A 144,179-nucleotide genomic window follows, 5' to 3' on the forward strand; every position below is an offset into this window, starting at 1 on the left:
GAGTTGTTACTTATTGATTGGGTGTCATTTATTGTTGATAGTTGACTTTTATTAATGAATGACCAATTATTCATTGGTGGTGTTTTTATTGTTGGAGTTAGTGATTGGTGGTTAATTTTTATTGACTACAATTGCTATCTATTGGTTATTGTGCTTGTGACACTTGACATTGATTTGGAGGTGGTTGTATCTTTTGGTTTTGGTATTGATATATACTTGGTATCAATTGTTGATTTCAGTATGTAATGTAGGTTTGGATGAGTGTCTTTTCAATTTTGATTATCTCTTCTTCTTAAGTAGTTTGTGTTACCTTTGAGGTAGATTTGGCTATCAGAATTTCTTACCTAGGATTATTTTATGATTTGATTACCTGTGTGTGGATCATACATTACATCTCTTGTATGGTGGGAGTGGGAGTCTGATTAGGTGCCCATGTGGTCAGGAGGTAGTGTCTTCTTACCATTTTGGTCCCCCTTACATTGCTAGTTGTTGAATGATCATTAAGACAGTGGTAGCATTATCATTCTTATTCTTATCTTGGAGACTTTTGTGTGTTTGAGGTATCTATGCATCATGTGTTTTGGAATCCTACAGGATATTGTATTGTATATTGAAATACTTGTATCTATTTTCACATACCCTATGACATGTGCAGTGGATGTTATGCGTTAGTTATACTTTCATATTATTAGTTGTACTTGTGCATTTGTTTATGTGATAATGTATCTATTATTTCTTTATGATCAAGGGACTTTGTATTTGAGACTTAAACTAATTAATACAAACTTTTTAATGTGACTCAACATGAAGGAACCCTTCAGGAATGAAATTTGTGTAAATGTTATGTATGTGTATATTGCTTCCGCATTATTACTTTGATGTTGTTTTTTTTTTAATTAAAAATAGTTCAGGTAACATTGAAATATGTTAGGTTTATTTATCTTGGGTTCTCAAGCGAGGCATTATAGGAAGGACCTCAGAGGAGTTAAAAACTCTAGATAGTCAATGTGGTAAAATCACTTGGGCCACACTCTTGTCTCAGACAATGGATGGTCAATGCCCGATGGTTGTGGAGACTAGGACTTGCAGTTAGACACAGGATTGAGACAAATTGTTTTAAAACTCTTCATGTGATAAATGTATGAAATCATCTTATATGACATTATTGATGCATTTAATCATTTTTATGGTATACAATTATGTACTAGTACATCCATTTGTATATGTACAATCTTACATATGGATTTTATGATTATGTCAGGGATGTATGACGTGTAGGTCAACATCATGTAATTGATATTCTAATTTCTTAATTAATAAGTAATAATGTTTATTTTGATTTTGGTTATTGAACATGGATAATCATTTGTTAATCCTTGATTACAGTTAATGAAATTATTTTTGACTATTCAAAACTAGGGCTTTGTTATTTATTTTCACATTTCTAGCAATTGGATGATGGGGCAATTGCTAAGTAGGACATGGTTCTTACAATGGGGTTGTCATTTATTCTACTTGCCTGTCAATCTAATTTGAAAATTGTTTTTGTGGGTTTTAGTTGGGATTGTTTATGGTCTGTATGCAAAAGATTAGACTAGTTTATGTAGTGGAGTATTCTACTAGGAGTATCTTGAGAATTACCCATGTTGTTTCAAGTTGTAACTCATGCTTTTAGTTTGTTGTCTTTATTGGTAATTCATGATTTAGGTGTGATATTCTTTTATGATTTCAAGCTAGAATTTATGTTTTTAGTCTAATGTCTGATGAGCTGAAGTTGTAATTCATGATTTGGTTCTAATGTTTCTTAATCAATTCAAGCTATTATTTATATTCCAATCTAATTATTTATGATTCAAGTCTAATGTTTTTTATCCATTCCAATTCTTGATTCAACTAGCAATTCATGTTACATCTGTTTAAGTTTTGGATTTGATAAATTAGTTAGTTCAAGTTGTAATTTATTTTCTTTTTGTTAAAATTAATAAAATTAAAGTTAAAATTATAGGTTTTTATAAATATTCAATTAGATTTTCTCTAAATCAAATCAGATTTCCAAATTTCCTTTATGTGATCAAATCAAATTAGATTTCCTAAATCAAATCTAATCAAATAGTTTACCTTGCAAAAACTCTTTAATTTGTTTATAACACCTTATCTTACAATGACTCTTTAATTTGTTTACAAGACCTTATCTTACAATGGCTCTTTAATTTGTCGATAAGGTATTGTAAAGAAAAGCTTGCATGTTACAAAGAGTTATCCGCAAATAGACTATAATATATTTGGATGCATGGAGTCATCCGCAATAGACTAAGAATTATCTTACCTACACTAGCACCATGAACATGTTGCACCAACATTACTCTATTTCAGTGAGGGGAACAAATAGTTGGAAGAAGAAGGTGAGAGGAAGTTAATTGTGAACAAGATAAAACCTCCATTAGTTCTTATTTGTTTCTATCTTCTACTAAACTAAATTCTTGTACTGGTTGAGGATAACCTTTTTAAATTGGGGGTAACATGAATAAATAATATTTACATGTGTATTTTGTCTACATATTGGTTGACCTTTGATGGAGATAAGACAAAACAAATTGTATCTACTTTGATACTGATCTTTACTTCTCATGTATAATTCGTGCATATTATTTTTTTGCATATAGGTATCAACCAAATTAAAGTACTATTAGGTAAAAATTTATTGGGAACCTTTCCCTTTTTCTAAAATGGCTAAATTGAAGATTAAATATATTTGTTTCCTCTGATGTCTATCATGGTAATGAGAAAAAAACTAATAGATTGAGCCAAAATTGCCTTCATAAGTTTTTATTGGTTATGTGTCATGTTCCATCTTGCAACTTTCATTGTTTTTGCCTCTATGGTGATTATGTGGCAACCTAGTTGATTTCGACTTGGTCAAACCTTGTTGTAAAATTGGATTAATTAATTTGTATGATCTAATTAATAAATAAAGGTATTGGAAAATTTTGGTTACATCATTCATAATGTTTTATGTTATGATGAATTTTATTTAAGATGTTAATGTAATGACTTATGTTACATGATGATGTTGTATTGTGGATATTGATGCATGTGTTATCACATTTATGATATGATGTTGAATCGGTTATCAAATTTATAGATACTAACTTCTTTTATGTTTGCGAGTGTTTGAGTGAATTGCAGGTTGTTGAGATGAGGGTGTGGTTGAGGTAGGGAACGTTAGCCTTCTGGAAAGGGACAGATGGATCATCCTTAGCAGCCCACACACCACATAGAAGTTTAAATAATTTTTGGAAATGTTAATGTGTTTATTTATTTTAATAATGTTATGTTTAGATGGAAGACATGTGAATTAATATAGTTTTATCTTGATTCAATCCTAGTCTTAGAAAAGAGAAATCAAATGGAAAAGGTTACAAAAATCTATGCTAGAGTGTTTTATTTCTATTATAAATAAATATGTGTGTGTGTGTGTGTGTGTCTATACTCTAATAACAATGGAATTAGTTATTTTAAAATATACAATTTTTATGGAACAAATTGGGGGGCATCACTTTGTTTAACAAGAAATTAGGTTAGTTACAGAATTGAAGACATCATTTAAACAAATTTAGTTTGGAAACAAGTGTCATTCTAGTTTTGGGGAAGCATTTATGCTAGGGAGAATGGAAGAGAAAATTTATTAAGGATACAATCAAAATCTTAAAGGGGGGACTAGAAGGAGAAGGGGACGGTAGCAATGAGAGACTAAGGAGGAAGAATAGTCTGTAGTGGGTGACAGTGGGAGTGAAAAATGAAGGCAGTAGTGTCTAGGGTTTCAATGCAGGGGCATCCGAGGGTTAAGGTTGTTGACTCAAATGTAGGTTTTCATCAAGATTTACTTTCGGGGGTCATAACTTTTGACTCAGATGTGGGTTTTGGCTGAAATTTGACAAGTAGTTGCATTAGAAGGAATTAGTTGAATTTTCGATGGAGCTTAGCTTGATAGGTGGCCATTTCAACATTTTTTTGGGAGCTTGAAATCTCGTCTTAACCTCTGAATTTGGCTTTTTGTGTTTTTCCCAATTTTTTTAGAAAGTTGTTTTTGTAATAAATCCAAAATTGTATTTTTGATTTCGTTGATTAGTTCACAATTCTTCTTTCCTCAATTGGGGGCTTTTCTTATGAAAAATTAGGATTTGTAGGATTAGTTTTTTAAAAATTACCAAAAATTTAAAAAATCCATTTTCCTAAAAATCTACCAAATTTGGTAATTTTCATAATTGTAATAAGTAGGTTTTTGTTTTCATTGTAGAGGCAAAGTAGAGTTGTGTAAGTTTTAATGAAGAGTTGTGGTATTCTGAAAAAAAATTCTTGTGTCAATTTTTGAATTATTTTTTGACAAGATTGGGTTATATCATTTGGTATCAAAGAAGTAAGATGGTTGGGAGAGGAAGAGGATGGGGAAGAGCAGGCATTCGCAAATGCAAATATTGGTACTAGATAAGCAGAGGGAGATTGAACGACTCAATGAGCAACTAGATAATCAAGGAATAAAAAGAGGAAATGAATCTGATGAAGAGGGAGAAAATGTAGATGAAAGACTGGGAGAAATGAGCTATGAAGATAGAGTTCTCAGGGCTTTAGAAGGAAGGAGTGAAGCAATAGGGATTGACGTTTCAAACTATGTTGGTAGTCTTAAGCAAGAAGAATTAATAGATTGATTGAACGAGATGGGGAAATTTTTCGAATGGAAGCCTATGATAGAAGAAAAGAAGATGAAGTTTATATGCACAAAACTAAAATCACATGCAATGATATGGTGGGATCACCTCTAAAAGAAACTAGTTAGAAATGATAAGGAGAAGATTAAGACATGGATCAAGATGGAGAAAAAACTAAGAGAAAAATTCTTACCCATGGATTATTCACAAACCCTCTTTCATAGATTTCAGAATTTGAAGCAAAACTTGTCTTCAGTGCAAGACTATACAAATGACTTCTATAGGCTATCCATGCGCATAAAGCATCAATAAAATAATGAGTAGATGGATACTAGATATGTGAATGGCCTAAAATTATCTATTCAAGATGAACAGAGTATGCATTTTGTTAACAGTATGGAGGAAGCCTACCAATTGGATCTAAAGGCTAAAGAAAAGTAGAATAGGCAATATAACCACAGGAATAGAGGTGGTCAAAGGGGTACCTCAACTCCATTTCAGGGAGTTTCTAATAATGGTCAGGAGAGATTTTTCAAGGTTCTAAAAAAAAATATAGATACTAGGCAAGATCCTCCAAATCAAGAAAGAGGAAAGGAGGTTCAACGAGGTTGAGGCTACGGAAGTGAAAAAGGATGGGAAAACCAGAAAAGGCTTCTCACTTGTTTTAGTTGTGGAGAAGAAGGCCATAGGGCTTTTGAGTGTTCTAATTTCAACATGTAGGATAGAAATCAAGGAGGGCCATCTAGAGTGAACCTAGCCCAAGCTAACAATCAATCTAAATAAGAAGTATCTCTAGATATGGTAGAAAGTCTCATGATGAAAAGGACAATGATTATTCCAGCTACGGAGGATGTAGAGGAGAAAGGCATTGATGATTCATGGCTCAAGACCAACATATTTTGGACAAGGTGTACCTCAGGGGGGAAAGGTATGTCAAGTAATTATTGATGGAGGTAATTGTGAGAATATGGTTTCTAAAGAAATGGTGGATAAACTAAATCTCTAGTGTGAAAAGTACCCTCATCCTTATCAGATTGCATGGTTTAAAAATGGAATGAAGTCATACTAGATAAGAGGTTCCTTGTTAAATTTTCCATAGGGAAGGTCTACAAGGATGAGCTATGGTGTGATGTGATTCTGATGGATGCATGCCATGTCCTCTTGGGTTGTCCCTAGCAGTATGACAGAAAGGTTATTCATAATGGGGAAAAGAATACTTACACCTTCTGGAAGGATGGATCTAAGGTAGTTTTATTATCTCTCAAAAGTGATGGAAAAATTGAAGGTATGTTTTCTGAAAAGGAACTTGTCAAGGAGATGAAAGTGGCAGGGTGTTGTTATGCATTAGTAGTACAAAAGGGGAAAGAGAAAGACTTGACTATACCACCAAAAGCAATTGCAGTGTTGGAAGAATATTTAGATGTTATTCCAGAGGAGCTACCTAATGGATTTCCCCCAAAACAAGATATCCAACATCATATTGATCTTATTCTAGGAGCAAGTCTCCCCAATCAAGCGGCATATAGAATTAGTCTAACACAACATGCAGAATTGGACAAACAAGTGACTAAGCTCATACAAAAGGGCTTAGTACAAGAAAGCATGAGCCCTTGTGTTGTCCTAGCATTATTAACTCCAAAGAAAGATGGAACATGGAGGATGTGCATAGACATTTGAGCCATCAATAGGATAACCATCAGGTATCATTTTCCTATCTCATGTTTGGATGACATGTTGGATGTTCTTGTTGGAGCGACATATTTCTCTAAGATTGATCTACAAAGTGGGTACCATCAGATCTGCATCCGAGAGGGGGATGAGTGGAAAATAGCTTTCAAAACTAGAGATGGTTTGTATGAATGGAGAATTATGCCTTTTGGTTTATCCAATGCACCTAGTACTTTTATGAGACTCATGAACACTATGTTGTGCCCCTACATTGGTAAGTTTGTAGTAGTTTATTTTGATAATATACTAATTTTTAGTAAGGGAATGGAAGAATATCTACAACACCTAAGGATTATATTGGGCATATTGAGAAGAGAAGAGCTCTATGCTAATTTGAAGAAGTGTAGGTTCTTGCAAGAAAGCTTGGTTTTTCTAGAATTTGTCATTTCTACAGATGGTGTCAAGATGGATCTGGAGAAAGTTTGAGTCACTCTTGAGTGGCATAGTCCATGTAGTATCACCAAGGTTAGAATTTTCCATGGCTTGGCTACTTTCTATAGAAAATTCATTTGTAATTTCAGTAGCATTGTAGAACCTGTGATAGACTGCACTAAGGGTCGGGAGTTTTCATGGACCAAAGAGGCTGAAGAGAGTTTTCAATACCTAAAGAAGAAGGTCATTGAAGCTCCAATACTAGCACTACCAAATTTTTCTTTGAAGTGGACTGTGATGCCTCACATGTGGGCATTGGTGCTATACTTAGCCAAGAAGGTAAGCTCATTTCCTTTTTTAGTGGAAAATTGAATGATGTGTGAAAGAAATATTCTACATATGATATAGAATTCTATGCAATTGTGCAAGCTTTGAGGCACTGGAAGCATTATCTAGTAGCCAAAGTACTTGTGTTGTTTACAGAGCATATTGCTCTAAAATACTTGAACGCACAAAATAAATTGAACACTAGACATGTAAAGTGAGTCTCTTTCCTATAGGGGTTTACCTTTGTTTTGAAGCATAAATCAAGGAAATAGAATCAAGTTGCAAATGCCTTGAGCAGGAAAATTGTTCTTTTGACCACCATGGAAATAGAGGTAGTTAGCTTCAATGTAATCAAAGGCTTGTATGAATCTGATAGTGACATTTGGGATGTTGTTGATTAGTTGAAGAATCTAGTACCTAGGCACATAGACACTATTCAAGATGAGTATCTAATGCAAGATGGTTACTTATTCAAGGGGAAGTAGTTGTGTGTTCTTGTAGGCTCAATGCGAGAAAATATTATTCAAGAATTTCATAGCAATGGTATTGCTAGACATTTTGGGAAGGATAAAACAATAGCTTTGGTGGCAAATAAGTACTATTCGACAAAGATGAAGCGAGATATCACCAGGTTTGTGGAGAGGTGTCAAATTCGTCAAGTAGCCAAAGGGCACTCCCAGAACACTAGATTATACATACCATTACCAGTACCAGTCAAATCATGGACAAACTTGAGTATGGATTTTGTATTGCAATTGCAACATGCATAGCAAGGTAATCAATCTATCTTTGTAGTTGTGGACAGATTCTCAAAAATGGTTCATTTTATTACTTGTAAAAAACTAGTGATGCTACTAGGGTGGCTAAGTTATTCTTTTCTAAAATAGTCAAATTGCATAGGGTTTCAAAAATGATTACCTCTTATCGAGATACTAAGTCCTTAAGTCATTTCTAGAGGACCTTATGGAAGAAAATGGGAACAAAATTATAGTTTGATAGTGCTTACCATCCACAAACTGATGGAAAAATAGAAGTTGTCAATCGTAGTTTAGGTAATCTGTTACGATGTATTGTTAGAGAGAAGCCCAAACAATGGGATTTGCCATTGTTTTAGGCAGAATTTTCTTATAACAACTATGAACAGGTCAATTGGTAAGTCACCATTTCAAGTTTTTTATGGATGTAACCCTCAAGGTATTCTCAATTTGGTGCATCTTCCCTTGGGTGACAAAGTCAATGATGATGGAGAAGCCTTTGTAGAGCAGCTCTACTAGTTGCAGGAAGATGTAAGACAAAAGTTGCAGGACAACAATGAGCAGTACAAAGGTTCTACAAATGCTACTTGAAGGTATCGGGTTTTTACTACAAGGGATCTAGTGATGGTTTATCTCAGAAAGGAGAGATTTTCTATTGGAACTCATCATAAATTGAAATATATGAAAATTGGTCCCTGCAAGATTTTGAAGAAGATTAATGATAATGCTTAGGAGGTAGAACTCCCCAGTGGTCTTGATATATCTCCTATGTTTAATGTTTTTGATTTGTATACTTTCCATGGTGATGATGCCTCTATTGAAAAGGAGGATGTGGTAGACTGGACACACACCATACCCATCAAAAAAAGAGAAAAGGTTTCACAAATTCTAGACAACAAAATTGTTCAGACTTGCTAGAGTTACTACAATAGCTATCTCATGCAGTAGGAAGGGTTGGCACTGATAGATAGCACTTGGATTACGGAATGGGAGTTGTAGAAGCTAGATGAGCCTAACTAGAAGCAGTTTGAGGACCGAAACTCATAGGAGTTGTGTTCTTTTCAAGCAAGGGAGAATGATCCAGGGGCATTCAAGGGTCAAGGTTGTTGACTCAAATGTGGGTTTTGGTCAAGATTTACTTTCAGGGGTCATAACTTTTGACTCGGATGTGGGTTTTGGCTAAAATTTTATAGGTATTTGCATTAGAAAGAGTTATTTAGAATGTTGATGGACCTTAATTTGATAGGTGGCCATATCAACATTTTTTTAGGAGCCTAAAAACTCGTCTTGACCTCTGAATTTGGATTTTTGTGTTTTTTCCAAAAATTTTAGAAAGTTATTTTGTAATAAATTTGAAATCGTACTTTGGATTTCATTGATTAGTTGGCAATTCATCTTGCCTTAGTTGGGGGCTTTTCTTGGGAAAATTTGAGATTCGTAGGATGAGTTTTTAAAAATTACCAAAATTGGAGAAATCCATTTTTACCAAAAATCTACCAAATATGGTAATTTTTAGAATTGTAATAAGTAGGTGTTTGTTTTCATTGTAGAGGTAGATTTGAGTTGCATAAGTTTTAATGAAGAGCTATGGTATTCTTAAAAATATGTCTTGTGTCAATTTCTGAATTATCATTTGACAAGATTGGCTTACATCAGGTTTTTGAGGGAAAAATACTTGTGTATTCATGACTTTTTTGGGTCTGGTGAAACAACAACAACAACTAGTGGAGGGGCAGTGGATGTTGGAAGAAACCACAGTGTGAGGGAGAAGAATGACTCCCAACCATCTAAATTAGGTTCATCACTATGTTTTGTTTCATAAAAATATTTTAGAGTAAATGAAATGGCTTTTCTTAAGTTCCTATCAATTTGTGACGAGTTTTGTTGTGAAGTGTGGAGTGATTGTTGATATTATAGAATTTTATCAATTTGAAGCGAAAATTTTGTAATTAGCAGTTGGTTTTGTCATTATTGATTTCTTTTGCAATTAGGAAGGATAATGTAGCCATCTGAACCAACAGATCATTCTACTTGTTGTTTCGTTAAATTGGTAAGAATTCTCTTAATGCATTCAAGTTGTACATTGCATTTGCATGGGTCCCTACCTAATTTTCATTTACTTGTATAGCTATGGCTATAATATCCTAGCCTTTCTTGACTCATGATGTGACTCTATACTTTAGTTGTGCTACCTTCATTTTCATAATTGTTGACAAAATGTGTTTCCAAATTTGTTGTGATTGTGTGTTCCTGTATCTTTATTTAAATGTGTTGTTGTAACTGGGTTTTCAATATCAAGTAGATCTAATTTTGGGCATTATTGTTCATTAGTTAAATTATACCTATTATTGAATCCTTATGTGTTTGATTGTTTCAAGAAAGACTTAGTTGTGATACTAATAGGAGTTAAACATTTAAATAAGAGGCTTAGGTGCTAATTGAGACATTTCAACACTCTAAGACCTAGTAAGTTGGGAGATATGTAAATTTAGTGTGTGTTATTATACATGAAGAGTTAATGAGAAAACTTACCTTTCACCAACATGGGATCTCTAAGATGAATCTATTGTTTCATTTTAGCATTCATAGTGTTTCATATATTGTTGTTTTATTTCCAGCATTCATAATGTTTCCTATATTGTTGTTTCATTTCCAACATTCATAGTGTTCATATACTGTAGTTTGATTCTAGCATTCATAGTGTTTCAAATATTGTTGTTTTTATTCCAACAATCGTGGTGTATAGTTGTATTATTGAAACTCAATTCATGGTTTATAAATGTACTTGATGTAGATTGTGTTTTTGATCTACTACTTTCATTTTAGCATTCTTAATGTTTAGGTATTAGTGCTTCATTTCCAGCTATTTGGGTGTGTAACATGGTGTTGTAGGGTGTTTGTAGTTCTAATAAATTTTCAATTCAGTGATCATGGTTTTGACTACACCATAGTGTTAAGGAATGGCTATTTTAATGATTTTGATGTAAAATTATAAACATTATGGGTACTAGGCTGAAGCTCTATAACAAATTTCTCTTAGTTAAAAGATGAAACCGATTATAGGGATTATTAGTACAATGATGCATAGAGAACAATATAACCAGAGATAGTTTTGACATCTTGCTAAAAACATGAGTGTTGATGTTTAATTACTTATGGAAGGGTGTAATGTGGAATTTTGGAGGGTGGGGATGGATGCATTACATTTTTCTTCTCTCATCTTGTCAAAATTTTGTGAATTGGATTCATTATGTTTAGTTTCTATCTCAGTATTATTGACGAATTGAGTGCTTGGCCAAGCCATTTATTTTTGCATTTAACTATGTTGTGCTGACATGTAGCATATGTCTGTGACTAGGCTCAATTAATCTTGCATATGTTTATATATGCTTTATTTAAAATAAATGTACATGTGGGTAGATATGCTACAGTTTTTCTTTCACTACATATGAGTAGAATGTGTAGTGTTATTTTATTTTCCCTACCACATTATGTGATTAGGTTGCTAGGCACATGGATGCATGTAGTCTATTTGATGGTTGCACCTAATCCATCTGGTCCATCTTGCTTTGGGAAGCTATGCTTCTCATGCCAGGGTTAGGGTACTCTTCATGTCAAGAAAAATCCCGGGGGAGTAAACACTTCATGGTTGGAAAGGTAAAAGTGCTTGGGCCACATTCTCATCTCAACTAGTAGATGAATGACGTCCAATGGCTTTGGAGACTGGATACACTTTTAGGACACCTGTCAAGTTTCAGAACCTATCTTCGTCTTGTATCTTCATCTTGGTGATAATGTATAGTATCATTCATTTGATGTAACCTTGATTCGTATATTGTAACTTAAAAATTGGTAGTATACTATTTTCATGTATTTGATGAACATTTGATGTATATACATTGTATTTCAGCACCATAGTTCATACGATGTAATGTTCATGCAATAATGAATTAGCATCTTAGTGTTTGTTGAATCCGTTGAGAAAGTAATTATATCTTTTATTTTGTTAATAAATAATGATTGAGATTGACTCTTCTACATTTGGATGTGACTGGTTTACTTTCCACATTTTCATTCTTATGTGATGTGGCATCTTTAATTAGGACATGCTTCTTACATATGGTATTAAAGTTGTGTTTCAGCCCTAGGCCTTTGGGCTATTGTCCTAATTTGTGCCCTTGTGTGTGTTAGGTGTTTGAGTATCACCATAGCCACAAGAGTTAATCATAGAGGGGGGTCTAGTAGTGGTACATGAGCTAAGGAACCCTAATGAGATTTTAGATTAGATATTGGCACTGTTGACCCAACAGGGGGCTTTGTTACAGGAACAAGGCAAAAGGATGGATAACCTAGAGCATGAGACTCGAGGTAGGCATGTTGATGAAGAGGCAAGGAAGCATAAAGAAGATAAGCATGTTGAAGCCTTGCATAATCAAGAGGAGGAACTGAGGATGAAACATAAGGATGAGTAGTTGGCTAAGGTTCTAAGGAGATCTAAGGTAGAGTAGAAGGAAAAAGCTAATAGTTGGGTTGCTCTCATTAATATTGACAGAGTATAGATAGCAACTAACTTGAGAAAAGATCTCAAGAAAGTTACACCACCTACATTTCATGGTAGAGCTACTGGGGAAGATGTTGAGGCATGGATTACCAACATGGAGAAGTATTTCCTCGTTTGGAGCTATACAGGGAAATCTAGACAATTTTGGGCCACATTTCAATTGATGGGTGAGGCAGCTACTTGGTGGGAAAACATGATGGCTAAAAAGAAAGTACAGCATGGAGAGGTAACTTGAGAAGAATTTTGTATTTTTGTCACAAATGATGGTTACCTCAGCTATTCTATGACAAGAAATCATCAAATTTCTACAAGCTAGTTTAGGGGAACATTAACGTCACATAGTATCATAGCACTTTTGTCATCTGGTGAAGTATGTTCCTCAATATCAACATGGTGAATAATTCAAAACCTAGAAGTTTTTAATGGGTTTGTGACCTGAGATTTACAATGAAGTTGAAATGTAGGAGCCTAAGACTATGGATTTTGCATAGCGTAGGCCCTTAAGCAGGAATAGAAGCTAAAGAATGCTTCCTCATCTAAATCTTCCAACCATAACTATAAAAGGAAGTTCTAAGATAATAGGTCATATTAGGATAATAGGGGTTATCAGGATGACAAATGAAAGGGAAATGAAAAGAAACAACAAATCAGAGACATAAAGGATAAGGATTAGGCAAATTCTAATAGAAACAAGAATAAGGGAAATTGGAATAGCAACAAGAACCAAAATAATAGAAATGGAAATGGAAGGAATGGAAACAATAAGGGTGATCAGCACAGGAATGATGATAGGAGAGGTGCTAGGATAGGATTATTTTTATGTGGCAGTAACCATTTTACAGCTAAGTGGCCATGGTGATCTAACAAGAAGGACTTTCCACCACAACAGCACATTCATGTTGCAGTTGATCATAGACAGGAAGACTATTAGGCCACTATATAGATGACTGGTACACTTTTTAGATTCCCTATTTCTATTCTTATAGATATTGGTGCTACTAAATGCTTTGTAGATCCTAAGATAGTAGCTAAGATACCTGTTAGAGTTGGTTTTATGGCTAAACCTTGGATTGTAGAGTATGGTAACAAGGTTGAATGTAGGGTAGAGAAATGCTTATCTTGTAGTGAGTTGGAACTCCCTAGCTTTCAAACAGAGGTCAATCTGTATGCAGTGCCTTTGGGCTCATACAATGTCATCCTAGGTATCAATTGGTTAAGTGAGCATAAAGCTTTAGTAAACTGTCAAGATAAGGTGATTGAATTCCTTGATGATGCAGGTCACTCAGTGATTGTAATGGTGTCAAATGAACATTTGAATTGAGACAAATTTCAGTAATACAATTGAAGAAAGCAAAGAGGAAGGGTTTCCAATTATTTGTTGCACATGTCAAGAATCTAGAAGAGACTCAACCTCTATTAGAGGATCACCCTATTTTGCAAGAATTTAGAGATGTGTTTCTAGATGATTTTCTCGAACTACCCCCTAAGAGGGAGTTTAATTTTTCCATAGATATTGTGTTTGGAGCATAACTGCAATCAAAGGTTCTTTACCACATGAATTCCACAGAGATGTATGAGTTGAACACTCAACTATAGGAACTCTTGGATAAAGGCTTCATTCGACCTAGCATATCATCATAGGGAGCACCTCTAATATCTGTCAAGAAGAAGGATGGTACCCTAAGATTGTGCATTGATTACCGCATTGGTGACCATGAAGAATTGGTATCCTCTCCCAAGAATTGATGAACTTTTTTATCAGATGAAGGGAGCAACCGTATTCTCTAAAATTGATTTGAGGTCTGGATATCACCAACTTCATATTCAAGATGAAGACATACTAAGATAGCTTTTAGATCAAGATATGGGCATTATGAGTTTGTAGTCTTACCTTTTGGACTAACAAATGCACCTATCACTTTCATGAACCTGATGAACAACATATTTAGAGACTATCTTGATAAATTTGTGGAGATATTTATTGATGATATTTTAATTTACTCCAAGAATTTAGAAGAGCATGAAGAGCATTTTCACATAGTTCTACAGTGTTTGAGATAGAGGAAGTTGCATGGGAAACTCTCCAAGTGCTCATTTTATTAGAAGGAGATCCACTACTTGGGACACATTTTATTAGCTGATGGCATAGCAATAGACTCTGCAAAGATGAAAGCCATCCTTGAATGGCCAACTTCGTAGAACGTAAGTGAAGTTAGGATTTTTATGGGTCTTGTTGGGTATTACAAGAAATTTGTTGAGGGATTTTCCAACATAGCAACACTAATTACATCTCTTCAATGCAAGTGTAAAATATTTGAGTGGACAGAAGCCTATGAGAAAGCCTTTCAATTGCTTGAGAAAAATCTTACTATCGCTCCTATCTTGGTCATATTGGATCCTAATGGACACTTTGTTGTCACAATAGATACTTCAGGAGATGGGCTTGGGGGTGTATTAATGTAGTACAATAAGGTTTTTGCCTACAATTCCATGAAGCTCAAATTGCATGAAGTAAATTATGCTCCTCATGATTTAGAGTTGGTTGGGATAGTACATGCTTTGTGGATGTGGCGGTATTACCTATTGGGAAAGTCATTTGAGCTTAAAACTGATCATATGGGGTTGAGATACATTTTCACTCAACCTAACCTGAATTTTTTATAGAGGTGGTGGCTTGAATTCCTTAGTGAATATGATTCTAGCATAGTGTATATGCAAGGCAAAGAGAACAAGGTAGCAGATACACTTAGTCATAGGAGGCATATCATCGCTATCATTACATCTCAAACTCGTACGAGAGAGTATATTCTTCAGTACCTCCTTGGAGAAACCCATTATGAATGGGTAAGTCAATTTTGGGCACCAATGCCTTTGATTCATGATTTGATGATTACTCTTTTGATGATGATGGTGTGCTTAAATACCAGAATAGGATATATGTTCCCAACCATGAAGGGTTGTGGAAAGTTCTTGAGGAGATGCATTGCACTCCATTTTTAGGGTAAATAAGATGATGGTTGATTTGAGGTCTTTATACTTTTGGTCGAGACTCAAACAAGATGTGATAGAGTATGTGGCCAAGTTTTTGGAATGCCAATGTGTCAAGGCTAAGCATGTCCATTCTGAAGGACTTTTGTACCCACATGAGATTTTATAGTATAAATGGTAGGCTATTAGCATGGATTTTGTTTAGGGTTTACCCATGACTCGACCCAAACATGATGTCATCTTGGTCATAGTCAATAAAGTAACCAAATTTGCCCACTTCATTCTTGGCAGTCTGAAGGACCAATCTCTAGTTTTGGCAAGAAAGTTTGTCTAAGAGATATTTTGACTACATGGTATTCCATAAACCATCGTCTCTAATAGGGATACCCAAATGACTTCAAGTTTTTGGATAACCTTGAACTCCACTTTGGGTACGTGCCTAAACTTCAGCACAGCTTACCAACCTGAGACTGATGGGCAGACTGAGAGGGTGAATTAGGTGCTTGAAGATTTGTTATGCATGTACTGCATAGATCAATAGTGCAAATAGGAGGAGTATCTTCCATTGGTGGATTTTTCCTATAACAACTCCTATCATTCTTCCTTGGGCATGGCTTCATTTGAAGCTCTTTACGAATGGAAGTTTTGGACTCCTACTAACTGGGATAGAGTTGAGGACAAGGTTATTATGGTACCTGAGATGCTAAAGGAGATGGAAGATCAGGTGATCTTAATCTATAGTCAACTAAAAGAGGTAGCAGATTGACAGAAGAGTTACACTAACAAGAAATTCACTTTCTAACAATTCCAGACTGGGGACAAGGTTTTTCTAAGGGTTAGATTGCATAAGAGTTCAATATCATTTGACAAGAGCTCAAAGCTTGCCCCAAGATTTTTTGGCCTATTTAAGGTTCTAGAAGTTATCAACCTAGTTGCTTATCGGCTTGCTTTGTCACTTGTGTTAGCCTACATTCATAATGTCTTCCAATGTTTCTTTACTTAAGCTATATCATCCTAAGATATCTCATGTGCTTGACTGGCATGCATTGCAGGTATAGGATCTAGCGGTGATGGCAGTTTAGCTCACTTGACTCATTGAGCAATGTACCATTAGGGTACGAGATAGGAGCATCCTCTAGTACAAGGTCCAATGGGACCAATTTGGCATGGATAGTGCCACTTGGGAGGATGTAGAGGATTTATAGAAATCCTTTCCCCAAGTATAGCTTTATTTGTTTTAGTTATATCTAAATTTGTGGTGTCCATGCTTATTTTTGTTGTGATGATTGACATCAAGACAATGCCTCTTCCTAGAGAGGAGGGATGTCACATTTTGTCTTGTGACTGTCATTGTTTTTTCTTATGTGGACAATTTTTGGAAACCTTGTTTATTTCAACTTGGTCAAAACTTGTTATAAACTTGGATTAATTAATTAGTATAATTTAATAGATAAATAAAGGTACTGGGAAATTTTGGTTACATCATTCATAATGTTTTATGTTATGATGAATTTCATTTGAGAAATTAGTGTAATGACTTGTGTTACATGATGATGTTGTATTGTGGATATTGATGCATATATTATTGCATTTATGTTATGATGTCAAATCAGTTATCAAATTTATGGATATTGACTTCTATTTTGGTTGTGAGTGTTTGAGTGAATTGTAGGTTGTTGAGATGAGGGTGTGGCTGAGGTAGGGAAGGTTAGCCTTCCAAAAGGGGACACATAGATCATCCTTAGCAATCCACAAACCACATAGAAGTTTAAATGATTTTTTGAAATGTTAATGTGTTTATTTAATTTAATAATGTTATGTTCAGAGGGAAGAGATGTGAAATAATAAGTTGTATCTTGATTCAATCCTAGTCTAAAAAAAGATAAATCAAATGGCAAAGCTAATAGAAATCTATGCTTGAGTGTCTTATTTCTTTTGTAAATATATATATATACATATGTTTATATCTGAATAACAATGGAATTGGTTGTTTTAAAAGATACAACTTTTATGAACAAATTGGGTGCCATCACTTTGTTTAACTAGAAATTGGGTCAGTTGCAGAATTGAAGACATCTTTTAACATATTCAATCTGGGAAAAAGCATCATTCTGGTTTTGGGGAGCATTTACGCAAGGGAGAGTGGAAGAGAAAATTTATTAAGGATACAACTAGAATCTTAAAGGGAGAGTTGGAAGGAAAAGGGGATGGTAGTAGTGAGAGACTGAGGAGGAAGATTGGTCTATAGTGGACAACAGCGGGAGTGAAAAATGAAGTGAAGTGTCTAGGGTTTTGGGGGAAAAAGATTTTTGTAGCCGTAAGTTATTTTGGGTATGGGGAAAACAACGATGACTACTGGAGGGGCAACTGGGGGCATTGGAAGAAACCATAATGTGAGAAAGAAGAACAACTCCCAACCATCTAAATCAAGTTCATTATTATGTTTTGTTTCATAGAAATATTTAAGGGTAAATGAAAAAACTTTTCTTAAGTTCCTATCAATTTGTGATGAGTTTTGTTGTGAAGTGTGGAGTGATTGTTGATATTCTACAATTTTGTCAATCTAAAGCACATAATTTTGTAATTAGTGGGTTTTTGTCATTATTGTTTTCTTTTACAAGTAGTAAGGATAACGTAGTCATCTGAACCAAGAGAACATTCTACTTGTTGTGTTAAATTGCTAAGGGTTTGCTTAATGCATTCAAGTTGTACATTGCATTTGCTTGGGTCCCTACCTAATTTTTGCTTACCTATATACCTATGATTATGATATTCTAGCCTCTCTTAACTTATGTCATGACTCTATACTCTAGCCATGCTACCTTCATTTTCTTAATTGTTGACAAAAAGTTTTTCCAGATTTGTTGTGACTGTGCATTCTAGTCTCTTTAATTAGATGTTGTTGTCACTAGTTTCAATAGCAAGCAGATATGATTTTGGGCATTGTTGGTCATTAGTTAAATTATACTTGTTGAATCCTTATGTGTTTGATTGTTTTAAGAAAGACTTAGTTGTGATATTGATAGGAGTTAAGCATTTAAATAAGAGGCTTAGGTGGGAACTGAGACATTTTAACACTCTAAGACCTAGTAAGTTAGGAAATATGTAAATTTAATGTGTGCTATTATACATCAAGAGTTAATGAGAAAACTTAACTTTCACCAGCATGGGATCTCTGTGATGAATTTTTTGTTTCATTTCCAGCATTCATAGTGTTTCATATATTGTTGTTTCATTCCAGCATTCATAGTGTTTCATATACTATTGTTTTTTTTCCAATAACCATGGTGTATAATTGTATTACTGAAATTTGATTCATGGTTTAAAAATGTAATTGATGTAGATTGTGTTGATGATCTACTACTTTCATTTTAGCATTCTTAATGTTTAGGTATTGTTGCTTCACTTCCCACTCTTTGAGTGTGTAACATGGTGTTGTAGGGTGTTTGTGGTTCTAATAAATTTTCAATTTAGTGATCATGGTGTTGACTATACCATAGTGTTAAGGAATGGCTATCTTAATGATTTTGATGTAAAATTATAAACATTAATAATATTAAGCTAAAGCTCTATAACAAATTTCTCTCAATTAAAGGATAAAACCTATTAGAGGGATTATTAGTACAATGATGCATAGAGAACAATACAACCAGAGATAGTTTTGACATCTTGTTGAAAACCTAGGTGTTGTAGTTTTGACATCTTGCTGAAAACCTAGGTGTTGATGTTTAATTCCTTAGGGAAGGGTGTAATGTGGCATTTGGCGAGGGTGGGGATGGATGCATTACATTTTTCTTCTCTCATCCTATCAAAATTCTTTGAATAGGATTCATTATGTTTTGTTTCTATCTCAATATTGTTGATGAATTGAGTGCTTGACCAAGCCATTTATTTTTGCATTTAATTATGTTTTACTGACATGTAGCATATGTGTGTGACTATGCTCAATTTATCTTGCATATTTGCATATATGCTTTATTTAAAAGAAATGTACATGTGGGTAGATATGTTATAAGTTTTCTTTCATTGCATATGAGTAGAATGTGTAGTGTTCTTTTTTTTTCCTACCAAATTTTGTGATTAGCCTGCTAGGCACATGGATGCATGTAGTATGTTTCACGATTGCACCAAATCCAGCTGATCCATCTTGTTTCGGGAAGCTAGGCTTCTCGTGCCAAGCTTGGGGTATTCTTCATGGTAGGAAGAATCCTAGGGGAATCAACACTCAGTGGTTGGTGAGGTAAAAGTGTCCGGGCCACACTCCCATCTTAGATAGCATATGGATGAGGTTAGATGGCCTTGGAGACTAGATACACTTTCAGGACACCTATCAAGTTTCAGAACCTATTTTGGAAATGATGTACGGTATCATTCATTTGATGTAACCTTGATTCAGATATTGTAACTTAAAAATTGGTAATGTACTATTGTTCATGTATTTGATGAGCATGTGATGTATTGATGCAAGAGTATCCAGAGGTATAAGGGCAATCCTGTGTCACCCAAAAAAATGTACTTAGACTTAGTTTCTGTTTCATGTCTTTACATTTTTAAATACCCATTTGGGTCAAATAAAGGTTCCAACTCTCACAGTTCAACTATCAGTGTGCTAGAAAATCCCAAAAAAATAGGAGCATGCAATTTGGCCATCATTTTGGTGACCTAGAAGCTGTGAATTGGCCAAATGAATGTAATTGTGATTTAGAGCATTCTAGAAAAAGAATCAAGTCAAAAGGCCCCACGGTTTGAAAGTTATTGCAGTTTTTCAGGTTTTTGAGACCTCCTAAGAATGCTTCAAAGTTAGGTTAGGGGCATTAAATGACCTCAAAAAGGGCCAAAAAATGGGGGACAAGCAAAGCTGGTCCAAAGGGCTATAGAGCGCTTTGAGAGCTTTTCGAAAATGTAAATGGTTTGTCAATCGGAGCTACGGTTCAAAAGTTATGCCTCCCGGAAGTTCGGTTACCGTTTCTAGATTCTTCTAGATTTGTGCCAACTTCTACCGCAGCTTTCAGAAATTTCTATTTGGTCGGTGGATGCCTACTAGTACTTTCTAGAATATACTCCTAGTCCTTAACCCTCCGGGGTCTATTTAAGGAGATTTATGGCATTGTAAAAGGCATTTCGGAGTGGAGTTTGAGAGGAGGTACTGAAAGGAGAAATTATCTCTAGATTTATGCTATTGTAAGCCCTTAGGGCATGTTTTGAAGTTTATTTTCTCTGTACTATTGTACTAGCTTATTTTCTTAGTTAATATAATTTCCATTTTTTGTTGTGTCCATTCTGTTCTTGGGTTGTGTCCCCATCAAGTGGTATCAGAGCTGGTTTTCCTAAGTGTGTAGACAGAACGTCGACTGTGAGGCAGTTTGCACCAGGAATGTGTGGTTATGGGTTTGAGTTAAGAAGATGCCTCCACGAAGAGAGCATGGTGGAAGGGCCAAAGCTATTAATCCTGAGGAGGTTAGAGCCCTCCAAAGGCAGGTACAGGCATTGCAAGAGGAGCTCCGTAGAGGAGCAAATGTTGCCGCAAGTGACGACAGTGAGGATGACAATGAAGAAGAAGTAATGGAACCAGAAGGGGAATTTGATGGGGAAGTTCTGAATCATGCAGAGGAAAGGCGTTTTAGGGCCATTACTAAGTTTGGGAAAAGACCTACAATTGAAGTGGGTGTGTTTTCAGGAAATCTGAAACTAGATGAGTTGATCGATTGGATCAATGAACTGGAAGAATACTTTGAGTATGAGGATATCAGGGACCCAGATAGGGTTAAGTTTTCAAAGGCCAAACTGAAAGGCCATGCCAAAATTTGGTGGCAAGAGGTCCAATTGGAAAGAAACAGAAGAGGAAGGGAGAAGATCACAAGATGGGATCGCATGGTGGACAAATTGAAGAAGTAGTTCATTCCTATGGACTATGAGCTTGATTTGTTTAAGAAGATGCATGGGTTAAAGCAAGCAGGAAGATCAGTCCAAGAATATACAGAGGAATTTTATCGACTCTTGATTAGAGCAGGGCATGCAGAAGCAAATAAGGAGAAGGTTGCTTGTTATATCAGTAGGTTACGACCTAGCATCCAGGAGGAATTAAGTCTAGTAAGAATGACCAGCGTTGAAGAGGCATATGAATTTTCCTTACGAATTGAAGAGAAGCTGAATAAAAGGTTTGAAGGAAGACAAAGAGGGCGTGGTCAAGGAGGAAGGGGAAGCGGTAGATCATCTGGAGACCGCAATGAAACCCAAAAGAAAAATGAAGATGTGGGTACTAGCAGGAACTAGAGGAATGAGGGTTTCAACCGCTCCCATGATCAAGACTTTGGAAATCAAAGAGGAAGAGGTAGAGGACGTGGAAAAGGAAGAGGAGGCTTCCGTGGTACTTGTTTCCATTGCAATGAAGAAGGTCAGCGTGCCTTTGAATGCCCTCAATGACAAGGAAGGACAAATAGGAGAGCTGAGGGCCAAGCTAGGGTTGCTCATGTGGATGAGGATGCACAATCATCACATTCAGAGGATGTAGAAAGAGGAGAGACCTTGGTAAATGAAAGAGTCCTACTAAGTGGTAAGATTGAACCAGGACAACGGAGGAGTTTGTTTCGTACCAGATGAAAGTGTGAGGATAGATGTTGTGATGTGATCATTGATGGTGGTAGCACTAATAACTTGGTATCAGAAGAGATGGTCTCTAACCTGAAGCTGAAGAGGGAGAAACATCCCTAGCCCTATCGGATTGCTTGGGTAAAAGATGATCATAAGGTCCTGGTAAGTGAACAATGTTTAGTAAAATTCAAAATTGGGAGTTACCATGATGAAGTTCTCTGTGATGTTATTTCGATGGATGTTTGCCATCTATTGTTGGGTAGACCATGGCAGTTTGATAGACATGCAGTACATGATGGACATGCAAACACATACTCTCTGACAAAGGATGGAGTTCACCACAAATTGAAGACCATGAAAAAGGAAGGGGACAAGGTATGTAGCAGTGCTAGGATTTGTCTTGTTAATGAAAGGAAGTTTTTAGATGGCATGAAACATCAGCATATGTGCTATGCTTTGATTCCTAGGAAAGATAAAGAAGGTAGTAGTGAAATGCCACTTGAAGTTTCAGATTTACTAGGGGAGTTTGGAGATATTATCTCTGATAAATTTCCAGATGGATTGCCACCAGTAAGGCAAATCAGTCATCAGATAGATCTGATTCCAGGAGCTAGTTTTCCTAACAAGGCTGCTCACAGGATGACTCCTACTGAAACAGAGGAGCTAAATAGACAGGTTCAGGAGTTGTTGAGGAAGGGCTTGATTCGAGAGAGCCTGAGTCCATGTGCAGTACCTGCAGTACTCGCACCAAAGGATGGAGAGTGGAGGATGTGTACAGATTCTCGAGCTATAAATAGGATCACCATCAAGTATCGTTTTCCTTTGCCAAGGATGCACTACTTGAGTGGAGCTCAGTACTTCACAAAGATAGATCTGAAGAGTGGTTATCACCAGATACAGATTCGAGAAGGAGATAAGTGGAAAACAACCTTCAAGACCAAGGAGGATCTTTATGAGTGGTTAGTCATGCCCTTTGGATTGACGAACGCCCCAAGCACCTTCATGCGGCTCATGAATGAGGTACTTAAGAAGTTCTTGGGAAAATTTGTTATTGTCTATTTGGATGATATTTTAATTTTCAGCAAGACTTTGGAAGAACATTTATTGCATATTTGTAGTGTCCTTGAAAGGCTAAGGGAAGAGAAATTGTTAATTAATCTGAAGAAGTGTAACTTTGCAAAAAGGGAGTTAGTCTATTTGGGGTTTTTTATATCACCTGAAGGTCTCAAAATGGATCCGAAGAAGGTAAAAGCCATCTTGGAATGGCCTACTCCAAGGTCTGCTACTGAGGTAAGATCATTTCATGGTCTAGTTAGTTTTTATAGGAAGTTTATTAAGAATTTCAGTGGCATATGTGCACCCCTAACTGATACAATAAGAGGGGATAGAAAAGAGTTCAACTGGACTGCAACAGCTGTGAGAAGTTTTGAACTGCTGAAGAAGAAGGTGACAGAATAGCCTGTGTTGGCACTTCCAAATTTTAGAAAGGTTTTCCAGGTGGATTGTGATGCTAGTGGCAACGCTATTGGGGTTGTATTAAGCCAAGAAGGTAAGCCTATTGCATATTTTAGTGAAAAACTGAATGATTCAAAGAAGAAGTATTTTGTTTATGATCAAGAGTTCTATGCAATAGTTCAGGCCTTAAAGAAATGGAGGCATTATTTATTGCCAAAAGAATTTGTTTTGTATACTGATCATCAGGCATTACAGTACCTAAATAGCCAAGGTAAATTGAATCAGATGCATATGAAGTGGGTAGAGTTCTTGCAGAGCTATACATTTGTGTTGAAGCATAGAAGTGGAAAATCTAACAGGGTTGCAGATGCACTAAGTAGGAGATAGTCGTTTCTTATAGTAATGCAGGTTGAAGTAGTTGAGTTTGATGAACTCAAGAATTTGTACCCCGAGGATCTTGATTTTGCTGAAGCATGGAAAGCTTGTAAAGAACCTGTTGCTGTAGATAGAACCAAGTGGTTAGACTATTTGATTCAGGATGGCATGTTGTTCAAAGGTAGTCAATTGTGCATTCTAAGGAGTTCCATGAGGGAAAATCTGATTAAGGAGAAACACAGTGGAGGGATGGCAGGAAATTTTGGTCGAGATAAGACCATTACCATTCTTAGATAACATTATTTTTAGCCTCAAATTACATAGGATGTGAAGAAGTTTGTACAGAGTTGTCAAGTTTGTCAAGTTGCCAAGGGGTTTAGTCACAATACTGGCCTATATCAGCCATTGCATGTTCCATCAAGGCCATGGGAGGACATAAGTATGGAATTTGTTCTTGGATTTCCAAGGACACAAAGGGGTAATGACTCATTATTTGTGGTGGTTGATAGGTTCTCCAAAATGGCACATTTCATTCCATGCCACAAAACTCATGATGTTGTCCATATTGCAGACTTGTTCTTCAAAGAGGTGGTAAGACTACATGGTCTTCCAAGGAGTATAGCTTCTGACAGAGATACTAAATTTGTGGGGTATTTTTGGAGGACATTGTGGGAAAAGTTAAGAACGGACTTGAAATTCAGTTCCACACATCACCCACAAACTAACGGCCAAACAGAAGTGGTAAACAAAAGTCTGGGCCATTTGCTGAGATGTTTAGTTGGGGATAAGCCCAAGGGATGGGATTTGATTCTACCACAGGCAGAGTTTGCTTATAATAACTCTGTAAATAGGAGTACTGGAAAATCACCATTCCAAATTGTATATGGGAATAGCCCAAGGACTGCACCAGAGCTGAGAAAGATAGAATGCGGGGAGAGGACGAGTGTTGAAGCTGAGAAATTTGCTGAACATATCAAGCGTCTACATGAGGAGGTTCATGCACACATAACCAAGATGAATCAAGAGTATAAAGCTAGGGTTGATCAAAGGAGAAGACATAAGGAATTCCAAGTAGGAGATTTAGTCATGGTGCACTTACGAAAAGAAATATTTCCATCCGGTACTTACAACAAGTTGAAAATGAAGAAATTTGGCTGCTGCAAAATTTTGAAGAAACATGACTCAGGAAATGCATATGAGGTGGAGCTGCCAGATGGTATTCACATTTCTCCCATTTTCAACATTGCAGATTTAACAGAGTATCATGATGATGGTGCAGATGAGGAGCTGGTGTTAGAGCCATGTCTGATTCCTGCTTCTAAGAAGGAGGAGATAGAAGACATTCTAGATCATCGTGTGCGTAGGAGTACCAAAAATAGGCAGTATGAAGAGTATTTGGTCAAATGGAAAGGACGGCCAATCGAGGACTCAACTTGGATTTTAGCAGCTGAGGTTTCCCATTTGGGATTTCCTCTACCATCCATAAAGTGACAGGGTCACTTTTCAATCTACCCTAGGTGTCTGATGCAGGAGCATCCAGAGGTATAAGGGCAATCCTGTGTCACCCAAAAAAATGTACTTAGACTTAGTTTCTGTTTCATGTCTTTACATTTTTGGATACCCATTTGGGTCAAATAAAGGTTCCAACTCTCACAGTTCAACTATCAGTGTGCTAGAAAATCCCAAAAAAATAGGAGCATGCAATTTGGCCATCATTTTGGTGACCTAGAAGGTGTAAATTTGCCAGATGAATGTAATTGTGATTTAGAGCATTCTAGAAAAAGAATCAGGTCAAAAGGCCCCACGGTTTGAAAGTTATTGCAGTTTTTCAGGTTTTAGAGACCTCCTAAGAATGCTTCAAAGTCAAGTTAGGGGCATTAAATGACCTCAAAAAGGGCCAAAAAATGGGGGACGAGCAAATTTGGTCCATAGGGCTATAGAGCACTTCGAGAGCTTTCTGAAAATGTAAACGGTTCGTCAATCGGAGCTACGGTTCAAAAGTTATGCCTCCCGAAAGTTCAATTACCGTTTCTAGATTCTTCTAGATTTGTGCCAACTTCTACCGCAGCTTCTGGAATGTTCTATTTGGTCGGTGGATGCCTACTAGCACTTTCTAGAATGTACTCCTAGTCCTTAACCCTCTGGGGTCTATTTAAGGAGATTTATGGCATTGTAAAAGGCAGTTCGGAGTGGAGTTTGAGAGGAGGTACTGAAAGGAGAAATTATCTCCAGATTTATGCTATTGTAAGCCCTTAGGGCATTTTTTGAAGTTTATTTTCTCTGTACTGTTGTACTAGCTTATTTTCTTAGTTAATATAATTTCCCTTTTCTGTTGTGTCCATTATGTTCTTGGGTTGTGTCCCCATCATGTATATACATTGTATTTCAGCACCATAGTTCATACGATGTAATATTCATGCAATAATAAATCATCATCTTAGTGTTTGTTGAATTCATTGAGTAACTAATTGTATCATTTGTTTAGTTAATGGATAATGATTGAGATTGACTTTTCTACATTTGGATTTGATTGGTTTACTTTCTGCATTTTTTGTTCTTGTGTGATGTGGCATTTTTAATTAGGACATGGATCTTACATTATGTATGTAACTACCATTTCATTTATTTTCTTAAGACATTCAGTGTATTTTTGGAAAGAAATTCTCTCTAGAGAAAACATGCAATAGTGTTTGGATGCTAGTTGATCTAAGTTGTGATATGTCTGTTTTTGGTTGAACTTCCAGGATGAGTTTGTAGTATTCTTATATTATCTTGGATAAGATAATTTATGTTTAGAATGGGATACTTGGTATGTGGTAGTTTGTAGATCTGAATAGTTTTCCAGATATCATAAAAGAAAATACAAATTCTAAAATGTGAAGTAAATAAAGCTAACAAAAATATTTTCATGTTTGATTTGATATAATAGGTATGGATATAAATATATGTTGAAGTTTAGTTAGTTTAACTGTATAAAATCTTGTTAAAGAAATCAATTTGAATATTTAAAAATGATCTAATAATTGCAACTTAAGCATGGTTGTGATAGGTAAGTTAATATTTTATAGGTCTAGTAGGGAAAATAGCATAAGTTTTCCTTAAGCTCTAATATTTTCTATTCTTGTTTGACATTGAGACTTCTTCAAGATAACATCATTTATTTGGAGGCTACATGGATTATCTTGTTACTTTGTTTTAATGTAAATCATTTTGTAAGTCCCACTATCTTATCCCTTTTGGAAGAAAGATCCTTGTATTTGAGATTCAGATTTTTTATCTCATGAAAAGTCCACCGAATGACCCTAAAGCTATTCAAATTCATGCACTTTACGATCTACAAAATACCAAAGGGGGGCTTGAATTTTTCCTCCATCTCCTCAAATCACAAGTCCATCAAGACCTTCTCTAGCATCTCCTCCTCATCCTTTGAATTTGGGGGCATGATAAGGACATCATGCATGACATTCCTTGTGAACTCATTAAGGAGTGGGATTTTATCGTCCTTACCCATTTCCTAGTTAGGAATTCTTCCATCCCACGTCTTCTTTTTTTTCCTTCCTTTGAATGTTGGACCTTAGCATGGGAACTAATACAAATCTCACGTGGTACTAATTTCTTACCAATAATAATTTTATCAACATTGAGATGCTCACCAAAAGAATCAGTCCCAAGTATATTTATCTAAGTCAGTTCAACCATTGGGGACCCATCAACATGGTTCTCATCATCTTTGTCCTTAGTGTGATTACTAAAATCATCCTTAACTTCCACCCACTTGGGCTTGGGCTTGGGAGCATATTTCTCCATTTTCTTCTTTGATTTATCATCTTCACTATCCTTGGTCCAATCCCCCTCATTATCCCTAAACCCTTTGTTGTGGGTACAACCTCTATTTTCCCCAATATTATTATTTCCTATCATAGAGCTATCCACCTTCAAATATGATTTAGACTCACACTCCACTCAAGGCTCAGAAAAACTCTCCCCCCCCCCCACCCAATTTTTCATCCTTCTCTTTGATTCTAACATAGGGATTCTCATTTAATTTAGCTCATAGATTGTTATAAACTCCATAATCACTCTAAGAATTCTTTTCTAGTAAGGTTTTAGTTGGTTGGGGTCATAATATGTGTGATTACCCTTGTACAACATTTTACCCTCCTCCTCAGTCTTAGGGGACTTGACCAAGGCCTTCTCTATCATCTTGTAGTTATTGAAAGATGTGTCCCCTATCATCAACATACCAGTAGCAGTTGCCACCACTTCCTCATTGATAGAAAATTTCCTCCCTTGAATGGTAATAGTGTCGTTATCTCAATCTTCAACAAAGTTTTGGGTTGCATTCTTGCCATAGCCCTACAGCTTATCAAGGAAGCTTGCGACACTGCCCTTCTCTAACTTTCTCCAAATTGTCAAGTCCCTCCTAACATGCTCATAGGTAGCATGCTCATGCTTGTTAAGATCTCCACCCATCATTTCCACTTCACCAAAATGTACAAACTCTGATCTTTGTAGAATAGAAATCCAATTGCAGAAAATAAACCATAATCTTGAGGCTTTCTCAACTTAGAAAGCATATGAATTGAATGAGATAATTATTTTCCATTGCCTTTCCTTAGTTACATGCCCATCACTGACATCAAAAAGGTGTTGTGAGATTATTTTCATTATTGAAAAATACTTGTCTCTCTTGTAATCTATCAAAGGGAATGAGGTTATTCAGGTAAAGATTAACCTTATTGTCATCTTTCCAAACTTATTTTATATTCTTTCTAACTGCAATATTGGCAATAAAATCTACCACTTCATTATGTTCATGGTAGATATGAGATATGTGAACTTTGGAACAATTGTTTAATATGCTCTTTGCTTCTGATATAATGTTGTCTACGGTCCATGAAGTCAAACTTTCACCCCTAAGACATTTGGTGATATTCATCAAATCACCTTCTATCTAAAGATGCCTAGCCCCCATTCCATTAGCAAGTTTTAGACCTTGCAACATCCCCATGGCCTCTATAAGATAGTTAGTTTGTATACCCAAAGGGAAAGGCACTGCAAAGAGAATTGTGTCATTTTCATCTCTTATCACTTCCCCACATGATGTCTACCTAGGGTTACAACAAATGGTTATTGTATTGTTGTTAAGTAAAGAATAATATAGTGAAGAACAAAATAATTTGGATAAAAGGGTCAACATAATAATGATAAGAGTCAATATATTAATTAAATATAACACATATATTATTACATAACATTTGAAGAACTATAAAAAAATTATATCCTTCAAATTACACATTTTCACTTCTTTGGGCATTATATCTCATTACAGTTCTATTTATTTTCTATCCTGCAAACTCTTATTTCATTTAGCTGTTGATTTTATTCATTTACATACTTCTTGTTACATTTGTTTACATATGTCTTTTTATAAAAATCAATTTTTCCAAACATCAATTTTTCCTTTAATCATTATAGTGCTTATAAGTGTTTCCATTAAAGGATATTGTATCCATCATTTCAAATATCATTATCAATATCAATTTTGGCGATTGGTTGATTGGTCAGAGATGTTCTTGTAATTAAAAAAAAAAGAAAATAATTTTATTTTTCATTCTTACAATATAATTTTACCAACTTTAAATGTTGTATGCCAAAATGATATTTGTACTTAAATTTGTGAAGGGTCCTACAATAGGTTTAAAATTGTTAATAATTTTTAATAAAATTTATTTATTTATATTATACCTAAAACATAATATATTTTTACATTACTTAGATTATATTGAGAAGATGATACATTATGTTATACAAACAAGTTTAGGCATTAAGTGTTATCTTTAAAAAAATAAGCATAACCATTGCACCTTCATTACTATCTTCATGCAATATAAAAATTTATAATATTCAAAGTTGATATATCCAAAAACATAAAATTTAATTCAATATGACCAAATATGTAATATGTATTATTTTATACACTTTGCATAAGATATGCAATAGTGGAATAAATAGATCTTTGGGGATATGAATTTACACCATGTAACATTACTATAGATTTGTGGCAAAATATATGCATTGCTCTCAAATGCCAAATACCTTTGGGAGAAATTCATGATAGTTATCAAATTGATAAACATATTTCACTAACAGGTGATACTCAAACTCAAATTGTTTTTTGTTGAATGTTGCAAAACATGCGCAATTCATAATCAACTGAACAAGATTGGGAATTACTTGTGTAGAGCACAAATAAAATACTATGTGCTTCTAAACAAAGTTCATTTCATTGGTCAATATATGCATTTATTATGTAAACAATTTAGTGGGGCTACACAATTTAGAAAAAGTTCCTAAATTACTCAATCTTATTATTGCACTTAGAACTACAGTAAAAACAGACATACCAAACATTGATAGTGATTTTGACCAACTTTACAAAAGAAAGATTTCTATGTAGAGGTCAAAAAACAAAAATACAAAAAAAAATTGAATTCAAAAGGGCCTTGTAAATGGATTTCTTGGTGAGGAGGTAGATATTTTGTACACACCTGGGTGTAAACCCCAAAAACTACCTCTATATGTGGTTGTCTAGCATGATAATTACAATAGCTCACCTTGGAACCAAGATGACTCAAAAAATTAACTTATAACACTTATATTATTGGGTAATCATATACAAATACCACTATTCATGTTATGGGCACTCACCATATATAAATCCTAAGGAATGATTCTTGAGAACACAATAATTCATAATGGTAAAACAAAATGAGAAGATTTAACTTTTATAGCTAAGCAAGAGTTAAATCACTAGACAACCTTTGTATAGAGTCACCATTCACCTTTGATCGATATTCAAAAATGAAAAATAATCCTTATAAAATTATCAGGAAAAAAGAAGAGTCTTGATTACAACAACTCTTGATATAGTATGGAAACGTATAAAAGCTCTTTTATTTGGATACATTTATTTTTTCTAGCTAATAGACCCTTTTTTCAATTATTTAGTGCATGTTTGTACCATTTCTCTATTGTATACTATAATCCTTAATATATGTCTCTTTGTGTGTTTCATTCATTACTTTTTTATTTGCTACATTTATACAATTCAATATTATTTTTCCCTAATGAATACAATTGTTGTGTTATAGGTAATGTGAGAAGATGTCCTTGTGCAAATTGTGTTTTTTTTTTTTTTGAAAAATAAAAAATAGGTGCATTAGCAATGTTAACCTGGGACAGTATCATCTTTTCAGTCATTCAATCCAAACTTTTGTTGCTTGAAATTAATCATTAGCTGCTCTTTTGATTTGGTGGTTCTGCAAAAAAAAATCACACCCTTTTTGCAACTATATGATATTGAAATATGTTTCATCTTGTTCCAAAAATAGACTACCCATTACCTTGTACTACATACATTCTATTAAACTTATAAAAAAATTGTGTGTAATTACCTCTACTATTCTGCTTCAAAATTAACTACTTTATGGGTAAAACACATTCCAATTTAACTATCTATGTTTTATGTTTTCCTTTTCTACATTTCTTTTTGTTTTATCATAAATGCATATGAATTTAAGAAAAAACTATGTATGTGAACCTACCATCTATTATTTAACTATATCAATTTAACTATGCTTATTTTGTTTTCCTCTTTTACATTTATTTTAGTATTATATTAAATGTTTGATAAAAAATATATGTGGCTAACCATCTTATATAGCCTTGCATCTTTGTCACTACCAGTGTACCCCTTTCTCCTTTGGGTGCAAGTGTTGGTTTGCATCCCTTACATGGTTTCCCATCCATCTCTAAAGGGATTTTTCTCCTTGAATTGATCATTTTTGCTATTTTTGCATCATCGATATATTGTTTATCCTAGCAAAACTCATTTTGAATAGCTATAGATTATTGTAGTTGGAGGATGTTTTCTTGCATGATGAGGCTAGAAGATCATAATTTTTGTTATAAATGATCCAACTACCATGGCTTTCATTTGGAGAAGATTCTTCATTAAAGATAATCAAATGGATTAGGATGAACAAAGTAATTTTTATGATGGGTTATGGAAAACTTCAATTTCCATATGGATAGGAAGTATCTCTTTCCTAAAGCCACTATAAAGAGGAGAAAATTCGTGGGCATATCTTAACAATCTATTTGTGGGGGTTCTCAAGTATGTTGAAATAGATGGTTCTAAGGGGTACATCAACTTTATCAAAATAAGTTATTACCTATATTTTGGGTATGACTGTCATGGCAAAAATGTTGCTATTATATGTTACTATCTTCTATTCCACCTTTGAATATTTGTTCTTATAAATCAATCTATAAAATTGGAGGTCTTAGTGTATGTTTCTAGAAATTATTTTTCAGCAGTATGAAGTTTTAAGAAACATATTTTCTAGAAAGTGTATGGCATGTACCAGTGAATGCAAAGGTTGTCTCAACAATTCTAGTGGTAGCGAAAATTGGATCCACAACATTATCAAAAGTTTTGAAAGCTTGAAATACACCTCATGAATTTTCTTTGAGATGCTTGGAAATAAGATATGACATTTTGTAAATGCAAAGTGAGGATTAGACATGTGGTTATTCGTGATACATTATTTTGGCATCAAGTTCATTAAACAACTGGTTCGTAATTGCTTTAAACAAGAAATTTTTGGAAGGGGGGACCCTCTCTAAAGATTTTCCAAAAATATCACTTACTATTTTTTGTAAATCTAATTGTCTAAAAATAGTAACTCGACAAAGAAAAAATAGTGAATCAAGACTATTTGACAGTTTGAAAAACAAAATTAGATTTAGTAACTTGGTAATGAATGGAATAATACTTTGTGAAAAAATTATATTTGAAAAGAATATTGTTTCCAACTTGGACACTAGGTTCCTCTTTAGCATGTTTATGACATTTAGTGGATTATGATAAGTTGGGGCATGTAGAAGATCGCATTGGAAGTGGAAGTAAACATGTGACACATGGATATGTATATTATAATACACTGCATGAAAATGGAATCTCTAATTTGGCATGGGATTCGGTAAAGAACATCTTTGATTGGCTTGTAGTAAAAAAAAATATGGACAAGTGACAATTCTAGAAAAGAATGTTAGAAGGTGGTTGACATATGGCATAAGGAGTCACAAACTTTGCATGTAACGATCCTCTATTCTTGGGAATGTGATTGGGCACCCAAATTAGTGTTTGAATATGTTGTTATGTATTTGGATTTGGAATGAATTGGATGTTCATCTTTTTTTTTTCACTCAAATAAACTAATGAAGAGGAATTTCAAAGAGTAATAAACTAAGGTTCAAAGATAGTGGTCTAGAAGGTCCCTAAGAGAAATATCATCTAGAGGTTGTCTTACTATTCATATTAGAATATTTTATTGTTATTGGCTATTGTTAAATTGTATTTCATGTATGTCAATTTCCATATTTGTATTTCGATTCATAATAGAATATATTTTTTGTTATTGCCCATTGTTAAATGGTTATTTCATGTATGTTTATGTTTTGAGAATGTGTACAAAGTTGAAGAGATTTTTGTGGAATTTTTAATTGTCTTGTGTGCCAGAGATAAAAAAGTGGGGCTTTGTTCTTATTTGTTTTCATAAATATAAGCAACAAAAATAAGGGTGTTGGCTCATATATACAAGCCAAAGAGGCCTTAAAATAAGAATCCGTAGCAAGGGGGTTGGCCCATACAAAAACAAGACCCAAAGACAAAAAAAAATAGGTCATAGACAACACATAGTCAACATGATAGGTGTTGGCTAGAAAAAACTCAAAGTCCAAAGGTAGAGATTTTTAAAAGAAATGTCAAGCTCGCACCAAAGAAAACATGTGAGCATTTGAAGACCAATTATTCCTACGTCATTGAATCATTGTCCAATAAATGTTATCCTTAAGCTCCCCCATTAAAGAAACTGTTAGGATTAACCTCGGACGAAAATAACAGTTACATGCAAATATAACCAATATCAAAAAATAATAGATCGCACAGAAGATAACACAAGACACCAACATATAATGCGGTTCACCCAATTCCTAGCCTACGTCCACCAATAGCAAGTCCAATACTATTATTATCTAGTGATTACAATCCACAATCCCTTACAACTCAATACCACCGCAAGAAGCTACAATATCACCATTACATTATGAAATCCCTAACCCTAAGCATTTTTTTATACAAGCTTTTGTTTCTTACAAAATTAGGGCTAGTATAAGTTGTCCACTGGTAAAAATAGCAGCCCACGCATTTTACAGTATAAGGGCATTTTTGGCCCCAGGACCTCGCAGGGGTGTTGCCCCTTGACCCTGTCTTGGGCGAATTGTCCCCAAACCCTTGTAGAAATAATATGGAGAGAAAAATGCCTCAAATAAACCTCTAAGTCTGATTAAGCTCCACATCACAACAATCTCCCACTTGGAGACTGATCAAACTCCACAACAATAACAAAAACTTCACTAGGGAAGCTATATGTTCAACACCTAGAGTGATGAAGAAGTTGAGTGGTGTCAGTAGAAACTTGGTGGAGAGTAGAAACAAAAGAAGTTCAAGTGTAGTGAACATCACAACCATAGGGGGCTACTCTAGAAGCAAGGGTGACATTCAAAGTAATAAGAAGAGTGGAACTTGGAAGTAGAAGCTTGACCTCAAACAAAAGCGAGAGAAACATCACAATTTTCACCTAGGGTTTCATCAATAGCATGTGAGTCCTTAGAGGAAGAATGGAAATCGGGAGAAAGGGAAAAATACAAATTTTCACCAAGGGCTTCATCATCAACATGTGAGTCCTTGGAGGAAGAATCAAAATTAGAAGCACAAATTGTGAAATGGTCCTCCCAAGCATCATTCCAAAAAGTAGCAATGTAATACCCCTCCTTTGCTATCATTGTAGACTTAGTTGTTAAAGTTTTATATGACTCTTTTATAGATGTGTTAGCCCTTATTTGATATTTGAAATACAATACTTTGATATGTTGAGTAATTGATTATGTCCAATTGTAACAATTTCCTACTTGCAGTGATGATGCTTCAATTGCTCTTAGTTAGTAAATGAAATTACTTTTGTTATGATGTCATATGGTGTATCCTAGAAATATGTTTATTGTGTCATCATGGTGATGGGATGTTCATGTTAGAATATGATTTTATTTATATTTAGGATTTACTACTATAATTACCTCATATTGCATGTGTATGTTCTGTGTGTTTGTTTTACATTTATCTTTGGCGTGCTTGATATGGTTGAGAGAGGGAGTTGTAGTCACCTGCAAGTCAAGATCTACACGATGTACCACTCCCCACCATTGTTTGTTTAGCTTAGATATATATGCACATGTACATGCTCATCTATTCACAGATTTGCAAGTACTAGGCATCGACTTCCCTGAATTGTCAAGATGAGTGTGTCCTATCCCAATAACTAAATGGTAAGAGTGGGGAGATAATGTTCAGGTTCAATCCCAGCCATAGCCTAATTACTTTTCCTAAGAAGGAGGACATGTATTTGACTTTCCACCTTTTTAAAACCCATGAGTTTATCTTTGTCTGTGTTGTTTAATTTTGAATTTTGGTCAGTTCTGGTAATGTTGCTTTTATGTGGATTTGGCTATGTAATTTATTCGGTAAATGATTTATTTATAATAATTGGCTTAGTCATATAATATTGAAAATGATTAAATATCATTTTATTAAAAAATAAAATATTAAAATATGAGAATATTTAATTATTTAAAAATTAATTAAATATATGTTTTATTTTGAAAGACTTAATTCAGAAGTCTAATTTGGACAATTGGTTAAAGAGAAATTAAAATATGATGATATTTAATTAATTTGAAATTAATTAAATATGTGCTTTAGTTTAAATGATTTAATTCAAAAGTCTAATTTAAGAAGTTGGATAAAGAAATAATTAAAATATTAAAAAATTAAAGATTTGGTATTATCTTATTATAATTATTTAATTAATAATAATTAATTTAGAGTTACATTTAAAAATGAGCTTTAATTATTATTATTAATTTAAATAATAAACTACACTTAGTGCTTGCACTAATTAATAAAGTGGAGGAAAAGAAATTAGTACAATATTTTATTTTTAAAAAATTAAGTGTGCATGAAAGGATTAAATAATTAAAGTAATTATATTTAATAAAGTTAGTAGCTTTTAAAATATTGGAGAATAAAAACCCTAGTGAGGGTTGTGGTTCTTTATTAGGGGGTTGGTAGTTCATTTGAGAGACACAGGTTTTGTGGAGCAAATATTTTTTATTAAGAATAAGGAGTTCAATAAACAAAGAGAGACGCAAAGTATCAGAAACAAGAGGCCAAGCCCCACCCCAACAAAAAGATTCTACATAGGCTCAAACTGTCAAAAAAGAAGAGAACAACAACCACTAATGAAGCACATCCTCATAGGTATCAATCCAAGTTGTCTAGCCCATAGGGCCTTCCATCCAGACTATACTTTTCTGCTCATGAATTTTCTTTAACATGTATATCATATCTCTAGTATTTCCTTGTTGATTCCTTTTTACTTCCTTGCTGAGAAGATTGACTATATGATTGAACGTTTGAAGGTTATCCAAATGCATCCCCTAGAAGTAACCATTCTTCACCTCATTATCAAAGAAAGTAGCATGACCATCCTTTAGGAGTCTTTTGAACTTATCAACTTTCATAGTGATCTGAACCTACAAGAAAAATTTTAAGTGTGTGAGACTTCGAAAAGACTCAGTAAGCAATCTGGGGAGTGTTTTGAAACCTTTCCTCATTTCTACATTTCAAAATTTGCCACAAAATGTTGGATGAGAGAATGTTCCAAAACATGTTAGTATTATTTTTAGCATTAACAATAAAACCAGTAATAATTTTAAATGTGTTGAAAGTAGAAGGGATAGAGATACCAAACATTAACCAAACCTCTTTAGCAAAGTTGCAATCAAAGACAATATGTCTTCCCATTTCTGGGGTTCTGCAAATACTGCAATAATTAACATCAGAGAAATTATTCCTAATAGGAAGCTTGTTGAGAATAAGAAACCATTTAAAGCATTTGATTTTAGGATCAATAGAACTTTTCCATAGCTTATCAAAAAACTTATTCTAGGAGGAAACATCAAGATCAGTGTACCAAATATTATTAACATGACTGATAATATCCTCATTATGGTTGATAATAGAGTAAATATTTTTCTCTTTAAGCTTGGTGATGATGGTTCCATCGGGCCATTTAATTTTTAGGAAACTGTTGGAGTCAACATGGAAAAGAGTAGGAATATCCTTACTAGATTTGAATATCATATTATAAGTCTTCTTATGAGAGTTAATAAGGTTAAATTTGTTCTTTAATTCATCTCATTGGATAAGCTTGTCATTTTCAAAGATATCAATAAATTGTTTAATCCCATAGGTGGCCTATTGCTTTGCAGAGTTTATCCAATGAGATGAATTAAAGAACAAATTAGATCGGTGAGAGGGGGATTCTTCCATAATTTTGCATTCTTAGGATATCCCCTTTCAATATTGTTATGGATCAGAACTTTCCAAGGATCATATCCCTCCAAAGCATGAAAGATTCATTTGGAGGCCAAAGCAAGACCACTTAATTTTAGGTCTTTAAGCCCTAAACCCCTAAGAAGCTTGTCAACATGGCACCAATTCCATTTGACATAGTGAATCTTTTTATTTCCATTCCCATTTGACCAGAGGTACTTTCGGATGGCTTTTTGAATTTCCAACACTTGGTAGTCATTAAACATCTAGGTTGAAGCATAGTAAATATTGTATGAGGAAAGAATTTTCTGACACACCTGGATTCTCCTAGCTAGGGAATGAGATCTATTGTGCTATTTTTTGAGTTTATTATGGATTTTATTCTTGACCTGGCTCCGCATATCTTTCAAAGAAGGCTCTATAGAAAAGGGAATTCCTAGATATTTGACAACTTTAGATGGGCCACCCCATTGGAAACCGAATTTACCAAACCAATCCGAAGGTTGATCTTTCCATCCAAGACATATAGACCTAGATTGAGACAACCAAGCTCCAGAGATTTTATAGGAAAAATTGAGTTTATTGATCATGGCTTCAAAATTATCTTCCGAAGCCTCATGAAATAAAGAGGTATCATCAATGAATTGATAGTTAATAATTTCCCTATTATCAGGAAGGGTGACACCTTTGACAGCAGGGGACAAAGAGTTATCCCTAAGAATATAATAGAGTGCTTCAGAAGCAATGACAAATAGGGTAGGGGCAAGCAGACAGCCTTGCCTAATCAATCTTCTTAGAGAAAAGGGGTCTAAAAGCGAATCGTTAACATCAACTTGGGCATGAGCATCTTTGAGAAGAATTTTAACAATGTTACAAAAGAAGGGAGGAAAACCAAAAGTAGCTAACATCATGTTGATAAAATTCCACTCAACTCTATCATAAGCCTTTTCAAAATCAAGTAAGAACATAGAGACATTTTTCTCAGTATTTTTAGCCCAATTAAGAGCTTCCCAACTAGTAATCAGATTCTCTAAGATATATCTACCCTTCACAAAACCAGTTTGGGTAGAACCAATAAACTTAGGAAGAATGGCCTCCAGCCTATGGGACATGATTTTAGCAAGAATTTTATACGAGACATTCAAAAGAGTTATGGGCCTCCAGTTTTTGATGAGGTTTTTATCCCCATCCTTAGGGATGAGTTTGATAATGCCAGAATTAATAGATTTTACCCAGAGAGCTAGAATCAATAGCTTCATTGTATATGTTAAGTCAATCTTTGCTAATCCAATTGTTGTTAGCCTTGTAAAATTCCATAGGCATCCCGTCTGGACCAGGAGCTTTATCATTATTAAGGGAGTTGATAGAGTTCTCAATTTCTTCAATAGAGATAGGTTGTTCGAGAATAGAGGAATCAATATTTGAAATCTTCTTGGGGATAAGATTCCTACATTGATCTCTAAGGGAGTTAGCTTCATGAGAGTCTTCAGAAGTGAATAAATCCTCATAACAACGAGAAAATTCCCTTTTTATAATATTAAAATCAGTAACCTCTTGATTATTTATACAAAGTTTTTTAATGGTCTCATTAGCCTATTTCTACTTGATAAGATTAAAAAAAATTTGCTTCCTCTATCTCTGAATTGCAACTAGTGAGCTTTAGACCAAATTCTAACTCCAAGAGCTTTTTGGTGTCGATGTTTTCTAAGTGCATTCTTAGCACAGGAAAGCTGATGACTCAGGTAAGGATCTTTAGAGTTATTCTAAATGGCAGATTTAGCATTGTATAGATTAGAGTTAAGCCAGGACTCCTTATGTCTATAATCTTTGGCCTTCTTTTAACCAATAGTTCTCAGTAATTTCTGCCAGGCAGATATGTTCATGTTCCATCTATCAACATAAGACATGGAGGGGTAATGAGATTCATTAATAAGTCTGATGATGGAAATAGCATAAAGGATATCTTCATCATCAAGAATAGAGGTATTAAGAATAAATTTAGGGTTAGAGAGTCTGCTAAGGATAAGGGAGTAGTTAAAGCTAATCAAGATAGAGATTGGGTGGTGATCCGAAAGAGTGGTGGGAGAAACCATCACCAGATTATTATGTTTATCCAACATCACCAAGAAGAAATATTTATTAAGATAGAAGTGATCCAACCTAGAATAAGTTCTAAATTGACCCTTCTAAAAATTGCTCCAAGTGTGCCAGAGCCCAGGAGTGATGCTCTTATTCCCACTTAGAGGATCAAAAAGAGTTTTGGTAAGTTTAAATTTATTCTAGGAGAGCTTTTCTTGTTCTCTCCAACAAAAGGTAAGTCCTCCCATTTTATCTTCTTGATTTTCAATCACGTTGAAGTCTCCCCCAAACATCCAGGGGATATCCAGAAGAGAATTGAGCTAGGACCAAAAGATAGCTTTCAGAATAATCATTAGCAGCATATAAAGAGAAAATACCAAAATCAAAATTGTTGTAATTCAAAATTAACCAAATAGCTCTGTTGCAGGGAGAGATGCCAAAACTCCTAATCCTGGGACCCTACTCTAGGTTGACAAGAATTGCAACTCCCCCTCTTCCCTGAGGATGGTTCATGGAGAATTTGATGGCATCTTTCCACAGAAAGTTAAGATTGGATTCCAGGGTGAATCCGGTAGACTTTATTTCCTGTAACATAACAATATACATATGCTTAATAGAGCTGAAGAAACTTTTAATAACATATTTTCTATTAGGACAATCCAGTCCTCTTAGATTCCATGAAAGGCAATTCATTGAGAATTATTGTTAATGTTAGACACTTCAAAACCCACTATATCTTTCATAGGAGTAATCTCTCCATGGTCTGTAAGACTTTTTTTGTTAATCGTATTTTTGTTTTTGGAACCAAGAGGTCTCCCTCTCCTTTTAGCAATGAGAGTATCCTCAGCAACATTGGAGATTGCAGGAATGACTTGCACAACGAAATTGTCAGAGATTTCTTTTTAAAAATTGGTCGGAGGCTTCAAGCTTGATGAAGAGACCGAAACCTAAGGAGGGGCTTTGGTGGAAGCCTTTGGAGTAGCAGCGCCATGCATCTTAGGTTTCGACCCTGAGATAGAAGGAGGGCGAAAAGAACTAGGTTTATTAGCACGATTTTTCTTTTTTCTTTTTTAAACCATCATTATCTTCTATAATCATCATTTGGGCTTGTTGTGGGAGTGAAGTAGGGGAGGGGGAAAATGGAAAAGAGGGAGAAGCAGGTAAGGGAGTCGGGATATTATTAGCAGCCGGAGAGGGACCCATAGACGAAATAATAGGGGAGGACAAAGGGTTTCCAGATTTAGGTATCTTGTTCTTTATAATGGGATAGCCTTTTCTAAGATGTCCCTCCTTCCTGAAGAGAAAACAAGCATTGAGTCCTCCCAAAGCTTCAATAGGACACGAAAAATTTTCATTGGAAATAACAACATTTAAAGCCTTAGGCAAATCTTGACCCGGTTTAAGAGATAGAAGAACCCTAGCATCTAAATGAGGGACCAAACGGACAGAATCATCCATGCGCACGAATTTCCCAATGGGTTCAACAAGATGAGGTATAAATCTTGAGAGAAATGGCGAAACTTGTTTAATAAGAATCCATCTGGGGGCTGAAAAGGAAACAATATCATCAAGGTTAGCATCTGGGGTCCAAGCTAAGGCTCTGAATGTAGTGTTTCCAACCATCCAGTATTCTTTCCCTAGAACTCCAGATTGATGGTCATTGTTATTGAAAAAGATAACATAAAAACCTCTTTGAATTTGGCAACAAAAAGAAAAATGAAAGCCAAGTTTCAAATGCCAATAGTTGTGAAACCAATCATCTAGGAATTTTCTAGGTGGGATTTTTTCAATTTCAACAGCTGAAAAGAAAATAGGAAAGCTTCTCAATCTAGCTTTTTCTTTCATAATCTCACCCAACATTTCAGGGTTTGGAGCTACATTAAACAAGGAAGGACTCCCAGATGGCTTACCATCTTGCAAGCTTTCATTTTGAGCAAAGAAATGGGCACCAGAGCTAATCGCAGGAGTCGAGCTTGTGACTGCCTCCAAGAAGGATTTGGGTTTATTTCCAGGATTAGCAAAATGTTTATCTAAGCCATGGCTAATGCTAGTATTAGAAACAATCAAGGAAGAGATCACAAACAGCTTTAATGAGGAAGGTACCAATCCAATAGAGAAATCAAAGTTTGCATTAAAAATGGGGTTGTGGGGATCAGAACGGATACACCTGTTTCCATGAGTCACTGTTGTCGTTGATATTACCATCAGTTATTCTATTGACGTTGGCGACACTAGGGAACGAAGTGAGACCAGCTACCAAGGAAGTTAGATCGTCGTTGTGTGCTAAAATGTTGTCACACTTCTATGAATCATTACATGTAAGAAAACTCAAGAATGAGCTCTCACAAATCGATCCATAGCTCTCTACTCATAGAGTGCAAGGGTTTGCAATGGAGGCCCTCAGTTTGACCTATTTTTGTGCCCATGCAAGTACACCATGAGATGAGAGATTCAAAGAGAAAAAGCAAGAATGCTAGTCTCCATGATCTTCAAATATGCATGAAAATAAGATCTAATCTGTGAAAGGAAAATCTAATCTGTAAATGCAAGATCTAAGCTAAAAGCCCATGATGGGTGCAAGAGAGAAAGAGACAAGAAAATAGAAGTTCTCCACAAAAAGCCTTTGTATTCAAACTCCTTCAAAAAAATTGGTCTTCAAACCTGCAGCATAACGATAGCATAATCATGGGTGTCTAACATGAGGAGAGGGCTCTCCCTTATAAAGAAAATTATGGAGGTGAGAGGCTTTTCACAACCAATATGGGATAATAGAGCTTGATCCATGTGAGACAAAATTCCACCAATGAGAAAAGAGGAGTGGTTGAGAAGAAAGTGGTGATCCATGTGAGACAAGATTCCACCAATTAGAAAAGAGGAGTGGTTGAGGAGAAAGTGGAAAGATAAATCCCACTTAGATCACATTTTTAAGTGTAGAGAAATTAAATAAAAAGAATTTATTTTCTTTTCTTTTTTCATCAAAAGAGATATTTAAGTGGAATTTTTATTTAACTAAAAGGGAGCAAGTTCTTTTTAATTAAATAGAAGATATTTAATTAAATTAAAAGAGAGGTTTTTCTCTTAATTAATTAAATGTGGATGAACTGTTTAATTAAAAGAGAGGTTTTCTTTTAATTAAATAGGGATTTTATTTTATTTAATTAAAAGAGAAGATTTTTTTTTAATTAAATAAGACTTGGAATAAAATGATCAATCTTAGAAATGAAATAAATCGAATTTGATCAAGGAAATTGATTTGAATTGATTTAATAAAATATTACAAACCATTGATTTAGAAAATTTGATAAATTGATAAATTGAATAATGGGGGCCCGTAGTCTAGGCAACCATTTTTGGGTGCATACATTTGCCCCTCTTTGACTAATGTGTGATCGATTTGGGAACACATGTAGTCAAAGAAAGAAATTGAAGTGTGAGGTCAATTTGGGATCACAAAACAACCCAGATGTGTGGTCGACTCGGGAACACATCAGGACAAAGAAGACAAATAAATTTTAACTTGAAAAAGTCGAGGATAAAACTGATAAAACTGAATCAAGGATTGAAATTGATAATTACTGCCCCCTCGTGATCGAAATTGAAATGAGATAGAGGAGAAACAACAAATTGATAAATTTGATCAAATCGAACAAAAGATAAGGTTCTTGATGTAAGATGAAAGATATAAGAATCATAGAACCAAGGTAGATCATCAAGCATGAAATATTATGCCCCAAAGGTGATTTAGAAGAAAAGAAGTGGGAAAAAAAGAAAATGGAAGATAGAAGTTTGAAAGATATGGAAAGAAATAGAAATAAGAAAAGAAAATGCTCCAAAAATCAATCAACTGTTTAAGATAGAAATTTTGATTGAGATCACGACAGAAAATAAGGAAATGAAGATCAAAATGTGACCATAATTGATTAAACGTCCACAATAAAGATGAAAGGAGAACCCTCTCAAACTCATAATGCAGCCTAAAAATGCAAACTAACATGAAGTCTAATAATGCAAGCTACATGAAATGCAATGGTGTACTTGTAAAAGAGCAACTGTAACATAGGATTTTGTGTTCATCATTCATTAGAGAATGTAAAAGAACTTATTTTCATCATTGGGCCATTATTAACGGACATCAAAAAATCACACAATCATCACTAGTTACAAATGCAACTATGAAGATATGAATGCGATTTATATTGGATTGAAATGTGGAAAGATTCTAACATAAGCATCAAAGGCATAAAGGTCAAGATGACTTCGATGTTAGCTTACCCAATTTAATATAGAAAAAATATGCTCGCATCAAGGCATAGATGCCAAGATGACTATAAGAATGGTTGTGCAAAAACAATCAAGGATGATGTCTCAAATCTCCTAAGTGTTTCAAGGGGACAACAAAAGACACTCTAGAGTTCAAGACCACACCCGCAAGCAAAAAAAATAAAAATAAAAACATGTCCCATGCCCCAAGTCCTCTAGCGATGCATCTCGGAGAGACTTATCAGACAAGGACACTCAACAAAAATCAATAACAGTCAACACACAAAGAAAAGATCATGACATAAGTCAAGCATTAAGTGTTGCGTTTAAAAATTTAAGTGTGTTAATTGATACTGAGTTCTGAGGACAAGGATCAAATGCTTGCAGGAAGGTAAGATCACATGATGATACTAGGTAAGACCAAACCAATAAGTGTTGAAAAACACTCGATGTCAATGGGTGTTGAAAAACACCATTTGCGAGGTGTCCTAAAGACTCACACATCTAAGAAACCAAAGCTAACATAGTTATGCCCCCTAGACAAAGACCAATTCCAAAGCAAGGTAACAAGGACAAGGCAAGGTGGAGAAAGGCTAAGTATCGAGGACATGTGCTAAGAAACAGGGGTGCAAAGGCCTCAAGTAGCGCCCGTTTCCAAGTTTTCACCACTTGGATTTTTTATTTATATTTTTCAGGACTTTTTATAACTTTTTTTTTTTTTTTTTGTATTTTTGCTACCAAGGCGCCTGTTTCCAGGTTTTCACCAATGCACTTTTTCTATTTTTTTTGAATTTTTGAAATTTTTTTTTTTTTGTATTTTTGGAATATATAATTTTTTTGAATTTTTTTCAGGATCAATAAATATGTACAAAGATACCCCTAGACAGAATGGGCATTAAACTCTTAAGCAAGATCACATTGTGCAGTCCCAATGTCTAACAAGGTGGAGGAAATGATGAAGCAATAAGCTAATAAATATGATGGATAAGGAAGGAGTGTATGAAGCAAGTGAAAGTGATCTTCAAGGACTGACTCCTCAAGAGTACCCAAGCTAGGGAAAATTTTTCATGTAAAGAATATTTGGACAAGAAATGAAAGGCCAGTATAGGATAATTCAAGAAAGCATAATGTAAAAGTGGGAAAGATGCAATCCAAAGAAGTAGACATGTCAAGAGACTTTATAGCATCATATTTTACTCTATTTTATTAGATCAAGACCAAAGGGGTAAATGGGAAAAGGGTAGCAAAAGACTAGAATGAATGGAGGAAAATAGATATGAAGGCTAAACATGAAAGGAATGAAAACAAGATCATCATAAGATATCTCACAAGATAGCCAAATGTTTGTCTATAGGTCAACATTGTCAAGATCAAAGAGAGAAGACGAAATGAATGAAAGATGTAGAAGAACTACGCATGATGCCTATTTGTTAGGTTTTCATCATGGTACTTATCCAAGACACCACGAGGGAGTGGTTTTCACCATAGGATGAATTTATTTCTCTTTACTTTTGCTACCAAGGTGCCTGATTACCAAGTTTTCACCAAGGCACATTTTCAAATTTTTCATTTTTTTTCTTTCTTTTTTTTTCTTTTTTTTTCAAATTTTTTTTTTTTTGGAAGAAGTCAAGCTTTTGAGATAATGCTCTTTTAATGTTTAAACCATGATATACAAAGGAATTCAAATGATATGCTCAAAGATGCTAATAGGGAAAGGAAGATGGGAGACAAAAATGGAGGATATGGCTTTATGCGAAGTGAGTGAGATTGAAAAATGGAAATGAAGGCAAGATCAACGTCAACACACACCTTGAAGGGTGGCGAAAGGATGGAGAAAATGTGAATGAAGGAATATGTGAAGGAATATGGTGAGTGGATAGAAAAGGTTGCAGTTTAGGCACATGGAATGGAAGAATGCTTTTGGAAGAAGATGAAGCGGAATTCTTTGGAAGCTTGAATGTCAACTTCAATTGTTGTTCAACATTAGACTCTCTCAAGAGAGACTTTGGAATCCATATAGCCATAGGTCTCTTTTCATTTCTTTTTGATGATTTAGAGACAATATCTTCAATAATTGATTTTGGAACCCATACTTGTCTTGTAATTTTTTTCTTAGATATCTCTTTTGACTTAATGCCCCCATGTCGATTAGAAGAGACATGGTGGTCTTCTTTTTTATATGGATTCTTGAATTGCTTCTTTTTCTCGTATTGAACATTCAAGTTACTTCCAAAAGACTTGGGACTTGTGGAAGAAGAAGGATGATATGACTGGTTTAGGTGAGTGGGTGGATGAAAAGGATTCAAGGATATGCATCTATGTTGATCTTGAGGAAAGATAGGAGAGGGAGGGACATAAGGACCCAAAATGGATGAAGAACTAGGAGAATTGGGAGAGGAAAGTGAAGGGACATAAGGACCCAAGATGGAAGGAAAATTTGAAGGATTTAGTATTGGTGAGGGAGGTCCAAGGATGGATGTAGAAGATGCAAAAGGGTAATCAATAAGTTCATCAACATCTATATCACAATCAAGCACATCAGCATCTTTAGAGTGAGCATCAGGATTTTCAATAGGATCATGAATATCTTTAATAGGAGCAACTTCGTTGATAGGAGAACTTATAGCTTGAGAAGACTTGGGAAGAGTAGAAAGTGGAAGGGAACATGGAGTGGTAGAACAAGAAGATGGAAGACTTTGATCTTGACAAGGATCTTTGGATAACATAAGCATAGAATTGTTCTCTTGATTTTCAATAGGCTCAACATTGGAAGTATCAACACTATTTTTAATAACCTTAATGGAAGTATCATCTTTGGAAGGCACAATTGTATTAAGGTCATTTTTATTGTCAACAAGCTCAACAGTGTAACTAGTATCTTGATCTTGGTTAAGAGAAGACTTAAGACATGGTGGAATGAATGAGAAAGGGCGTAAGGGATCAAAAGAACCATGAAATGTATCAGAGACATCATGAAAAGGATTGGATGACATGGAAGGTTCTTGATCTTGATCTTTCTTTATATTCTTTTCTTTATCATTTTTAGAGTCCTCTTGACATGAAACCAATCCTAAGGAGAAGGAAGCATGTTGGAATTGTATGGAAGACTTTGGAATAGATGATGAAGGACTAGCTGAAGTAGGCATTATAGTGCATGAAGGCTTAGGCTCTTTAGGTTTAGCATTTTCAAAGGTATTTGTAGCCAAGTGAAGGTTAGCTTGAGTTTCTTTAAGAGGTAGCCCTTGAGGATAACTATAGGGAACTGCATGAAAAGCATTAGGATCTTTGTTGAATGAATGATTGGTAGAAGATTTGAGAGTCTTAGAATCTTTAGGAAATGTATGGATAGTGGAGGAAGTAGAAGATGGAAGGGGAGCATCAGAAGACAAAGGTTCAACATTAACATGATCTTGCTCAAGAGTGTAATCTTTATTTTCGGCATGAGGGTTCTTAGAAGAGGAACTCTTATCCCATTGATGTTGTATTTCAGCACAAAAAAATGCTTTCTCTTCGTCAAAAAATGCAGATTTATCATTTAGGTATTGTTCACAAAATTTATCAATGTTGTTTTCAAGATTTGATTCATGTGGATTACCATCAATATCTATCTGTGACTCATCCCCTTTAAGCACAAGCATAGGATTAGGAGGACTTTTAGGAACTGTAGGAATGTAATAATCATCATCATCATAATCATTGTCACTATAGGCATTGTAGATAGGCATATCACAAGACTTTTCATGTTGTTCATTATGATCTATCTCAATAAGAGGAATAAGACTCTTGGTAGAATTAGAAGAAGAATGATATCGTGAGGAAGAGGTAGGTGAAGACCTACATGAATAATATTTAGAAGAATCATCATAAGACTTAGAATATGAAGAATGAGAATGATATTTAGAAGAATCATGATAAGACTTAGAAGATGAAGAATTTGAATGATATTTAGAAGAATCATGATAAGACTTGAAAGATGGAAAATATTTGGAAGAAGGATATTGTGATTTAATCTTGCACATGATCCTAGCAAAAGTGTCTGATTTATCCATTTTTTTAATCATTTTTGTTGCAACATTAGCATCCATGCATCTATTGGAGTGACAACACTTTTCAAATTCAAGAAGGAGATGGATTTCATCTGAGCTCAAATGAGGATCCCTAAAAAGATATCCAAGATCCATGGTTCTAGAAGAAGAAGAATCAAGTATGGAAGAAGAGAAAGAATGAATAGAAGAAGGCAGACTATATGATAATAGGAGGAAAAGAATCAAGAAGACATGAAGAAGAGGAATAATGGAAATGAGAGACTAGAAAGACATGGAAGATAAAGAAGAAAGAAGACCAAGAGTCATTTTGGAAAATTTGATACCATTTGAGATCATTTGAATGTTGAGCAACATGTAATAGCACTTGTAATCAACATGAAAGAAAAGGTACTAGTTGATAGGATAACCCTAAGAAACGTTGGTACCAAACTAGGATAGTAAAAGCTCTCACTTGTCCAAAATAGATGTGATAAGATAGAATTTTGCAATAGGTGTAAACCAACACTGCCACAGAGGTGCTCACAACTTTGGGTGAATACCCTAGCACATATGGACCAGGAGGATGATTGACCCAAATTTTAATTAATTAAAATTGAATTTTGATGAAAGTGAATGGACAAGAGATTACTAAGACTCTCCAAGTGTAATATCAAAGGATCCAAGTGTATATCTTTCTCAATAAGGATGGTTTCTAACTTACCAACTCCAAACAAGGTCTCTTGTGAAATCAATGATTACTAATTCAAGAGGTCAAAGCACAATAACCCATGGTGCAAAAAGGCTTTTAACAATGAGAAAAGTAGCCTAATCCAAATAGGACCAACCTAGGGAGACTAGAAATAATGGGATAACAAAGTTATTCGATCATAAAGTCTCAACTCAGGAACCCATATTTGTTTTAAAAGATCAAGTAAGCACATCAATAGGTTTTCATCATTGAATAGGCACATAAGACAGCAATCAAGGAGTTCAAGCAAGCAGTCTTCAAATAATGAGCAAGAGCAAAAGCAACCTTGCGCATGAGCAATCAAGTGACTTAGTTTATGTTAATCCCTAGGAGAGCTAATTGTGTATGTTCTCAAAGATTTTCACAATCATTGCATACATCTCTAGAAAATAAAAGTTGGCCTCTCTAAGGTTTTTAGTAATGGTTTGACTCTGCAACTTTTATGATTCACAGGGGTGACCTCCAATCCCGGCGCACCGAGGTTTTGACACAGTCTGAGAACTTAATCTTCAAGAGCTGCTAGGGAGATCTAACAACCCACAATGAACCATACCCCATGGATATTTCTTCCACGAGGACATTTATATAGCGATTTTTGCAACCACGGCAGAAGTGGCTATTACCGCTTGAGGTTCCGTCCGCAGTTTGCCCTGTATAGGGATTGTCTGCTATGGTTAACCCTCTCTAAAGGTGACCGACTCACAATAGTGGACCACAAGGGGACTTAGCTTTCAGATCCAAGGTTTTGACACCCTTTCACTTTTAGCCCAATCAAAGCAAGCAGATTAATCCGACACGCTAACTAAGATTATCTCAAGATCTATGAAATCGACCCCTAGTGATCTATCAACCTCTCCAGAGAAAGGATGCCTCAATCAACAAGTTGAAGATCCATCTATCTAAGAGATTCTCAAAGTACCCTCCCCACCTACAAGGAATCCGTCTTTGAGAGGAGTTTCACTAGGAACTCACTCCCTCAAGATCCACGAATAGTATTCATGGGGCCTAATTACTATGTGTGTACAGATGTTAATTTTCCAAAAGAAAATCTATCCAAGAATAATCAAAAAGAACAAGGTGGTACACTTAACGCTTTAACTAATGTAAGGTGAGTCCAAAGATGTGGAACACTTAACCCCTCACATAAGCCAAAATGAGTCCACAACTCAAAGATTAGTGAGTTCTAGAAAGCACAAGAGGGTTGCCAAGTGGAGCACTTAACACTTCTATCTTATAGACCCCTCCCCTTTAATGTGGCATTGATCTTGCAACCACGGGGTGGAATGAGGGGCTGGTGGATTCAACGAGTCCAATAACCCAATATAGTTATCTAAATCTATCACTAATAATCAAGCTTGCTAAATAAAAATCAATGGAGATTACAACCTAGTATCAATTATGCATGTGTTTGAAAAATAAAAGCATAAGAAAAACACACAAGCTAGACACATGAGAGGTTCATTTTAAGGTTCCAAATCAAAGTGTTATCAGCCAAAGAAGAATACTTGAAGTCCTCGCAACGCGCTTAGTAGATCTTACCTATTTTTAACAAATTTAGCACGTTTTTCCAATGAAATCACAACTTGCTGCTATGTTGTTCCAAAAAAATCAGAAAACACAGAAAAACCCAAAACAGTGAGCAGTTAGCAGAAAAAACACGAAAATCCCTGCAAAAAAAATACGAATAACCTAGTCAACATGATTAGACCTTTTTTTTTTTGCTATGATTTTGAACCCAAAAATAGAAATGAAAAGACGAGACCCCTACTAAAAACTAAAGAGCTTTCCAAAAATGTAAGAAATTCAAAAAAATCTCTTCATTTGTGCCCTAGGGACCCAATTTTTCAAAATAGGCCAGATTCATCAAATCGAGTTTTTGATCCTTAATACGGCCTCAAAATTCAAAACACAGAGAAAGAACCCCCCTTAGAATTCAAAAAGCTTTCTGAAAATGTAAATTTTTCTGAAAAATACGCTGATTTGCGATCAAAAATGACTTTTTATGAAAAATAAAGAGAAATTCATAACTCGCGAAAATCATGTCAAAATTTTTTGAAAATCGAACTGGGACATGTTGGGCACATACCCAACCCACAAAAAAAATTTTAGAACCAAACTCTAAGTGGTTTAAAAGATATGATTGAATTTTTAAACCAACTAGATTTTTTGCCTGCAAACCAATCTATATGTGGGTTGGCCTTAAAACCAAAGTGAAAAGCTAAAATGTTGTCACACTTCTATGAATCATTACATGTAAGAAAACTCAAGAATGAGCTCTCACAAATCGATCCATAGCTCTCTACTCATAGAGTGCAAGGGTTTGCAATGGAGGCCCTCAGTTTGACCTATTTTTGTGCCCATGCAAGTACACCATGAGATGAGAGATTCAAAGAGAAAAAGCAAGAATGCTAGTCTCCATGATCTTCAAATATGCATGAAAATAAGATCTAATCTGTGAAAGGAAAATCTAATCTGTAAATGCAAGATCTAAGCTAAAAGCCCATGATGGGTGCAAGAGAGAAAGAGACAAGAAAATAGAAGTTCTCCACAAAAAGCCTTTGTATTCGAACTCCTTCAAAAAAATTGGTCTTCAAACCTGCAGCATAACGATAGCATAATCATGGGTGTCTAACATGAGGAGAGGGCTCTCCCTTATAAAGAAAATTATGGAGGTGAGAGGCTTCTCACAACCAATATGGGATAATAGAGCTTGATCCATGTGAGACAAAATTCCACCAATGAGAAAAGAGGAGTGGTTGAGAAGAAAGTGGTGATCCATGTGAGACAAGATTCCACCAATTAGAAAAGAGGAGTGGTTGAGGAGAAAGTGGAAAGATAAATCCCACTTAGATCACATTTTTAAGTGTAGAGAAATTAAATAAAAAGAATTTATTTTATTTCCTTTTTTCATCAAAAGAGATATTTAAGTGGGATTTTTATTTAATTAAAAGGGAGCAAGTTCTTTTTAATTAAATAGAAGATATTTAATTAAATTAAAAGAGAGGTTTTTCTCTTAATTAATTAAATGTGGATGAACTGTTTAATTAAAAGAGAGGTTTTCTTTTAATTAAATGGGGATTTTATTTTATTTAATTAAAAGAGAAGATTTTCTTTTAATTAAATAAGACTTGGAATAAAATGATCAATCTTAGAAATGAAATAAATCGAATTTGATCAAGGAAATTGATTTGAATTGATTTAATAAAATATTACAAACCATTGATTTAGAAAATTTGATAAATTGATAAATTGAATAATGGGGGCACGTAGTCTAGGCAACCATTTTTGGGTGCATACAGTCGTTAGCCATAACCGCATCTCGTTGACTGCCTAAATTGGCGAGATCCGCCAAATTTTCATAAAAGAAACCGTGAAACCTTACTTCAAATTCGCAATTTTGCTAATATTCGCAGAGCCCTTATTAATGTTGTTTACTTTTGAAAATCATTAGATCTTTGTGGAGCAAAATTTGGAATTAGAGCAAAAGAATTGTTGAAAGTTTCATAGGTTTTGGATTTGCATGCATTCACAGATTATCTCATATTTTAGTTGTTTTGAGATAGGATTTGAAAACTCAGTGTAGAATTTTATTGAAATATATGTCTACTTCCTGGTGCTTGCATAATGCTTATTAATTTATTGTATTGATTTTTGAATAAATAATTATGTTGTATATTTTGAAAATGAAAACTTATTAATCAATAAAACTTGACTGAGAAAATTGTAGAAAAAAATTAGAAAACTATTATCATTGTATTATTTTAAAATCATTTTTAATATAGGTAAAATTCAATTATAGAAAATTGGAAGAAAACAACAAATTGAACAGTTAAGGTTTCAACTTTAAATTTGTCATTTGAACTATGTAATCTATCATGAGTTTTCTAAATAAAGATAAATATTCTTCTTACATCTGAAATAATTTAATTACAAAATTTATTGTGAAAGCAAAAGATTAATTGAGAGGAAAGTATGTTGTAACTAAATTTATACATGCATGTGAAAAACAATATACTAAAAATAGAAAACTAAGTATATTATGGGTGCAAGATTTGACAAATTAAAGACATGAAAATACTTATTGCTTGTTAATTTTTATTTTATAAAAATATAATATAATTTTCAAATTTATTTATTAAAAAAAGACTTTTTTAATGATTAATTATTAATTTCAGAAATTTAAAAAATATATTTAAAAAATTAAATTTTAAAAAAATAATTTATTTTGAAAATTAAATAAACAAATACTACTTATTTTCTTATAAGTGGGTTTCTTTTTTAACTCTCTATTTTTAATATTAAAAATAAAAATATATTAATTCTTTTTAAAACTCATACTCAGTTGTAACTTGTTATATATTTATTAAATGCAAGTGGAGTTATAATTAGTGACGTAGTTATATTTTAAGAGAAGTTATAGTGGAATTCACTATATAATCATCTAGTTATGACTATTTAATATTATGAGAGAAATTATAAATAATTTAATAATTATTATAATTTTAAGTTTGAGTTATCTCTAGTTGCATCATGAATTAAAGGAAAAATAAATATTAATATTTTAGAAATAAAATTGATATTAATATTTAATCTAATAATATGCATTTATGTTATAAATTAAACCATTTAAGATTTAAGATTATTTAAATTAATAAAATGATAATAGTGCATGATATTTTATATGCAAAGAGATTTGACATTTAAATACTTATTTTTTATACAAGTATATTAGCATCACAATTTGTATTAACATGTATATTCTTACTCTATTTCTAAACACATCATTATAAGCCAAACTAAACAACAGAAAATGATGGAATTTAATCATATAGCTGAAAACTATGTGTTTTCTTATATTTTACTTATAGTCTTGTGATGTTCATTTTTGTGATGGTTTTCTTTGTGGGTTGTTTAGTTGGCCAAGTTAGGATGTGCACCAGAGGCATTTTTGTGATTTCTTTCATAATTATTTGACTGGATGTCATGATGTACTTTATGATTGGATTGAGATATATTTTATGAGGTATCTTTTGATGAGCATTTATGATGGCTTGAATTTTGAGAACCAACTATTATTTTCGGGTTGTTTGTTATGGGACCGAATTCGATCACTATGGTTTTTGTGGTAAGGGACACAATTATGGTTTGTGAGCTTTGGGAAGGTTGCCTAGGTGCATTTTTGTGGGAGTGGCTTGCAATGGGGGTCGAGGCCCAAAGTGATTGTTAGGGTAATTCATTGTAAGTTGTATAACAAGTGATAACATAGTAATTTTAAATAGTTAGACACAGATTAAAAAGATAAGTTAGAGATATTGCCTTGCTAATGCCTTGAGTGTTTGTAAAGGTCAGGGATGGGAATGGGATGATACCTAGTGAAAGGCATGACTAGTTTTTCCTTGTCTTCATGAGAGGGTATTATGATTCCACATGTGTCATGTTGAGGGGTTTGGGGTCCAGAGTGACAGTCTAGGGTAACTCAATGCTTGAGGGTCTGAGGTCTATTGAGAGACCAGTCTAGGGTAACTCAAGTAGTTTAACCATGTGATGACACTCCCTAGTATGTAGCCCGAGTCTTCTTCATGATTTTTTTTTTTAATATTTGTCTCTAGTGGTGTACTTGTTGGATATTACTTTTGATGGTGTAATTATTGTGAGTTGTTACTTATTGATTGGATGTCATTTATTATTGACGATTGACTTTTATTTATGACTATCAACTAGTTATTGGTGATATACTTATTGTTGGATGTTCTTATTGTTGGTGATTTACTTTTATTGATGAAGGTTTTGCTTGTTGATTATTGTTCTTGGACATGTGGCATTTGACTTAAGGTGGATACCTTTCATTGACTTTGTCTTGATTCGATATTGTATTGTATTTGTTATTTGGATGTTGACTTGGTATGTGATGTTGGTATTGAATGAGTGTCCTTTTGACTTTGATTATATCTTCTTCTTGAGTAGTTTGTGTTACCCTTGAGGTAGTTTTGGCTATTAGGCTTCCTTGTTTATGAATGTTTTATGATTGATTAGTCATCTGTAGATCATTCATTATATTCTCTACATCGTGGGAGTGGAAGCCTGACTAAGTGACCATGCGGTTGGGAAGTAGTGTTTTCTTACCATTTGGGTCTCCCTCAATTTGACAAACGTTGGATGTTTATGGATGCGATTATATCATTATCATTTGTATTCTTATCTTGGAGACTTATTTTCATTTGATATATCTATGTATCATGTATTTTGAGATCCTACACGATATTGTATTGTATATTAATGTACTTGCTCTATTCTCGTATATCTTGCAACATGTGTAGTGGATGTTATTCATTGCATGTATTTTCATTGTATATGTTGTACTTATGCATTTTCTTATGAGATAATGTATATGTTATTTCCTTATGATTCATGAACATGTACAGAAGACTTAAACTAATTATTATAAACTTCTTAACATGACTCAAAGTGAAGGAACCATTGAGGAATGAGAATTGTATTTGTAGTTGTTTATGTGTACTTGATGTGTATGTGTATATTGCTTCCACATTGTTATCTTGTGTTGTTTAAACTTTTCTTTTAAAATAGTTCCATAAGCATTGAATCATGTTATATCATCTCTCGGGTTCCCGAGCAGGGCGTTACAAGCAACATCTTATAGTGTACAAGAGTGCAATCAAAAGCCATGTGTCTAGTGGAGAAGAAACACTAGCAGTGGAAGGGAAGACCCTCAGAATTCAATGGTTGAGTCGACGGTCACTCCCTAACCATGATAACCATATCCACTGAAAGCAATGTGGAGACATCCATATCACAAGAATATGGGCATTAGTAGAATGGATCAAAGTAGTCATGGGATCACCCACCTTCAGAAAACGGCAAGGAGAGTTTCCAATGGCCTCAAAGAAAGACATCTCCCAGAAATGAAGTGGGAGATTAGGAAGGCAAGCCCGCACTAAATGCACACTGAGTGGTTAAAAAGGCAAGCTAAAGGGAACTAGCCACGATTTGGCAAAAAGGGAGTGATTCCCCCAAACCCACACTTTATTCAAAACCAAATCATGGTCTTCAAATTTTGAAAATAGAGCAATAAAAAAAATGTTTGCACAAGGGTAGAAATACTAGTAGTTTAACAAAAAGGGGGAGTAGTATAGCAGTTTAACAAAAAGGGAGAGTAATAAGTTATGCACACAGTAAGAGGGAGCAGTAGAAATCTTTTGGAGTTCAAAATATAGCTAAGTGTTATATCCAACAAGTGGTAACAAAGAATTTTAAACTTTTGGGAAAAAAATCCCAACAAGTGGTAACAAAGAATTTTAAACTTTTGAAAAAAAAATCATCAATACTAAAGGGGGAGAATGTTGGTTTGAAAATCGTAATGAAGGCTCATGATGATAATTTTAATGTTATGTATAGCAATTGGTAACACGGTAAGAATTTTGAACTTTTGAGGTTTTTTTCATCAATACCGAAGAAGGAGAATGTTGGTTGGAAAATCATAATGAAGGTTATTGATAATGATTTTAGAAGCTATGGTTGTCATTGTTGGCAAACCATTACATAGGTGAAGTCATTTTTATGAAGTTATATGAATAGGTAAATAGGTGGAAACTAGTGACTGTCGAGAACTAGTTACCCAACAATTCAAATCTAGAAAAGGGCCAAAGACCAACATGTTTGCTAACCAAAACAACATATTCTCATTGTTGCTATCTAAATATTTGAAAAGAAATGTACATGTTTTATATGGTGTAATATGGTTGGGGGTGAATGGATTATGTCCCACTTCTTTCTAGCATGTTATTGAACATTTTGTAACATTTTGGTATACCCAAATTTATTATTGCTTTTAATTTGCAAATTTGAAGTAAAATGTATAAATGAGATCTATTGCTGAAGTTGATGCAAAGTGTAACTATATCTTGTAAGGCTTCAACCTCCTCAAGTAGCATCTAATCCTTCGGTTTTCTCACTCCATGTGCATCGATCTTTTCATTTAAACTCAAGTACTATGAGGATTTCTACATGTCACAATTTCGCATAACTCCTTTCGAGCCCACAAGTAGTTTTTCCCTTCACAGTGTGCAATGTAATTCATGGCAATTTTTTAGGGCCATTTTATGTTTCTTATTAAGATAAAAATCAATTTTGAAGGGACATGAAACCCTTTACATCAAGAATACATAAAATAATTCAATAAAATCCACCTAAACAAAATGAAACAAACAAAATGGGGAAAGCTAACAATCTCTCCGGGGGTCATTTCATGTTGACTACAACTCTGCCTTCATGTGCTCCAAAGATTTTATCGTGTTTCCACTTGTCAGCTTGACATTTTTCTAGGGAACTCTTCATTTCGTCTAGATCTCTTATTTTGTACTCATGTGCCACATGTTAGTTGTTCAACAATTTGTGAAGCAGTTTCTCCTCACATATACATGGATGGGTCGGTTTGTGGTTTTTCCAAGTAAGCCAAATCTATTCAAGAGCTTATGTTCCTTCCTAACGTGGACCACTACGTATCTACCATGCGTCCTCTCTGTTGATTTTCAAATCTAAAACATTTTTATCCCTCATCCAAATGTGGCACGTATGAGGAGATTATTGTTATAGGTGGCATTGCTTTACATGTGTTAAGTGATAGAGAGAAATAAATTGGTGACTGATTGTAAAAGAAGACATAGATGTCACTAGAGATGCACTTATTTAAGGATAGAAGATGAGCACGCTAAAAAATAAGAGAGAGCCAGTTTCTCCAATATGAGGTATTTGGTCCTGAACATGGATAATTAAATGTGATATTGTAAATCATATTTCACTATAATTGTACTAGATTCCGACCACTTTGAGTTTCCAACCTTCCTACAACCACAATTGTACCAGGTTTCATCTCTCTTAACTTAATTGAAAACAGGACATATTTTTGCAACCAAATTATCTAGCGTAAGAAAATTATAATCGAACTATTTGCCACCAACTTCATCTGGCATCTTTTTGCTACCAACTATATTTGGCAATTTTTTATGACCATCTATAGTTTCAATCAAAATTGTTGAACCATTTAAGTATGTTCTCCACATTTTATCTCTTCCAAAAATATTTAAAATAAAGAACTTGTTTGCATTCAATTCCTACACTTCATGTAAAAAGATATCGGTATGCTCTTCACTTATGCTTTATAAGAATTTTTTGTGAATCAAAAAGGAAATGACAAGATAAAATAATTTATTAATCTCCAAGAGGAGACCACAAGCGGGTCTAAGGGACCGAGAATACAAACAAGGGCGAGAAAACAGCCAGACCACCAAACGGTGTGCGAGTACAACCAAAAAAAACGTAAACAAGCAGAACAAGAAGAAAAGAAAGAGGAATAACAACAAAAGGGGGGTTACAAAACTGCAAAACTAGTAGTTCGTAACCATGGAAAAGTAGCTCAAAACAAAAGGATAGCTACTGTGTGCAGAGAAATCCAAGCCCGACACCGGGTAGAGGAGGTATGCCGCCGCTGCTGCTACTGCTGCAAGTTATTTCCATGGTCCATTAATGTATTCTGCTGCTGGAGAATACATTTCATAATAGACTAGACGCTAGGTTCAAAACTTCAAAGTATAACCTTAACCTACTGCACTCGAAAAAGAAAAAAAAATTGAGCAGACTATTGTAATAGTCTAGAAATTCTATTAGAACTTGTCATTATCACACAATTCTTAGAAAACTACTCAAATAACATTATGTAGGAACTTCATGCCACTCATCGTTTATTAAGACTAGGTTATTAGTCAAGGCTAGAATATTTTTGCTTTGGTTTCAACTTCTCAACAAATTCTCCTTGGATTTGCCCCAAACTCATGCAGGATCTTGCCCAGGGCATCTAGTTCAGTAAGGCTACATTAGGTTCTTTGTCAAGAATATCAATGTTAAATAGTTTGTTGGAAGAACATTTTTTTGTGTCAGCCACTAGCTGCACCATGCTATTGGCATTGTGTGGCACCCTTGTACCTCTCGCTCTTGGTTGATAATAAATTGGTAGATTAAGGTTGCAATTTTTTTCCCAATTTAAAAAACAAATCAATTACCAAGCAAATTTTCACTGGGTTTGTGTAGGGCCCTCCTCTTGACCAAATCTGAAACCTGGGCCATATCTAGACCAAGTAAAAAATGGCCACTTTAAATTTGATTGATGCCAAAGATTTTTTTATCAATCAAGAATAATTGACCAAACAGAATCGTCTCAATGGTTGATTGATCAAGAAATTCAAAGAATTAATAAAGCACTACCTTATTCACTCAAAGTGAAAGACCGCTCCAGATATGATCGAAGAATGGTCAGCCAAATATCTACTCTTTAACAAGAAGCTGATAGTTCACTGTAGGAACCACAACATCAAAATCTGCAAAGTGGAAACTCTTGAAGACATATTTAATGATATCAAAACTCCTTATTTCTTTCTTTAAAGGAATATTTCATGACTTACTTCTTTTGGGAAAACAGACAGATTCACTGCTTGTTTCTTACTTCCCTTGTCCTGATGATGGATCCCAAAATGATAGCGTTTAGGGTTTCATTGATTAAAAAGCTCAGACACAGTTGTCTGCCTGAACCTCTTCGTTTAACTCTAATGGACCATGGAAATAACATGCTTTTGACTGATGATTATTATTGAAATTATCTAGCATCAATCTGAGTTCCATGGAAAATACGGAGACTTAATTGGAGCAACTACAGACAGCCAGTTCCAAACAGCTCAGAAAATCACAAATGATGCAAACCATCTTCTCTAGTTTGAAACAGGTCTAATCACTCAGGAGACGCACCACCAGAAGTATTTATCCTTTCAGGCATATGTGCATGACTCAAAATGCATGCAAATCACATTCCAAAGCAACTGAGACCAGACAATCTAAAAATCTAAAACATCTTTATTAATTATATAAACAAAAAATGCTTAATAGATTAAAACTTGTTTGGTGTAAAGACAACATTTCTTCCATCTTACCCATACAAAGGAAGATTTGTATTTAGTTCTGCAGTGCTTTGCAAAGATTTAAAAATAATATTACCACCACCTTTCCATTAAGATTACATACAGGAGCAGCTAAGCCCAATTTATGTAGGCTTGACAAAAAAAGCATTTTAATCAAATTTGCCTGTAAGAGGACCTATATCCTAACATTCAAGAAAACCAGTTCTATTCCTCATCCCTCTGAACGCTCTTTATCAATGTGCTTCACAAATATAGGCACAACTGAAAATTATGAAACATTGATCTGATATTTTATGAAACAAATCCTCGAAATATTTTATGAAATCAAGCCAGGCTAGGTGCTTTTCCAAGCACAATATATCATTACTGGTAGACCTTACATACAAAGGGGAACCAAAAGCATAGCACACAGCTATATATACAAAAAAAATATCCAACCAACCAAATTATACAAAAACTTTATGGAGAAAATGATGGAGAACATACTCATACTCATATAAGGGATGTTGAATATAACGTGATGAAGCATTAGGGAATCACTACAAAACCGAATGAATGAGGACTGTAAGGGAATGTGCACTGTACATGCTGGGAAAAATGCTTTTCAGCTCTGGGACCACTGTTCTGTATCCATATGAAGATCAAGGCACCTTTCACAAAAGCCTTGTTGATATCCAAGCAATGGGCATCCTTGACAGGACTCAACAATCAAAATGGCAGTGCAAAAAATGCACCATAATGAATAAACTTTGCATCTTGCCAGCAAAGGACTGGGCAGAGCTAGCTCTTTCAGATAAACTAACCAACCATCAAAGAGACTGTCTGTTATTTTCAGACAAGAAAACAAGAAATTCGTCATCCATAGATAAACCCATTTCCATTGCTCTTTGTAATGGGGTTTTACCATCTCCATCCAAAGCTCTTGTATTAGCACCCCTGTATTTAAGAAAAAAGGCAAAACAATAAGACTCCAGATTAAAATATGTTTCAAACAACTCATGCAACCAAAGCATTTCCAAATTTAATGGCAACAAAAAAAATCCAAACAAAGCATATGGGCACCTAGTAATCAGCAACTTCGAAAATAAGTGTTTCCTGCCAGAGATACAAATATGAAGAGGTGTTCTTCCAAAATGGTCAGCAACATTTAGATTGGCACCATACTGCAAGAGTAACTCTAGCATGCCTAGGTCACCAAAGTAGCATGCTAGATGTAACAAGGAGCATTGTTGTAGACCCTCGTCTGCTTCACTTAAATCATCACTGTCAGTTAATGAACTTGTGCTATTTGTTGGTGAATCTGAAAGTTGTATGAGCCCACAACCAGGAGCAGAATTGTTTTGTGAAGTAGTGTGTTCCCTTCTCATTATTGTAGCTTTTGACATATTTGAGGAATCATTTGCCCTCACCTCTTCATATGTTGTATTAACATCAGCACTGGAACTTAAAATAAGACGGTATGCCATTTTCTTGTCATTAGCTCGAACAGCATCCCATATTTGACAAGCTACTGATGATGCCTGACAGTCCGGGCTTGGCTTGGATATAAATCTTTTCGCAGAATACTGCAAAGAAAATGATAGAAAGAACCTCTTAGTCTCGAATCCGAAAAAAGCAGGGAAAGTCATAATAAACATCTTTTACTAATCATAAAATATCAGATGTTCCTTGGACAAAATAAAAATTATATTGAATTTTCAAAAGCACTTATTATCACATGATTAGTAAATTCATCGATTTATAATGTCACATGCATATATATCTAACTAAGGCATCATAAGTACTCTAGCCATATATAGAAGTGAAAAAACTAGATAGTGATATAAAACAATTCAAATCTTGAAAGCAATTCTAGCACACATATCCACGAAGTACCATATGAATATTTGATTCAGCTTCTAGCATATCCCTTCCAGAGCTATACTGGCTTCAGCAAAATGGATCCTCTAAAAGTTCTGTGATGCCAGCTCACTGTCACAGCCATGAAAACCACCAGCTCTCTAATATATGATGTTCCATTACTTGTATGTTTTCCAGAGGGTGTTCACATATGCACACCATGAATTTCTTTACATGCAACTGTTTGCATAAGTTTCTGTGTTTCTTAACACATCTGCTTGTATGTTTATTACTATGTAATATGGGTATATATTTATGTGCATGCATGTTGCTTCCTTGCTTCCGACAATATTCAGCAAGTCAGTTTAGAAATGAATTTTTGTTTTAAAACCTTCCATATCTCTGTTCCAAGTAGAGAGTTGTTGGAAGTACTACCGAACAAGTGAATAAATCAAAACTTTTAATCTATATGAGTAAGCAATAATTATAAAAGAGGTAAAAAGTTAAACCATAAAAATTTTGACATTTAAGCCACAAGAACCCACTGATTTGAGCGGATTAATGGGAAATGTGTATAAAATAGGATGGAACCCTCTAAAAAATTAAGCTGAACCTCCATCTCTTTGTGAACAAGCAAGTTGTCAGCTAAGTTTTTAAGTATAATTTTCTAAAACCACACATACCCCAATAACTGTGTGTCCAGTACATAGAAAAACTTGAAGATGTTCTTCATCGAAACAGCAGGATGCCTGTTAATTCAAATTGCAACTGGATTTGTGTAGGTTTGTTATATACCCTCAAATGTCCTTCCAAGTCCTTCTGACTTGGGTTGGATGAGGGATTTGAAAACTTTATTTTTAAACATCAAACTGTTTATATGGTGTTTTTGTTATTTTGATCTATTGATTTCTGCAGTTTTTACTTGTTCTTTCAGTTGTTTTTTATAATAGAGAATCACAGCCTTATCCTTTCTTTGTCTCAATTTCGGCTTTTATATTATTATTTAACCCTCTTTGTGAGTTGTGCCAACTGAGTCCTCTGTTTTTTGTTTAACCTTTGACTAATTCTACAATATACTGAATAGAGGTCTAGGGTGGCCATGAGAACACCCAAAATGGAAGCATTAACACCCATGTCCCCTTTATAAATCTTCCATTGCACTCAATGAGACCACATTATTTCTTGAAGGCTCCAGCCTTTTTAGGTGATATTGTGGGTTTGAACTACTCGACAGTATGGCAATGTGACATGAGAAACATAATATAGAATTCAAAAACCTTACAAGTTATTTGTGGCATCATGAATCATGATTTTGATTCTCTTAACACAATTTATAATTATAAATAATTATTGCATAGCTTATGAAATTCCTGATATGTTTAATAAATTATAATCTCATCCACTTGGCTGGCCTGAAATAAAATGCTGAATCATGGTACAACTGATAAGGCAAATCAGCACCAGGAAAACCCTAGTTTTTATAACAAAATTATTACATTATTCAAGTCAAGATAAACCAGATGATTAGAGAATTGATCATAGAAATGACAAACAGCTATCAGTGACATCAACAAGTTTCTAGGATATCAGCCAGTGTGTTTCTTAATTGTTTTGACATTCTATTAACTTTATTTATTGTTGTGTTCACCAAGTGCTGCCATACCCACTTACCACTGCATTATCCAAATTTTCTGACGCTTTGATTGGACAATATTGTAAAAGGTCAGTTGAACATTATGACTTATGTAGAATGTCAAGTGTTGAAGATTATAGCCGCGATAGAGATCTTTACCTCTGAGATTGCTAGAGAAGAGATTTATGATGATATTTCAGTCGTATTCATTTGTATCTTTCTTATAATCAAGTGAGCACGATGTAGCAATCAAGGTGTGCTAGGTGTCTCATCCTACATATCTGACATTTTATTATATGAATAGACATGCGGCATGCAAAGAGACATGCGTTTGGAAATATGAAGAGACTCACATTTGGAAAATAAAGAGATTTCTGATTATAATAATGAAGTCTCTCTCAATTCAATATATATATGATTATTTTATTGAAGATCTCACTATTGATTTGTGTATGCGGCTGGCAATTCAATATTGATAAATACTGAATATTAATATGTAATCATGAATCTCATGTTTGCAGCCACCGAACTCCAAAGGGCAGAGCATTAATTGATTTCAATGTCTCTATTGGATGTTCGGCTGGGTATTAGCATTGTTTCAAAAGACACAAAGCCATTAGGCATGTCATGAGAGGACATGTCTCACGTCCATGACATGACTGTTGGTATAAACAATCATTAACATTATATTAACCAGTTTAGTTAATGTTTAACCAAAACATGATTTATATCAAGTCGCTGATCTGCATAAACATAAATGGATCATCTGCTCAGTCCTATTGTGTCTTAATGTGAATGCATCCAATCATTGTCTGATCGATATTATGCAAGTAATCAATATTCAATCACCAAAAGATAATATAATATGGAAGTACAGATTTCTGCATACTTAGTTTGGTATGAATATTTTCGATTGAATGCAAGGATAATTGCTTGTGTGAATTCAAGGCATGATAGTTCTAATTTAGCACAGGGACTATGCAAGTATTTATGTATGAATGCATGTATATCAGTTAGTGAACTGATATACATGCACATATGCATACAGTCACCATAATCAGTTATCCTTGTATCTGACTGAAGCTATTATATATCAACAGTTTTGTGTGATAAGCAATGTACTCAAACTTCTTTTATTTAATAAAAGATGTACTTTTTGGTGTGGCTGGGATTTTCGCTTCAAGATGGAGGGTTATCCCAGGATAAATTGTTATGCCTTTCTTCATTTTGTTTATTGCTGTTTATCTTATTTCTGGGCAAAACACTAACATGGTATCAGAGCCAAGTTAGATAACAGCAATATAAGGAGTCTCTCTCTTCATTAGTTCATGTACCTGATATAGATTGCTATGAGTATTTTGTAGGCAATTTGTATGTGTTAAAGTATGATGTAGCTGTGAGTCAGATCTTTCTGCAATTTGTTGGTCTCTCTGATTTATGCTATTCGTTGGCTCTACTTGGTTACTCTTGCCAGTGCTTGTATATCTTTCATCAGAAGAGATTATGTTCAGTATTGCTTCTTATTTCAGAGTGTCATAAATAATTTCTTCATGTTCCACCATTATCCCTTTCATCAATCATATTGTTGAGCATTCATTTCGAGTTTTAAATGCGTGCTAAAGTGTGCTCCATTTGTGATTAGGTGGCATCCCTCCTCCAGAGCCTACGTGGACTTTCTATATAAATGGTGTCGTCTTTCTTTCCTAGCTACCGCTTTCTCTCATCAGGTTTTCATTTTTATATAGTGAAACATAGGGACTCGCACCTCCCTCCCAAACCTCAAAGTACCCATCCCCAAGACGTCCCCGCACCGGGTACTTGAGTACCCAAGTACCCCCACCTCTGCCATTCCACAACCATGTCACCGCTAGGATGGGCACTTGAATTTCTATTTGAATTTTGATTTTTGAATGTTAATATTGGGTAATATGTTACTATGTTGAATGTTCAATGGTTCTAGTTCATGTTGCAATTTTCTATGTTCAAGTATTTTAATTTGATATGTTATAATGAGACGTCATTTCATAACTAGCATTTCAAGTTCTATATGTATACTATACAACACCCATCCCTACCCCGTCCTCCCCTTGTTGCCGTCCCCTGGCCATCCCCCTATCATACCAAACATTAGGCTGATTGTCCTCCTGTCCTGGAAACTCGTCTCGGCGTTCCGCCGTCCCAATGTACCCCAATACCGGTGTTACATTGTTTTAATGTGTCTTCAATCTTTATTTGGGGTGATTTATTCAGAATAGACTTTTCATGTGTAACGGCAAAGGGAATAACAATAAGTGTATGGAATGACCAGAAAAATATACAGCCGTCTTCTGTCTGTTCAATTTTATTTTTCAAAGGAAAGAATGTGAAAATCATTATTTTGTAACGTTTGGGATTCAGTGGATCTCTTGTTTCGTACCTGCTGGTCATTGTAGAGTTATCTTATGTATCTGAAGAGTCATCGCGACTATTGAAACCATGAGGTCAATGTAGAGTCACCACTTGTAACAGACATGTCATCCTCTAGCATCGGACCTTTTAGGTTTTTCTGAGCGACATGCATTCAGGGGTTAAGTCTTTAGGAGCACAGTTGGCACATTCACTAGTAGGAAATCATCGAGTTTTATAGTCCAGCTAGTTTTTGGCGAAACTAATCACCAATTTCAAAACTCAGCTGCACCCAAAAAATCACAGATTACTTGCCACGTTGATGTTTAGTTAGTTGTTTTCCATTTCATGGTGTAAGCTGCCTATATTGTAGATGGGCTCCGTGGAAGCAAAAATTAATACTGCCGAGAAATGTTTCTACGTTTAGCTGCAAATGTAATCTATTGATAGTTAACAAACATGCAAATAACTTCATCAATTGAAAGAAGTCAAGGACATCTTGGACGTTTTATTTTGAAGGGAGTTATGATCAAACTATTGCAAATTTGTGCCTTGTTTGTTTTCGCTGTTGTCATTTCTTTGTGATTGAAACATACAATTTCTTAAGCAGAACTTCAGAAAGTCAAAAGATAATTATAGAAACAGTACAGGTTGAATCATTAAGCTTTTGTAGATGTAGCCTCATCCCCATTGTACCTTGGAAACATACACTATTTTAGTATTTACTTCTAGTTTGAAAGAAACTATTTACTATTTTTGCTTCCCGCCATTAGCATTCCGCATTAGAATGCGATTTTGTACCCACTGTGCATTTATATATATCTAAACTCTGCTTGTTTCTTTTGTGTTCTCTTTAATTAACTCATTGAAATTTGCAAAAACAATGTATTTTTAATTAAACTTTAGTGGGCTTTTTAAGTTCCCGAGTTTTTTTTAAAAATTGGCTGATTTTTTCCCGAACAAACTTTTAGGGGCTTGGCGAGTTGCTGAGCATGAGTTTTCCCACTATGGATATAGGTACCTTGTTTAAAAAAATAAGAGACAAATACTTGAAGATGCAATGTCTTAGTGTGTGTGTATGGGAAATTTGGTTATATGTTAAGTGACAAGAGACAAACTGAAATGATTAATTGTTTGATATTTTAATTTCTTTGATAATTAATAATTTAATATCATGACATTGAACTTTCAAGTATATAAAGCCTAATATAATATACTAGAAAAATTGTCAACATTTGAGACTCATAGAAATGCTAATACACTTATAAAAACACATATAAAAAATTCAAGTTATTGTATTATGTCATCCAATAGACAAAGCTCCACCCTTGCATCAGCTATGCATCAATTTCCAAGTCTTTAGCTATGATGCTCTGTCGATGCTCATCCTTAGATTTCTCTATAGGTAGTAGATATAGATGTAAATTTGTATTGCCCATTTCATCCTCCATGGGTGTTGTTGCTCTGTTAGGTAGAATTTGGTTCTATTTTGTTGGCCCCTCTTTGTACCAAGGTGCACACAATAGAGAGAAGTGAGCTATAAATGTAGACTAAGCTGTTTTTTTTGTTGAAACTAAGGGTTCCTCACTAGAAAATGAATGAAACCTCAAGTACACCAATTTCTCTAATATAAAGAAGAGTTGGCTACATTTGAGAGCAATCTGATTGTGATTCAAGTGCTTCACTTTCATTTTTTTCGAACTCCACCTTCTAGGCTTTACCTTTGCATGGGTGTCATTGAAGGTCTTTTTTAAGTTTCCAAATTGAGGAAGTCTGCTTGTGGCCTCAAAAATTTAAAATAGTTCCCTCAGGCTTTGTATATTGAGATGAACTCCTTTTAGTTAGATTCCTAAGATGCCACTTCAAATGTTTACATCTTGAGGAAGGACTCACTTGTTTCTAGTTTTTCAATATTGATGACAAATTTGTTTCTTATATAGTTTTGCCACGACAGACTTGGGTTTATTGCACTACTTTCGCAGAGATACTATTGCCTTCTTTTAGGATTGCTCTCACTTAGACCAATTATGCATCTAATCTTTTTAAGAACCCATCTATCCATCATTACATGTGATGCAAGAACATCCTTGGACAACTAGCACTCCTTCATTAACCCCAAAAAATATTTCCTTTCTATTCCCATTCTTGTTTGTCAGTTTTGGTGTTTTGTGCTGGGATAGTTCTAGTTGGCTCCATATTCCATCTGATCCTTATGATATGTTCTAGACATCATGAAACATCTATATCTGGGTTCTGATTTCGATTGGTAACTTCCTGATGAAGTTCTTAAGATTGGTCCAGTTCTGTTTGTTTTTCATGGTCTAAGGGCCAGGTTGGAATGAGTTGATCTCCTGATGGCGTTTCATGGTCTGTGATGGTTGATGATGCATTCTTCAATGCTAATATGTTTGTGGTGGACCTCTGTGCACAATCACATGACATATCAACCTTACTTGGAGGAGTCGTTCTAGAATTGGGTCTTGACCTATAAATTATGATATGTTTTCTCCATTCTTGGAAATTTTGATTGGTTTGGCTGACCTATGGGTTGCGATCCTGTATATAAGTGTCACAGTTGTTCTTTGTAGGGAGGGTAGTTGAGTAGTGGTGGAAGGAAGTGAGGTAGAATCTGATCTTTGTAATTAATCGGGCCTGTATGCATGTAATGTAAGACTGTATTTTAGCAGGGCAATTTGATTTAAATTTTGGCTCTATGTCAATGAAAATATTGATCTAGCTTGTTCGAAATGTTGTTTTTCTATTTGAGATTGTTAATTCCGTTGTCTTGATTCTAGCTGAAAGGTTGGAATATCTCCTTCCCGGAAACTCTTATCTTTGACCACATCAACTGGTATTAGAGCAAAGTCTTATGATCCTGTATTAACTGATCAGAGTTCCTAACCTTGTGAAGCCCTGAATCTATTAATTATGAGGTGGCAGAGTGTGGATCTTACTCGCAATTGCACAGGACTTTCACAAGAGTACCATAGAAGGATTTTTGGCTTGTTGTAGAGCTTGAGGATTGTCTGAGTATTGCAGAGGTGAACGTATCACCAGATTAGAGGCAAATTACTTGTACATTGGATCGACAAAGGGAGGTAAATTGAACTTGGCAATCAGACTGCAAAAGTTAAGGCAATTGCACCGAAGGATTGGAAGGTTGCTGCCTAGAAGGAATCTTGAGACTGAAGATGAATATGAGGAAGCTGTTGAAGTTCTTTAGACTATTGAAGTTGAGGTCCCTGTAGAAGAAGAAAGATTGTGGAAAGCTATGACACAAATAGGTAAGAGGCATAGAATGGATGTTTCTAACTTTTTTTATTCTTTTCATCCTGATGAATTGATAGATTCAATGAGTGAGTTAGAGGATTAATTTGAACTTGAAGATGTTAAGGATCCAAAAAGGGTTATGTTATGTCAGACTAAGTTGAAAGGTCATGCTGCCTTATGGTGGAAAGAATTGCAAAAGGATAGGGAAGATAATGGCAAACCTAAGATTACTAGGTGGAGGGTATGGTTTCTAGACTTAAGATCATTCATATCGGAGGTTGATGAATTGGAATTTTTCAAGAAGCTGCAAAACTTGAAGCAAAAAGACTTGAGTGTAAAGGAGTATATAGAGGAATTCTACAAGATAACAATCTGATATGGACATCAAGAGTCATCTAAGATTACATTAATAGCTTGAGGCTTAACATTAAACATGTTATGGATTAATGCAGTTGAAGATGGTTATGGGTATGTCCTGAAGGAAGAAGATAAGTTGGAAAGGAGACAAAGCAACCTTAGAGAAAGGGACAAGCAATTGATGACAAGAGAAAAGAAGAGCAAGTGATGGAAGAAGAATCTGATCAGAGGATTCCTAAGAGAGACACTGGCAATAGAGACTTCAAAGGTACTTCTTTCAAATGTGGGAATGTTGGATATAGAGCTTTCCAATGTTCAAAGGGTTCTAGCAAAGGCACAGGCAAACAAAGGGTTCTAGCAAAGGCACAGGCAAACAAAACCTTGTAGCACATGAGAAGCAAACGATGGACGAACCTGATAAAAGTATGGCACACCTAAGGTCAAAGAATCTTTGGGATAAGAAAGAAGTTGATAGGCTATATCAATGCCCTTCCCTTATCAGTACCAATACCAATAACCTGGCAACCCTCATTTGAAATTACACATTTCTAACATTAATGTTGAATAATGCCATTGATTTCCTTTTCGTATATGTCATTTCAAATGTATGGCACTAGATGTTTGGTCTTAAGAGTCAAATCTTCATAGGATTACCATGCATCTCTTACACCAACCACACAACCTCCAAAAATAGTTTGAGTATATTTGAGCACATATATTCAAAGATATACAATAGATTGTCGATGCAAAAATTAAATGAACTTCACCTCCATCAAAAAAAAATCATGGGCTCTAAATCACCCTAGTTACAATAGAGGGTGTCAATCCACAATTTGATCAAGCAAGCTGAAAATCATATCTTCACTAAGGATTAACATGTGTGGGTTCGTCTGGTTGATCCTAAAGCAAAAAGAAGCAGCCATAGAGGGGAAGGGAAGACCATAAGTAGATTCCTTGTATGGTGTCTAAATCGTAGTTTTACTTTTTATTTTTATTTTTATTGTCATGTATATCCACGAATTATTTACACCTAAATCACTCGAAAAGTTTCAAACATTCAAACATGTTTCCCTTAGCTAACACACATGCAAAACCTAAGATACCAAGTTCTAGCCATGTTCACCCCCAAGTTCGTCTCAGGCACATGACCCAAACCCAAAGGAACCCACAACAATTAGAGCCAAAAATGAGCCCTAATCGCTTAAGAGTACATTTTTAAAACACTAATAAACTCATGAGGCCTAATCTTGACCCTATTTGCTCATTACATTCATCTTCATTAAAACCCTTGCATTTTTCACCATTTTTTTCTCAATCTTGTTTTGACGGTGGGTGTATTTTTCTTGGAAGGTGAACACAAAGGAGTGAGACACACCAAAGGCTTAGGACTTATTAAAGAGGGAAAATTTAGCAATCAAAAGTGAATGAATCTCTATCATTTTTCAACATTTTCAAGATTTTTTGCTTTTGGTTTTGTAAGAAGTATTGAATTCTTTTGAGCTTTGTATTCATATTAAGGGGTTATAACGCCAATTTTCTTCTAGATTTTATAATGATGTTTTGAGTTTTCCATTTTAGGTTCATTATTCAGAGATAACGTCTAGAAACGGAAGTTCTAGTTCAATTGCTCAAAGCCAAAATGAAAAGAGCCCTTTTAGAATTGATGTAGGTTCACCACTTTGTCATTATACACTAATGATTAAGCAAATGTTTGATGGTGGGGGCTTTCTTTTGAAATGTAACCATTGCAACATAGAGTATATGAGCTCATACTTTCGAGTGAAAGCTTGTAAGAGGTAGACTAGAAAGGGTTGCCAAAAGGTCTAATCTTGCAATATATTAAAGGTCTAATCTTGCAATATATTAAAGAACAAGACAAAGTGGATGTGAGAAATAACAAATGTAAGACTAATAATCACCCATGACAAGCTTAATAAGTCCTCCAAGTGGCTTGGAGAAATCAGCGAAGCCCATATCCTTTCATGCCAAAGCCACCACCTTTTGAACCGAAGAATAATACACAAAAAAGAGGCTTGTTGGATAGGGCCTACAAAAATGAAATTGAACAGGTTGAAAATTTAAGCAGTGCTTGTTGCATCTTTAGAGATGGGTTTCTTTTAGCATTGTTGGATCACCTTTGTAAGAATTTGCCTTAGGGCAAAATTCACCCAAGAACTAAGAACTCAAACACAAGCACAACTGTAGACCAAAAAGAGAGAGTATGATCAAAATGACGATATATTCATTCAATATGCGTTATGAAAGTACACTAGGAGTGTCTGTATATAAAGGCCTCTGAGATGCATCTAGAATGCCTCGGAATCAGCTACATGATAAGTCATACAAGCAGGCACATGTCCACCAGATATGGGTTATCTCCCATTAAGCACGAAAGTAAGTGTGATGATGAGAGGATAAGCCTACAAAGGTGTAACCCGCAAATCAATGTTGTAGACACCATGTGCTGAAATAGAATTGCGCACTTCTATGTTGTCAACATGACAACTCAAAAAGGTGCGCAAACTCCTAAGTGTCTCACAAAATAAAATAATAAAATAATGCATTAACCTAAGTAAACTTAAGTGTAAATAGTAAATACATATTTACACCAACAACCTTCTTGTCCTAATTATGAATATCCTAGATACAAAAAGGTGTGAATCCCCTTATTTACGAAGAAGAGAGCTTTAGTAGAGAGTGATCAAATATACATGGCAAAAAACAATGTCCCCTAAGAGGGGCAATGTTCTTGAAGGCAATGGATTGTGAGGCGCAAGTGAGATAGGCAAATTTCATTGCCAATATTCTGGTAGAATCCTCTAAGATGGCGGGTCTAAAAATGTTGTCCAAGCCATATTGGACAATGCTAAAAAGATTAGGGCACCTATATCTATAGCAGACACCACATATAATCACTTTTTTTTACCACCATGTGCAGTCCACTCCCTCATTCTAAAGAGATGGGCACACAAATTGAATGGGTCAAACAAGTTCATGTAACAGCTCACGAGATTCAAATGTTTGTGACCAATCAGCATATGTCACAAGCCATATTTGGATTCTCCAAGATGGAGTTGTTGAAGGTAATTTAAATTTTTTTTTATTGAGTTTTTAGTTTTCATAGTTGATATATGACATTTTGCCATGTTAGATTGTCAAAACATGATTTGCATCACAAAATCATCTTAAGATGACATGTGAACATGTGAGGCTCCTTCAGTGTTATGGTCATCAACACCTTGTGGAGCATATGGGGGCAATCAAACACAAAAAGCTTAGAAACTAAAAGCATGGATCTTTGAGGATCAGGTGGTGAGATCGGGCAAAATATGTTTTGAGTTATACAAATTCCATCAAGAGCACAATTAGGTATGCTAATAGTGAATGTCGTGTTTAGGTGATATTTTTATGGACACGAATATCGTGTTGAAAGCATACAAACAATAATAGAGGCCAACGGAACATTTCCCAGGGGTACATTTTTCAAATTTGTGAAGAAATTATTGTTGACCACTAGAACACGACCATCCGCTTTATCTCTTAGCATTTGCTTTGTCGCCAAGATTTTATAACCAAGAGATTTTTGCATTGCCAAAGAGGGTGCTACCATATAGAGATGTGGAGGGTGCTACTAGCTAAAAGGATACATTTAATAAGATATATTATGATGATGAAACTCATAATATTGTCTCAATCGAGTATGGTCAGTTTGTATCTTCCAAATATCATGATACTACCACTCTTCATGCCAAAAATAGGATGAATGTTGATGAGTGGTGGTAAGTATATTGTCAAGGCTCCACTTTCTTACGATCTCTTGCAATTGAAATCCTCTCCCAAGCATGTATCTTTATTTTTGTTCTTTATTTGTTTTTCATTTGATCATGATGCTATCATATTAAAATATATTTATTTTATAACACGTTTTAATTCAGTAAGTTTTGATTCCTGAATTATCAAACTAAATACTCAATGGTTTATGCAAACTCAATAAGTTGCAAGCTCTTAGTTAGCTGAGTGGACTTGAAATACATACTCCGCAGTGTGAAAAAATAGTGAAGGATTTGATCTACATAGATTCTAACCTTCATCTATTGTCACATAAGCAACCATATCACAATGAGGGTATGCCAAGGAATTGGGTTGTAGCCCTTGAGCGTGCTGATTTAGATGACACAATTGCACAACTTGCTCAAGGCTTTGTACAGGCTTTGTACATGTCCAAGTCTCTTGCACATGACATAGACATAGCAAGTGCAAGAGACAATCTAATGGATTGTGGTTTAAATGATTTTGAACTAGATACCTTGGTGCCTCTAATGAAGAGGAATTTCACAAAACATCCTAAAACACATCCTTGAAATTGGGGACAGAAGAACCATAAACAAAACCTAGTCATTCCGAAGGCAATCAACAAAAACTGAAACATTCCTCAACAGGCCTAGCAACCAATAGGAATCCCTTGCAAAAAACCACATAGAAACGAAAGTACAAGAAAACAATTCCTATTTGGTGTGTGATTGGAATGAAGGCTTCTACAAACATCATCGAACAACATTTTAATATTGTCCCTCTCTCTCTCTCATACACACACACATCATCAAATAAACCTATAGGTTCAGAGATTTTTAAGGATTTAAAACTTGTTTCATGCACCCTTTTGTAAAAAAACCTTAAAGACACAATAAAATCATCAACTAGAAGCTAATGATCAAACATACAGTAGTGTATAATCAAATAATTATAAACAAGAAATTGTACCCAAAGGCAATAGCATGCTTACAAATTTGAACATTGTCAAATGTATACATAACTCATACAGTATGAAATCCTTGACATCAAAAGTTCCAACAAATATCAAAACATTAACTAGATTAACCTTTAAGAATTTGTATTGATCATCCCTCAACAGAGTTTGATCTTTGTTTATAATACGATTCAAAACATTGCTTCGATTTCCTCTGGGAGGGTGTGCTTGGGTGCATTGTCCCCTACTGTAAAACAAGGGATAGCAGTCCTGCTAAACATTTGATCATTTATAGAGACTAACAGGGTTTCTTTATTGTCTTCTCTCCACAATTTATTTATTAGTCAACATAGAAAATATCGAAAGAGTATAAAATAATGCAGTAAGGGAATAGGAATGACTTCCATACCTTTGCCTGGATAAACTTCTCCTTTGTTGGAAGTGTATCTCTGTAATTAGGCTTCCTGAAGGGCATACAATGTGCTTCTTCCTCAAAATCACCTTGCCTACAACATAGAATAAGATAGCAAAAATGTTAGCTATATCTTCATACCATGGAATTTATATACAAAGCCTAACTAGAGACCACCCTAATTCAGACCAAATGCATGCATGTCTATGCTGACCCATGAAACATGACTTCAGAAGTCAACTACCTGCTGCAGACACCATCAACTCGTGCGTATTTTTCAGATTCTAGAAGCTCCTCCCACACCGAATTAGCATAAGAGTTGCCAAGAGATTGAAACAGATTGAGAACAGAAGGCTCCCAAACTTTTACATCAAGAGTTAGAGATCTAACCTGCATAAGACAAAACAGTGCATTAGGTGATATACATAAATGTGCCTTTCAATATTATCTGTTATTTCCTAAATTGATAGAACGTAAGCTTATTCTATTTATATTTGAGTCCAACACTAAAACAATCAAACATATACGCAGATGATTGATACAAGGAAAGTGAAACCAATCTCACAAACACCAAATAAACAATGCAGTAAACTACCACTACAGGGAAAACAGAGCAAACTTGCCATTCAACTACATTCAACTAGATGCCAGATTTAGAATAACAATGTAAACCAAAAATAGTGAGATTCACCATAAGACACACTTATCTTCATCGTCAATGATGCACAAGAGTCTAGCACCAAGTTATGTCTGCCAATCATCATGCAAAGCTACAAATTAATATTGAAAGTTATAGCCCCGAATATCAAGGTGTGCTTTTATGGTATATTGCTGTTTCAGATTCAAGACCTGGTTTTGGTGACTTTCTGTCTTTGTTTTTTTCCCCATTTTTACAGCTGGGTCCATTTCCGTAATACATTTATAACCATAATTTGCACAAAATTATAAACATAATTGATAGCTGACCATAGAATGTCAACACCAAAAACTTAAACAAAAAAGAGGAAAGCAAACAGTTTAAATCTGTGAAAATGCAAATGTAAAACCAGTATAAAACAGTATTCGTCATATTATCTTCAATGAGATCAATCAATATGATTAGTTGGTTATCTGGAACCATAAGCAGACACAATGCCACTCCCACCTACTGCATTAATGAAATCCTATATAGCAGCCTTCTTCCCCTCATCCCCAATGAAAAGCCAGGCAACAAAAGTATCCAAGTTGGGATACTCAAGTGCTATATCACATTGCCTCATCGCCCCCTCCTTATACTCAGCTTGCTTTGGTGAGAGGTGACAAGGATTGGAATCACTTATACCTATGTTATGTTCCCTGTTAGAGTTACAATTTTACCAATTAAAATGCTTTAAGAAAGATAATTCTTTGCTTAAATCATGCAATAATATTAGATATTACTGGTAATATAATTCATAAGACCAATTTATTTTATTAGGGATAGGGTTTAATAACAAATAATTGTATATATAATCAGTTGCGTTAGAGGTCATTTGTAATAACATTAATATGTATTGAACTTAATAAGCAAAATACTTAAATATAGTAATCAACCATATTGGAGGTCGAGTTTAGTGCACCATAAACATCCCTCACTAAGCCCAAGGGCATGACTTTGCACCCCTTGGCCCCAAGTGGTAGGCACATTGGACATCTAGATGTGAAGTGATCTACTCAAAGGGGAGCCCATTTTTGCCTTCCCTTTTATGCTACTTTATTAACCCACATATGTCTCCATCACCATCAATCAATGCAAAGGTTGGAGAGGAAGCCGCTATAGGGTGCCCAAACATCTCATTTGAGACCAAGAACATGACTTTGCACCTCTTGGCCACAAGTGGCAGGCACATTGGACATTCAATAAAGGATGGTCTGCTAAGGAGGAGGTTCCATCTTTGCTCTCCCTCTTGCACTCCGTTACTAACCTTGTCATGATTTATTGCAGCAATAGACTAGATATTATATATTATTACCTATATCTAATGTATGAGAGGTTATGTAAATATATTATTATGTTGCAGACATGTTATTGCATATTTGACAATTATGTATAGAAACACTATCATGCTGCATACACAAAGGAAATTACTAATTAGGATACCAATATAGGATTGCAGATGATTTGATCTATCTGTTTTCAGATGTGTACAGATTACATGTAAGGTTACTTTTTTCTGATTGGATTTTGTTGCTTCTCCTTCGATGTCACTGATAGCAATATTGACCTGCCTTATATACTCCTTCAATTGCTGTAAAGACTCATGTCCTCTAACATGTATACAACCTTCCCCAAGGCTGCACCCTTTCATAGTTGCTGCGTGCCTCTTCCAAGGATCACTGTCTTTATCAATTCTATTTTGTCAATACCATCAACAAATTGACAACAACATAAGGGTCATTTGGTCAACCAACTGCAAGGATACCAATCAAAGTCTCCTTGCAGTTATTTGCATGTTCCTATTTCCTCCTTGGAAGAAATTTATTTACCAATTTGCGATTAATGTAGTGAATGCTCAGCAGGCTGTTGTTTAGATAACTATGAAGTATTATGGATTAAGACAATTTTCTGAATTTATTTATTTAGAATAGTTATTATTATAATGTCACAGCTGGGGTCATGACAGTCCACCCTCCCCAAGAATTCTCATCGCCAAGCAATATAAATTTTAGATGATCAAGAGGCAAGAACCTACAACACAACAGTAAATTGTGAGTCTCTCATCTAGGAGGTCTTGGGTTCGAGTCTACTCAAGCTTGACACGTAATAATAATTAATTTCAACAAATAATAATAAATAATCAAGTCTTCGCCCCATTACCTATCAAAAATAAATTTTAATGACAGAAGGATTCCAGAATTTGCTATTTCCTAAAACTTTTTTCTCGCACATCAAGATTGGTTTAGATTCCAGATTAGCTTGCCTTCATCATATCCTCCTTGGGGTAATATGTTGTCATAGCACTTTTTTGAGTTTGGATATATTGAAGAAATTATTGTTTTAACTCTTTATTGGTAATTCCAATTCATAGGCTAATTCACCTATATATATATATATATATATATATATATATATATATATATATATATATATATATATATATATATATATATATATATATATATAAAATCATAATTTAAGTTTTTCAGCTTTGTCAGCCTTGATTGAAGACTACTTGCATGGTTGTAATTGTAGGAAAACAAAAATCTCCAACTTCAAATGTCCTTTCAATTTTGTCCTACATGCATACATCCTTTATTGGTTTTGTGGGTAATGTCGATTCTGCTTGAGTGTGTTCATAATATCCATGTTTTGTTACACAAAGTCCTTGAGCCCTAGTACACAATTTAATTGGAAAATCAAACTTCCAGAAGAGGTTGCCACATGTCACTATAAGATCTTGAAGGGGTTCATCCCTATTGACATGTGATGGTGGTGTTGTAACAATATCTTCCAAGATATAACCACTTAATCCATGCATTTTGTTGCCTTGTGACAATTTCTTATGTATCCTTCCACCCATTTTGTTTACACTTTTTGTTAGTCCATCAATTTGAGGATGATAGCTCATGCTTAGTGCATGTTCGGTTTCTAAATGGAAGGGCTCTTGTGAAAACAGGCAATGAAATCAGCTGTCTCTATCACTGACGATGGTTTTGGAGAGGTCATATAAACTAAAAAATTCATTGAAGAAGACATCAGCTACTTGAGCTCTATAATTAGTGGATATTGTCAAAAATGTTCATTTGGAAGGCAATCCACCACTACTTATATGCAATCTTTTACTTGTAGTTTTGGAAGTCCAATTCTAAAGTCCATAGAAACACTTTCCTATTTTTTGTAAGGAATAAGTATTGGTTGTTTGAGGCATGTCGGATGTGTTTGCTACAATTTGTAACTTTGACATCTTAGGCATTCTTTGAAATGGTTAAGGACATCTTTCTTGAGACCTTTCCGAGAGTATTTTTCCCACTTGCTTATAAGTTTTGTCGTCCCTTGGAGTCCAACTAGAAAGTCGTCATGGTATTCTCTAATGATATTTTTGTTTCATCTTTGAGCTTAGTACAAGGAATACCCTACTTTTGTATAAGATAAGCTCTTCCACTACCTTGTACTCTTCGTTTTGTATATTCCCTTCTAGGATGTCACTGGCTTGTGGATGGCATTCATGGCAATAATGGAATTAAGAGCAAGTTGATTTCGACAATCTAGGGTTCATTATCTGCAAGTTATTTCTAAATTTGATTGTGTGAGTGTTTCCGCATCAATAATGGAATTCTTCCAATCTACGAAGATGCTTGCTATGGAACATATATGGGGCCCTTGCATAAGAGTTGTAGCTACAAAGTTGTTTTTCCCCTTCATATATTCAATATCAAATACATGGGCTCAATTTTAGGCACCCAGTTTTGTTGTCTATCATTTAAACATTTCGAGTTTTAAAAAAAAAATTACACTATTGTGATCAATTTTTACAATGAATCTTTGACAAACAAGGTATTGCCTAAATTTGGCTAAGGTATGCATATGATTGCAAGCATTTACTTTTCATATATGGAATAGCTTCTTTTTGTTTCCTTTAGTATGTTTACTTTCAAAGGCTAAAGAATGTTTGTTTTGCTTTAGTACACCTCCAATGTCTTCCCTAGTGTTGATGAGAATATAAGCCCGTCGTGAAGTTGGCCACACTTCAAGGGATCAAACTAATAAATCATCCACCCACACAAGAATGTTTCAACTTGAGCAATAACGAAAATGGAGATCATAATGAAATGCTTGACAAGAGCTTGCAATGAATTGATGATGTTACAATGTAGAAGAGAGCTTGCTTATATAGGCAAGTGAGGATGGAGTAGTTACAGCTACCCTACTACAAATATTAAATGCATGATGCAATACAATAAATAATGACGCCTAATATAACTAATATTAAATGATTGTTTTATGTGGCAACTAAGTTATTCTATGTAAACTTGAGTAAAATGAATAAAACCCAATTTACTCGAAAGCCCCTCTTTAGTGTAACTTAGGAAGTTCAACTATCACGCAAATTATGCAAGATTAATATGAAGATGCAATATATAAGTCCTACAACTAGGCCATGTTATATACTCATGCACAACTAATCTCTCACAAATGTGAAAAAGGGAAAAATCCTATAGAAGAAAACTCCTCTGCAAAAAAAAGATGTAGAAAGCAAAGTGATGTATGGAGGTCTCATATCAATACCCACAAAGAATGACATCCATCATGAGAATACAATACAATATCTCCTCTAATGTTGGGAGAGATGGAGACAACATTGCCCTTCCACCTCATAATGAAGTAGCATCAAGAACATCGATGAATGTTTGAAGCTAAAAAAGAATCCAACGGCAACAAACCTATCTCAAAAGAATTTTCATACCATAATGCAATGAGATAGAAGCATCCACAATGAAGGCTTGAAAATAGAACCAAGAGTCTCTGCAAGTGTCTCATCAAGACTAATAAAATCTTCAGTCAAAGAAGAAATGCTGAATGAAGGAGATTCAAGATCATTGAATGCCAATTCAATCCCTTGACTTGAAATTTTATATAAGGCATTTTTTGTGTGTTGGCCAACACATGATTTGTTCTAATTGAAGCACTTTGCACATTGTTTGAGACTTCTTTGTATCAAAGGATTGACTTCATTAATTGAGTGAGGGCTTCTTCATCATTTAGAAGATTTGTTCGCACATTTGGTTGAAGATGAATGTGATGAAAAGGAAGCAGAAACGTTATGTAGCTTGAGTAATTATCTCAACTCGTGATTTTCCTTCTTGAAGCATTTTTGTTCATACTATCCAACTTGCTTGCAAAACTACATCGAAGTTTGTCCTTATTACAATTCTCATTACTATGGATAATTTCTTACAAACTGGACACTTGAGTCTCTCCTTTAAATTAGCCCATTTGGAAAAGGTATTAGAAGTTTCACTAGATTTTGTCTTGGGCTTGCTTGTGTTCTTCCCCTTACAATTGGAGGATTAAGCCACCAAAGTATGGTTCTTGGGAAGAGCATCCATATGAACCAACTTGAACTATTCCATGGTCAATTGATCACACAACTATTTTCAAGCTTAGACATAGTAGAATAGAAGGTAAAAGAAAACAATTGAAATGGACCTTAAAGCTTAAGACTGGATTGACAAAATATCCTCCTTATAAGCATTTTCATTACCACACCCTTTCAACTATCACAATATCAACTTAAACTAGGTAAGGAAATCCTAAATTGTGGGAAATGCATTTGGAGTGAGAAAAGTGAGATTGGCTTCAAGATACAAGATCCTAAACCAATTGAACTTTCTATACAACTCAGCAAGCTTATCCCAGACCTTTTTCAATCTTCTACACTCAGAATAAGAAACAATAAATTATCAAACACGTGAAGCCCAATAATTCCTTTTGCCTCATCCATTTTGTTTCTATAAACAAACTTCTCAAATGAGTCTGTTAATTTAGGTTGTTTGGCATCCAAGAGTTTCCAAAGACCACAAGATTGCAATAACTATGTCTGAGATCCCACATGTGATAATTGTATGGAGTGAGCAATTCAATCCTAGGGTATGCCGTGTTATACCAAAACACAAACGGACAAATTGCAAGGGACAACACCTTGGCCCGAGAAAAGATGATTGTACAATTCCACAACGCGAAATTTGCCAATTAAATAAACAATTACAACTATGACAAATTGGAAAAAATAGCTAATGTTGCTGAAGCAAAACACCTATCAATCAAGGAGGACTAGGTAGGGCATACAAGTGTATGTCCCCAACACAATCTTCATTTGACTAGGGTTTGCGTTGCACTTGGAAATGGAAATCTACTTGGCCTCTACAAATTCCCTACTACGAGTTTGTCATTTTCCAATGATTAACATTCATCACTATGCAATTAAATCAGATTAAACTAAAAACAGTTAACGATTTATAATGCATTTGTGAATTAACATATTTAAGCCTGAATTCATTACTTCTTTCCAAAACATCAACACTAATAAAGATGAATATTCACTTGTCGTACCGCAATTGGACACAATCCACAAGCAGGCTTCCTTAGGGCATTGGCTATGCATGTTCATACCCATCTCAAGACTTTCCCTCAAGGCATTAGAGATGCATGTCCTTCCCAATGTGGGACCTTACCTACCTTGTGAGGATTTCTCCACCACTCTCTACACAACACCAACCTATCCTCTTAGGGGCTATAGTGAGTGATTAAGGAATAGGCTATGTATATAAATATTCCATGTAATATTCTCTCTATATATAAGACCATATAAGGGTTCATTCTTTGTAATAAAATTCAAAGAAATAATATTTTATAAATCGGTATTTAAGTCGTAGATGCTTGTCAGCAACATTACATGATTCATCTACTTTGATGAACAACACTCATCAGTAATAATGCTCATCCTTCTAGTCCTATTTTGACGAGTACCAAGATTTATTTAATAATTTGTTATTCCTTCCATGATGATTGATTGGTAGGAATTGCCTTCCTTCTTCTACTTAGTGTGTTGAAGTGATGCTTCCAAAGGACATATCCTTGTACTAACCATTTAGTTCTACTACTCTTAATTGATGACTTCTTACAGTTAACGTTGCCTTAATATCCATGAAAGATGGTCAATATTAGTCAATCTAACATTTTGATATCTTACAATTATTTTTTTAATCTGATTGAACACACCATACTCGAACTTCCCTATTGATTATTAAGTCAATAATTATACCTTATGGCAAATCTGATAATTAAATCCTCTAATCAGATTCTCTCTTAAATTTGATTTGGGTTGTTGCTCTCATTAGATCTTATGATATTGTTCTCATTACTCACCATTAGTAACCATAGCTTGATATATATATATATATATATATATCTTGAACTAATCATTTATGTATTCCCAATGATTAGATATCAACAATATCAATAGATCTTCTTAGCACTCACAATGCAATGTTTCCCTTTGTCTGATCAAGTCGATGATTGTCTTCGTCTTATTGATGTTGACTAAAATTAAAATTGCTATGTTTAATAATTGTTGTTTAAGTGCGATATATATTGCTTTTATAATCCCCCGTCAATGTTACTATGTTGTTATGATTATAATCTTGCATCTAGCAGCAACTCCAATAATTCAACTCAGTACTTTTACAAATAACCATAAGATAAGCCATGCATAACTCTTTTTAATGGGTCATAGTCTCTATATAACTACTATTAAATGATATTATAGTTCTTAGTATTTAAAATCTTTAATTGATATTTGTATACTAATCATTTTAGGTGATTGTTGATACACCAACATATGCAAGTCTTGTCACCTTTAATAAATATATCTTAGTCTCTATCATCTATAGCATAAAATAACTTCTTTGTGTCTGATAAATGTGAATTTGTCTCCTTCAGACACTTTGAAAAAATGACTCGAAAAGGATAGGAATATTAAAATTATTGTTTCAATTGCAGACATGACAATCCTTCCCTCCCCAAAATTGCTTGTCCTTAAGCAATGATTGAATGATCATAGAAACCTATCCACAATCCACCTTTAATCACACTACTATAATATCATCATATATGTCTTCTCCTTATTTTTTAATGTAAATAATAACTTGATAGTATAAACTTGGCAAAGCTAACTAAAGAATGTCTTGCCATATTCTGAAATAAAAAGGATATAAGCCAACCTCTAATGATTTCAATTGAACTTTCAAAAACTATAATCACAAAGTAAAAGTCAAACCACACATGGAACATTCACTTGAAAATACTAAGTATGCACATGTTTGTATGAAGGCACAAAGCATACACAAATTGTACACATAACGCACACATTGTTAGTTTCCTTCTCATTGACTAGGATGATTCGATGATTCATCTTTGCCCAATAGCAACAAAGCTCATATACCAATTGTGATTTCCCCAAGTGAGACTTCACTTGATTTTGAGACTACTGATTGTATTAACCAATACACTTAATATATAGAGTTTACAGATGCTACAAAAAGCGTTAAAAGAAAAGTCATTTAAATAAAGACATACAAAAATGGACCTAATTAAGATAACTAAATTTTAAAAAGTCTAAATGACCCTTAATTAAGGTTCTAGAAGAACAAGTTGAATTTAGCTAGAACCTAGGATACTAAAAATAATCTAATACCCTCCCTTAATGGTCACCCTATCAGCTACCCTACAGAAGAATGTATATGTTTTGTAGTTATAAATGCTTCAGAACATTTTGTTGCTGCTGAGACCCTCCCTAGATTTGCAGAATGTCAATAACACAGAGAAATGTAGCAAAAAATAACAATGAAGGTTATCCCTTTTTCCGAAATTGTTTGCAACAAGAGACAAGAGCTTGCCACTAACTCTAGTACTAAGATGAGTTTGCCACTAACCCTCCCAAAATCTACAAAGCCTCTAACTGAAAATCATCAAAAAACATCCAACCTGGTGTTGGTTAACTAATATACCTTCCTGTAGACAAAGATGCACACAAAGAACAACTGCCACGATTTTGATTAAAATTTGACAAACCCTCCAAACATTTACAAATGAGGCGGATGCCTCAAAATAAATTGCAAGATACAATAATTTGAACATAACAAAGCATTGTTTTTCAAGAAAAAATGGTTGAATACCCTAAAACAAAAATCCATGACAAAAAATCTTGTATGAACTTCGTAAACTACATAAACCAGAAATGGTATTTGAGAGGAAAATTTGACCAAAACCAAACACGGTTTTTTAGGTGTAAAATCGATCAAAAGCATAGTTCCCAAACTCAGACTTGGCTCGAACTCAGAAAGGCCGACTTGGCAAAATGAAAAAACCCTTGAAATTTAAATATTTTTAATGATTTAAAACTTGTTCCATGCACCCTTTATTGAATAAAACTTAAAGATACTATACCATCATCAAATGGAAGCTAATTTGTCATCACATACATGGACAAGGAACATAAATGATAAATCCATCACATACATCAAATGCAAATTGTAGCTATGTCTGCTAGCAATATGGAATTGAAACCAAAGGGGTTTTGGATTAAATGGGTTAAAAACTTAAAACCTTTAGACAATAATTTTCTAGCTTCAGTTTGACCTTAGAAAACAAGGATACGTTATGGGGGGTTAGAGTGTTGAAGGTGTGATAAATCTTGTAATTTGATTGAGTCTGGATTTTTTTGGAAAACCCCAAAATCTAGATTTTAAATCTTAAATATTAACTCTATGAAGTTGAACCCTATCTCAGACATATTGACAATATTTATACAAATATAACTTATAAGTATAAACTTATACTTAAATGTTATATTTGTATAAATCCTTCAGCCCCTTGAGTCAAGTGTTGAATTCCAAAGTAAATTTGCAAGTTTATGCTCAAACCCAACCAAGTTATGCATGCCTAAACTCGACGAGTTGGGTGAGTTATGCCCCAAAACTCGATCAGCTAAGTTGTCGAGTTGGCATAACTCAACTAGGCTAACCCAACTCCCCAATTCGCCTAACTCATGATAATCGACAAGTTTGGAAACTATGATCAAAACTAAACACAATTTTTGAGGCAAAAATTTGATCAAGCCCAAACACAATTTGAGCCGAAAATTGATCAAAACCAAATACAATTCTTCAGTATAACACCAGTATTGGGGTACGTGGGACGTCGAGACGAGTTTCTGGGACAGGGAAAATGGGCCTCATTTTCGAGACAATGGGGGAACAGCTAGGGGATGACGACAAGGGGAGGACGAGGCAAGGAGGAGTGTTCTATAGTATACATATAGAACTTCAAATGCTAGTTATGAAATGATGTTTTAGTAGAATATACCAAATTAAAATACTTGAGTATAGCAAAATTGCAACATGAACTAGAACCATTAAACATTCAACACAGTAAAATATTACACACAATAGTAACATTCAAAAATCAAAACTCAACTAGTAATTCAAGTACCCATCCCAGCAACGGCATGGTTGCAAAATGTTGGAGGTGGGGGTACATGCGCACTCAGGTACCCAATTTGGGGACATCTCGAGGACGAGTACTTCGAGGTTTGGGAGGGTGTTCAAGTCCCTGTGTTACACTGCAATTTTTTAGGTGAAAAATAGATCAAGACCAAGCACGATTTTTGAGGTCGGTAAAACCCACCAAATTTAGGTTTTAAGGAAGAATTTATAAAAAAATCCACCATACTATCTTTGAGGAAATTTATTAAAACCCAACATATAATATTTGAGCAAAATTTTATTAAAATCCAATAGATAATTTTTGAGGAAGAATTTATCAAAACCTACTACAAATGTTTTAAAGAGAAAAATATTATGAAAAACCATCACAAACTTGTTTAGGGGAAAATTTATGAAAACCCATCAAAGAAAGCTTCATTTCGGCAAAACACTAGACTTCGTGTGGTAAACAACATATGCGAGTGACAAGCAAGTACAATGCAACCCTCAAAAATAAGAGAATTTCACTGAATCTAGGAAACTACGCAATCAAAACAGACTTGCGATTTTTAGCAAAAATCATTGAAGATGAACCACAAAATTTTCATAAATACATCCAATGATTTTTTTTTAAATCAAAAAACAAATTTCTGGGAAAAAATTCCAAATCAAAAGAGACTCATTTTTTTGTGAAAAAAAAATCACCAAATTTTATGGAATTTCATCAATCCGATATGATACCATGAAATTTAAAAAAAACAGAATGACTTTATTAATTCAGCTAAACAGATAGAGTTTATAGACAATATAAAAAAACATTTAACTAAAAAGCAATGTTGTCTAAATAAAGGCAACATCTAAAAATAGACTAGATCAAAAAAAAAACTAAAAATAAAGACTAAACTTAGCAAAAACCTAGGATACTAACAATAATCTAATAAATTTACGTCTAAAATTTGCAACTAGGGTTTTAATTGCACTTAGAAACAGTAATTCATGTAGCCTTTGTAATGTTCCCTACAAGGAGGTTGCCAATTTCCAATGATTAACATACATCACTATGCATTTAAGGCATATTAAACTAGGCAACAATTAAGGATTCAAAATACATTTGTCAATCAACATACCTAAGCCACAATTCCTTACTTCTCTCCTAAACATCAAACCTCGAGGCATTGCAAATGCATGTCATACCCATCTAGGACTTTCCCTATAAGGCATTGAATATGCATGTCCTTACCCATTTATGGACTTACCTACCATGTGAGGATTTACACTGCCTCTTCCTACACAACACCAACCTATCCTCTTAATGGGCTGTAGCAAGTGATTAAGGAATAGGCTATGTATAACATTAATATCTCGTGTATTTAAAGATGGGGGTGTGTCATGTATTACAATGATGAGTGTGTGTGTGTGTGTGTGTGTGTGTTTCTAGTACATGAGATATATAACATACATACATGCATACATTCATGCACATACATGTACATATACATATACATTTCAATGTTCTATTATCCATTTATGATTGACATTGACATTTTAAGAAAAATGGCCTGTGTAAGCATCCATATAATCACTCTGCCTAGTTTATCATTACACAATCCATACAATGATGTGTACTTATATATATATATATACGAGATATATACACATCATTCTAATACATGAGATATTAATGTTATACACAGCCTATTCTTTAGTCACTTGCTATAGCCCCTTAAGAGGGTAGGTTGTTGTTGTGTAGGAAGAGGCAAAGTAAATAAATACACACACAGATATGTGTGTGTGTGTGTGTGTGTGTGTATTCCTTATCCCTAGCAGAATTTAAAGAAATAATATTCTCTAAATCAGTATTTACTCATAGATGCTTGTGAGCAACACATATGATTCATCTCCTTTAATGAACACCACTTATCAATAATTATTCTCATCTTTATGGTCCTATTCCGATGAGCTTCAAGACTTATTGAATAATTTCTAATTCCTTTGAAGATGATAAAATAGGAGGAATGGGGTTCCTTTTTATACTCGGCTTATTAAAGCGATGCTTCCAAAGGTCACAGCCTTGTACTAATCAATCGGTTTTATTTCGATTAATTGATGCCTTATTACCAGTAATCACTGGCTAAATATTGATGCAAGACTGTCAGTATTAGTCAATCTAACATTTCAATATCTTTAAATGGTTAATTATTTAATTTTATTGAATGCATCATACTCAAACTTCCCTATAGATTATGAAGTCAATTATGCTTATTGATTCTGACCAATCTGACACTTCCGATATATTCTTATCGGATTATCTCTTAAGTTTGATTTGGACTGCTGTTGTGGTTAGAGCTTATGATATTTCTATCATTAGTCACCATTCGTAACTGTTGCTTGATATATATGTATATTGTTCCCTTACATATCTTGAACTAATATATATATATATATATATATCTTAGTCTCTATCATTTATAGCATAACAGACTTCTTTACTTATGATTATTGTGATTTTGTCTCTTTCAAAGACCTCACAAAATTGATGCGAAAAGGAAGGGAATATAACAATTAGGGTTTCAAGTTTCAAATGGAGAACATGACAGCAAGAGCGATTGATGACAAATGACCAACACTAAAAGTCGCCGGTTTCAATGAGTGGATGGCAACCAAACAAGCACTCCAAATAATTTGCATCCACTGACTATTATAACTGTAAGGCTCAAATGGGTTATGACAGGCCAAAGCTTAGAAGAGTGAAGGTAACAAGGGACTCTCCCCCACCACCAAAATAGAGCTCTACCACCACTTAAAAGCTCAATTCCTGACTAATGTGATTGTGGTCAATGACCAAAGTGCCTCAATGCATGGAAACACTTATAAAACCAAGTCACAAGCTATTGGAAATAGCCAATGTAATCCCTCTTATAGGACAAATTCAAGTACAGTAAATGCCTATTTGACGATGATACCATATATCCCAAAAATAATAAAAGAGCAAACATGAAAAAGGCATGTTGGAAGCTTTCTTCAAATACACAAGCCCTGCTTGGTGCAAACCATATGTTTCCTATGTGGAGAAAATGCTATCCAAACGGACAAAATGTATTTAAAGGTCTTGGTAGAAATAGCAATGCCATCCAAAACCAGTAGTAGATAGATACAAGGGTACTAAGATACTTACCAAAGACTTTATTCATCAAGATTACGGAGACTATTTGCAGGGTTTGATACATTGCAGGACCATAACAGAGAATAACAGACATAGCTTTCATTTGGTCATAAATAATTATCTATGGGAGAACTTTCTTCTCTTTATGTGATAACAACAGTTGCAAAGGAAAGCTTTTGAGAAATATGTAGCTTTGCTAAGCTTATGAAATAAATCATTGATTGCTGAACATAACAAAATTGTTCTTGGCTTAATCTCTTCAACCATGTGCTAAGTTTCTTCCGACTGAGAATTGCAATAACTATGTGGATAATTCAAATTACCAATTTAGTTGTTCTTGATGAAAAACCTAAAATTTTGTGATTGGGGATGTAATATTAGTCAATTAATAATTTTGTCAAGAATAGAGCTTGATACAGAAGAATGCAACTTCAAACATAGTAAAAATAAAAGGGAACATTTTACTTCAAATATATCGAAGCATCACTGCTTGTGGAAACACAATTAAAATCTAACACTCATCAAAACTATTTATACGAATGTCATTGTTTGAAAAAAATTGCCTGCCAAACTTTTTACCAAGCAGGGACTGAATCTAACCTTGGAGATATGTACACCAAGGTTGCGGTGAACCCCAGAGCATTCAATGCAAAGCAAAATACCCAGATTCAGCGAGGCCCAATCTGGTTCAGAAGAACCACAATCTGCACATACATCATTTCCAGGAACTTTCCTTAACAATTCAAGAGGACTTTCCTGCTTTCCATGTGTCCTGCACCCATGCAAACCTCTACCAGAATGATCACAAAAGCCTGTAGCAGAACACCTTTGCACTCCATTTTCATCATGTATGGTATGATCAAAATCAGAAGAACTGCACAAGGAGCTGCTCTCGCTTGCAGTGCGATGATGCCCACTGCTCATTGGACTAAATGGAAGCCTCTGAGAGCCAATCGAAACTGTTATGTTAGAAAATGCATTTTAAAAGATCTCAAATTTGAGGCATTAAAAATAATATAGTTGTGAAGCGTAATATAGAACAAAAAGTCCTAACCTGATCTGGTAACTGAGAACTCAAAAGTGAAGCGATGACTCCTGTTATTTTTTCAATCCAGTCCATACGATCCATCGCATTCTCTGCCTGCATATCGCAGAGCACAATCCAAACCCACAATAATAGACATGAAAAATGTATCAAATTGCCGTTTGTGGGGTTTCAATCCAAAGATAGTTTTAACAGCATACATTAAACAACACACCTGGAGAGTGTATTTCTTTCTTGGAGAAACTATCGTGAAACAAAACCGCAGATCAGTCTGTTCTGCATCCACCTTAATGGTTGATGTAAGTAGATTAACAGTATGGTGTGCAACGGACCTCTCATCTTGCGATGCTCCATGGTGATGAGAGGAAAGCAACCGACCAAATAAACCAGATACATGATCAGTTCCATGATGACCTTTTTTAAGAGAATGCTTGCTGGCATTACCCTGCAAAACAGATCCATCAATCAAAAAATGGGAATGATAAACATGTAAATTTCCTTATCTCAAAATTTAAGATGGACATCACAAATCCAGTATATCCTCACCCCTAAAATTTAGAATCAAATACCAGAAATTCAGTGGCCTTAATTGTCTTACAGTTTGCTTGCCCAACTGTTGTTTGCGGTAATAATACAACATTCCACGACTATCAAGAACAAAGAATCTTCTCTTCCAGTCTCCCCTTAAATTTGAAGAACGCTTTGAAAGGTAGCCTTGCCTAATTGTTTGGACCTGAAATACATGGCAGAAACTAGTAACCATCAGTTTAAAATACATATCAAAAATATCCCAGCTGACAACAATAAGCTGTAATATAAGTTGCTGGTTTGTGTTTGGGTTCAGATTTGGGCTCAAGGGCCCCATTTGCCATTACAGCAAAATTTTGAAATGGGTTTGGGTTCACTGGTATTAAAATGATGTAAAAAAAATTATATGTATGTCTGTGTGTACACACACGTGCAGCCTAGAAACATGAATTAAGATTACAAAATCATATGGTATGATATAAACAACAAAAACACCATAAACTTGTAATCATATATATCCGTAAAGCCCCCCAATAGATTTGAAACTAAATTTTAATATAGTCTAATGTATCATATATTAAAATTAATATATTTATTTTTGTACTTATTAAATTAAAATTATTAAAAATATAGATAGTTTTTTAATATTGATAACATATTTATAATTTGAAAATTTGAAATAACACATACAAAAACTAGAGTAAAATTATTTGTGTGTAAAATGCCTATGGGTGTAAATTTGAATGACAGCATTTTAAGTGACGAAGTTTCTTCAATACAATATATGAATGTAATATACCTCTAGACAAAATAATATATTAAACCCACCCATTAAACTTGTAGTTCCAACTGCCAATTTATACCATCTTGACAAAGAATTATCTTGTTAAACCTATTATTCACATTAAACCTATAGTTCCAATTGCGATTTCCTTGTGAGAGATATGGCAATGCTTATGCCTTCTATATACGAGAGCAAAAGCATTTAAAATTCCATTGTCAATGCCATAACATACTGATATTGTAATCACCTAAAAATGGTCATCTAGACTATTAGCGCCCTTCTCAACATTTTGGCTACATTATTTAATCATTGCCTAGGCCAAATCGCTAAAAATCAATTTCCTTGATTTTAACCTATAGTTTGACTATAATATCCCAAGTCCATATTTGATTAAAAGAACATGTCCCCTTTTAAATTAAATAAAAGACCCCATTCTTCTAACCCAATCAATGTGCAAACATAAAGTCTTTTTCATATTTACAAATTAAAAGAAAAGACTTTCTCATATGAAAAGTCAACTCTCTATCATTGGTTGACTTGATCTTGCACATGGAACATGCCAAAAGTCAACCCCCACAATTGATCATCCACTTTTTGATCTTGATCTCAACCGTCCGTACACCTTTAAAAGAGAGATCTCTCTCCCTCTCTAAGGATTCTAATTTTGAGCTATTGTTATGCTGCAAGTTTCTTGACAGGTTTCCTTGGAGCTTTGTGGAGAACTTCTTACTTCTTGTCTCATTCTTGCATTATCATCCCCATTCTAGTTTAGATGCATATGCAATAGTTTAGCTTCCTTTTACAATAGCTTAGATCACCTAGTTTAATTAAAATGGTTGTAACACTCTCATTTTGCTTAGCTTAGTTGCATTGTGCATTTCATTCTAGTTTAGCTTCATCTCTTGCATTGCATGTTGTAGAGTCCTTTTGACATTGGCACTATTGCTCTTGTCTAAGGAATCTCCTGTTGCATGGTTTACTAGCAAGGGTTGTGTCTCTAAGGGTCAACTAAGAACTCTTTATATGCTTATGCATACACCTTTGCATTGCATAGATAGGGAGCTGGTGCAGGAGCACCCACATAAAGTATTTAGGTCAAAGTTTTATATAAAGTATTTAGGTCAAGTTTTATGTATTTAGGTCAAGTTTTATGCATGAGCCGACTTGAGAAATTTATCTTGATTTTATCATTAGGATAAGATAATTTTCTTGAGATTTATACAAATCATTGTGGGGTCATTCTTCCCAATTCTATACTGGTCTAGAATTTTCTATTTTGTAATAATCTAGAATTTTCCGTAGGCCGTCTTAGCAAGTATAAATAGAGTTTTAGGTTTAGGTTTAGGTCAAGCTTGAGAGCAAAGTTTCTGGAAACAAAGTTACAAAGAGAAGAAATCTACAGGAGGAGCTAATGTAGGTACTATTCATTTGATAAATTAAATAGAAGAATTTTATAACCTATCTCTTGCTCGTGCTAGTTCCTATTGCTATTGTGTTTGCTTCCGTTGTGTTTTACCTCTGCATCATTTTTGGTATCAGAGCTTGGGGAAAGCTCCTAAGGCGCTTGGAAAAAGCTTGGGGAAAGCTTTTAGCTTCTAAGGTGAATTGGATTTTGTGTCAAGTTGAGGAAAGAACCTGTAAGTGTGGCCAAAAGACTAGGTTGAGTGGAGAGAACCTAGATAGGAGACAATGACCACAAGAGAAGATTTATCTCATGATTAGAAGATACTTTTAGATGTATGGGTTTCATATTGTAATTTTCAGAAAAAGAAAAGAGAGAAAGAGAAAAGAAAGAAAAGAGAAGAGGAAGCTAGAATGAATCAAGAGATAGAGGAGAAAATGAGATTCCTAATGAGGGAACTTAAAAAAGGGGAAGAAAATTTAGCGAGACTAAAAGAGGAGTTGAAAAAAAAAATGGAAAAAGAAAATAGTGATCTAGAGAAACAATCCTTTGAGATTACAGAAGCTTGTGAAGATGGAATAGAGAACTCGGTTGCCATTGAAGAGAAGATTTGTCCATTGGAAGGACAAAATGAACAAATTGATGCTAATATAAAAAGTTTGCAGCAAATAGTTGTTGATGAACCTGATGATAAAAAGGTTCTTAAAGATAGGAAAGAGGTTGAAGTGGTACTTGTTGATGAGTCTTATGATGCAAAGGTTCATAAAGATGAAAAAGAGGTGGATGTGTTGGTTCTTGATGGAACCAAGAGATGGCATTTGAGGGTAAGAAAGAAAGTGGTATGGCCTATCAAAAGGATAATAGTTGCAGCAAGGAAGAAGATTTGTGATGAAGCTACGAGGATAGATAAGGATCAAATAGTGATGAATTTGTCTCCAAGCATGGAGATATTGCAGCATAAAGACATTGATAAAAAGGATGCAAAGGTTCCTAAAGTGAACCAAATTGATGAATTCATATATGATGAGGTCCCATTTCCTTTTTCTAATCCATTTATTGTAGGTTTGTAGGAGTTCTATCTAAGTTCTTATGTGGAAGAGGTTTATGAAAATATGAAAGTTGACTTGGGTACTTGTCAAGAGTACAAACAACAAATACCACAGAATTGGAAGACAAGAAAGAGGAAGGCAAATCCAAGGGACTTGGATTCTATTGTCCCAGGGAGTATGGTGCAGGAGCACCCACATAAAGTATTTAGGTCAAAGTTTTATATAAAGTATTTAGGTCAAGTTTTATGTATTTAGGTCAAGTTTTATGCATGAGCCGACTTGAGAAATTTATCTTGATTTCGTCATTAGGATAAGATAATTTTCTTGGGATTTGTACAAATCATTGTGGGGTCATTCTTCCCTATTCTATACTGGTGTAGAATTTTCTATTTTGTAATAATCTAGAATTTTCCGTAGACCGTCTTAGCAAGTATAAATAGAGTTTTAAGTTTAGGTTTAGGTCAAGCTTGAGAGCAAAGTTTCTGGAAACAAAGTTACAAAGAGAAGAAATCTGCAAGAGGAGCTAATGTATGTACTGGTCATTTGATAAATTAAATAGAAGAATTTTATAATCTATCTCTTGCTGGTGTTGGTTCCTATTGCTATTGTGTTTGCTTCCGTTGAATTTATCTCTGCATCAAGAGCTCTAAGCCGAAATTAAAGCATTCCAATCTATGGAATACCTTGTATAGAAGGGTTTTGAGAAGTGCACTTTCTTAGTGTACAGATATAACATTTGACATGAAGTGTCTCCCGTTTGTGCCCCATGACTTCGTCTTAATGGCCACATGTCCACAGGCGAATCCCAAAATAAACGCCAAACAGGTTTGAACCGAACCCAATTTGGGTCATAAACCCCACAAACCCAGTAAGATAGATTGTAATGGTGCTCCTAGTCTATTCTAAGTCACCAATTCAAGATATTCTTATTTTATTATGATCTACACAATATAAATACCCGAATTGAATCAAATGGGGGGAAAGAGTTAAGATGGAGTTAATAACATACTAGTGAATTACCTTTCCCTTTGTAGTTGATTGCATTGCAGCTTCAATCATCTTGTGTGAGCTTCTTCCAACAGCCTGTATACCATCCCCTGTTGGAGAATCTGCATCACTGAAAGAACATCGACTTTCACGATCTATTTGTCTCTTAAATTCCTGCATTCGCTCTGCAAGAGCTGCTTGCTCATAATTTGTCCTCTCTCTTGACTGCTGTGCATATGCCAATACCTGATCAAAATAATCAAATAGAATTTTCAGAGTTTCTAGAGCCATTGTAGAAAAGTCAGATGCTAGACAGCACATATAATAAAAACTAATAAAAAGGGGTGAGAGCTGAGCAGCAAGATCAAAAAAAGAAAGCAAAAAGCATAAAAATTGAGAAAATGACAGCAGAGATATGATTACAGGCTAATGCAATCAGCAGCTGAATAGACACAAAGTGAGAAGTCCAAATGCTATATAAAATGATAGGAGTCTAATTGCTTGTGTAATACAACCAAAGGTTCAAAACAGGAAGGTGACTAAATCTACACCCCATAAGCATCAATCGAGTGAGAACCAATTACAAAAAGAAAGATGTCTATCAGGCAGTTCAAATTATCATGTTTGCCATATAAGCACCTTGGGAAACATCAAAAGAAGAATTCCAAGAAAAGTAACTTATATTTCTAATACCCCAAGGTTGAAAAGATAGATGTTTTCAATCTGCTACTCCATTTGTTCAAAATCAAATAACAAATCATTAAAAATGTTTATATTTCTCTTAAATAACATTTAAAGATACAAAACTTCAAGTCAGATTAAGAACTAGATAAGATTTTCAGAAAGCAAGTAATGGAAAGGTAACCTGGTGAATATAAGGCTCCATCTGGTGCAGTAACTCATAACCCTGATAATGTGCCAGGCCCAGGATCAAAACACACTTAGCATCGACTTAAATGAACAAACCAAACACAGGAAACAATATTCTCCTGCTGGAAACCTTACTTGAGAAAAACGTTATAAAAGTAAATCTCTAAGTTTACAGAGGAAGCCGAGGAGGCCCATACCTGCTTGAAATAACGTAGATGGGCATCCATTGTTCCACTAACTGCCTCCAAGAATTCAAACTTTTTCTTGGCCTCAATATTTGAAAGAGTGGTCACCTGATTCACATAAAGATACAATCAAGATTTTGTAAATCCTAATAAAAAATAACTCCACAGATAAAATAGAAATAATCAAACAAATGATCATATGTGAAAAACTAACAGGTTGCAGCCCATTTTAGAAAATTACAAGATAAGTGAATATATTCATACATACTAGGTTGAAGCGAGCTTGCTCAAATGCTGACCTTGCATGACGTAGTTCCTGCAGTAAGGATAACAGAAATTCAGCTCTTATGCATGTGGAAAACTACTGATCCTAATAAGCTGCTTGATCACAGCTATAAAGAATGTGAAAGTTGCATACAGTTGTTGCCAATTATCAGTACTAGGCAGATGCATGTCATAGAGAGATCATTCTCAGTCTCTAAAAGCCTGGAATAAAATGATCTAGATTAGCATTTCAATTGTATTTGTGCCTGTGTCTCTCTCCATATGTGTGTGTAGGTGAATGTATGTGTGACTGTGTCTATGTCTGTCTCTGTGCATGTATTCATTTCTCTCTATGCTAGTCGACATTCTAAGCTTGGCATTTATTTTTAAAATATATTTTTTCACTTAGCATCATAGTCAGTAACAAAGTTCAAAGCAAAAAAATCTGATCTTGATTGGTGACAATAACAATGGTGAGTTTCAAGGAGATCAACTGAAAAATATTTAATAACATCCACATGAGAACATGTAGTCGGTGGGACCAAGAGCAGCAGCAAAAGAGAATTCTGCCAAAACAACCACGAGACACAAGGGCTGTTCTAGAAGCACAATCAAATTTTCCACCCTCATAATCTCAAATCTTCTAGTGCGGATCTGTATGGTCTCCTTAAATAAAGCTAAGCAGTTAGGGGTCAGGTTATCTCCGTAATTGATTTAGATGTTTATTGTAAGTTGTGCACTCCATGACAGAGTGTCATACTATCCCAACCACTCACCTGTTGCAAAATGCACATATCCTCATTTCCCACTCTTCCTTAGATATTTTCCATCTACAAATCTCAGAGCAAAGATGATGCAGTCCAGTCCTCAACTAGGCAATTAATATCTTCAGTTCCACTTAAAATCTATGTCTGTCTCTGTGCATGTATTCATTTCTCTCTATGCTAGTCAACATTCTAAGCTTGGCATTTATTTTTAAAATAAATTTTAACACTTAGCATCCTAGTCAGTAACAAAGTTCAAAGCAAAAAATTCTGTTCTTGATTGGTGAAAATAACAATGGTGAGTTTCAAGGAGATCAACTGAAAAATATTTAATAACATCCACATGAGAACATGTAGTCGGTGGGACCAAGAGCAGCACCAAAAGAGAATTCTGCCAAAACAACCACGAAACACAAGGGCTGTTCTAGAAGAACAATCAAATTTTCCACCCACATAATCTCAAATCTTCTAGTGCAGATCTGTATGGTCTACTTAAATAAAGCTAAGCAGTTAGGGGTCAGGTTATCTCCGTAATTGATTTAGATGTTTATTGTAAGTTGTGCACTCCATGACAGAGTGTCATACTATCCCAACCACTCACCTGTTGCAAAATGCACATATCCTCATTTCCCACTCTTCCTTAGATATTTTCCATCTACAAATCTCAGAGCAAAGATGATGCAGTCCAGTCCTCAACTAGGCAATTAATATCTTCAGTTCCACTTAAAATCTATGCAACTTTTCGCCTCGACTCATGCATTTTAATCATATTCTCCTGTGGCATTAGACTCTCTCACATAGCATGCTTTCTTCAAACCAATTTGTTTTGTCCACACTTCAGTTCTGCATCTTTAAGTTAGTTTTTTATTTCCGTTTTAGTGTTTGGGGCCTAGGCGCTCTTGTAAGCTAATGTCCAATTCAATCATCCATTTGTTGTTCATTTTCATCAATATGTTCTCTTTTGAATATCTTAAAGTCCATACCAACGCCAAAGCTCCCAATGGGAAAAGACATTTTTTAGCCAATAACTTAATGTCTATAAACAATAAATTGACTTTTCAAAGTTGAGGCTGCTCATGATAAAATGCTTTTGGATTCTTTCTATCTACTTCCGTTTGTTAACCAATACCCTGCTGCCCAACTTCACATCTGTAAAGAACTACAATTGGAAAAAAGCATGTTGAAAATGACTTTATTGGTGTTCTAGTCGAATAAGTCGGTGCTTTTTAACTTAGTTTTTTATTTCCTTTTTAGTATTTGGGGCCTGGGCCCTCTTGTGAGCTAATGTCTGATTCACTCATCCATTTGATGTTCATTTTCATCCACATGTTCTCTTTCGAATAACTTGAAGTCCATACCTCCACCAAAGCTCCAATGCCAAAAGGCATTTTTTAGCCAATAACTTAATGTCTATAAAGCATAAATTGACTTTTTGATTTTGAGGCTGCTCATGATGAAATGCTTTTGGATTCTTTCAATCTACTTCCATTTGTTAACCAATACGCTGCTGCCCATCTTCACATCTGTATAGAGATACAGTCGGACAAAAAGCGAGTTGAAAATGACTTTCTTGGTGTTCTAGTCAAATAAGTCAGCACAATCACATGTATGTTGTAGACAGTAAAAAGATTCACATCCCCTATATTCTTTTACGCCTGCATGTCTCAAAACTGAGCGTATAGTGGAAATAGGGTCCAAGATAGTTGAATTCTTCCACTATTTCCAATGAATGTCCTTTGAAAAGGACAGTACATCACTAAATTATTTATTTTTTCTTTGTGAAGAGATCGTGACTTCAGTTTTGTTACTCTCCACTTGCATCCCAACATCCTCACAAACAATTTCCTAACGCCCAAAACTGTTTCTCTCAAACTATGAGATGTTTTTGCAACTAGGATGAGATTATCTACATATAGAGTAACAGTCATACACATTCAGCAAGTTGAAACCTCTGGCCCACTCTCCATCGGCTTTTCCAACTAGTTTTCCAGTTTAGCAGTGTAATACCAGAAAAAAAGGGAGTGAGCCAGCAGCCTTGCTTGGGGCCAATGTTCTTCTGAAGCTTAATGCGTAGTGTTCATTTCCAGTCCTAAAGGACTGAATGAAGATGTGAATAGATTGAAGGAGTAAATTGAACTTTAAACAATAACATATTTGATGAGAATTGGTAGTCAAAGAGGAAAATCCTCTTTGGAGTGAAAGAGAGTCAGATGTGTATACCTCTTAAAGCTAAAAGTTAAATCCCCCAATGGTTTGAGTCAAAAAGTGAAGATACTCTCTGTCAAATGTGTTAATAAACTAAGGCAAGTGTTTCTATCCTTTTCATAACCTGCTGTATCTCTTTTCTTCAGAAATTTCCATTTGGCTTTGAGTATATGTGATACGAGATTGGCCAACTGATTCACTAAGCTTCCAAATCCAGTGGGATAATGGACATTATTGATGCTTATAGAGTCAATTGTTAGAAGGATGCCTATGGAGCTAATCAACTAGAAGCCACTGTGCCCAACAAATACACAATTTAAAGGTCGGGACCCATAACCCCCAAAACTACAATAGGTCAGCAAGGCAATGTCTTGGGGAATAAGATTATATCGCTGTCCACCACAAGTAGCTATCAGATTCAGAGGCTGCAATGATTGTTATTAATTAAGTATCAGATCCACTGTCCCCATGTGAGACAAGCTTCAACGAAAATTCCAAATCATCATTGGAAGAAGAAGTAATATACTGTTCAAGAAAATGGTGAGGCAGAATAAAACAGTTCGCTACTATTGGTGACGATAACCCAAAATTAAAACACAATAGAAAACTGAAAATGGGCACAATAAAAAGTTGTGCGGTTCTTGTTTTTAACAGCTTTCTATTCTTAGAGATATAAACATTTACTAAAGGACTTAGTGTTTCAAGATCCCCAAAAAAGAATGCTTCCTCCTCTCCATAAATTCAAACTAAATTTGTATCAGCTTCTGACCTTTGGTAATCTGCACACTTTGGTCAAACCTTAAATTGAGTCTCTTATTTTACACATCAGAAAAGGGCCCATAGTAGGAAGCATTCCACATGCACACAATGCAGTATAACATGAATTAAATCATTACACTACTATATCATGTGTGTGTCTGATAGAGAGAGAGTGTGCGTTATGCTTGGATGTAATGGAACAAATATAGGCATTTAACATGGCATAAGCTTTTGTGTATTTAGGAAATTATATTGACACATGCCAATAAAACAAATAGACATATTTACAAATTGAAAGACTTCTTTCATCTTTCCAAATAGAAATTTAGACTGTTTATTAATTATGCTTATATGCTAATGGAGCCATCTTGTACTAATTACTATCATTTGTTCAGTATAATTTATTCTTGCCTGTATTAACTCATATAAACCTGCAATATGCCAATATCTCATAGCTGACTGCTTAGACGCAGTGATGATTATTTACCTCCTCGGATTCTGCAACAATGTCCATTTTTGTACTTTTCCTCAAGGAAAGATACTTCTCACGAGCCTGAACAACAAAAATGTCCTTAATATTTTGACACAAAAATAGCTTGTAAAGTAAAATTAGCACGATTAGCCTAAAATAGCATATAAACTACTATTTATTTTATTTATACTTAAATCGCTATGAAACACAATCTCGAGTACATTATAATGGTTCTAATCATGTATGCTCCAAGATACCTTTCAGATGTTCATGTCTCTCCTAATGATTTTCTTAGGTTTTGACATTTAAACTAGCCTACATTTCAATTAATTATCAAGACCCATAGGACCATTATTAAACATCGCAGCTACCAGCAAACTGCTTGTGGATCAACATGAATGTATTTAATAAATGCAATGATTGAAGCCTTTCTGTGTAATGGGACCAGGATGTATTCCCTTATTAAAATATTAGTATGATTATCTTATAAAATTAAGGTGAAATTAGATTACTATATTTCATTTTTTATTTGATACTGAATACAGATTCAAAATACAGAACCAACAGCTAGAAAGCTTTCTTACTCCCTTTTCTGCTATCTGATAAGAGCTAAACCTGAAAACCAATCTACCCCATATAAGAACCAATAAAAAATATATGAGGTACCTGATCATAATGAAGACTAGCTTTGTCAAAGCGCTTGCGGATCTCCTGCATTGCAATTTTCCTGGCTTTGTGAATAACTTCTCCATTCATTCTTCTTTTACAAACTAGAATAATCAAAATAAAGCTATAAAATATATAAACAAAGATATATTAATTAGAAAGTCAAAATAGTTGTACCTCAAATGAAAAAGAATGAGAGTAGTTGATTTTATAAGGATTCAATGTTAGAAAATTATACCATATCAATATCTTTGATGGAATTTGGATCTCTTGGTGTCGAGTAGTTGATTTTATAAGAATTAAATGTTAGAAAATTATACCCTATCAATATCTTTGATGGAATTTGGATCCCTTGGTGTCTTACATGTACATTAGCTTAGAAATTTGATTTAAACTCTAATCTAAAATGACTTGAGCTGTGTAAGTTATTTCAATGCTAAAAGCCAGAGTGAGGGCTAGTAATTAAACATTTCCAACTTTTTGATGTCTTGTATGTACATTAGCTTAAAATTTGATCTAAAATTCCCACTTAAAAATGGCTAGACCAATTTGAGCTATTTCAAAAAGACAAGAATTTGCAAAAACCTAAAATCAGAGTGCCAGCTAGTAATGATATCATTCATTATCTATTGTTAAGTAGCATTTCACAAAACTGTCACCTATCAAAAGATAAATTTGTTTTTTTTTTATTTAAGATTAAAAATGAAATTTGTCTATAAAATAACTCTATGCGATAGTAATCTTAGTTAATCCAAATAAGTATGTTAGCTAAATGGGTCCTCATAATGCAAATAGAGAGTGCTCTCCAGTTTTTAATGCTAGAAGTTTTAGTGATAAAGATTACAAACAAATATGTATCTATCTGTAATTTATTTTCAACTGAGTTGCTTAGGCCCAAGCCTCATAAATGGATTGAGCTTTGCCATTACTCCCTCCCTTAGACTGTGTCATCAAATAAAAAACAAAAAGATTCTACTATACATAAAGTACAAGATAAGATGTATTTTGATTTATTTCATCAAACTTTCCTTGGCTAATATATTATAATAAAGAGAAAGATACAGATAGAGATGAAAAATCAAGAGTTGAGTATAATGTTTGGGAGCAACCCCATCCCAATTCAAAATACAGCTTGAACTAAGTTTTAATAGCATGTGCTATAAAGCAGAGTGATCCAATGACATTCAATGATTCAACTGGAAAGAAAGAACAGTAATGTGCTATGCACAAAAATTACAAGGCACTGATGTCACCCACAGGAGCATGAGACAGAAGATACAGGAAAGCATGTGACCAAATCCAGATAAACCAACAAGAGCAAGTACAAGGTGCATAGATTAGTAGAAAGTGTAAAGCAACAGTAGTTTTCCAAAGGAAGCACACGGAATAGATGCCAAGAGTGCAGCCAAGTGTTTGGGCTTTGGGTTTAGACTTTGGAGTAGCCAATAAAAGAACATCTTATTTGCAAACTGAAGAAAGGCCCCTGCATATTAAAGTATGTGCCTTGAACTTGATAAGATTGATATCCAAATCAATAAAAATGCATTCAAGAAAAGTTACTCAGCTCCAATTTTATGTCAAACTGTCAAGACCAGGCAAACATGTACTGATAGACAGCTATTGTGGGATAACAATTATGTCGAAATGCATATTTGCAAACAAGGTTTGCCCAGTTAATTGCAATTAAGACATTATCAATTATTGTTTATAACATGGTAAAAACAGAAACAAAAAATAACTTTAGAAAATTCAACATAAAACGTTATATTGACATTAACTTAATTTGAAGCAAAATTCTCAGTACTACAAGAGCAGATATCAATTGTGTGTTTGGTCTTCAGAAGCAACAGTAACACATTGATTAGCTAAAAATAAATTGTTTAGTAGGTTGAACTGCATGATTGTATGGAATAATCAAAAAAAGTATGAGAACTTCAACTTCACTGGATATACACATTCAAATTCAAGATGGTTTAAATTAACAGTATACGCTGCTAGGATATACATAAACAGCAGGATATACTTTCAAATAGGAATCGGCAACTATTTATCTGGAACACAAAATGAAATCAGCAATGTAATTGTCACTGACTAAATAAGTATACAAAAAGTGGCAGATGGAACAAGCATGTTTAAGTTATAAGGTTGAGACTGTGAGAGAAGAGTCTGAGAATCAGGATTAAAGATGAAATATAAGAGCTTAAAAATTAGAATCTAGTAAACAATATTGCATTGTGATAATCAAAGAAAAATTCATGTTAACAAATATCAAATAATATACAAGTAGGGAACACACCGACTCACATTTTCACAACAGAAAACTTATTAAGATTATTATTCTAGAGTTCATTTATTACAGATCAAAGGCCAGATTACAGATATTTCCATCAATGCCTTGAACAAAGATAAGAATCAGAGGTTTAAAGGCATATTGTGTATGATGAAGAAAAAAAAGGATCGAAGGGAAATGCCTGAACAGTATATATTTATTTAAGAATTTTATGTCAAGTTTTTACTTGATATTAAATGTCATCACTGTATTTTAGCTCAGTGTACATGCAATAAAATATTGACTTTTATTTCAGTGAACATGGGAATGAGGGAATAGACAAATGAAAGATTTATCTGTTGTATGTTCCTGCATTCAATAGGTCATTATCATAAAACAGATTGTTTGTAGCTCAAGCTCAGAGATAACTAATATAAACATAAACAAAATTTTAAAAATGACAGTAAAAGAAAATTTTCTTGGTTAAGCAAGTGTTACATCCCAATTTTTGACCTAATTTAAAATAAAGCTGTTGAGGTTCACATGAAGTCAGTTGGCAGTTTAATTTGTTATGATCTTGTGAAATGGTAAGATAGTTAGTCGTTATAATTTCAAGTGAAGATGACAAGCTAGTTGATCATTTATCACGAATTCATGGAATTGAGAAGATGGTTAACCATTATGATTATTTATGATTAAATAATTATTATGATAATATAATTTAACTATGGAGAATTTGCTTATAGGAAACACATCGAAGGGGTGGAAGCATTGTCAGAAAAGAATTAGGCACAGGAGCATCACCTTCACTGGGCAGATAGTTTGAAAACCTAGCGACTTGAAACAAGATACATTTGTAAGACCCGCATGAGCTATTTAAATAAATAAATTTAAAAACATAAATAATTGGGTTAAAATATAAAACGTACCTCAAAGGATTTAATATGATCTTTCACCTTATTATTATAATAGATATATTTATATACGTACAAATAGATATAAAAATGAGATGGCACCATTATACTATAATAATTTAATAAAGTAATGTCACTCCATTAATATTTACATGTACATATATAAATATAAGATTATAATAACATACAAATTATGATAATATTCGAATTATAATCTTCCAACTCTATTCTTTTATTTTTAATATTCTTTGTTTTTAACCAATTATCACTTGGCATGATAAATCGATTTAATACTTGGTATTCGAATTAAAACATTTGGAATTTGAATCGGCTATAATCTTTCTTAACTGATAGAAGCCGAGAAGCCATGGCTAGTTCTTTAAGAGAAGCCGTACCAAGACCTCAGATATCATCCTCATTTTTCCTGTTGCGTATCTTATTTTACATTCCAAGCCGAGTTCATACTTTCCAAGTCATGATAAGAGTCGGATTGTTTCAGGCCGACTCACCATGCTTCTGCTACGTTTACTGCATATTCAATCTACTACACCTAGTCATCACCATTATTCCTCACTTCTGCCGGACCCTGTAAATATCCGGATCACATTATAATCACAAGCAGGTGGTGCACTAAGCTGAGCAAGAATACTGGTTGGAGGACGACAGGAGGCCAAGTTCCAATCAAAATCCCAATCGCATACATAATAGGTTACTGTTATTCTTCCGTCATGTATTATACTCCCATCTTTTCTAATTTATGATTCCAATTGTAGTCGGCTAGGTTAAGAAAGACTAACAATAGAACTGAGAATATAATATGAATACTTGCTGATGGCTCTCATGATTTCCATATAGTTCTGTTGATCTTTAATTACTGAATACTACAATCAGCACTAAGAAGTCGAAATGATAGCTGTAGAGTATTGTAATGATTATATAAACCATCACCATTATTTCCAATATCAATGGCATTAACCATGCAGTCTTGATCCATGACATAAAGAACAGAATGCTCTTAAATTCTCTAACACCTAGGATTCACCGGCAATGGAAGCCATGAAATGGTGAAGAGGTGTAAATAAAACAAAATAATCATAATCTTTCAGGCGCCTAGGATTCACCGGCAAAAAAGCCATGAAATTGTGAAGAGGTGGAATGAATCTGCAAGAATGCAGAAGAGAAATCAAATATGATTAAATTAATTGATGAAACAATAAATTCTACACTCTTCAAGAATATCCTTTTCAAATCAAAAATTGTGATAAGCTAGAACATATATGTTATTCATGAATTTGTTGGGAATCAACAGGCAGAGCCGATTGCTCTAAGATCCGAGCACCTAGGATTCACCAACTGTATTAGCCATGGATAAAGTGAAGAGGTGAGATGGAGTCTGCAATGACTCAGAAAATAAAAGTGACATATGATACATTAAAACTAGAATAATATCATTTAATAGCTCATGCATGATCCTATTATTGTAACTCTTGCTGTCAAGTCTAGTGGTGTGGTTAAATACTAGGATGCTCAGTAGATGACAAATGTTTCAAGTCCAATTCCAGATAGGGAGGGCCTTTCTCCTTAGAAATTGTGTGGAGAATAAGTTAAGGTCCGAGGTTGGGTGGTTAAGCTCCAAACAATATGTCACCTCTCCCCAAGTTGTCAGACATACAACAGACAAAGATAAACTATGCATTCAATTGTTGTCAGAAACAGGTGGTTTTACTTTTATAAAGTATATGCAAAAAGAGGGTAAGATTAATTGTGTTTTATCATCATTACAGTTACTTTACTCTTAGTTGCGAGAGATAGATTTATTTGATGGATTGTTATCTCAGTCTTTTATATGAATATTGAATATGAGCATATCTTTTAATCTTAAGTTATTGCCACAATTAAGAAATCGGAAATAAAGGAATGATACAGTGGTATCTGAAGCCCTAGATAAATTTGTGGTATCTGGAGCCCGAATTGATACAGTGGTATATGATGCCCTAAATGATCCAGTGGTAATTGATGCCCTAAATGATACAGTGATATCGATGCCCTAAATGACACAGTGATATCGATGCCCTAACTGATGCAGTGGTTTGTGATGCCCTAATTTTATATGGTGGTATTTAATAGTAATTGTCATTTGATTTTAATATAGCAGTATTGAATGGTAATCGTTATATGATTTTGTTATAGTGGTATTTGTGGACTAATCTGGGTGATTGCAGAAACATTCTTACAATGATTTATCGGTTCAAATTTCATGATATGTGGATTTAATTACTATAGTAAATTCATTGATGGTGATTTAAGTTCTTAGTTAAGAAAATTTTGCCTAACTGATTTTAACGGTAAATCTCATTCACATGAACATGACTGATATAACTGTCTTCCTATGAAATTGAAGTAATAACTGTATTTCTTTGAGTATGTTAGTTGTTAATTAAGACCCGGGAAAACTGGTTGTTACAGCAAGGCTGCTTTATGTCAATTCATTTTCACATAATTGATTTTCCATAACTCTTCATTGCAATCGTTAAAGTTTTTGAACAAGCTACAAAGCTTCTAGTTCATTAAATGCAGGTCCTCTAACAAATGATTTCTAGCTTCACATAATTATTCAACCACATTATATGTCAATCACTATGCATCAGTTCTAAAGCACTACAGAACATATAATTTATCCTGTCCATGAATATATTATATTATATATATTTGGTAAAAGATTTAGGAAAACTTCCCAAGCCATATGTCAAGCCACAATGCACACTGATCTATACAGAAATTTTTCTGTTCAGTGAATAGTACCTTCACGTCATGTAAATCAATATTCACAAAGTGTATCAGTCTTTCATTCAAGATTTGCTCCACCTGAAAAAAGAAAATATGTTGATTCTGTTGAATAGTAAACAAAATGTTTACAACAGGAAGAATATTATTTGTCCGAGAAAAAATTAAAAGATTTCACCCTTTCCCCTTATTTCCAGATGTCCAATACAGGTACAGTAGTACTAATTTTTCTACAGTAAAAGATAGCATTAAGTACCTGGGATCGAAGAAGTTCTTTATATGTCCCAATTTCTCGCAAAGCAATGGTATATTTAGTCATCACAGGCCCTGTTGTACACAGAATTGAGAAACTATGACAAACACTACTTTTGAATGTCAAGATGTATGCTAAAGAAGCATCCAATTTCAGTTCTTCTTGCATTTTGAGCCTAAATTAATTGATTAATGTTGCACTCTTTTACTAAGATAAATGTTAGTGGATTTTATCCTCAATCATATGCACATCAATGGCAGAATCAAAGACATCTACACACACAAATGCCAGAGTGCATGAATTACATGTGACAAAGAAACAACATACTAATACAATCTGAGAATGAAAACAAAAATATGCAAGCCACAACTGCCCCAAGTCTTAGTGATACTTACATTTTGCAATTGCAAATCATCGCCTTAAAACAAAAGTTAATATTTTAAATTTAGTTGTATGGAAATTGTTAGTCTCTGAGGAAATGCTGACAAAAGCTTAGAATGTCAATCATTACACATCTAACAATTGTACAATTAAAATAAAAAACAGTGACAATTGATAGCTCAAAGAAAGCCACAACTACTAACATTTGAAACCCTTACCAAGGTAGATTTGTGGTAGTTGCAACAAGAATATTGATTGACATGTATAGCCAACTTATCATTCTATGTTAGCATTCGATGAGTGGGGATTTTTACAAAACATATAACCATTTCGCCCAAAGGCCTGAGCTTAATTAGTTGAAACATTGGGTTCTGATAATGGAGACCCAAGTTCAAATCCTCATAATGACATCTAAAGTAGGATATCAAGTTGTGACTCTCAGTGTTCATAGGAGGTAGTTTCCTTATAAAAGTGGATTTCTAAGTAGTGACTCTTGGTCTTTTGTAAAGTGATTTCTAATGTGCTTTCTCATAAGAATCTTGTATTGGTCTAATGTTAATGCTCATAAGCAAGATATTTTTAATCGATTATTAATTCAGAAAAAACAATGGTATAACTATTTATGAATGTTGCATGGGTACAGGCCTCAGGGGTACTTGGGTAGTTATGGTACGGGTACGGATATTTTTCAAAATAAGGGACAGGGTACTTGGGTACGTCAATTTTTTTTACTATGATTTAATATTTATAGAAAATCTGAAAATATGGTTCGTGACATTGGGTTTTCGAAACAAGACACATGATAGAGCTTGCAGATGTAATGTGTTGTTTTCAGTTTCAGATTTACAATATTTTGTAACAATAACATATGGTAAAAGTTTAGATGCACAACACAGAAAGCAGACTTTAAACATGAACAAGAAGATCATAAATCATATAACAATGGCATATTGCAAATGATAAACTTCAGACTTGAATAGTGATAAAGTTTACTGTTAATCAGCATTGTATAAAAGTTTCAAAACTGATTATGTATTAAATTAAGCTTGATGAAAAAGCAAGCCGAAAACAAAAAGCGATACAAAATTCAGATATCTTAATCAAGGTCCTTAGCTATAATGCCCTCCACATATAGCTATACTTGGCAACATATACCCGGTGCTTGGGTACATGTACCAGTACCAAGTATGCATCACAAGGATGATGTACCCGTACCCATGCAAAATAGCCATTACACTAGTTATATACACAGACGGAACCTAACATGGCATGTTCATGCTAAAGGCAAAGAACAATAAAGAAGTCATCACTCTCAGGTAAACAGCTAGCAAAATCCTCAAATGCCAATCATCACAAGTAGATAGAAAATAGCAAGAGTTGACAACTGAGAACCAGCCATGATTAATTAATTTTGAAATCCTTGCCAACGTCGATACTAGACCCAATAAAGTGTTGCTGATGACAACAAGAATATTGACCGACACATGTAGCCAACTAATCATCCTGTGTGAGTGGAGGAATGTTGAAAAGGACAGAAAAAATTTCCCTGGCAAAAAGCTGTGCATGTAATTATCCTTTGTATGGAAGAGCCTACTGAAGCCATTACAGGGGAAATTTTCATTTTCTAAGAGCAAAAGAACTGACTGCCACAAGGGAAGAAAACATAATATAAGCATGTGGTCATGTTTGACAGTAAATATTGAGGATCACCTACTATAGTCATGTCCAACAATATTTTGGGCTGCTTAAGGTACTTTCTAATCCACTAGCCACAATATTAAGAATCTGTACCATTAAAGAAAAACTTCCATTGTAAAACTCATATCAGTGCCTTCTGCAACAGCAGAAACTCTAGATCCACTGGCTTAACATTTAACTCGTTAAAGCATTCTTCTTTCCTCATTTTAGACTTAAAAGAGTCACAAGACCAGGATTACTGTCGACAAGATAAGTCAGTTGGCAGTTACTTTGCAAACAGGAACAGGTCAAAATTAGGGGTAAATGATACTAATTTATGGATGAGGTTCTCCAACAGAAGGCTGGAGTGACCACATTACTTCCCCTATAGCTGCAGGTTGATCAAAGAGAACTAGCATACAAACAACATATTCATGTTAATAGTTTATTTATGTGTATTCTTGTGAATATGTGCTTCAACGAAGAAAAATCTGAAACATCAAGTCAAACAAGTTGTTACTTAATAATCTGTAAGCCACGGGAATTTTGAATTTTGGAAATGAAGGAGAAAATCTAATAAAGCATACAAGAAAGGTTACAGATTACATATTGCATGATAAGAGATTTATAAATGGATATATAGTTAATTGAAAGTTTTCATAGTATAGATGAACAACCTCCAAAAGCTATACCAATCGGATCATTATGTCCTCCTCCAAACATTTCAAGAGCACTTGCAAAAGCAATATCTTCATCATATGCTTCTCCCAATCCTTCCCTGAATGCAAAAATAGCAACATTCAACATGTTAACTACATTAGAAAAAAAATTAAAAATCATGAAATAACATTTAGACATTATTATATGCCAATAAAAAGCATCTACATATATCAATGTGTCTTTCGTTCTGTTTCTTGACCACAAAAGATGTTTACAGTTTTGGCATTTAGTTTTATAATTGCTTATGGCAAATTTCATTTCAATATTTCTGTAAGAAATATGCATAGGAGATTAACACATAGAATTCCACAAATTGTTGCTTAATGGGTTCCTTTATTAAAATGAGCTTCTGTCTTCCCAAATTTGACAGAACACCCTTATTTCCCTAAAGCTCAATGACAATGATTATGTCCCTATTAGGAAGAAATCAGCATCTGATCCTAAACACCGTAACGTCTAGCCGACTAACTAATGTCAAACACACCCAGATATCTTTCTCATTTTCAGGTACCCATATTAGCATATTCAATCCATTAATCTCCCGAAGCCCCCCACCCCACCATGCTAATGGCTAGATTGACTATAACACGAATATATAAACAAGTCTCACAAAAAAAACATCTCCCAAAATTTGGAAGCTATCTTGTGTTTCATGGAATTTAGGGTATAGGGACACCAGGACAGTGGGAGATGCATTGCAGGGATCGCACTCCAGATGCCATTTTGATGGGGGACAGCACTTTGTACACACAAACACACACATAGAGAGAGAGAAAGAGAGATTTCTACAAATTTAACAAATATTGAGGAGTACGGCAACAAAAGTAAGACAGTGACAGAAGTGTAACATTAGTGTATAGAATAAAAGCTAAGTAGCCGATTCGCAGGGGGCGTGCCTGGAGGCGGATGTTGATTCGTGCGGAAGCGGATTCTGATTCGAAGACCCCGTGGATGCACCCAAGTCCCCTAGATGCATTGCCCAATGGATACGATTCTGGGAACCCTGCATGCGCTTCTTGGACACATCCACAGGGCCTTTGTGTGCCTCAATGAGCATATGCACACTCAAATGTTGATTTGACGTTTTTGGGGAAAAAATAACTTGAAGCATTTGAGAACATGTGCTTCATAACTTTTTTCTTTCTTTTTTTCTGGTCCAAAACCCTAAAAGGGCCCTAATAGAGGCCATTCATTCTTTTTTCATCTCATTTTGTTTGCAGCAAGGTCTCCATTTTGGCATTTTTAAGGCAAGATGATTATTTTTGAAGAGTATCATTCGTAGGGTGTCAAATAGCTTCCATAGTGGAGATCTAGGTGTTATAGTAAACATTTGATCCCATTCTCGAGTCCTTTAATGATTTTCTTGAGATTTTGATGAATGTTTTCAAGTTTGAGAAGAAATTTTTCAAGTTTTATTCAAATGTTTAAAGAAATAAAGAAACAAGTTTAGCTCATTTTTTAGACTTTTGTATCTTTTTTTACACTTGCATGATTGATGTTCATAGTTTTTTTCTAATTTAAATTTATTTAATTTCTTATAATCAATTTAAATTTATTTTCTCTAATTAAATATATTTTATTTATTATGTTTATAATAGCGAGAAATTAGATTATATTGTGCAAGAATGGCTGCCAACGGTAGTCAAAGTTCAATCGGACGGCAAGGAGTAGATAAATTCAAAATTCATGTAGGATATCCTTTTATGGAGACATACCACAAGAATAACATGGGTTTCAGGAGGTGGGTCATATCTTTGGAAGTGTAATGTATGTGATAGTTAAAAACCATTCAAAGCTCATATCCTCAGGTCAAACTTCATTTTATGGGGTCATGTTGGTAAAGGAATAGGAATGTGCTAAAACAAAGATGGGAAGGGGGTGTCTGATGCACAAATAGTAGGATATATAAAAGAACAAAAGCATACTGATAAATTAGTTAGAATATCAAAACAATCTTCTTAACATCCATCCAGAAAGAGAAAAACAATGTGATTGCCCACTGAACTAGTTGTTTCCTCCAAACATCCATTCTTGCAAGTACATGTATTGGAAGAGGAAGAGGAAGACGTAGAAATTACCACCTACAAAAGAGGTCCATTGAACACGACATTTAAAATGGAGACAAGAGAGCTTAATGATCAAGCCACTGAACAATGCCTCTATGCTAATAGAATTTCTTTCAACTTGGTGAGATCACCATATTGGATGGAGACGATGGCAGTCATATAGCATTGGCTGATTACACAAGTCTCGATTATGAAAAGATGTACATCACCTTATTGCAAAAAGAGAGGACTTCTATAGAGAGATGTTTTCAACCAATTAGAAAATTTTGGAAAATTCTGGGTGTTTTTATTGTTTATGATGGATGGAAAGATACAAAAAACAAGCCATGGCTTTATGTGAATGCTTTGTCCCCCAAAGGGTCAATGTTTCTAAGGGCAATTGATTGTCAAGAGGAAGGGACAGATGCAGAATTTATTTCCAGAATTCTCATTGAGGCCATAGAGATGGCGCATAGTGAAAAGTGGACCAAGTGACTATAGAGATTGCCAAAAACTGTCAGGGTGCAAGTGCGGGTGCTTTGGTTGAGGGCCGATATGACCATAACTTTTGGACACCGTACACCATACACTCCCACAACTTGTTCATGGAACAAATTGGAACTCGAAAGATTGGGTGAAACAAATATACCAAGAGGGGAAGGACATATAAAAGTTTGTGATGCACCATCAAATGTCACAATCAATATTCAAATCATTCTCCAAATTGGAATTATTGAAGGTAAAATGTATTTGCTAAATTTGATGGAATTATATTACCAAGAGAAAAGTTATATACAATTTGATAATTGAAAATGACATAAAAATTATACAAATAAACTTGCTTAGGTTGTTAAGACCCAATTTGCATCTCATACTATTGTTATGAGACAACTTGTCAAGGTACAAGGGACGTTGAGCCAAATGGTTATTTCCAACCAATGGGGTGTACGGAAGGATTCACATTTAGAGAGGGGCAGGGCCCAAACGGTCAGGGCATTGGCCTTGGATGATAGTTAGTGGGCTTGTGGGCAATTTGTATTAAATTTCAGCAAGCCTATAATGACTACGCTTCACTTTTCTAATACAGATAAACCTTGTTTAAGGAATGTCTGATTGCTTGGATAAAATGGTAGAGAAGGTAAAACTTGCCAGACAAGAACATGAGAATGACCCCCATAGAATGTGAAACCTTACACAATAAGTGGGAAAGCACCATACATCACCGTTGAGAAAATATGACACTTCATTGCACCTCCTTGCATATGCCCTATCTCTGAGGTCCTACAGCGAGAAAATGCTTACTATGCCAAATATAGTAACACCATATGCAGATAAAGAAGTTGCTAACGGGTGCTATAAAGCTTTTTCAAAGACTCTTCCAAGATGATGAAATGCACAAAAAAGTTAGGACAGAATTTAGCTTATTTGCCTTACGTGCAAAACTTAGTCAAATAGCAATAAAAGACCAAAACGACATGGGAGCTATCACATGGTGGTACCTCTATGGTCAACCATTTAAGCATCTACAAAACCTCTTGCAATCAAGGTCCTCTTTACGTTTTAGGGCTTAACACTTTAATTTGCTTTCATTTTTATGTTTATTATTGTGAACACTGTCTAAGTTACAAGCTCTTCTGCAGCTGAATGGAACTGGAGTGCATACTCCTTTATCCAATCAATGATGTGTAACCAGTTGGGCTCAAAAAAAGCTGAAAACTTGTTTTACATTCATACCAACTTGTGTCTTTTGTCACGTAAGGATCACTACAAGAATGGGCAGCCAAGCTTTGGGATGTAGCCCCTAAGTGTGCCAACTTGGATGCAACCATTCAAAACCCTACTAAAATCATAGATGATGATGATGATAATATCATGACACATGGTGCATTTAGTGCAAGTGGAACCACTTTTAGTTAAAAAGATGTTGAATTTGCAGCAATTGAAGATGATGAGGAATTTTATGAGAATCATTATGATTCTAATTAGTGAATCTTGAATATTGATTAACGAACATTGAATCATGAACAAAATTTTGATTTTGTAATTGTAATGGTTTTCTGATTTGCATTGGAATCATGAACATAGATGTATATGATATAGCTTATTAGTTATTTCAATTTGAAGATTTGTAAACTATCAATTGGCATTTAATGATTATCTTGATCAATGATGAAGTATCATACTATTGAATGATTTGATTTTGAAAAAAAAAAATTGCACTTCTTTGCACGCGCGGGCGCCCACACACACACACACACATATAAATGCATCCAAAAAACCCAGAAAGTAAATTCGCACAGCAGCACACCCAATTCTTGTACCCGCATCTGCACCTGCACCCGAATCAGTAACTTAAATAAAAGTAATCATGACACAAGCAACAGCAATAAATACTAAATATCACAAGGTGAACAAGGCGGTGCTAAATTCACCTCCAAAGTTCAGTGTCCCAGTGGTTGAGAGCTTGATCAGGGCTCTTAGTGGGCTCCTTAACACCCAACCAACCTAGTTGAAACAATAAGGGCTTTGTTTTGGAGTCTTTTGCCATATTTTATACAGTTTCATCAGGAATATTATTATCTTCAATTAAAGGTACCACGGATCTGAAGTGTGTCATAATAGGATTTACCAGTTTCAGTGATTAATAGGTTAAATGCAGAAATGTCATTTGAAACTTATTATTTATTGAGATATAGACAAAGACAACATTTTAACAATCCCAGTAGACACTATTTTTTAGCAACTGATTCATTGAAGCTGTATTTGATGTTGCTTCAGAGTTGTGAAACACAGTTGCAAAAAATGATGCACATTCGCATACTGGAACATTTGGGGGTGAAACTGTTAACTACATAATAATTTTTAATGCAATATTGTTCAGCAATGGCACAATGTTATGAAATCCGCATTACACTATCATATTAGCAAGGTGACTTATACAGTGTAACACCAGTACTGGGGTAAGTCGGGACGCCGGAACAAGTTTCTGGGACGTCCCGAACATGGGCCTCATTTTCAGGACAGTGGAGGGACGGCAACTAAGGGAGGGGTATTGTATTATATACATATAGAACTTGGAAGTGCTAGTTATGAAATGATGTTTCAGTAGAACATACCAAATTAAAATACTTGAAAATAGCAAAATTGCAACATGAACTAGAACCATTGAACATTTGACATGGTAACAAATTACATACCCAATAATAGCATTCAAAAATAGAAATCAAGTACCTATCCCAGCGGCGCCATGGTTGCATAATGGCTAAGGCAGGGGTACTTGGCTACTCAAGTACCCGATGCAGGGACATCTCAAGGACGGATACTTCGAAGTTTGGGAGGGGAGTGTGAGTCCCCGTGTTAAACTGAACTTATATGACTTGCTATATGCAAGAACTATAAATACGCTGTGGCCTTCGGCAGATGGACACATGAGCAATGTAACAGATAAATATAATTGCTGAATATTTAAGGTGTATAGTTGTATTATAAGTAAGTACTAGAAGTGTAACATAAGTTTTAATTAGTGCTGTGTAACTTGCAAGATCTTGACATATGAAATTCTACATTTCATTTTCTCTAGCCACAAGTCTAATTTCAGATATCTGGGAGCTCGTGAACTGCAGCTAATTGTAATTCTGTATGGTAAGATTCCATTTTCTGACACACACACACACAAATATCTTCTAAATTTTAAAATTGGAAAGCACAGCAAGCTCATATAAGAACATCCATTATTTGTTTTTTAATGTCTCGCCTAGCTTCACTGTAGTGAATATCATTGTGAACTTCTTTTTAAAACATTATAAAAAGTATGGCTTCTATCCGCGACGTCCAAACATCCCTAGGATGATCAAGAGATGTCTCAAACAACCATAACCACCTCAGGGCAGCCATAGATTTTTCCTCTCCACATGGTGCATTTCATAAACATTTCGCCATTTTCAAATAGTTTGAGAACAGACAGGTGATGCCCAGTGCACTCCCACCGTACCCAAAAAGCCATTGAGGATAGAAACAGGAATTTGACAGCAGGGCACATGTCCTTGTGGAACACAGTAATTAACATATCATCCACATGCTTCAAGGATCTAGCCCTACAGTGCCTGTCACATAAATCTCAAGTATGATGCTAAATTTAAGGCTGTGCAATTTTCTCTACTCTAGGAAAGAATTCTCCAGAGCAAAATGCATTCAGTCTTCGTTCTCAAAATCTGAATGCATTTAACCATTTAGATAATTGCACATGAACCTGCGATTCAAAGCTCTGATGATGTTTACAACATTCTTTTTAATGCTAAAAACCCAACCATCAACATAAGCTAATCAATAAACATTGCCTCAATTAAAAGAATGAGAAGATAGCTCGAGTCTTGAACATACGTGTATTTTCGACACCCTTTGTAAAATTTTTGACTTCGCTCCCTAAGTGCCTCTGCACTTTCTTCTAATGCCTGTAGCTGTAGTTCAACAAAAAACATCAATTCATCACAATGATAAACATATTTCTCAAAATTGTAACAGAATAACAATCTGACTTAATATAAAGAAAACAGCAATTTAATTTTACATAAACAAATCTGTTAAGGAGCACTAATATTATTGTTTCAGCCCAATATATTCCTACTAATTCATTAAAATGTATAAAGTAAAAATCAATCTAAATGACTAGATAGTGTGACCAGTTATCTATGAGGAGTGCTATTCTACAAGATGCCCATTACACCCATACGGTCAAAATTCAATCCCTTCTCAAAAAAGCAATATAGAGGGAAAGCAGTGATAATTTTGCCATGGACAGTCCCTACACTTTCTAATCAATCATTAATATCTTGAAGCACATGAAGATTATATAAACTTTACTGAAAACTAAGATTCAGAGCTGCTGACAGAGAGATTCTAGATATGGCTGGTTGAAAAGTTTTTAAAAATTGATTAAATAGGAACAACCACAAACATAAATGCTTAGTCTATAAATATCCGTCTCTTCCACTATGTCATTTAAATGCCGTGAACGTAATTAATGCTTTGATGGTAACAACCTAACGAAAGTGAGGAAAGGGGAACGATCGATCCCTCATTAGCCGAAGTCCCCATTTTTAAGATACCAAGCAGTAGCACATGTCAGTCATACTTCACATATCATTTATTACTTAAATTTTTATGAAGATGAGAATGATCGAACTCGTAACTGGATCAGCCTCAAGTTCAAGGAGAACTATCACTCTCAAAATTAATTATAACTAGTAACAGTCAGCAACAAAAGACAATTTGTCATCACAACAACTGATTAATGGAGAAAACCTAGTATTATTAACCACGAACCATGGACAAACCAATACAAACATCTTCTGTTGCACATGATGGAAGCAACCACATGTATCATCATCATACTTCATAGCAGCTATCACCCAAAATAACACTATAACTTGATGGGTTTCCCTCAAATATTGGCCAAAACAAGATTCCTCTCTGCAATGCATAGAACATCTTGTAAATGAAAAACTCAAGAATTAGAGTCACGCTTGCATCTACCCTCACCTAACAAGCATCGAAGCACCTCTTGGGACAACACCAAAAACAAACATTAAAGTCAATTATTAGGAAGCAACATTCCAGGGATGTACCTATCGGAAAAATATCACTTTTCTTTGAATAGGGCAGTCCTTGGAATAGCTGCATTGAGAGGGGGGGCACACATTCCCCTGCCGTCCCCAAGATGATCCAGGGGCATCCCCTCAAGGAGAGTCGAGGGACAACCTACTATCACAAGGTGAATGGAGGACATATAAAAGTCCCTCAACGTTGCTAAAATTGAGTAGCATTAGAGGCTGGCCTCACCAAGGCTGCAAGAGTATATCTAGGTGCACTTTAGGCATCCTAGGGACAACAGATGGCCCCAAACCTTGAAGAATATCCCAGTCATTAACAAATTAGAAAAAATAAAAGAACAAAAACCCTAATCCTAAATGTAAAAGTGATGCCCCCACCATAAAAAACCTCATGAATACACTATGATATTGTATATTGCATTCATAAAAAGCGGAAGAAAAGAAGAAGAGGAAGTCTCTTGAAAACTATTTTAAAAAGATACTTAACATATTAAAATTTAAAAGACACAAAAAAGGTGAATATGCCATGAAGCTCTATGTAACCTCAAAGGCTTTAATTTAGGCTTGGTGATGAGGAACCATCAGCCCAACCACACCCTATATTATGAAAAGGAATACACCTAGGGCCCTAACCTGAGCCCAATGGAAGGCACTGCCCCTAGACACTGTGGGGAGCTATATACTTCAATCTTACTAGGGACTAATAACCCCAAATCCTTGCTCTGATTTAAGACAAAATAATGAAAATTGTTTAGGGCTGAACCAGATTAAATCCCAAGTGCTTGAATTCCATTTGTACTTTTGGTTTGTTGGATCAATCTCAATTTCAAGTAATACTACTATGCTTACAGTCAAATAATTTTCTGGGTGAAAATATAATCTTAGGGAAGATGCTTATTGGATTTAAAATATGTATATTGGAATTGCAACTTGTGCAGACCTCTCTGTAAAAAAATTATTCTCGATAAAATGCCTACTTGGGAAAATGCTCAACTTCCTCGCTGATGTTACAAACAACCCACTCAAATTTGGATGGCATTGATGTGGATACTTTTAGCCATTTGCTGAATTAAGTTGGAATTTGGTACTCCTTTTTTGATAATGAATGGCAACAGATTTTATCATCTTCGAAAACAGAAACTGCAGAAATATTGAATCTAGATGCTTCTTTATCATTTGAGCCTGCAGAATTGAAAGGGAGCTTTGCAAACATGGAAAAGACACAAAGCTAGACCCAAGGATAAAGAAGCATCTAGATTCAAATGGAAATACCAGGCCCCAATAGTTATTTGATTTAATAACATTAGTGCCATTTTTATCTTAGCTTGTTTTATGCTTCTTTTCTGATTAAAAATGTCATTTTCATCATCGTTGTTGACAACCATCATTATCGGCGTACCCAATCATTAACTTAATCATATATTCCAAAATAATTCCACTAAACCACATCTATATATGTAATTCTTGAAGCACTGAACCACGCCCAATTAACATGTTACATAAGAACTCTGTAGAACATAATGCAGCTTGGGCATCTTCCAGTCTGCATGTTAGTATGAACCTACCAACCAAACTTCTACAATAAAATCACATCACAATACAGAAATCCGGTGACAACAAAAAAGTAACTGTAAAGAACAATATTCTCCAAAGGTAAAACCTTTTTAATGATCCAAGTCTATTTTATCAATACTGGGACTGGGAACAGTTCATATATGTAAAATTATATCTGATGGATTTCCTCAATCCTCCTTTCTACTGTGATGTCCCTCTGGTGGTAAGAAAGCTATATGATTTTCTTCAACTTTACTCATTGTTCTGTCTGCTATTTTTCTAGTCTATTTATCTACATCTGTAACTTCATCAATATCCACAAGTCAATACAATGCCTAAGAAAAGTTATTGCCACTCAAATTTACACTGCATGAGCGATCACACCATGAAATGGCAAGGCTAACAGTTTCAATGCTAATACATGTTTATTGGTATGCCTCAAATAAGAACTTGGCTAGACAGAAACTATGTGCGGAGGCTTTACACTTGTTTTCAAGAGTCCAAATGATTGGACCTTACCGGAACTAAAATCGGCAATATTTAAAAGTTAAAACCTACAGCAGTTTTCATTCCATTGAACCCCTTGATTAAATTATCAATTTAAAATTGGGGATCTCCATGTCACGTCTATGGATGCATACAAGTTTTCCAGATCAACTACATGATCATATATAATAAAAAATTCTAGAAGTGAGCTACTACTAATGTTCCTTGCATTCATTTTCAGCACGGAAAAATTTCCAGAAAGATGAATGAATTTGACAGGAGAAAGTGCCAAAAGACAGCACAGCCAACTGTTTCAACACTAAAAATAAAAAATCATTTACGAAAAGCATAAAACTTTCACGATCCAGAAGTGTTTCACTGACAATTATTCAGCCCAAAAAAAATCGCATTCTCACACATCATTCTCACATTTTAACTATTGTTTCACTTACTCCATTCTTACATTTTCAGCAAAAAAAAAATCCAATCTACACTCATTCTGAAATTAAATTTATTTAAGTTATTTCTACCACTTATATCAAGAGCAACGAGCACCGAAGGCTAAGATGTCCATTTTCACATTATAATTATAGACATAAATTTATTTGAAACTCATGTTCTTGAGTATGACAAACTACTTACGTCCGTCCACTATCCACAAACTTATCCAATCGACAAAGTATTTGGACCTCTCCACTATCCACAAACTATTTCAATCTACAGTCATTCAAAAACTAGGTCTACTTCTAAAACCTTATGATAGGCCATAATGAATGCAGTGCATTCACACACTCGTTCTAAGATCAAATTTAATTTTACAGCTTACCGATAGGCAATTTGCACAACACCATGCACTCAGAGCTAAATAAATTAAATATTTAGATTTCAGGCAATGTATTCTAAGCCTACCTGACTACGGAACATGGGCGAATCGTCCAGCTTCCCGAACAACATCTTTAACGTCTATGCTCTCTATTAATTCCAATCTTCATCAAAATGCAGGCACGGAAAGAAAATCTCCACTACTAAAATCCACAATGGAAGTCCATCAGATTAGATCGTCGAGTACGATCTACCCTACTCATCCTGTCTCGAGCTCGCGCAAGACAAAACAAAGCAAGTCCTCGTTCTCACCAATATCGTCCAATTAACAGATTCTTATATATCTAAGAGATAAGCATCCCGACACCTAAGTTAAGCCGTCCCGAAAGCAACGTTCGGACAACAAGACTGGATATTTAGAGCCTTACAGCAAAAGCGCACAAGGCACTAGGGTTTCAAGTACCAGAGCGAGCTGAAAAAGATCACAACGGCAAGGGTTCGAAACTCCACAACGCCAAAAGCCTCACATTCAATCTTATCGCGGCGGATGAGAAATCTAAGCTGGCATCTGCTTCAAAAACGTCGAAAAAAAGCAATCCGTGCGCTTTACCGGGCTACAAAAACCTAGGAGAAAGGTTGCACGCCATGTTTTCTTGCACAAACGTCATTTTAAAGCTCCCAAAATAGAATCGATGGACATTTTGCAAAAACTTACAGCATCCTTTTAGCTCTTTCTATACATGCACTTGGAGAGGCAATAAAAGCTGGGTCCTGCCTTCATGACAGCAACGAATCTTTACTCCCTTACACTGGGTCCAACCACTCCCGGAGTGCCACGTGGACCTGCTTAAGTTACGCAATGCCACGTCGGACGAACCGTGGGGTCACGATCTACGTGGCGTGCTTTGAAATACTGAAGTCTATTGTACGTGCGAATATCAGTACTTGACAGCGCCCCGTCATTTTATTTTATTCTGTGATAGCAGTGGTGGGCCATAGGCTATGGCGCTTAAATAGCGCGCAGGTCTCTGCTAAATCGTCGGCGCGCATTTAAGATCTACTGCGGTAGATAGGGAATATGGCCGAGGTTTAATGACTGCGGCCCCAACCGTTGGACAGCGATTTTGCTTATAGTAGTCGACGGAGTCTTCGACATTTCTAAATGCCTTAATTTATTTTTATTTTTATTCTTAGTTTTAAGGATCTTGCCTTTTTTATTAAGTACTTTGTATTATTCGCGTGTGATAAAGTATTCATATTTTAATGTTGGGAAAGGGCGCATCTAGAGTTAATGGTTGGATGGTTGTAGTTAGGTTTGTTTTCTAATATAGGATTAAAATTCTAGGAAGATTCTATTACATGAAGGATAAGTTTTTGGATATCCTACTCGTAAAAATAATATAAAAACAATTAACTATTTTTTTCTATGTTTTATTAATAGTATCAAAAAAAATTGGTGTGTGGGGGTTGCATTTACTATCAAGTTATGGAAGGAAGGATACCTAACAAGTTTCTCTTATGGGAAAGATTGTGTGTATAATATTTTTGTGTGTTGCAACAATATTTTGCTTACATTTAATAAGGAAGATTCTTGCACAAGATAAAGAAAGATTCTCACACAAGAAAAGTTGTATTATATGAAGAATAAGTTTTGGATTTGTTTTCAAAAAATTCTATAATAATTTTCTAATATATATTTTATTTGTATATAAGTTTAATTTATATTTTGAATGAATAATTTTTTACATGGTGAATTAGAAATTAATATTAAGTCCTTGAGGTTTATTTTGACAAAGTCGTCTTCTACAAATTTTGTACTTGTAGCTAGGTAAGGAACTAAAGAGGTGGTTTTGAGATTTATGAAACTGGTTATGTCTTAAAGAACAATTGAACTTGACATTTTATCTTTCTTTGTTATTGATTTTTCACTCTTTATTTTGATTGAGAATAATCTTAACTAACTTCAAAGATCATGTATTCACAGGTTTGTCTCATTAAAGTATCGTAGGCATAGTTGAGTATGAAATGGAACATAGAAGACTTAAACATTCTTGAAACTAAACACAATTTAGGAACAACTCATATAGGTATTAAGGCCTTTTCATATTATCGATCATTTACTCTTTAATTTGATGAGGAAAAACTTAATTTACTCTAGAGGTCGTAAAGATGTTGCACCTAAAACAAAACAAAATATTTGGACTTATAAAAATGTTTTCCAATTTCCATCTCTCTTTTATTACATTGGGAAGGGAAAAGTACCTAGTAGACTTAAGGAAACTCAAGCACTAGAAATAGGTGTAGAAGTATTTCTCCCTTCCCTAAGAGTGAATTGATTAATGTAATTTGGAATGAGGAAATGAGAAATTAGGATGAAATAGGATGCAATGGTGACAAATTTGTAAATGTGGATAGGAAATACGCTAATATGCATATTTTGAGTCTAGATCTAGGAAGTAAACATTGTAACTAATGCATAGAGAATTTCAGCCAAACATTCTTGTTAGGGGTGACTTGGAGTGTTGGGGGTGACTGGACTTTCCCCTAATACTAGGAGACACCTAGATCAGCCAAAAGTATATTAAGGCATTGTTATGTAGTAGACTATTACATCTTCTTGAATTTGAATCCAAAAACTATGTCACTTATCACCTGCACATGGAAAATGGGGAAAATATTCATAGAAAAAGGCTTTCCTCAGTCGAACCCATGTAGAGAAATTAACCTAAAATTAAATTAAAGTTGTATAAAGGAAATAGTATGTTATCAATAATCGAGGCTTAACAAGATGTTATACCTTCACAAGTGTTAAATTACTCATGAAAATGTTTGAAAGTTGTCTTGATGTAGTCTTGACCATAGAGCTAGGATAGGAAGAAAATGAATTACTTCACAAATGTTGCTATCTAAACATTAGTACATATATTCCATGATTAATGTTTGAATGAAGTTGATTTTCTCCTTGAGTGGTTGAGTAATTGAGTGAATTGATATATCTTGTGGGGGTCTTTAGAATATTGTATGGATTCCAAAATGAGGGAAGAAATCTTGTAGTTATACCTCTCCTAGTCCTTTCAAGGCTCAAACCTTAATTCAATTTGACAAGGATTTGAAATCCCTCTCAAAATCAAAAGATCGAGCTCCAATTCAAACTTGGAGCCAATATGCAATGTATGTAAAGGGTGGATTAGGTTGCCCATATGATCTTGGTGGCTTTTTACAAGGTAATTGGGGTTCAAGTTTAAATTAGGAGTCCTTATGGATGAAAGGATATCAAAATATGTGCAAAATCAAGGCATTATCAAGCTAATTACTTGGCATGGAAGTCATGGCACTAAAATTAGACATAACTAAGGGCCAAAATTCTAAGTGCTTATAATCTAGGATGCTACATTTAGCCCCAACTTAAAGACTACAAACCTGTTCCATACTCATAGTCAGTTATATCAATGCATAGCAAAGAAATCTCGTCAAGGTAAAAGAGACAAGGAAAATGTCATGCCCCAAAATAATTTAGGTTTGCATAAATCTTAAAGCAAGATGAAAACATCTTACACAAAAACATAGAGACAACATGATGAAACTAACCTAATAAGGTAAAAGTTAGTATGGATCGTGTAAAGAAAAAAAAAAAAAGAGGTGTCAAAAGATGGAGTTGATAATCTATCAAGTTATGTTATGCTAGTCAACCCATCAAAAGGAAAACCAAGAAAAGCATTGTTTGTAAGGAAGGCATAAGACAAGCATTATCTCCAAAGGGATATGCAAAGAAGGATTGGGCCTAAGGAAAACATTATCTCCAGAGGAATCCACAAAGAAGAATTGGGCATAACGAAATCATTATCTCCAAAGGAATCTACCAAGAAGGATTGCTAAGAAAAAGATATAGTTTGTCGAGTAATCCACAAAATATTGATCAATATAGTGCATGTATATTGTGTAACAAAGAGAAAAGTATTTGTCATCGCATTAAAGAAATTGTGTATGCCTTAATGAAGGTAAAAGGATTGAGGTAGGATACAACCAAAAGACAAACACATTTCCACTATGATTTGCCCCCAAACAATGACAAAACCAATGGAAATGAATCATGTGATAGAAAGAGCACAAAGGGATCTACTAACTTCGAGGTTAGTATTATCATATGATAAATGATATATATCGAGAATTATTGTAAAATGAATGAATAATCGATAAATCACATATATCAAAGAACTAATGAGATATAGTTGAGTATGAAATAGAACATAGAAGGAATTTGGGCATGTGCAGGATCATGGGGGGGGCGGGGGGGGGGCGGCGGGAGGGGGGGAGGATGTGGAAGAGTGACAAAAAATCTAGTATCATGGGGGCCAAGAAGTGGTGATGTGAAAACAAAAATGTTTTTATCCACCCAAAAATGTAAAAATATTGTTGACTTTTAGTAGGAGTGGGTGTCAATACACTTGGCCAAAGAACACACCTTGGTAGATTTAGTATTGTATATCGAATATTGGATATTGATGTATATATAATATAAAAAACATGTATTGTTACATATGATAATATAATTATATATTATTATGTATTATAATTATATATATATTATATTGTAATATTTTATTATATATTATTTATGGTAAAAGTGTATATAATTATTAATATAATATATAATTACTATTTTATATTGTATAACATAATATACTATATATTATGGCCAAAAGACGCTAGCTCGTCTGGTTGAGAGCGGAGGCCTAAGGCTATGGGTTACCCCCATGGTCTCGGGTTCAAACTTCTCTCCATGATTAACTGGTGAGACTGTCGTACGAGCCTGTTGCCCCACACGCAGAGAATTAGTCTTGCCTCAGCTTGCCTCTTCTAAGCATTGGGTTGGGTCGTGGGGATACCTCTATGTTAGAATATATATATATATATATATATATATATAATATTATGATATGTATATATTATAAAATTACAAGTTATTAATTTGGCAGATGAACAATGTTTTCTCTAAGTGCTCGTGTGGCTATGAGCTAGGGCCAACATGTCTTACCTCTTTATGTTTTCTTATTTTCTACTACATATCGTTGGGGGGAAGGCTATTGTTTCGCCATGCATGAGCAAAATTTGAAGTGCAGTGTATGAGGGGGCTTTGGTGTAGCAATGTAAGTTTAGCCACAACTCAAGGGTAGAGTCCCTCCACCATTTTTTGGTAGGTATCTTGCTTGGGTGACTTCGGTTTGCGATAGTGCATATTTTAGTGTGGAAAGGGATTCAACTACTAGGACCATTTGAAGAAGGTTGAGGTTAATGATTTGAAGGTGTTTATGTGGTCCATACAAGACCTTCTTCAATTCCATAGTTATAAGGTTATGGATATTTCTAACCCATCAATATCAGTGAATGTAAATGTTAAGATTCAACTAGGAGATCTATTGATGTTTACGTCTCTTCAAAGAGTGTTCCAAAAGTAAAAATTTGAAATGGATGTGTAAAAAGAAGCCATAAAGATCTTCTTTTGTTTATTCAAATAGAAATAATTATAAATTATATTGAATATTACATAAATCATTCCCTTATCTTTACATTATTAGGACTTCATCTCTATTTACCCGTCCTAGAATCTTGGGTGAGAAAGGTTTGGAACCCTAAAGGGGATATGAAGATAGTACTTTCCTCCAACAACTATTTTTTGGTCATCTTTTTATTCATGGCTCACATACATGTTATCTACCAAAATTGCACCCGCTTAAGTTTGCAGAAAACTTAACCTTTTGGAGTAACATGGAAACATTCCAAGGTTGTGGGTGAACCGTGGATGGAATGAATCTCCTGATTCTAGGTCGACTTCCTATTTGGTAAATCACTTTACACTGCCTGAAATTAATTCTTTTTATGGAGGAAAAGGGAAGAAGGATAACAGTAAATAAAATTCTAAATCCTAAGTGTGATGCACCAGAAAAGTATCCTTTGAGATCTAACATATAACCAGCACATAGTAAAACGGTAACAATGAAACTCCTTTGCACGACTGAATAATCAGAATCCATGTAGCAATAACTGATAAGAAGGCTAAAATAACAGTTTCTAAAGGAGAATTAATTACTCACGATCTAAAACTACTCTGTAACACAACTTTCAACCTGCAAAAGACTGAAAAAATCCTGTAGAAGGCATCAACATGACACACAAACACAGAAAAAAGAGAAGGCACAAGCTAAAATCACTATCCAAAAGTGCTGCAAATCTGTATATCTCTCTGAATAATGGGTTACAAAAGGATCTCTACTACTGTCAGGAAGTCTAAAAACTTAGAAAACAACAAGACAGAGAAAAAGAAGAACCTCTACAAAATGAGCCTTCAACTCATACTTATCCACCTTTTACCCAACTACATTTTGAAAGCCATAAATGCTGGATCAGATTAAGCCCCAAAGGCCAAAATTCAATCTTTGAAAAGACTCCAAAAGGTGTACAAAATCCCCCAAAAGGCATGGCCTGAAATATCTTCACAACTGCCCCTCATAAATGCAGTCACATCTCCCAGCAGACTCCAAAAAATCTCCAAATTGCAATAACTTCACTTTAAAGACAAAAATCCTCACCCTTATGACTCAACACTCAGTCATAATGATTTGCAAAATATTTGTTTTTAACTTTTTGACTCGACAAAATATCTGTTTTAACCTTTTTGACTCAACACTTAGTCATAATGATTTGCAAAATATCTGCTTTTAACTTTTTGACTCAGCAAAATATCTATTTTAACCTTTTTGATTTAGCAAAATATCTATTTTAACCTTTTTGACTCAACAAAATATCTGTTTTAACCTTTTTGACTCAACACTTAGTCATAATGATTTGCAAAATATATGCTTTTAACCTTTTAAAAGAAAATTAAACATTTATTTCTTTGCACAATAATAATTATTAAATGATTTATATTCTATAAACAAAATATAAGGCATTTAATATTTATTAAATAATAATTTATTATAATATAGTTTATTCTTTTTGTTTTATAAATATTAATTATTTTATAAAAAATATTAAGTGATAATATTTAATCACTCAACATTTTATCAGAATAATTAATATTTACTTAAAATAATAAAAATAAATTATATTATAATAAAGTATTTTTGCAAGAAAAAATGTTTAATTTTAAACCCTTTAAAAGAATTAAATAAAAATATAATCTTTGCAAAAAAATTTTAAAAAACACTAAGTATTGAGCAAAAGGTGAAAAAAGTGTTTTTGCTTTCCACATGTAACCTTCCTGCAACAAGTCATAAAACCTTCCTGCAACGAGTCATAACTTTCCTGCAGCGTGTCACAGCCTTCCTGCAGTAAGTTGTAACTTTCCTGCAGCAAGTCACAGCCTTCCTGCAACAAGTCATAACTTTCTTGCAGCATGTCACAGCCTTCCTGTAGCAAGTCATAACTTTCTTGTAGCAAGTCACAGCCTTCCTGCAAGAAGTCGTAACTTTCTTGTAGCATGTCATAGCCTTCCTGCAGCAAGTTGAAACAGCCCCTGAATGCTGAATTATCTCTTTCTATAATATTCAAAAGAACATTTTATGAGGTTCGAGCACAGGCTCATGACACTCATAAACTATCTTTCCGTGATTTGCATTTGAATTGAGCCTTGATGAAAATTTGGATAACATTCTTGGCGACATCTGCTGGAAGTCTGCCTACTAGACTTTGGGAAACCAGTAGCCTTGAAAAGTCCATTGGGCATGGAGTCACTCATTTCTCAAAAGCAACCTACTTCAATTTTGTCTTTCACTCCTTGTTTAACAAGCATAGATGTAGGATTTGTGATAGTAAAAGCAATTTTACTGTCATGAATTTTAGGTGTATTTTGAATGAATAAGGAGTGGGTAGCAGTAGCAAACTCATAGTTGTAGTTGTAAACAGATTGATAGCTCTTGGAGGCTTATTGAAAACTAGGAAAACTAGGAAAACACCTACTTAACTGTGCATAACAACACTTTAGGGAAAACCGAAAACTGACCTATCCTAGCCTAACCAACAATGAGGAGCTAAACAAAACCATTAACTGGTTGACAGAAATATTGGCCTTTCCTTCTTAACAATGATAAATATGCATGTTGATAACCATGACGAGATGGAACCATGATAAGATCTTGATCATTTTCTGAAACACCTTTAGCTTGATAAGACTTGTACTTACTTGATCAAGCTGATCGAAAACATCATCGTTGTTGGATGAATTTGCAGTAATCCACACTCCTACAACAACATCATTTGATGAAAAGTTGATATCAAGTGTGTGTGCACTTGCTCCTCCTTCAATGGACTTTATATCCGCCAGATGTCTGATAGGACAGCCTCTAGAACAAACAAACTTGGAGCTTTGTTTGCTGATTGGTTGCTCATGATTAATTGTTTGAGGACGATGGCCTACTACTACAACATCTTGTTGTTGATTTAAAACAACTATTTCAGGTTGCAATAGTATCTGATCTGGTACCTTATCAGTTTGTTCATACACCATTGCTCTTGTTGAGGATGGCTTTGCATCCAGTTTTAAACATAACTTTTCTAGGTCATCCCAGAATTGGTCTTCTCCCAAGTCTTCTTCATCTTTCAGCACAGTTGATGTATTCAGAATAGCATGAGAAGTTGCAGAAATCTCCTGAAATAAAGCCAACAAATTGGTATCATACTGAACTAATTCTTGATCTTCTGTATCGTGAGCGGATACTTTTTCAGGTATAACTTCATCATGTATGTCCTGTTGTTGCAAAGCTTGGATGGATATACTTTGAACATCCATACTCCCCTCTTGCTCAACAAATAAGGGTAACTCTTCAAAGAAACACATAATGGTTTCTTCTTCACCTGTGTCTTTTCCTGCAACTAATAGAGCCCCTTCATCATGCTGTTCAGAACCTTGCTGTTCAAAAATGTTTTGTCCCAACTGGGCTTCCACGGTTATTTCTTCATTCCATAGTTCAGAATGAGTTGTAGTGACCTCATCTTTAGGCTCTTGACTTTGAATTGGCTCCCATGGGGTATCTTTGACAAGATTATGCATTTCATATCCAGGATACCTGGTCCATGAAAACTGCCCTATTTGAGGATGAACGGGAAGATGGACTTTTTGGTTGAGCCTCTAGTTGTTGTACTTGTGCAAGTAGCAAATTAATTTGCTTCTCCTTCTCTCAAATTTGTTGAGCAAGTACTTCTTCATGATGAGCCTGAGTGTCCTTGTTCTTCATGAATTCATTCAGTAGGAGTTCCATTTTTTTGCTATACTCCTCTAGCTTTTTATCATGAAATTCTTCATTAACTCTTAATGTTCTTTGCAAATTGTCTTCTTTTGCAGCTACAGCAGTAGAAACCTTTCCCATCTCTTCCTTATAAACCTTCTGTAATGTTGTCAGATTGCTTGTAAGGGCCACCTAATTCTGTTGCTGTCCTATAATGACCTCTTCATACTACTTCCATTTGGCATCAAATTGCTTCTTTGCTTCTATTCGCATTTGCTTTTTCTGGGTCTCCAATAGCTCTTCATAGTATTTTCTTTGCTCTTCCATCTCTTGATGATGTTGCTCCTGACCAACCAACATCTCTTGTTGTTGGGTATGAGCTTGAAAAATAGGCTCTTGTTGCTGCATATCAAATCTTTGTTGATGCATCTCTTGTTGAGGCTGCTGGTACGCCAGTTGACACTTCCACCATCCTTCAGCAGGGGTGGGTGGGCGGCGAGCATAAGATGAATGTCGTCCTTTAAATTCTGGCATGAAACCAACAATATAGTCATTTTGAGGTGGCTGAAATTCAGAGAATGGAGGAAGAATTTCATGAAATGGAGGATGATAATCCACTATAAGCACTGAATCTACTTAATACCAGTACATATGGTTGTTGAGTCGCCAGATATGCAAAATAATGACCTCTCACAGGTCTATTCTATGCTGATAGCATATCAGAATCAGCACAAAAATTGAAAATACTATTGTAAAGACCAGTTCTCATGAAGGATGATAATCCATTGTAAGCACTGAATCTACTTAATACCAGTACATATGGTTGTTGAGTCACCAGATATGCAAAATAATGACCTCTCATAGGTTTGCTCTATGCTGATAGCATATCAAAATCAGCACAAAAATTAAAAATATTGTTGTAAAGACCAGTTCTAAAAGAGCTTAGTCAATAAAATTGTCCCACCGGGTGTGCCAAAACTGTTATCTACCAAAATTACACCCTGTTAAGTTTGCAGAAAACTTAACCTTTTGGAGTAACATGGAAACATTCCAAGGTTGTGGATGAACCGTGGATGGAATGAATCTCTGGATTCTAGGCTAGCTTCCTATTTGGTAAATCACTTTACACTGCCTGAAATTAATTCTTTTTATGGAGGAAAAGGGAACAAGGATAACAGTAAATAAAATTCTAAATCCTAAGGGTGATGCAACAGAAAAGTCTCCTTTGAGATCTAACATATAACTAGCACATAGTAAAACGGTAACAACGAAACTCCTTTGCACAACTCAATAATCAGAATCCATGTAGCAATAACTGATAAGAAGGCTAAAATAACAATTTTTGAAGGAGAATAAATTACTCATGATCTAAAATTGCTCTGTAACACAACTTTCAACCTGCAAAAGACTGAAAAAATCCTGTATAAGGCATCAACATGACACACAAACACAGAAAAAAGAGAAGGCACAAGCTAAAATCACTGTCCAAAAGTGCTGCAAATCTGTATATCTCTCTGAATAATGGGTTAGAGATCCTAAAAACTTACAAAACAGCAAGACAGAGAAAAAGATGTTGGAAATGATTGAAATGAGGGAGATTGTTGGAAATAATTGAAATGATCATAAGAACAACTATTGGAACAATATATGGAACTGGTAAAGAATGTCCTCAATCATTGTTTTGTCATTGATGTCAAACTTGCTACTTGCAAGGATGAAAATTGCTTTAGTGATCCAAATACTATCAATTAGTTGATTGTCAAGGTGGAGGTAATCAATAAGATGTAACTAGAACACCTAGAGAAAGGTTGAAGTTATGATTTTGTAATAAAGTACAAGGATCAATTAAGCCATTGATGAAACAGTGTATTAGATGACATACTAAAAGATACGAAGAATAAGCACACTGAAACATATCAAAAGATCTAAGGTTATAGCTAAGTCTTTTGCAAAGCTCAAACTAAGTTCAAGTGCCGAGTAAGTTCAAGTGCCGAGTAAGTTCAAGTGCCGAGCAAGTTCAAGTGCCGAGCAAGTTCAAGTGCCAAGAAGAATCAAGTGTTGAGCAGAACCAAGTGCCGAGCAGGTGCTGAGTAACACAGAGGTGTCGAGCACCAGTAACTCAATAATGCCGAGTTGCTGCATTATTTAGGAAATCGAAGATTCGCCAGATCTAAGCCGACAAAGTTGTTATCTAGAAATCTGTGAATTAAAAGGAAAGATAAGAATGATGAGTTGGTGACACAGAATACCATGCAGAACGTTTTAAGATACAACTGGCGAAGTTTCAAGAAGAAAACAAGATATGGGGTAGATACATTGTATCCTACCTAATCCATTTTGAAACCCTAAAATTAGAGAGGGAGAATTGAGTGGCAAAGACAAATCAAACTTGTATATAAAAAGACATAAGTTAATGAAAAAAGAGAGAGAAGAAGTGTGGAATAGAGGGGATAGTGTGAGAGAGAGCCATAGTCAAGCATAAAAGCATGAAATGCTGAAGAATGTGCTAAGGAGAAGAAAGCACAGGAACTCTGTTTAATAGATGACCTCAAGAATGATTGCATTGGCAAAATGAGTAGGAAAACTCAAGGAGACGAAGCTTGAGAGGGAGACAAGCAGTCAGAGCTGAAGAGATTGAAGCTAAGCATAAGGATTGAACTGAAAGAGTGATCTGAAATCTGCAAAGTATGTTGTAAGCTATATCAGATCAAAAGACCATTATCATTACTTTCTAGCAATTGTAACAACAAGATAAATCCTATGGACTTAGGTTGGTTTAACAGCCATTAGATAAATCCTTTAACAGGGTGACATTCCAAGTGGATGTTCTAAAGACCTTTAACCAGGCCCATTCCTAACAGTTTGGTGAAATCCTCTAACAAGGTCACATTTAACAGTGTGTTGTAAGCCTTTAACAGGGCATCACTTCAGAAGAGTGAGAATCAAGTAGCATGTTACTAGTGGTTTTTTCCAAATTGGGTTTCCACGTAAATCATTGTGTCATGTGTTGATCTTGAATGTTTTATCTTTGCATGTTGATTTACAGTAATTTGCTTATATGACTGATTTAAGTTTGAACATAAGAAAAGGGTATTAATAGGGCATTTGGACCTTGAATAACTGATTCACCACCCCCCTCCCCCCCCCCCCCCCCCCCCCCCCCAACCAATTATTCTAAATAATTCTAACAAAAGAAGACCCTCTACAAAATGAGCCTTCAACTCATACTTATCCACCTTTTACCCAACTACATTTTGAAAGCCATAAATGTTGGGTCGGATTAAGCCGCAAAGGCCAAAATTCAGTCTTTGAAAAGATTCCAAAAGGTGTACAAAATCCCCCAAAAGGCATGGCCTGAAATATCTTCACAACTGCCCCTCATAAATACAATCACATCTCCCAACAGACTCCAAAAAATCTCCAAATTGCAATAACTTCACTTTAAAGACAAAAATCCTCACCCTTATGACTCAACACTCAGTCATAATGATTTGCAAAATATCTTCTTTTAACTTTTTGACTCGGCAAAAAGTCTGTTTTAACCTTTTTGACTCAACAATTAGTCATAATGATTTGCAAAATATCTGCTTTTAACTTTTTGACTTAGCAAAATATCTGTTTTAACCTTTTTGACTCAGCAAAATATCTGTTTTAACCTTTTTGACTCAACAAAATATTTGTTTTAACCTTTTTGACTCAACACTTAGTCCTAATGATTTGCAAAATATCTGCTTTTAACCTTTTAAAAGAAAATTAAACATTTATTTCTTTGCACAATAATAATTATTAAATGATTTATATTCTGTAAACAAAATATAAGGCACTTAATATTTATTAAATAATAATTTATTATAATATAGTTTATTCTTTTTGTTTTATAAATATTAATTATTTCATATAAAATATTAAGTGATAATATTTAATCACTCAACATTTTATCAGAATAATTAATATTTACTTAAAATAACAAAACTAAATTATATTATAATAAATTATTTTTGCAAGAAAAAATGTTTAATTTTAAACCCTTTAAAAGAATTAAATAAAAATATAATCTTTGCAAAAAAAAAAAAAAAAAAAAACACTAAGTATTGAGCAAAAGGTGAAAAAAGTGTTTTTGCTTTCCACGTATAACTTTCCTGCAGCGTGTCACAACCTTCCTGCAGCAAGTCACAACTTTCTTGCAGCAAGTCACAGCCTTTTTGCAGCAAGTCGTAACTTTCTTGCAGCAAGTCACAACCTTCTTGCAAGAAGTCGTAACTTTCTTGCAGCGTGTCACAGCCTTCCTGCAGCAAGCTGAAACAGCCCCTGAATGCTGAGTTATCTCTTTCTATAATATTCAAAAGAACATTTTATGAGGTTCGAGCATGGGCTCGTGACACTCATAAACTATCTTTTCATGATTTGCATTTGAATTGAGCCTTGGTGAAAATTTGGATAACAATACATAGATATTTTAAAGGAGGCTCACATTTCTTGCAAGCCTTGGCATGTGGGACTCAACTTTGTCGATGACCTTCCTTTGTGAGTTTTGGTTTGGATTCACCTTCCGAGGCTCCCATTAGATTTTTGGCATGAGGATATTCTTCACTCTATTTTCCTTATGTTAGCCAAGGTGTTTGGGCATGCCACCTAAACTCAGATAGAAATGTAATATCTTATAATTGAATCTATTTTGAAGTTGGTTTGAATAACCGATTACAAATTCTATCAAAATATGTCTTGGTTCTTCTTCTTGGATCCAACAACTAGATTACGAGACTTTTCCATTCAGATGTGCAATATCTCGTGAGGATCTACAAAGAAGATATCTTATATCTAGGCTAACATTTAATACTAATGACCCATCTCACTCAACCCCTAATATGGGTAAAGGGAAAGCTCCTTAGCCTTAAGGGTCTACTAATAAGGATGTTTTATTGTCCTCAAAATTCTTAAGAAGTGAAGAGGCCAAAAGACATCTCAAATGGGTAGGCAAAATAATGGTTCATTCAACAAGTTTGAGGTTTTAGATAACTTGGTTCAAGAGGAGGATATTCTAGTGGAATTGTTTACAAGTGTTAGACTCTTACAAGTCACACTGGATGAATATGGTGCAACAATCACCAAAATGTAGATGAAGTAGAATAGATGGATGGTCAAGTGGACATTGATATTCCTCCAAAGATTCCAGTTGTAGAAGAGCCTAGTAGGCTTATGACCTTGAAGGATAAGGCAATTATGATTGCTTCAACACCTCCCTAAATTAAGGAATCTTCAAACTTTAGGAAGAACTCCAAGGTTGCTCCATCTTTGGATCTTCTGGAAAAAACATTTAAAAAGGGGGCTATAGATAAAATGTCAAGGAGTGGACAAAAGACAAGGCAAAAATTACTAGGGATACATTGGTTGAGTTTGAGTGTGCAAAATCCATTGATTTACATTCCTCCCTCCCTCATAAATGATTATTTTATCTTGGAATGTGAAGGGTTTGAGTAGTTTTCCTATACAAAAAGTTGTCAGGGATTTGTTTCTCATTCTCCTAACATTGTATTTCTAAATGAGACTAAATTATCAATAGGAGATGTGCAAAATAGAGTTGCTAGGATATAGTCATGTAGAGTAGGTCAATGTATTGGTGCTTGTGGTGGTTGTAGTGTTAAAGCTTTTCCTAGGATATGAGCAAACTTGTCCCTTAATGGTGGATTCCAAGTCAGTCTTCTATTTACATGATTGCCTCTTGTCTAGACTTAGGTGAAACTTACTTTTTTACCAATATTTATTCTCCTACTACCCTTTTGGGTAAATATTAGTTGCAATGCCATACTAGATATGTCTTATTCTTGGTGTATTCTTGACTGGGTTATGGTAGGTGAATTTAATGTGGATGTTTCCTAAAGGAAAAAAGAGGTGGTGTGGCTAGATTTTATCCCTCTAAAATTATTCCTAGTGATAATATTGAGCTCTTAAATGTTATTGATATTAAGCCAAATAATAGCATGTTCACTTGAACAATAGAAGAAGTGGAGTGGATGTAATTTATTAGAAATTGAAAAAAAACCATATTTTTTGCTACTAGTCTAGGGACAAAAGGAATATTAGTTTGGAGATTTTGGAATAAAGAGGGTTTAATCATTGGCCAATAAAATTATATCTAACAATCACTATGTTGTGATGTGGAGCTTAAACAAACTCAAAGGTTACTTTTTCCCCACTTTATTCGATGTGGTTTCTCCCCAGATTTTACTACGGGAGTCCAGGGCTAGTGCCCCTTGTGTGGCCAGGTGCACTCCCTGTCATAGTAAAAGGTGGGGTTTTTGGGGCAACGCCCCTGCAGGGGTTTTGGGGGATAGTGTTAGAAATGCTTTAGAATAACTGGGGGGGTGAATTAGTTATTCAAGGTTCAAATGTCCAATAAAAACTTTTTCACCAAGTAAAGTGAGCCTTTAAAACTATTCATTCATCCAAGCTTTAAACTTTCCTACTTAGTAAGTTACTATAAATCAGCATGCTAGCACAATAGATGAAAATATCAACACATAACACAGTGATTTATGTGGAAACACAAAACCACTAGTAACATGCTACTCAATTCTCACTCTTTTGAAGTGATGCCTTGTGAAAGGCCTACCTTGTTAAAGGCTACAACACACTGTTAAATGTGACCTGGTTAAAGGATTTAACCACCTTGTTAGAAGTGGACCTGGTTAGAGGACTTTAGAACATTCACTTGGAATGCCACCCTGTTAAAGGATTTACAAATGGTTGTTAAACCAACCTAAGTCCATAGGATTTTTACCCTAACTGATACCATTGCTAGAGAGTAACAATAAGGGGTTTTGACCTGATTACAATTCACAACTTATCTTGTAGGTTTCAGATCACCATTTAGCTCTTCACATTCTCTGTCTTTCAATCTCTACAACTCTTGACAGCTTGCCCTCCTTTCAAGCTTTGTCTCCTTGAGTCTTCATGCTCGATGTACCAATGTAATCTTCCTTCTGACCACTTATCGAAGTAGAGTCTCTGTGCTCTGTTCTTCCTTCTCCTTGATGTCTTCTCCTTGACACCCTTCAACCACATCACAATTTGACATTCCAATAGCTCTTAATTCTTGGCATGTGACTCCTTAAATAGAAGACTAGAATTTCTTTTCTTGCTTGATTCTTCCCTCCTTTATTTTCAGTTCGAATGGATTAGGTAGGATTCATTGAATCTAACCCATATTTTGTTTCTTCTACAAACATCAAGAAGGACCCTCTTGAATTCACTCGAAAAATGGTTTACACAGAATTTTGTGCCACCAGCTCATCATCCTTATCCTCCAATTGGATCACAAAATTCAAGGTAGCAAACTTTTCGGCTCAGATTTGGCAAATCTTTGACTTTTCCAATAATGAAATAGCTTAGCACTATTGAAATTCTGGTGCTCGACACATACTGTGTTACTTGGCATCAACTATGTTTTACTAATGCTCGACACTTGTAGTGGATTCACTTGGCATCCACTAAGTTTCTTTGATGCTTGGCACTTGACCAAGCTTGGTTCCTTCTATATCACTTGACACACACTAGATTTTTCATTTGCTCGACACTAACTAAAAATTTGCTCGGCACTCACTAATGAACTTAGTTAAGCTTTGCAGTCAACCTTGTTACAACTTATTCCTCCATTGTTTCTAAGTGTGGCCAGCCTCTGTATCTTCAAGTATGTTAGCAATACATCATTTAACCATTGTCTTAACTAATCCTTGCACTTCATTACAAAATCATAACTCAAACTTTCCCTTAGGTGCTCTTGTTACATCTTGTTGATTAAATTCTCTTCATCAATCAACAAAGTGATAATACTTGGATCTTATAAGCAATTGTCATTCTAGTAAATCGCAAGTTTGACATCAATGACAAAACAATGATTGAAAACATTCTTTATCAACCATCTTCCCTCTTTGCAACAATCTCCCTCTTTGCAATCAATCTTCTTCTTACAATGATCTTTTCAATTATATTTCTAACAATCTCCCTCTTTGGCATTGATGGCAAAACAAATTGATCAACCAAGTTATCAAAATGCTAACTAGGTTGAAACAGTAAATCAAATGCCAAAAAGAAAACTATATCCAAAATTATCCATTCTACCAGCAACATAAACTAGCTTATAACTCCCTCTAAGTTCTTTACTGATAAACTGTCCTCCTTTGATTGATTCTTGTCTCTACTGATTTCTTTTGCTTCAACTTCTCCCTCTTAGTTGTTGTATTCTTTTGCATATCTGAACATTGTTCACTGACTTCCTCTTACATTATTTCTCCCTCTATATGCTTTGATCATGTTTTGGTATCAGCTACTTATACCTCTATCCAATTGAATGTTGTTGATCAGTTTCTTTTCATTCTCCCTCTTTGACAACAATGCCAAAGACATACTATTTTAGCATCTTAACATGGAAGTGTAGCATTTGCAGGTACTTCAATTTCTCCTTCTGTCACCTTGCTTGTGACTGATTTGGAACTTCAACACTTTGATTACTTTAGGCATGATCCTAAAGTAAACATCCTCTGCATCAATTTGCAATATGCCAACAATTAGCTCATTTGATGTAGGGCAGTCTTGCTTTATTTGAAGTAACCTTAGCAAGATGTATCATCCCTAACTTACCTCTAAGATACTCAAAAGCATCTTTAAGTAGTGCTTTTGTGAAGATGTCAGTAATCTGTTCCTTTGAACTAACATATTCCATCCTTGCTTGTCTTCCACCAATTCTCTTACATGGTGATACTTGATTGCAATATGCTTTGTTTTGGCATGCATTACATGATTCTTTGATATGTTGATGGCACTTGTATCACAATAGAGTATTATAGGTTTAGTTACCTCTTCCTTCATGCCTTGCAACAAATGTTTGATCCATACAATATTAGTGAAGTTGATAGTAGCTGCAACATATTTAGCTTCTGTTGTGGACTGTGAGGTACAACTTTGCTTTTTGTTGGTCCAAGTAATCAATTTTTTACCTAAGAAAAGTGCTCCTCCACTGGTGCTTTAAATTCTGTCATCAATATTACCTCCCCAATCTACATCAGTGTAGAGTCTCAACTCAAACTTTTCACTTTTCTTGTAGTATAAACCAAAGTCATCAGTTCCTTTTAGGTACCTCAGTATTCTCTTTACTGCCATCAAATGATTTTCCCTTGGATTTGTAGAAAATCTTGCCACTATTCCAAAAACTAATGCAATGTTTGGTCTACTATGTACAACATATTGCAACTTTCCAATCATTGATATATACATTGTCTGATTCACTTCAGCTGACTCATCATTCTTGGATAACTTATGTCTTGTTACTATTGGTGTGCTAACTGGTTTTGAGTCTTCTAATCCAAATTTCTTGAGTATCTCCTTGGTATATTTTGATTGGGTCACAAATATGTCATGCTTCAATTGATGTACTTGTAATCCAACAAAGAATTTGATTTCCCCAAACATTGACTTCTCAAACTCATGCTTCATTTGATCAGCAAAATCTTTGCATAGAACATATTTTCCTCCAAATATTATATCATCAACAAAGATTTCAGATATAAATTTTTTTTTACCTTTTTTTTCCTTGATATACAGGTTGATGTTGTCATATGTTCTTTCAAATCCTATCTTCACAAGGTATTTATATAGTCTCTCATACCATGCTCTAGGTGCTTGCTTTAAACCATAGAGTGTTTTATGCAATTTGCAAACCATATACTTGTTGTTGTCATCAACAAATCCCTCTGGTTGTTCTATATAGACTTCCTCTTCTAGTATACCATTCAGAAAAGTAGACTTTACATCCATTTGGTAGACTTTGAAACCTTTGTAAGCAACATATGCAAGTAGTGTCCTTACTCCTTCCATTCTTGCAACAAGGGCAAATGTTTCCCCATAGTCCAGTCCTTCTTCTTGTGCATAGCCTTTGCAAACTAGTCTAGCCTTGTTTCTTGTTATCTCACCATTTTCATCAAGTTTGTTCCTGAAGACCCATTTGGTACCAATTGCATTTTTATCTACTGGTCTAGGAACTAGAGTCCAGGTTTTGTTCTTCTCAACCTGATCTATCTCCTCTTCCATAGCTTTATACCAATTATCATCTTGTAGTACCTCTTTCACTATTTTGGGCTCAACCTTTCTTAGCAGACATGATTCATTCCTTAGTATGTTCCTTATCATTGGTCTTGCATCCTTGTCACCAATGATTTGTTTTGTAGGGTGATGTCTTCTCACATACTTGGCTTGTCTTGGTTCTATCCTTCTTTCCATATTTGATCCTATAGCTTTAGAGTCACTTTGCACTTCTCCATTTGGTACTTCATCATCTCTTCTATGTGTACTAATTTCAGAGTCAGAATGTGCATTCTCTTCATTTTGCAACTTGGCTTTCGAATGCAGCTCAACATTCACTAGTTTTATGCTAAAATTTGTTGTTGATTCCCAACTTGATTGGAAGCTTCATCTTCAGTTGATATTCCTTCATAGAAGTATACAAAAGATCTATAATCTTCTAGTTTCTTGAATTCATCAACTTGGACTTCTGCATGCTCATCAAAATTTACATTTTCACTCTCCATAATCTTGTTAGTGTTAGTATTCAAACACTTATATGCCTTACTTCTAGTGGAGTATCCAAGGAATATGCTTTCATCACTCTTTGCATCAAACTTGCCATTTCTAGTATCTTTAAGAATATAACACTTACAACCATACACTTTGAAATATTTTATATTAGGTGAGTGACATATCATAGTTCAAAAGGTGTTGCATTTGTTCCTTTCTTGACTTGGACTCTATTTAGGGTGTAAACAATAGTACTTGCAGCTTCTCTCCAGTACTTTAGAGCAACATTTTTCTCCATCATCAAAGTTCTGGCATAGTCTATCACTGGTCTATTCCTTCTTTCTGCAATGTCATTCTGAGGGGGAGTTCTTAGTGCTGATGTTTTCCTTTTGATACCTTTATTATTGCAAAATATCTCAAACTCTTTTGATGTAAACTCTCCTCCTCTGTCTAATCTCAAGCACTTCAGACTCTTTTCTGTTTCTTTCTCAACTCTAGCCAAATACCACTTAAACATTTGAAATGCATCAGATTTTTCCTACAAGAACATGATAGTCATCATCCTAAAATAGTCATCCACAAATAGTATTATGTATCTATCTCCTAGGTAGCTTTGTACTTCTATTAGGCCACACAAGTCGGTATGGACTAACTCTAGTACTTCTTTGGAAGTGTAGGTCTTGCTTTTGAAGCTTGACTTGGTCATCTTTCCTAGTTAACATTGTTTACATATTGTATTTTTAGGTTTCTTCAGCTTAGGAAAGCCTCTAAATTTCTTCTTTTTGCTGATGCTAATTAGATTGTCAAAGTTAACATTACACAACCTTTTATGCCATAACCAAACATCATCAAGTCTAACAATAAGATAGGTTGCATCTTCCATATCTAGGTAAAACAGATTACTCCTAGTTTGTTCACCTTTTCCTATCAGATTTCCATCAGTATCATAGATTTTGGCAGTTTTGTTTCCAAATTATACTTTGCAACCTACATTGCTTAACTATGATACACTTAGCAAATTGTAGTTCAATCCTTCTACATAGTATGCATTGTCACATGAAATTTTATCTGTAAGTTTAATAGAACCTTTTCCTTTGATTTGACATGGAGCATCATTTTCAAATCTAACACTATTTCCATCATATTGAGTAAAGGTAATAAACTTACTTTTGTCTCCTATCATGTGATGTGAGCATCTACTATCTATGATCCATTTGTCATTCTTGTTCACACAAGTCACTAGTGTTGTTGCTTCATCTTCATCTAATTCCTCCTTCATGGCTACATAGACTACTTCATCATCATTCTCATCATAATCTTCTTCAACAATATAGCATCTTTTGCCTTTGTCCTTGTAATCTCTGCTATCATCTTCTCTTTTGTTCTTGTACTTCTTTCCTTCTTTGAAGTTCTTCTTCTATGTACACCTTGCTACAATATGTCCTACTTCATTGTAATTAAAACAAATGATTGGGAGCTTAAATTTGAATTTGCCTTTGCCTTAGTGGAATCTTCTGGCTAGTAGTGCTTCCAATTGTTCCACATCTTCTTCGTCTATGCTGCTATCACTAGATACATGTTTTCCTTTTCTAATCTTCTTCTTTGATTTCACCTCCTCAGTGTCTTTCAATAATAGCTTAGCCTTGAAAGCAGACTCAAGATTCTTAGGTTTGTAGTTATCATAATCGGACAACTCAAAGGCAGTGAGTCTTCCTACTATTCCTTCAAAGGTTAGTGTGTTTTCTAGTACACACCTTAGCTCTTGGATGGCTGATACTCTAATGGCATAGATGGGGAGCAAAGTTCTTAAGTATTTTCTATTGACAGTATCATCATCCAAATGACCACCTAGACTTCTTATTGCACTTACCACTTATTTCATTATGGAGGCATATTGAACAGCATTCTCACATTCCTCCATTTTCATGTCATCAAACTTTCCTACGAGGCTTTCTCTCTTAGCTCTCTAAACATTCTGATCTCCTCCATAGATACCTGACAGGGCTTTCCACATCTTGAATGCAATATTGCATCCTTTGATATCATCAAATTCAACATAACTAAGTGTAGAGGCAATCTCTAGCATTGCCTGATTGTGCTCCTTCCTTTTGTTCAAATCATCTGTAGAGAGGGGTCCACATGGATCTACATGTTCCACTCTAATTGAGGTTTTTGCATAATCACCTATTGATCCAAGGTGTAGTTTCATCAAACTTTTCCATGCAAGGAAGTTATCTTTGTTGAGCTTGGAAACTTCTCTCTTGGACATCTTGATCTTCCTGCTTCTAGTACCCTTAAACTAAATCAACAGATGGCTCTAATACCAATTGTTAGAAATGCTTTAGAATAACTAGGGTGGGGAGGGGCAGGTGAATCAGTTATTCAAGGTCCAAATGTCCAATTAAAACTTTTTTCACCAAGTAAGTGAGCCTTTAAAATTGTTAATTCATCCAAGCTTTAAACTTTCCTACTTAGCAAGTTACTGTAAATAAGCATGCAAGCATAACACATGAAAAGATCAACACATAACATAGTGATTTACGTGGAAACCCAATTTGGGAAAAACCACCAGTAACATGCTACTCAATTCTCACTCTTCTGAAGTGATGTCCTGTGAAAGGCCTATCCTGTTAAAGGCTACAACACATTGTTAAATTTGATCTGGTTAAAGGATTTAACCAACTTGTTAGAAGTGGGCCTAGTTAGAGGACTTTAGAACATTCACTTGGAATGCCACTTTGTTAAAAGATTTGCAAATGGTTGTTAAACCAACCTAAGTCCATAGGATTTTTACCCTAACAGATACAATTGCTAGAGAGTAACAATAAGGAGTTTTGACCTGGTTACAATTCACAACTTATCTTGCAAGTTTTAGATTACCATTCAACTCTTCATATTGCATGTCTTTCAATCTCTAAAACTCTTGACAACTTGCCCTCCTTTCAAGCTTTGTCTCCTTAAGTCTTCATGCTCGATGTACTAGTGTAATCTTCCTTCTAACCACTTATCAAAGTAGAGTCTATGTGCTCTATTCTTCCTTATCCTTGATGTCTTCTCCTTGACACCCTTCAACCACGTCACAATTTGGCACTCCAACAGCTCTTACTTCTTGGCTTGTGACTCCTTACATAAAAGTTTGGAATTTATTTTCCTGCTCGATTCTTCCCTCCTTTATTTTCAGTTCGAATGGATTAGGTAGGATTCATTGAATCTAACCCATATTTTGTTTCTTCTACAAACATAATGAAGAATCCTCTTGAATTCACTCAAAAATGGTTTACATAGAATTCTATGCCACCAGCTCATCATCCTTATCCTCCAACTGGTTCACAAAATTGAAGGTAGCAAACTTGTCAGCTCAGATTTGGTGAATCTTTGACTTTTCCAATAATGCAATAGCATGGCACTATTGAAATTTTGTTGCTCGGCACATACTATGTTACTCAGCATCAACTATGTTTTACTGATGCTCGACACCTACTATGAATTCACTCAGCATCCACTAAGTTTCTTTGATGCTTGGCACTTGTTACTTTGGTCGACACCTAACCATGCTCGGTTCCTTTTTCATCACTCGACACACACTAGATTTTTCATTTTCTCCGTACTAACTAAAAAATTTCTTGGCTTGAACTAGCTTGCTCGACACTCACTAATGAAATTAGTTAAGCTTTGTAGTCAACCTTGTTACAACTTATTCCTCCATTGTTTCTAAGTGTGGCCAACCTCTATATCTTCAAGTATGTTATCAATACATCATTTAACCATTGTCTTAACTGATCTTTGCACTTCATTACAAAACCATAACTCAACCTTTTCCTTAGGTGATCTTGTTACATCTTATTGATTAAAGCCTCTTCATCAACCAACTAAGTGATAGTACTTGGATCTTATAAGAAATTGTCATTCCAACAAATAATAGGTTTGACATCAATGACAAAACAATGATTGAAAACATTCTTTATCAACCATCTTCCTTGTTTACAACAATCTCTCTCTTTGCAATCAATCTTCTTCTTACAATGAGCTTTTCAATAAGATTTCCAATAGATAGCTCCCTCAAAAGCTCAACTGATTTTATAATTGTAAAAGGCATCAACTACTATTTCTTTATTGGATGACACATTTTGGCCCTAATTTTTTTAGCGGCAAAAAACTTGAATAAAATGACTTAGGGTTAGGAATTTCATAATGTTTGATGAGATTGTAGCTTCTTGCAGAGGTATTGAACTATAAGGGATTACATATTGTAATCAAGTTGTAATCACTAGATAATAATAATATTGGGCTTGATGTTAGTGGATGGAACCCAGGGATTGGATGAACCATGTTAAATCTTTGTGTCTTGTGTTCTCTTGTATGCGTTTTATTATTTTCTAACATTGGTTATATTTGCATGTAATTATTATTTTATGTCTAGTTAATCATATAACATTAGTGCTTCTAAGCAACCCTCTTTTAAATTTTAGCTTATGCAACTGCGTCATCCTACTCTCTAGTATTTGATTTCTATTTAGTGGGGCGAGGGACAACCATATCATGGTACAACTATGTATTCCTTTTTAAGAGGTTATAGCATGTGGAATATAGACTCAAAAGATGGAGTGGGCAATATTT

General features: G+C 34.7%; 1 protein-coding gene across 1 annotated transcript; it reads right to left on the bottom strand.

Annotated features, from left to right (window-relative positions):
• Positions 1-59,723: 59,723 nt before the first annotated feature.
• LOC149539695 (ADP-ribosylation factor GTPase-activating protein AGD3-like) lies at positions 59,724-120,520 on the bottom strand. Its single transcript, XM_089800913.1, has 19 exons — positions 119,860-120,520; positions 115,682-115,758; positions 109,214-109,314; positions 106,482-106,552; positions 106,244-106,306; positions 100,259-100,303; positions 99,608-99,673; positions 95,397-95,444; positions 95,141-95,236; positions 94,939-94,980; positions 94,107-94,319; positions 89,922-90,056; positions 89,538-89,768; positions 89,333-89,419; positions 88,879-89,220; positions 74,359-74,504; positions 74,112-74,208; positions 60,534-61,036; positions 59,724-60,407 (listed from the first exon to the last, which is right to left on the bottom strand). Exons 1-19 carry the CDS (start codon positions 119,902-119,904, stop codon positions 60,281-60,283), a joined length of 2,535 nt encoding a protein of 844 aa, XP_089657039.1. The 5' UTR covers positions 119,905-120,520; the 3' UTR covers positions 59,724-60,280.
• Positions 120,521-144,179: the final 23,659 nt, after the last annotated feature.

Source organism: Cupressus sempervirens, chromosome 9, assembly GCF_028749045.1.
Source record: "Cupressus sempervirens isolate cs-2001-9-10 chromosome 9, ASM2874904v1, whole genome shotgun sequence".
Classification (NCBI taxonomy): Eukaryota; Viridiplantae; Streptophyta; class Pinopsida; order Cupressales; family Cupressaceae; genus Cupressus; species Cupressus sempervirens.

Bases quoted from the DNA above. Each gene is read 5' to 3' on its own strand.
- LOC149539695 (XM_089800913.1), bottom strand. From the start codon at position 119,904: ATGTTGTTCGGGAAGCTGGACGATTCGCCCATGTTCCGTAGTCAG. The intron at 106,553-109,213 runs GTTGTTCATCTA...TGTGTACAACAG, and splicing joins GATTGGTATAGCTTTTGGAG to GGCCTGTGATGACTAAATAT. The intron at 89,769-89,921 runs GTAAGACAATTA...TCTGTTTTGCAG, and splicing joins AACAGTTGGGCAAGCAAACT to GGTAATGCCAGCAAGCATTC.